General features: G+C 38.8%; 1 protein-coding gene across 4 annotated transcripts; it reads right to left on the reverse strand.

Moving 5' to 3' along the window:
• Positions 1-1,229: 1,229 nt before the first annotated feature.
• GLCE (glucuronic acid epimerase) lies at positions 1,230-110,873 on the reverse strand. 4 transcript variants are annotated; one of them, XM_086322793.1, is made up of 5 exons: positions 110,713-110,873; positions 12,810-12,934; positions 11,542-12,137; positions 8,204-8,449; positions 1,230-5,463 (listed from the first exon to the last, which is right to left on the reverse strand). In XM_086322793.1, the coding sequence occupies exons 3-5, from the start codon at positions 12,122-12,124 to the stop codon at positions 4,439-4,441; spliced, it is 1,854 nt and encodes a 617-aa protein (XP_086178919.1). In that variant the 5' UTR covers positions 12,125-12,137; positions 12,810-12,934; positions 110,713-110,873; the 3' UTR covers positions 1,230-4,438. The 4 variants fall into 4 exon arrangements, with proteins under 4 accessions (XP_086178919.1, XP_086178920.1, XP_086178918.1 ...); XM_086322794.1 differs by lacking the exon at positions 12,810-12,934 and adding an exon at positions 19,813-20,258; XM_086322792.1 differs by lacking the exon at positions 12,810-12,934.
• Positions 110,874-111,529: the final 656 nt, after the last annotated feature.

Consider the following 111,529-nt stretch of genomic DNA (forward strand, 5'->3'; position numbering starts at 1 on the left):
CACAGCAGAATGCAGCAGGCCTCAGAAATGCACTGGATCTAGGGCCTGGAGCACTGCCAAGATTCTGTTCTCATCTCTGCTTTTCATTGTGTATCTGCTTCAGTTTTGTTTTTTCTTTCTTAATTCATCCCAATTTCCAGTTCCTGGGAAGAGACTGACTGGCCCAGATTGAGTGAGGGACTAACCCTGTCTACAGTCATGCCGGAGGAGGCAGTCACAGGGCACACAGTGGCCATCAGAGCCCTCTGGAGACAGAGAAAGCATTCTCAGGAAAGCAGAGCTCACCAGACCATGAAATAGGCTCTCTGTAGCATGGAGGGTCTGACCCACCTCAAGGGCTATAGGGAGGCTAATATGTGACGCTCAGTGTGCTGAAGTGGAACGGTTGATGTATTAACAGTTTGGCTACAAATAGCAAAATTAAGGCAAGAGCAGCCTGAGACCTCATTCAGACCAAGAACTGCTTGTATCCTGATGGCTGTTTCCCAACTGAGGATGAGAGAGAAGGAAGAAATGCCAACAATGCTGATTAGCAGCCTGTCAAAGGATACGCACTCATTAGCTAGAAAAAGTTGACTGGTGATCAACTGGAACTCCAACATACAAATGGTATGGAATATTTATAACCTAAAAAATAATGTACAATGAAACATAACAGAAAGCCAGACTGGTCTCTGATTTCATACATACTTGGGAGCCTAAATCATTACTCTCTGAAAGGAAGAGGGGAAAAGATTAAGTAACGTTTTTTGTTCTAGAGAAGAGGGTAACATGGAAAATACAAGAATAAATTTTCAATTAAATCAGAATGAGTCAAAAACGGTTACCAGCCTGCATTAGCATGGGAAAAGGCGTCCTCACCACTGTCATGGCACCCTGCTTTCGCTCACATTACCTCTTCTTCTCCCAGCTGGCACCCAGGCCTAAAGCCCCTGCTTAGCTCCATCTCCTCTGTAACACCCTCCCTGACTGACCATATCATTTGGCATTTTATTTTTCTGAAACTGTTTGTGGACACTGTGTTCTCCACCACCCCACCCAGGACTAAACCTCCTTAGGGTGAAGGCCCTTATGATATTCCCCAATTTGTCTTAAAGGGTCTCATACACCTTTCACGAACATTTATTGTGTGACTAGTTGCCACCAGCTGAACCGAAAACGGTCAGAAATCTGCTTGCCGGGCTCAAGTAATCTTAGAATAAACAGAGAAGAGAAACATCCAGGTATAGTCCTTTTAAGATAAAAACTTTATTTTACAATTATATAAAGCAGCTTTACGTTAAGCACAAACAATCCATTTACTTTGTATAGAAACAAAATACCTTTCCATCTGCAAAAAATCAAGTTTTGCTGTGTATAAAACTAACATGTGCACATTGTGCTTAAACTGCAAAGTCTGTACAGCTTTACAAAGGACTACCCTTCAGAAGGGCATCCAGTAAACACGTTATTGCATATTTAACATATGGTCTATAACCCACATGTACAATGGAGAAACAAGAAAAACAATCACAAGGAGGATGAAAATAGCAGCTTTCAGTGAAACTTTTGCACACCTATAAAGAAAAAGGACTGCCACATCGGAAGAGTTGTGCTTGTGTGTCATTTCTTGTATTTGCTCACGTACACTGGATGGTTTTTGGATGAAGCCTTTATGTACAGTAACTCTGAAAGGGTCAAACTTGACCTTTATCTGGAAACTTTTGGCTGGTTTTATAACTGAAGTGGCAATAGATTTAATTAAACATCAAAGCTAACTCAAGATAAGTGTAAACAACTAATACCCATAATCTTGGAACAAGGAAAAATTTAAAGAATTAAAAAAAAAAAAAAAGGCAAAATACCTTCCCCATTTTCTCTAATCTCAGACTAAACATTTTGCATGATTTAAAACCCTAGAAAACTCCATGTGTTTAGGAACAAAAATGACAGATGGTCTTGGGCAGTGTTTCCCCACATATGTCCCTCAGATCATTTGCCTCAGAATTACCTGAATGCGTATTTTAAAAATTCAGACTACCATGCTTCACTGGCAGATTTACTGGATATCTGGAATCTGTATTTTAGTAAGCTCCCAGGTGATTCTGAGGCATTCTAAAGTTTGAGAACCACTGGTTTGTACTGCCAGGGATGCTACAGGTTCAACTCACCCTCTTTGAAAATCCTGGGATCACAGGAAAAATCGAGTTGCTGTTGCAACATGGAAGGCAGTATGAGACCAACAGCAAAGAAATTGCAATGCCATTTCTAGATCAAAATGTCTTTCTATTTTCAGTGAGAAAAGACAGCCACATTGTTAAGGCACTGGGATTTGTCACAGAAGCAGTACCACACTGTTTTCACTGATCCCCTCAATCTGAAGTAGCAGTATGCAAACAGAAGGCAGAAGTCTGGACTGCTCTAAATAATAACAAGTACAATGGCGTAAAAAGGATTTCCAGACTGGAGAAACTTTATTTTTGAGCGGTGAAAATAAAATAAAAAAAGGAGTCTAGATATTCTTATTGAGACATCTAATGTATGAAGACTACAAAGGTCAACAGCTAGGGGGAACTGTTGTGGCAAAATTGACGTGTGGTCAGTTAAACTGGGAGTTTCAACTTATTTTTCCATGGCCAGTTTCCATGGGCTTCCCTGGTGGCTCAGATGGTGAAGACTCTGCCTGCAATGTAGGAGACCCAGGTTCAGTCCCTGGGTTGGGAAGTTCCCCTGGAGCCAGGGAATGGCTACTCACTCTAGTGTTCTTGCCTCGAGAATTCCATGGACAAAGAAGCCTGGCGGGCTACAGTCTATGAGGTCACAAAGAGTTGGACACGACTTAGTGATTAACAGTTTCATGTCAGTTGTAGGTCTTCGTTCCGGCTGCTGATACAACATATATGTTGCACAAAGGCATGTATGCATTTTGCCATTTCTGAGTGGTGTTGGTAGACTAAGTCCAGGCAAGATGCAGTGGCAGGCAGGTGCCCACCTCGCTCTTGATGTGCATTTCATATAGGTCACACACACTGCACTGCGTGTGTCAGACTCAGTCCTCTGAAAGTACCGGATCTTGTATTTCCAATCTGTATAAGTTATTGTATTGATTTACTGTATTGTCATACACTAAAACAGAGACAGCAAAATCAACCTCCCTCAGTTCTGACCTACTGCCTAAGTCCTAGAGCAGACACTGCCCAGGGTGTGAGGGCTATGATGCCTATTTATGTGAGGTATGTGGGATATAAAACCAAAATAAAGGTCTGATTACACATGTACAGCTAATATAGTAGCATCACTTTTATCCAAGAGCTGAAATAATTTAAAATTAAAAACTGCAAAGAAAAAACACCAGAAAAGTTTGGAAAGCTTACACAAAAACTATGTATTTTGTGTACATCAATAGTTTGGAAAGCTGTAGACCAAGAATGATCTAAGTAGGAAAAAAATCTGCTACAATCCTTATAATATCTGACCTAATATTTTTCCTTAAAGGGGAAAAGAATCTAGAAAAGGCAGTGGTAGTGGGCTTATTAAACTTACTACCTCCTCATCAAATCTAGGTTTATAGTAAAATTTCCCAAATGTCCCCAAAATGTCCCCCCAAAATAGACAAAACTCTCGAGTGTAGTCTGAAATGAAATACAAAATTTGAGATAGTGGCAAAAAGAAACCACCACAATGGGGGTACAGGAGGGGTATACTGATTATCAAATCTTTACTGATTGTAGATAGTTTCATAAAACAGATAACATTTTTGTTCTGTTTTGTAATTTCTTGTGCAGTCAACAAGTTTCATTTTAGTTGTGCTTACATTATATAACTGTGAAGCCTGAACACTGGTTGTGTTTTTAATTTATACACTTCAAGCAAACCATAAATTCAAAATATTCTCCATATATAACAACTTGAACAAATACAACAAATGCTCATCCACCCCTAAGAAATTAATTTATAGAAAAGAAAAATCATTTTTAAAGTTGCACACAGTCCACTATTCAGGCTACAAGTACATATTTACTGTATTTTAGCACATTATTTTTTAAAGTCTGCTTTCAACATAAACATAAATAACCACATTTTAAAAGAGCCCCATACTAAGTTTTCAGACAAGTGCTGGACAGCTGGCCATCAAGAGCTACTTACCATTGTCTTTCCCAAATCGAGAGAACTGGACTACCTGTGGAACTGAACAGGGTGATAAGCGAGGCCAAGTTAAACATCTTCATTCAGCCCACTGACTAAACACTTTTCTGCTATAAATGCCATCGACATTCTAAACACTAAACCCATGGAATGCAATTATCTCAGAAGACTGGTTTTAAGGATCATTTATCACTTTGATGTAATCCACAAAAACCTAGTATACAACCTTTTAAAATGTGCCTATGCTCTGCTGACACAGAGCCTCTAGTTTCTGTGTACAGCAGAGGCTGACGTAGGATTTTGGTTCTGAGCTCTAGTTGTGCTTTGCCCGGCTGCCTTTAAGGTAGCTCTTCCACCTCTTGACAAATTCTTTGAAGATTGGGGACTCATCAATGGTGCTAAGCAGCTGCAGTTGATTGATGTGGGTGGTGTGATAGTCCCAGCGGGCCAGGTTGGGGGCAATGCCAAGCATGAAGTGCCGGAGGTCGTAGATGGTTCCTGAGCCAGTGTCGTACAAGGGGAGCATGGCTTTAAGGGATTCCATGCCACGCTCATACAAGGACCTCGCTTCTTTCCCGAGTTTTTCCCCTGCAGTTTCTTTTAAGTCATACAGCCCAATTAAAGAATACATAAAGCCATTTAAAACAAAAGAGCTAGGTGTAGTTGGATATTCTTCATACCAGTCATGTTTATTCATAAACACAGCCTTGACTCCATGCTGCTCTGACAGAAACTTGTAAGGGGCTGTTGCCCTTAAAGCTGAATTGAGGAATATATGGTCTTTTGTTAAGAGATAGGCCCTGACTAATGTAGAAATGGCTTGCCCTTGGGCCATGGCGGAGTACCACCCTGGCTCTAAAGACTTGAAGCCTTCCCCTAACTTACGGGTCACCATAATCGGCCAGCCGCCTTTCTCATCCTGGTTCCTCACCAGCCAGTCACTGGCAGCGAAGAAGGCAGCCATGTGGGCTGTGGTAGAGATGGTAATGTTGTCAAGGAAGCCCTTCCCTTTCGCAATCAACCTAACCACCTTCTTGGGCATTATTCTTGTTGGCTTGACAGCTTTTGTGTTGGAAAGACCCACTCCTTTCCTGAGGTCAGTGACCAGGTCCCGGGTAACTGTGCTCCATGATGTTCTGGGCCCGATGCCATAGTATATGTCTCTTTCTTTAAAAGCAATTAGCTGGGTATTTGAGACATAATGTACAGTGAAGAGCTGATTCTTTTCTGTCGTCTCCAGAACCACAGACACACTTCCATTTGTTAAGAACTTGAGGTCAAATGAAATAATAAAATCTTTTGTGTTCCCCAGTTGCAAGGATACACCTTCACTGGTTTCTGTAGGGGAAAAAATATACCAAAAAATACTGGTTAGAATAGAAGGTTTCTCTCTGTATTTAAAAGTTACTTGCAATTCATCCTTGATAACCACTGACCATACAAAATTAATACATCAATATTTTATATGTTGGATTATTATTTTTTTAATTTGTATTTTTACTAAGTTAACCACAAACAAATGACAGAACTGTTGAGCCCATGATGGCTTGTGAGCATCAGACCAAAGCTCTTTTACCTTTTGGCCTGTCTAGTTTACATCAGCAGGGTTAATGGCCTTAGCATATACACTGTGGTCAAACTGCCTTTTCTAGATCAAAACTGGTTGATCAATAATCAATGGCTGGCTAATATACCTATTCTACAAAAAGAAAAAAAAATAGCCAAAAGCTGGTTCCACACATAGTATTACAAGAAAGAGGCTAGAAGAGAAGAACGGTTAGATATGAATTGATGGATCAGACAATTATGGAAGTTGTATGAAGAATGAGAACATCTTAAACATCAAATGATGTTTTGAGTGAGTTTTTGAAAACCAATTTCAAAATTTTTTTTTTTTTTGGCTATGCTGCATGCTTGTGGGATCGTAGTTCCCCCATCAGCAACTGAACCCAGCCCCTCACAGTAGAAGCATGGAGTCCTAAATACTGGACTGCCAGGGAATTCCCCCCAAATTTTTTATTTAATTAATATTTGGTAAGTATTTACTGTGTTCTAAGTGCTTTACACATTAATTCATTTGGCTATTATAACAATTACAAGAGTAGTGCCATTATTACTCTTTATGGATGATGAACAGAGACAGAAAAGTATCTTGCCTAAGGTACAAAGAGTTGAACCCAGGTTGTTTAGTCTGGCTCTATAAAGTACATGCTCTTAATCACCCATCGTTGGAGATGATAGGTTTGTTTTCAAACATTCACTGGAATTGTGAATAAAACTTCTGGAAATTAAGCAATGGGCTCCTATAGTCAACAAAGTGAGGAATACTGGGGGAGATGGAGGGGAACGCATAGGTTTTGGAGTTAAACAAACCTAGTTTGAATTATTAACTCCAACACTTACTAGCTTTGAGATGTTCAACAAGATATATCTTTTAGCCTTGGTTTCTTCATGTGTTAAGTAGAGATAATATTACTTTGCAAGGAAACTGTGAGGATTAAAAAGAAAAAGGATAGTGGATTGAAACATAGTAAAAAACGATGTTGATAATTCTGAAGCCAAAGGGTTCAGAGACTGAAAAAATAGTAAGAGCTGTTCTATTTGGCAAATAGTCAAACAGGAAATTTCTCTTGCATATCTATAGTATGAAGACAGCTGACTCTCGGAAAGTTGACTTCTACGAATAAAAGAAACTGAGCATATTAAAACCAAACAGTAGCAGCAGCAGGAAGAAGAAGGAAGAAGAAATCGAACAACAAAATGTTTCTTCTTCCTGTTGCTGCTACTGTTTGCTTATAATATGCTCAGTTTCTTTTACTGCTCTAAATAGAACAGAATTCAAGGGATGGTTCTAAAAAGCTTCTCAGCCCTTGAGGAGATCAAGATGAGGGCTGCTGTTTTCCACCCTAATCCAGACTACACTATTCATCAGTGTAAAAATAAGCCCTCTAGAAGAACCCAAAATCAAAAGTCCTTTTTAGTCTAAGCATTTCCTGCTACAAGCCATAAGCTAAATATTCTTAAACATCTCCATGTACTTTCTCACCCAGCCAAGCTTGTTGTTTTACAATAGGCAAAGATGCTCTGTGTACTAGAATATCACAGAATGCCACAGGATAAAAGAAGTTTTAGTCACAGAATACAAAACTAAAGGTCACTCATTATTTGCACTGCATTAAACACTCATAAATCCGTTACTTAAGGCCATCTAGAAGGAGTAGATTTGTATTGTGGCTTTCAAGGTCTGTGAATTACACAGCCATCAATAAAGGACAAGGAGAGAATACAGAAAAGGTCTTCTAACCTTTTCTCTCTTTTTATTTACCAACTGGCAAGGCTGGTGGGAGGAAGGATGAGTTCTGCTCTTGACAACATTTCTCCACAGAAAACTAAGCCTGAGGTGCTAACTAAAATTATTCCATTGTCTTTTTAACTAATGAACTCATTAATTCTCATGGATATTGATTAGTGGAGAGAAATACATTACATCCCAATTAATGAGACTGTCTTAGTAAAAGGGGAAATGTTGCATAAAGTTAATTTGATTTTATAAAAGATTTTATTAATGAAATGGCTTTATATGAAGTTTGAAACAATCTAGCACATTAACAAAATTCCACATAGGAAGCAGGCCTGGTTGGTGATGCTATATTAACTTGAAAAAATAAAAAGCTACTGGTAAAAAATAGGCAAAGGAAAGGATGGCTCTCTCTAGAAAGAAAAATTTCTACTTTAATGCAAAATAGTTTGAAAATTAAAAGATGAATACTATGCTTAAATATTAAACTGAGGAACTTCATTCCTATGGGATATAGAGCTCTGGAAGGAGAAAGCCCTCATGCAGTAACCTGGTTCTTGTGGCCTGGCTCTTCACACAGTAAATATTCCTTATATAACCTTGAACTTTTTAGCTGATCCTTTTTTAGATTTCATTTGGGTGACACTATTTGTGTCTTTATCTATGTAATATCAAGGCATCTACTAATGTGATTTTTACAACCATAAAAACCATTTTAAGGGAGTATCAGGTGCCATAAATCAACATAAAATTAGCAAACACACATAAAGCAGGACTTACCTGGAGCAATGAACTGTTTAACATTGGTGAATCTTGACTTATCAGCCACACTAGCCATAAAGCAGCCCTTGGGCACAGTCCAGTCATTGGGCTTGCTGTTTTTGTCCCTGTCTTCTGCTGTTTCATATACCTCTATATGAGGGGGTTTTTCAGTTAGATTCTTGCTGTAGTGACTTAACCCATACTGTGCAATCTGGATTGGGTAGAAATAGCCTTGAGGTCCCCACTGTGTAGATAAAGGTACACCTATAAAATAGAAAAACAGAATAAATAACTATCTCCAGACATTCATAATCCTATTCTGAATACCACTTTTCACTGTTTTACTTCACAGGGTTATCCAGTAACTTTAAAGCTTCCTTATTACACTGTTTTCATAATTACTAAAAATAGTACCAAATTAACCAGAAATGAAAACCAAAATTAAATGTTTATTCATTCTCACTCATTATTTGTTGACAGATGACAATGCATTGTTGTAAATTGTAAATTATCTTTTAAGGACTGATTTTTAATGAGTGCTACTCTTGCTCATAGCTATAGGTGTCATTTTTCATAATTCTATTTCATCATTCAAGTTCTATACAATTTAAACACATATATTGATAGTTAACAATTACCTGTTTTATTCTAGAGTATTAAACCTGAAATTTTCTTAACATCTGTACTTAACAGTCAAGTTAATTATCTTTCCCTCCAATGTCAAGATTTGGTCTAGCAACTATATCATCAGATGGTTAAAGTACTTGCTTAAGAAGCCAGCTATGATAGGCAACTTAAAGTATAAACAATTTGCAATTCTTTCTCATATCCCTCATGTCAAAATGTAATTCCTGAGAATAAGGAGTACTTTAAAAAAAAAAAAAGAATTACGGTTGTATATTTAACCGTGGATTTTTTTAAAAAATACATTTATTTTTATTTATTTGGCTGTCTAAGGTCTTAGCTGCAGCATGTGGAATCTAGTTCCCCTACCAGGGATTGAACCCAGGCCCCCTGCATTGGGAGTACAGAGTTTTAACCACTGGACCACAAAGGAAGTCCCTTAACCATAGATTTTTGATAAATTCATTAATGGATTACTTCTTGTAAAGTTCTAAGTAAAACTTTCAAATGTTTGGTATGAGTATTTACTTTAGTAATTGCTTACATGGGAAATACAGTAATACCACTGTACAGAACATTTTATTATTGCATCATGGTGTATGTGTTGAGAGATAACTCCTATTTGGAGTCCTAAAATATGTTAACAAGCAACAGATGGGTACAGCAGAAACCAGGAACTTATAAAACCATATGCGTTTTGGTGTAGTTTCAAAATAGTTTAAGGAATTGGGTTTAAGAAACTAGGCCGCAGATAAGCTTTTTAAATTCAATATTCTTTCTCCAAGGGTAGATTTCTTTTTTCAAAAGATTTTCACTGAGTAAAAGGAAGGTTTATACTATCTTATTATATGGGTAATAACTATGATAATGTGCAATTGGCCTAAGAAGTGATAGACCGATCAATGGAACAGAACAGTAGGCCAGAAACATACTCTAGTTTTAAAATATTTTAGTATAATGATAAAGATTGTATCATTGATCAGCAGGGGAAAGAAGATTCAATAAATGTTAGGGGGGAAAACATCTAAAATTAGACCTTGGCTTTGTACCATTTGCCAAAATATAAATCAGCTTAGAGGGACTAAAATATTAAATGTAAAAATACAAAACCATAAAACTATTAGAGAAAATAAAGATTAATAGCGATTTTCTAAGCATAAAAGTAGTAATTTTTTAAAAATTCCTTAGTAAATAGAACTAAAATTTTCTAAAACTAACAAACCACAAGTAAAATGAAAAGACAGTCAAATTAAAGAAAATATCTTTAGCAAATGTGACAAGGTTTTACTACCCTTGCTATATATATATAAAAGGTCTCACAATATATTTTTCCAAAAAACAACACTAATCACAATGAAAAAAGAGGGGAAAGAAAATCAAGGCCATTCTATAACAGTTAAAAGGATATGAAAAAGATACCTGACCTCACTAATTGCTACAGAAAGCAAATTATGAGATCCCTTTGTAAATGACAGATTAAAAAACAATGTTTCATGATGGCAGGAGTGAGATTATTCCATACATTTTTACAGAATGTCCTGATTATGAGTATTAGTGCTTAAAATGCTCAATAAATATTCAATAACAAGAGGAAATAATCCTGTTGAGGGGAAAAAAATACAAAATCTACTACAGAGAGTGATTCTAAACTGTTTAAAAAAATGTATATATACAACAACAACAAAAAGATTGGGAAAAACATCAAAATATTAACAGTGGTTATAGATGCTTTTCACTTTTTCTTTAGCACCTAAGGCACCTAATAAGCTTACACATTTTTAAAAAGCTACTGGGGGAAAAAGGTTTGGCAATGGATAACTTTCAAGTTTCTAACAAACTATTACCCTCTTGAACACTGTACGATAAATATCATTACAACTATGTTAAAACATATACCTAGGTATAAAGACCTTCTGAGAATATACAAAAATGGTAATCATTATCTTGAATGGTAAGAATCTATACGAATTTGACCCCTTCCTTCTACTAAACATTCTGTAAAGATATTACAAAAATTAAAATATTAAGATATGAAAATTACTTTTTATAACAAAATGAGAAAAATGAAATAAAACTCAAACCAAGCAATCTTAAAATACATTACGTTCTTTCCTTTGATTAAATTATATACTTTAAAGTCAAATTCAGTTTGGCTTTCTGATCAATTCTAGGTTTGAAATATAAATTCCAAAACATCCATGAGGAACCCTCAGTGCTCCAAATTTTAAAGACAAGGAAAGACAATATAGACAGCAGACTGTAGGAGTTCCAATATAGGTTCAGAGAAAATGGTACTACGTATTATCTTGTTCTGAGAACTTTAACCCTTCAACCAGAGGTGATACCTGGCTAATCTGATAACAAGAGGGCACTGGTACATTGATGGGTTCGCTGGATGGTCTGTCTCCCTTTCCCATCTCCTCTCATAGGATAATCACTGTATATTTTAATGCAAAATTTCTGGAGATGCTGCCTTGACTTTGATAATTTTAGTTTCCAGGGCAGGTTAATGGCATAATCCTATTTAATCAGGTATGATCTTATTGGAGCCCTTAAATCACCATCTAGAAGGCTGAAGGTTCAGGTTTAACCTGTTCCTCCATGCTAAGTTGGAGTGGTGATAGGTCTCTTAATAAGCTGTGTAAGTACTTGCTATGTAATTAACGCTTACAGTCACTTATTTCTCAACACAATCCGGATAGGAAAATGCAGTGGAGTAGACAGATACCAACCTTCAACCCCACTTATGCACTTGACTCTGTCTCGGACTTCCACATTGTAGCCTTCAAAGGACATAAACACACCATCAGGGTGATAAGGGGCTCTCTGTGCATAGACTTTGGAATAGCTATGAGAGAATTCAAACCGATCATAGCCATCGTACTGAACCACCTTTCCGTAAACGTCAAAATATTTCTCTACCCAGGTGAATGGAAGAAAGACTTCATTCCCCTCTCGTCTCCCTTTAATTGTGTGTTCATCATTTATGAGGCAGTCAATTTCTTCATATTTGAGCCCTAACACCCTGCCTCCCCCATTGTTATTGAAGCCCCCAACAACAGGGGGCGCTTTCTGCTGTTCCTGAGGGAAGGCCTCCTCAGACTGCTTGGCCATGTGGTTCACATAGTTGTTGCTCTCAGACGCTGCTGCTTTTTTTTCTAAGGCATCCACTCTGAAGCCACTACTCAAGTGCCGTGGAACCTGGATCGCTTTGTCACTGGAACACTTATTCCACAAAAGTACTGTGACCAAAGTGAAGAGTGCACAGATGATAATCAGAGTCTTATAGTTGACCCGAGCTGCCAAGCAACGCATATTCAGACCATACCTATGGAGGCAAGAAGAAAAATTCACACAAAGATGTACTACTGACATTTCACAGGATAAGGCTTACTTTTTTATACTGAACCAGGGCAGTTTTATTAACTGCATGTAATCTGATCACACTTAAAATTACTAACTCAAACTTTTCAGCAGAGACAAAGAAAAGGAAGAGATGCTTCCCCCCTCTTAAGATGCTCAGTTAGCACGATCCTCTAAAGCAAAGATTCCCAAACTCTCTCTGTTTGTGCCTCCAAGCCCCTATGTCAAAACAAATACCTTCCATTTATGAAATAGGTGGCTCTAACAACTTAATACATGCTTTTGTCCTAACAACTGAGTAGCTGTTTGAAAAAATATAACAGGTCTTGTCAAGGTAAACACTGACATCCATGGTGCCAAATCCAACAATGCTCATTCTGTGTTACGTCTCAGGAGCATAAAATAGTAAATGGCTCTTTCCTTTCTGAAACACTTTATTTCCTGACTTCCAGGGCACCATTCTTTCTTGGTTCTCCTTATACCCCACTAGATGCTCCTCCTAGTCATCTTCGATCATTCCTTCTCATCTCCCTGAATCTTAATGTTGAAATGTCTTAGGGTCCAAGTCCTCAGACCTCTTCTTTATCTCTACTCACTCCCAGGTGATCTCACTCATGAATCACATGGTGTTACATACAATTTATATGCTGACTTTTCCCCAACTTCTATCTCCAGGCCAGATCTTTCTTCAGAACTTCAGGCATACATGTGTATGTGCCAATCCAAGTAACTGACATCTTTATTTGGAAGTCAAATGGATTTCTGAAACATAACATTCAAAATTTATTCCCTAAGCTTTCCCTTCAACCTGTTGTTTTACTGGTCAGACCAGAAATACTGAGTCCTTTCTTGTTCACCCCAAACCCAGCCAGTCAGGAAATCCTGTTGGCCCCACCTTTAAATTATATCCAGATTCTAATCATTCTCACCAACTCCACTGTTAACACCATACCAGAGTCACTGCCATCTTTCACTTAGAATACTGCAATCATGGGGGCTTCCCAGCTGTTGCAGTGGTTAAGAATCCACCTGCCAATGCAGGAGACACGGGTTTGATTCCTGGGTCAGGAAGATCTCCTGGAGTAAGAAATGGCAACCCACTCCAGTATTCTTGCCTGGAAAACTCCATGGACAGCAGAGCCTGGAAAACTACAGTCCATGGGGTCACAGAGAGTTGGACACAGCCAAGTGACTGAGCACACTGTAATGATGTCTAAACTGCTCTCCCTGCTTTTTACCCTTGATCTACTATTCTACCCCAAAGTCTACTCTTGACATAGCACTCAGAACGATGCATTTAAATATAAGCCAGATCATGTTATTCCAGTCACGACGGGAGAAGAAAATGATGCTCTCGCCCCTACCAGTCTTGTGGTATACCAACCAGTTGTGACTGTATATAGTAGTCCTGGCTTGCTTGTTGCTGGGGTCATTGGGAAACATGGAAAACTATAGGTTAGTTGTATGTGCAACATATCGAATATCTCAGTACACTGAAAGTAAAGAGACTAGGCTTATTGCTATTTGCTACAGTAGCTCTAATTTATTTCATGGTGTAAATCCACAACTACTCATTTTATGGTTGTCATCTTTCTTTCCCCTTTTCCTCTCAATAAACCCTTCTGGCAGCAATGAGATTTTTAAAAAAATCAAACTGTTAAAAGAAAAGGTTTAATGAAAAACTGCATAATGATTTTCTGTTTTTCAGGAAAGCTGATGATGAATGTGTAATTCACTCATTTCTTTTAATTCCAAGAGGATGTAAACCCTGAGCCCTTGCATATCTGAAAGCAACTTTATTCTGCTCTCACCTTTGATTAGTAGTTTGGCAGGATATAGAATCCTTGGGCTACATATGATTTTCTTTCTAAATGCTGAAGGCAATATTTTACTTTCTTAAAGCATTACCAGCTACTGATGAGAGGTCTGATTTCAGTCTGATACATGTCATTTTGTGCATAACTTCCCTCTGGATCTTGTGTTTACCCTAGGAATTCTTCAGTTTTACAAGAATGTGTTACAGTATGATATTTAATTCACTATTTCAGCACGTGGTGTACTCTTTCAATCTGAAACCTTGTGTCCTCTTATTCTTATTCAACAGATGTAGTATCGTTTTGTAACTCTGGGTATGTTAGAGTTCTGTTCTTGTAAGTTTCTCTCCGATATGTCTATTTTCTTTAGTGGCAATTTTCCTGGTTATTTTGGTCTCTTTCACAGTATTAGCTTTCCTGACACGCTTGTGATCTTTGGTTACTCATTCATCTTTAGGCTTGAATGACTCATTAGCCAACACAGATTTTCTCTGTTATTGTGAAGATGGTCTGATTTCTAGCTAGACTTCTCTCCAGAGAGGAGCTCTGTGTGGGCTAGGTACAGGCTGAGCGGTACTGTTCCTTTAGGGTGTGTGGGTGGGGACCCAGCAGGCCCTCTAGATGCCAGAATGAAGATGACTTTTTATTTTGTTCTGGGGACATAACTTCTACTCTAGAAGCCTTAGCTTTTCCCAGTTTCTCTAAAGAAAGCCTGGCAAGACGTGGGTTCGATCCCTGGGTTGGGAAGATCTCCCAGAGGAGGGTATGGCAATGCATTCCAGTATTCTTGCCTGGAGAATCTCATGGACAGAGGACTCTGGTGGGCTATGGTCCACAGGGTCACAAAGAGTAGGACATGACTGAAGCAACTTAGCATGCATACATGCCAGCTATCTGCAGTTCAAGTGCAGGGATGAGAGAGGTAAGGAGGAGGGTAGAGCTGTGCCTTCTAGTACTCAAAAAAAAAATCCAGAAATACGTTCAATTATCATTCTGTGGTAATCTTCCCATTTCTTGTTATTGACTTCCTTTCTTATTTCTATATATTTTATTTCAGTGGGGCAACAGGAGGAAAGGGAGGCAAAGATATGGGCTTGATCCAACTTGGAAATTGTACACAGATTCTAAGAGCTGGAATCCAATAATATATTTTATCATCTGCATTTACTATGAGAAACATGTTGAATGCAAAAAAAAGTGTGGAACAAGAAAATCTTCATAAGTCATGTATTTATAAATTGAGGATTTCCTTATATAGCAGCATGGGCAAACTGATAATAATAAGTGATGTTTCATAAAAAAAAAAAAAGAGCCCTCCATTAAAAACATTTATGTGGCAACTTTTGAATTATCTGTCAGCTATATCTAACATTTAGACCAGTTTAAACAGAAATATAAAGCTTTTGTTCTTCTTTGAGATGCACCCTTCCTCAACGACCCAAAAGACCTGCTTATAGAACTAGCAGACTACCATTATGATGAGGCATATGAGGCATATATTTTTCCATATATGATGGAAAAATAAAGAAAAACCCATTAAAAACTTTCAATAACCTTTACGTCCAGATTTTTAAGCAATCAGGAAAAAAAATAAAAACAATCAAGGCTTCTCAGAGAAATCATTCTGAAAGGTCCCCCTTTAAGTCAAAGTTGTGAGAATTATGACTGACATTGACTGAAATGGTGAATCAATAAAAATCCATGAGTCTATAATAACATTCAGAAAAGGAGAAAGCCAGAAAAGATACTTATGTCATTTTGTGATAAAAATATGTAACTAAGTGAAAGAATTTATTTATCTAGTCTTTGCAGGAGAACAAACCAATAGTCCCAGATGATAAAAAATTCTAATTTACAGAAAACATGTGGTTAATAATGTGGAAGAAAAAAATAAAAATCAGAAAATTAGCATATGTGATTCCTCATGCAATTATTAGTTTAGGCAAGTATTATACCCAGGCATATGTTTGATAGGGACTTAATGATTCATACTGTGTGCAAAGTAACACCAAGTACATTATTTCCCAGTCACAAGGAGAAAAAGGTGAAACTCTACAATGAAGGGATCAGTTATCACCCTAAATCAGTAGTCAAATTCAGTCGCATTAATGATGACCCATCCAGATATTGTGCCTCTTGATAAGTTAAAATAAAAAAATACATAGCCTATTGCATATCCCAGACAAAAATGTTTAACTTGGATCTCTTAGGCCCTACGATTTAACTTTGAGTTAACAGAAAATACAAGGGACAGAGGAACAAGTTAAATGCAGATGCAACCAATACATCTAGAAAATGAAACACCCTGCAGGAGAATTGGCTCCATCCCCTCAATAAATTAATGGTATGAAAATAAAAAGGAAATTGGGTTAGATTAAAAAAAAAAAATAGACTTAAGGACTGTAACAACCAGATGTGAAACTTGGTCTGAAGCTGGGAAATTTGACTATGGCCTTGATAAGAAGAAAAGATGGAAGGATATATGGAGGTTAACACTGAAATAATGAGGTTACAAAATAGCACATATAGTATGATTTTCTAATTTTCCATGAATATATTTACTGTTTTTTAAAACCATATAATAGAAAATTAAGAAGGTCAAAGTCACTTTTGTTAAAATATTAAATGTAAATTTTGAGTTAAAATATTTTGTTTTCAAAACAGACACTGAAATTTTTTGGAGGGGAGGATGGAGAGAAAGAAAACTCTGAGTATTGACATGCAGTGCTAACTACCAAATAGGCTTATCTAACTGCTACTGCTGCTGCTAAGTTGCTTCAGTCGTGTCCGACTCTATGCAACCCCATAGATGGCAGCCCAAAAGGCTCCTCTGTCCCTGGGATTCTCCAGGCAAGAACACTGGAGTGGATTGCCATTTCCTTCTCCAATGCATGAAAGTGAAAAGTGAAAGTGAAGTCACTCAGTCGTGTCCGACTCTTCGAGACCCCATGGACTGCAGCCTACCAGGCTCCTCTACCCATGGGATTCTCCAGGCAAGAGTACTGGGGTGGGGTGCCATTGCCTTCTCCTTTAGGCTTATCTAAAGGTAAGTGCAATATTTTATTATGTTTCTCAGATTACAGAAAACTTTTACATTTTGAAAAGTAGACTGCATTGACATTTTGCTAAGTATAAGTGATAGTAACTTTAAAAGCTAAAACCAGGGTTTTCTGCTGAGTAGTGATAAGCTTCCTACTCATTTTAAAGCCTTCGCTACATCCACGAATTAGATTAACCTTTCAAGTTAAAGGGGAAAAAAGTAAATAAATAAATTCAAAAACCACGAAAGCTTATGTACTGCTGACCTTAAATATTTCATTAGAGACATAATACAATAAAATTTAGTTTATCAACTTTAGAGATCTAAAATAGGAAATAACATTCAGTAAACATCAAAAAGAAACTGTAGTAACTTATTTGCTGAAACCGTTAAAAATTAAGTAAAGAAAAATATAACTTAGCTTCCCTCTGGGAGAGCAAACAGTTCTCTTCCAAAATGATTTGCAATTCAAAGAAATTTTCCTGATACTTTACTTTTCAAATTCATTTTCCTAATTGAATATTTCAAGTAACCATTAGAGTAATTTAGTAAACATGAAAACTGCATATCACCATGAGTTTTTAAACTGTGAAGGTCATATTTCAGTTAAGAACAACCTTTAAATAAATTTGTAAAGGAGTTCAGTGATAGAAATTATTGGCTTTTTCTTTCCTCTGAATAATGTAGACCAAAGCTTGCCTGCCCATTATTTTCTTATTTATTTATTTATATATCTAACAACTGATATTCTTATAATCCTTTGGGCTTCCCTGGTGGCTCAGTGAAGAATCTGCCTGCAATGCAGGAGATCCAGGTTCGATCCCTGGGTCAGGAAGATTCCCTGCAGAAGGAAATGGCAACCCACTCCAGTATTCTTGCCTGGAGAATTCTATGGACCGATGAACCTGACGGGCTACAGTCCATAGGGTCACAAAAGAGTTGGACACAACTGAGTGACTAACACTTTCAACATTTTGAATCCTTTGGTACCAAGTAAACAGAAGGAACAGCAGTTGCTCAATAGGTGATCAAACTGGTTCAATCAGTACCTATTCAGCAGCTAATGCGGCAGGTAAGGCACAATTCCTGTCCCTAAAGGCCAGGTTGGTGGGAAACACAGGCATAAACACAATAATGCAACAACACACCAGCTGTAAAAAAGAAAAGTTATATAGAATATGCTATGAAACACTAACATTCTAAGTATGAAGGAAAGTGAGTACACTGGCAGTCCAGCATGCTCGGAATCAGGTGTTTCCCCAGATATTCACCTGGCTTGCTCCCTTACTTCTTCAGGTCACTGCTTAAGAGTTACTTTATTAGAGAGACTTTCTGACCACCTTATCCTAAGTAGGAGTTCTCACCCCATCTTCTCTAGGTTCTTGATTTTTATTCATAGAATTTATCATTACTTGATATTTTTGTTGCTGTTGTTGTTCAGTCACTAAGTCATGTCTGACTCTTCACAACCCCATAGACTGCAGCATGCCAGGCTCCCCTGTCCTTCACTATATCCCAGAGTTGTTCAGATTCATATCCACTGAACTGGTGATGCTATCCAACCATCTCATCCTCTGTCACCCCCTTCTCTTCCTGCCCTAAATCTTTGCCAGCATCAGGGTCTTTTCAAATGAGTCGGATCTTTGTATCAGGTGGCCAAAGTATTGGAGCTTTTCAATGAATATTTAGGGTGGATTTTCTTTAGGACTGACTGGTTTGATCTTCTTGAAGTCCAAGGGACTCTCAGAGTCTTCTCCAACACCACAGTTGAAAAGCATCAATTCTTTGGCACTCAGCTTTCTTTATGGTCCAACTCTCATATCATACATGACTACTGGAAAAACCATAGCTTTGACTAGACAGACCTTTGTTGGCAAAGTAACGTCTCTGCTTTTTAATATGCTGTCTAGGTTTACCATAACTTTTCTTCCAAGGAGCAAGTGTTTTTTTAATTTCATGGCTACAGTCACCATCTGCAGTGACTTTGGAGCCTGATAAAATTAAGTCTCTCAGTTTCCATGGGAGAAGGCAATGGCATCCCACTCCAGTACTCTTGCCTGGAAAATCCCATGGACGGAGGAGCCTGGTGGGCTGCCGTCTATGGGGTCGCAAAGAGTCGGACACGACTGAAGTGACTTAGCAGCAGCAGCAGCAGCAGCAGTTTCCATGGGAAACTGTTTCCCCATCTATTTGCCATGAAGTGAGTGACTGGATGCCATGATCTTAGGTTTTTGAATGTTGAGTTTTAATCCAGCTTTTTCACTCTCCTCTTTTACTTTTATCAACAGGTTCTTTAGTTCCTCTTCACTTTCTGTCATAAGGGTGGTGTCATCTGCATATCTGAGGTTATTGATATTCCTCCTGGCAATCTTCATGTATATATAACAATCAGAATCTAAAACACTTCCTTTACCCCGAAAAAGTCCCTCATGCCCCTTTATAGTCATCCTTTTCTGCCACTACTGCTCTTTTATCCCTAAAATTTTTCTTTTTCCAGGATGTCATATAAATGAAATCATATTAAGTGGCCTTTTGTGTCTGGCTTCTTGCTCTTAGCAAAATGCTTTTAAGGTTCATCCATGTTGTTGGTGATATCAGGCATCAGTTTATTGCCGAGTTGTATTCCATTGTATAGATGAACCACAGTTATTTACCCAGTCACCAGTTGATAAGCATTTAGTTTATTTTCAGTTTGGGATTATTATGAATAAACTGCTATAAACATTCATGTTTATAACCTGTTTAGTTTTAGAATATTTGGGTTAATATGGCATTATCTTGAGTACCTGGCATTCTGTTGAGTGATTAATTGATGGATTCCTTAGTCTTCAGGTCAGATCAGTCGCTCAGTCGTGTCCGACTCTTTGCGACCCCATGAATCGCAGCACGCCAGGCCTCCCTGTCCATCACCAACTCCTAGAGTTCACTCAGACTCACGTCCATCGAGTCAGTGATGCCATTCAGCCATCTCATCCTCTGTCGTCCCCTTCTCCTCCTGCCCCCAATCCCTCCCAGCATCAGAGTCTTTTCCAATGAGTCAACTCTTTGTGTGAGGTGGCCAAAGTACTGGAGTTTCAGCTTTAGCATCAGTCCTTCCAAAGAAATCCCAGGGCTGATCTCCTTCAGAATGGACTGGTTGGATCTCCTTGCAGTCCAAGGGACTCTCAAGAGTCTTCTCCAACACCACAGTTCAAAAGCATCAATTCTTCAGCGCTCAGCCTTCTTCAATAATCTAAAATATGAACCCCCTATTAGAAATTAGAGATGAAGAAACTTATTGACTGTTTTCAATGATAATTTGGAGGGTACTTACTATATGACATTTTGGACATACTTTTTTTATTTAATTTATCATGCTGTAGTAGTAAAAAGATAAAGAATACATAGTGGAGTATATAGAAAATGTATAATGGCAACCACTGGACTAAGAATTTAGAAATTGAGTTCTAGTCATTTAATCTGGTTTTATTTCCAACTCTATCTTTTATTAGACTTCAGACACATTGTGACTTTGAACAAATTAGTAACATTCTCTGCATGAAGGAAGATAGAAGTAATATTTCCACATTTTTAAGTATATTCATATCTCATTTAGTCCTAAAGACCACCCTATGAGGTACCTATGAGCTAAATAGTACTAGTCCTATTTTACTGGTGAGTGTTAACCAAGATTCACAGAAGTGAAGCAATGGGCAATGGTTGAGTCAACAACTGACTCCATATCAGCTTTTTCTGGAAAATTGAGATAATACTCTTAACTGTGATTCCATTAATAAGACTCAAAACTGCTTGTCTCTTGCTTCCTCCCCCAACCCCCAACTTTAGATTGAAGTATAGTTGATTTACAGTGTTGTGTTTCTGGTGTACAGCATGGTGATTCCGTTATATATACATGTATATTATTTTTCTTTATGGTTTATTACAGGACACTGAATATAGTTACCTCTGCTACACAGTTGTTGTTTAGTCACTAAGTTGTGTCTGACTCTTGCAATCCCATGGGCTGCAGCCCACCAGGCTCCTCTGTCCATAGAATTTCCCAGGCAAGAATACTGGAGTGGGTTGCCATTTCTTCTTCAGGGGATCTTCCCAACCCAGGGATTGAATCCAAATCTCCTGCACTGGCAGGCGAATTCTTTACCACTAAGCTATCAGGGAAGCCCTGTGCTACACAGTAGGGCTTTGTTATTTGTGCATGACTCCTTCCCTTTTTATTTATAAAAGTCCCTCTTTCCTTGTCTCCTGTCTACCTATTCTGCTATCTCTTAAGAGAAATCTAAAACATGGGGGCTAACCTTACCATATTTATTTTTTAATTGCAAAAGATTATACACTGGCAAAGGGCTGGAACATTTATTTATCTTTTTATCATAAACATTAGAAAAACACTAAGTTGCCTAGCAAATATTTGATCGAATTCCACAGTATAGTCTCACAACCTGACAGCTAGTTCTCACATGATTCCTGTTAGTACATTCTCTCAACCATTTTTTCCAATGTGATTCTTATTGCATTGCTTCGTTCAGTAACTCAAAACTGCATTCTACTACTTCTGTGTCACAGTCAACCCAATAATTACTCACATTTGAAAATCAGCTTGGTTGCTAATTTCTTCCACATACAGCTTCTTCTTCATGGCCAAGACTCTATCTTCTGCCTTATGGTTGTTCAAAATTACTATAAGTAAGCAAGTTGATGAATCTTTCCCCTTCTGACATTTGTTTTGCAGGATTACACCAAACTTGATAAAAACTTATTATCTGCAACTCTATTCTGTAGAACTTCTTAGGATAGTTCTACTGATTTGTCCTGTAAAGTCGTTCTGTGAATGAACCATGCAGAGTAAACACATCATTAGGTTTTCTTTCTCTTGGCTTTCCTAATGAGGGTAGAAATCTTATACAGCTGGAGAAGCCTGGTATTCCTTTTTGAACTGATTTATTTTCTCAGCATATGCTTCATTTGACACTTGCTTAGAAGGTGCAGAGAGCTTTTTTAGTTAAGTACTGTACAGTATTTCAAACAATATTATAGCTACACTATAGCTGTTGAGCTTTTCCAGATACAAAGCTGCTCTTTGCTCTTTAAAAAACATTCCTATCCTAGTTCTTTAAATTACTGCTTTCAGAATTCTTTATATTACTGCTAGAGAGAATTAAGCTGAGTACATTTAGAAGCTCTTTTCAGAAACAAATTTTGGTTTCAGAAGCTGCTGCATAAAGCCAGCAGTTTAAAATGTCTGCACAAACCAAGGGCAACTAATTCTGCTCTTATCTAGTTGGTGAGAAAATAGTGATTTGGAGTCAGATAATATACTGTTATGGTCTGATATAAAGAACCTATGCTTAGAAGCCAGATAAATCTAGATTTAAATCCCATTATGTGCTTGCTGACAGTTTTTCTTCTGCAGAGTTAAAAACTACTGTTTTTAACTACTGCTAGTGGTAACAAGAACTTCTTTATAGAGTTTGATTTCAGTAACTGAAAGTATGTACAGTACCTGTATGTGCTTAGTCGCTCAGTCGTATCCAGTTCTTTGCAACCCCATGGACTGTAGCCCACCAGGCCCCTCTGTCCATGGGGATTCTCCAGACAAGAATACTGGAGTGGGTTGCCATTTCTTCCTCCAGGAGATCTTCCCAACCCAGGGATCGAACCCAGGTCTCCCACATTGCAGGCAGATTTTTTATCATCTGAGCCACTAGGTAAATCTACTCTTTAAATATTTCCTTTCCCTGTAATCTTTCCCCTATACCCTCAAAAAAGAACAACTTCCTTTATCACTCAAATGTGATTTGTTGTTGTTAATCTAAATATGTCTCCTGAAGGTTTGAGATAGATGAATGTAGCAGGGCTGACCTCCTCAATAGTGCTGATAATCATTTTCAGCACAAACTCTGGACTATGGGAAGACTAGACTGCCGTAAGGTTTTTGAAAATGCAGGTGACCATAAACAGTGACCTGATACAGACCTTCAGTGTGACTGAATAAGGCATATTCCATCTTATTTTTGAAGTATCTACTACAGTGAATATGGATAAGACATCCCACTGAGAGACGTGTTCCTTTGCCCTTCTGTCATTTTTCCTTCTTTCTGGACTACAACACAGACAAGATGGCTGAAGCTTCAGCAACTAAACTCTCTGGGCCACAGGATGATGTAGAAAGATATAAAGTACCTCAGTCCTTGATCATGTAGCTGTATATTAGCTCTAGACTGCCTAATTATCATTCTCTTTTACATGAGTGGAAAATACCAAGAGGTGGAATGTATAAGGGTTTATATTTCTGGTGTCTGTTACTAGCAGCAGAACCTAATCCATACTGATTTAGATATCAGTCTGGATATAGGCATCTGACTCATCTCAGGTGACCACTGAAATACCTTAAAATAGTATACCAGCATTTAAACATGGAAAAGGCACATTCATATACCTGAGATACAGAAATGTCAAGAAATTTCTATTAGAAATAACCTAGATATTCCCACTGAAAGCAACTAGAACTCTTTGAAGAATGGTTGTTTGGATCTTTGGTAGGAAGTGTACATGATGACCCTGGGATACCTTGTCATAGAAGAAAGCAAGACAGCTCTCAAAACTATTTTGTTGTTCAGTCACTTAGCCACATCCAATTCTTTGTGATCCTACATACTACAGCATGCCAGACTTTCCTGTCCTTCACTGTCTCTCTGAGTTTGCTCAAACTCATGTCCATTGAGTTGCTGATGCCATCCAACCATCTCATACTCTGTTGCCCCCTTCTCCTCTTGCCTCACTGTTTCCTAGCATCAGGGTCTTTTCAATGAGTTAGCTTTTCACATCAGGTGCCCAAAGTGTTTGAGCTTCAGCATCAGTCCTTCCAATGAATTGACTTCCTTTAGGATTGACTGGTTTGATCTCCCTGCTGTCCAAGGGACTCTCAAGATGTCTTCTCCAGTACCACAATTTGAAAACATCAATTCTTCACCATTCAGCCTTCTTTATGGTCCAAATCTCACATCTATACATGACTACTGGCAAAACCATGGCTTTGACTATATGGGCCTTTGTTGGCAAAGTGATGTCTCTGCTTTTTAATATGCTGTCTAGATTTGTCATAGCTTTCCTTCCAAGGAGCAAGTGTTTTAATTTCATGGCTGCAGTCACTATGCACAGTGATTTTGGAGCCCAAGAAAATAGTCTGTCACTGTTTCCACTGTTTGCCCATCTGTTTGCCATCAAGTGATGGGACGGATGCCATGATACTAATTTTTTGATGTTGAGTTTTAAGCCAGCATTACCACTCTCCTCTTTCACCTTCATCAAGAGGCTCTTTAGTTCCTTTTTATTTTCTGCCGTTAGAGTGGTGCCATCTGCATATCTGAGATTATTGATATTTCTCCTGGCAATCTTGATTCCATTTTGTGATTCATCCAGCCCGGCATTTCACATGATGTACTCTGCATATAAGTTAAATAAGCAGGGTGACAATACACAGCCTTGACATATTCCTTTCCCAATTCTGAAACAGTCTGTTGTTCCATGTCTGGTTCTTATTGTTGCTTCTTGACCTGCATACAGGTTTCTCAAGAGGCAGGTAAGGTGGTCCGGTATTCTCATCTCTTGAAGAATTTTCCACAACTAGTTGTGATCCACACAGTCAAAGACTTTAGCATAGTCAATGAAGCAGATGTTTTGGGGGGGATTCTCTTGCTTTTTCTATGATCCAATGCATGCTGGCAGTTTGATCTCTGGTTCCTCTGCCTTTTATAAATCTAGCTTCTACATCTGTAAGTTCTCAGTTCACATACTGTTGCAACCTAGCTTGAAGGATTTTGAGCATTACCTTGCCAGCATGTGAAATGAGTGCAGCTGTGTAGTAGTTTGAACATTCTTTGGCACTGCCTTTCTTTGGGATTGTAATGAAAACAGAAACTACTTGGGTTATGTCAAAAGGACTTTGGAGTCAACCTGGAGAGATCTGCACTGGCTAAAGATGGGATGGGCTCCCCTGGTGGCTCAACAGTAAAGAATCTGCCTGCCACTGCCAGAGACATGGGATGGATCCCTGGGTCAGGAAGATCCCCTGGAGATGAAAATGGCAGCCCACTCCAGTATTCTTGCCTGGGAAATCCCATGGACATAGGAGCCTGGTAGGCTACAGTCCATAAGGTCACAAAAGAGTCACACACAACTGAGCAACTAAACAACAGCAACAAAGATAGGGTATTTTGAGCATCAAAAAGTAGTCGCTGTGGTGAACTGAAGCACACTGAATAGTTTAAAATTAATGAATTCAGACGTTACTTTAAAAAAACTCATTTATTTTTGGAGGTCATTAGGGACTCAATTTATTATTTTGAAGATTGGTAAATAAAAGGAGAGATTCAAGCATTAGTTCTGCCTCTCCTGTACGAACTCTATAGGGATAACCAAGTTGTTGGGAAGGGCAAGATTTTCTTTAACAGAAATATTTCAGGTACTACGCTAGGAAAGGTTAATAGAATATCACCATTTTGCAGCCCATAATGAAAGAATTGCTTTCAGTGCTTGCTAAAGCTATTTGATGGATTGTTAATGCAAAACTTTATGATAACTGGATCAGGCTGACAACGACTGAACACACAGATTAACCTTACAGAAAAAAAAGAGATTATCAGACATTTTATGATGAAAGTTCACACCTCTACCCAAGTATTCTTGCTGAAAAATCAAACCCTATTTTTGTCAAGCTGTAGAATCAGCTACTGGTTTACAGGAAATGCCCAGGGATAGAATCTGAGTTAGTACTCTGCAACTACTAAAAGAGAAGAAGCTAGGACTCAGCACAAGACAAAATCATTTTCTTGACATTAAGTTTCCTACAATAACAAGGAAGTTTTACAAACCACTTTTTCTGCTTACAAATGGTAAAAATTGTCTTTGCATTAACATAAAGAAAATGAATTCATAAGACAGTAGATTGAAATGAATCAGTTCAGTTCACTCACTCAGTAGTGTCCAACTCTTTGCGACCCCACAAATCGCAGCACGCCAGGCCTCCCTGTCCATCACCAACTCTCAGAGTTTACCCAAATTCACGTCCATTGAGTCGGTGATGCCATCCAACCATCTCATCCTCTGTCAGCCCCTTCTCCTCCTGCCCTCAATCTTTCCCAGCATCAGGGTCTTTTCCAGTGTGTCAGCTCTTCGCATCAGGTGGCCAAAGTATTAAAGTTTCAGCTTCAGCATCAGTCCTTCCAATGAACACCCGGGACTGACCTCCTTTAGGATGGACTAGTTGGATCTCCTTGCAGTCCAAGGGGCTCTCAGGAGTCTTCTCCAACACCACAGTTCAAAAGCATCAATTCTTAGGCGCTCAGCTTTCTTTATAGTCCAACTCTCATATCCATACATGACTACTGGAAAAACCATAGCCTTGACTAGACTGACAAATGTCTCTGCTTTTTAATATGCTGTCTAGGTTGGTCTTAACTTTCCTTCCAAGAAGTAAGCGTCTTTTAATTTCATGGCTGCAATCACCATCTGCAGTGATTTTGGAGCCCCCAAAAATAAAGTCAGCCACTGTTTCCATTGTTTCCCATCTACTTGCCATGAGGTGATGGGACCGGATGCCATGATCTTAGTTTTCTGAGTGTTGAGCTTTTTCACGCTCCTCTTTCACTTTCATAAAGAGGCTTTTGAGTTCCTCTTCACTTTCTGCCATAAGGGTGGTGTCATCTGCATATCTGAGTTATTGATATTTCTCCCGGCAATCTTGATTCCAGCTTGTGCTTCCTCTAGCAAAGTGTTTTTCATGATGTACTCTACATTTAAGTTAAATAAGCAGGGTGACAATATACAGCCTTGACGTACTCCTTTTCCTATTTGGAACCAGTCTATTGTTCCATGTCCAGTTCAAATTGTTGCTTCCTGACCTACATACAAATTTCTCCAGAGGCAAGTCAGGTGGTCTGGTATCCCCATCTCTTGAAGAATTTTCCACAGTTTATTGTGATCCACACAGTCAAAGGCTTTGGCATAGTCAATAAAGCAGAAATAGATGTTCTTCTGGAACTCTCTTGCTTTTTCGATGATCCAGCAGATGTTGGCAATTTGATTTCTGGTTCCTCTGTCTTTTCTAAAACCAGATTGAACATCTGGAAGTTCATGGTTCACGTATTGCTGAAGCCTGGCTTGGAGAATTTTGACCATTACTTTACTAGTGTGTGAAATGAGTGCAATTGTGTGGTAGTCTGAGCATTCTTTGGCATTGCCTTTGTTTGGGATTGGAATGAAAACTGTCCATTTCCAGTCCTGTGGCCACTGCTGAGTTTTCCAAATTTGCTGACATATTGAGTGCAGCACTTTAACAGCATCATCTTTCAGGATTTGAAATAGCTCAACTGGAATTCCATCACCTCCACTAGCTTTGTTCATAGTGATGCTTTCTAAGGCCCACTTGACTTCACATTCCAGGATGTCTGGCTGTAGGTGAGTGTGAGTGATCACACCGTCATGATTATCTGGGTCGTGAAGATCTTTTTTGTACAGTTCTTCTGTGTATTCTTGCCACCTCTTCTTAATATCTTCTGCTTCTGTTAGGTCCGTGCCATTTCTGTCCTTTATTGAGCCCATCTTTGCATGAAATGTTCCCTTGGTATCTCTAATTTTCTTGAAGAGATCTCTAGTCTTTCCCAATCTATTGTTTACCTCTATTTCTTTGCATTGATTGGTGAGCAAGGCTTTCTTATCTCTCCTTGCTATTCTTTGGAACTCTGCATTCAAACGGGTATATCTTTCCTTTCTCCTTTGCTTTTCACTTCTCTTCTTTTCTCTGCTATTTGTAAGGCCTCCTCAGACAGCCATTTTGCTTTTTAGCATTTCTTTTTCTTGGGGATGGTCTTGATCCCTGTCTCCTGTACAATGTCATGAACCTCCGTCCATAGTTCATCAGGCAGTCTGTCTGTCAGATCTAGTCCCTTAAATCAATTTCTCACTTCCACTGTATAGTCATATGGGATTTGATTTAGGTCATACCTGAATGGTCTAGTGGTTTTCCCCACTTTCTTCAATTTAAGTCTGAATGTGGCAATAAGGAGTTCATGATCTGAGCTACAGTCAGCTCCCGTTCTTGTTTTTGCTCACTGTATAGAGCTTCTCCATCTTTGGCTGCAAAGAATATAATTAATCTGATTTTGGTGTTGGCCACGTGGTGATGTCCATGTGTAGAGTCTTCTCTCGTGTTGTTGGAAGAGGGTGTTTGCTATGACCAGTGCATTTTCTTGGCAAAACTCTATTAGCCTTTGCCCTGCTTCATTCTGTATTCCAAGGCCAAATTTGCCTGTTACTCCAGGTGTTTCTTGGCTTCCTACTTCTGCATTCCAGTCCTCTATAATGAAAAGGACATCTTTCTTGGGTGTTAGTTCTAAAAGGTCTTGTAGTTCTTCATACATATGATAGGTCTTTACATATGATAAAACTGAGGCTTTATGATATTAAGTAATTCACCTAGGTCATGTGATTATTTGATGGTTCACTTGAGATCTGAACTCCAAACTGTGCTGTGATATTCACAGGGCATCTTTGAGCAGACATATATTTTATTTCAGAAACTGAATAGTACCCTTTCCCAGGAAATATTATAACAGGTTACCAGACTGTGAATTGAGCTTAGACATTAACAGATCTTATTCTAAATAAAGCTGAATTATGTCCCTGATCAATAGTTAATGTAGGTAAAGTACAATTTTAGGAAAAGTTACCCAGTTATTTTAAAAATATATTAGCATTTCTGAATGAAGTTACTTGTAACTTTTGAATTTTCTTCAAATCCAGCAGTATAATTACATGCCATGTTACTATTAGAAAAGAATACAAAGTCATAATTATGAATATTTATGTAGGTTTCCCAGGTGGCATAAGTGGTAAATAATCACCTGCCAATGCAGGAGACACAAGAGACATGGGTTCCATCCTTGGATCTGGAGGATCCCCTGGAGTAGAAAACAGCATATGAGGTTGCAAAGAATCGGACATGACTGAGCAACTGAGCACACATGTACATGCATACTGCACACAGGTAGCACAGTAAGGCTACCTGGTCTGCAGGTGGATTAGGACAATTAAGCTCTTGAAAATATGATTCCCATATCTAGCAACACCTTACAAATGCACTACCATGCTTCATTTCAGCTAATAATTATTATGATATTCTGAGATAGCTTGCTGAAGCAAAACCTTTCTCCAGAGATAAAAATGGAGCTTAACAACAGTTTCATCATAATTTGAGGCATTGAAAAATAATGTACTGGTGTCCTAAAACCTCCACAGCAGCAGTATTTGTAAGAAGAGTAACTAGCATTAGTGTAAGGAGTTTGGGAGTAAAAAATCAGAAATCTTCAGATAAAAAAATTTTATTCCACAATTGTCTTCTTATTAGCCATGGGGGAGGGGGAGGGGGAGGGAGATTGCTAAGAAAAGAGAAACAAAGAAAAACCCAGAATAGAAAAAAAATTTTTTTCTACTTAATTTCCAGTAAGAACATATACTCTTGGACATAAATTATTTGTAATTACTCTTGGGATGAAAATTACCCGTAACATTAAAGCTCAAATTTATCTGCTAGGTTGGTTACTCAACACAAATCTGTTTTGAAGCAACATAAACCAATACTTCTGTGTTTTAGTCTCTTACAAGCATTTCCATTCTCATGAAAGGTAAAAACAAAACAAAAATGAAACCTTCAAACTATAGGGATAAAGAAGAACCACATATACAACAGAAATTAATACAACATAAACCAATATTTCAATTAAAATTCTTTGGAACTGCACATTTTTTTACAATTTTTTTCCTTTGGGAGATAAAATGCAAATAATAAAAAAGTCACTATCTTAACTATTTTTAAGTGTATAGTTACGTGGTATTAAATATATTTGCAATGTTGGGCTACCATCACTACCATTCATCACCATTACTCTTTTCATCTTGTAAAACTGAAACTCATACCTATTGAACAATAACTTCCTATTCCTCTCTCCTCACTAGCCTCTGGCAACCACACTTTCTGTGTCTATGATTTTGACTACTCTAAATATTTCATGTAAGTGGAATAATATAGTATTTGTCTTTTTGTGACTGGCCTATTTCACTTAGCACAATGAACCCATGTTTCATACAGGTACATATGTCAGTTTTCCCTCCTTTTTAAGGCCCTGCACTTTGCTGGAGAAGGAAATGGCAACCCACTCCAGTGTTCTTGCCTGGAGAATCCCAGGGACGGGGGAGCTTGGTGGGCTGCCGTCTATGGGGTCACACAGAGTCGGACACAACTGAAGTGACTTAGCATAGCATAGCATTTGCTGGAGCAGCTGTGAAGAGATACCTCACGTCCAAGGTAAGAGAAACACAAATAAGATGGTAGGCGCTGAGAGAGGGCATGAGAGGGCAGACACACTGAAACCAAATCACAGAGAACTAGCCAATCTGATCACATGGACCACAGCCTTGTCTAACTCAATGAAACTAAGCCATGCCCGTGGGGCAACCCAAGACGGTTGGGACATGGTAGACAGGTCTGACAGAATGTGGTCCACTGGAGAAGGGAATGGCAAACCACTTCAATATTCTTGCCTTGAGAACCCCATGAACAGTATGGAAAGGCAAAATGATAGGATACTGAAAGAGGAACTCCCCGGGTCAGTAGGTGCTCAATACGCTACTGGAGATCAGTGGAGAAATAACTCCAGAAAGAATGAAGGGATGGAGCCAAAGCAAAAACAATACCCAGTTGTGGATGTGACTGGTGACAGAAACAAGGTCTGATGCTGTAAAAAGCAATACTGCATAGGAACCTGGAATGTTAGGTCCATGAATCAAGGCAAATTGGAACTGGTCAAACAGGAGACGGCAAAAGTGAAGGTTGACATTCTAGGAATCAGTGAACTAAAATGAACTGGATGGGTGAATTTAACTCAGATGACCATTGTATCTACTACTGTGGGCAGGAATCTCTTAGAAGAAATGGAGTAACCATCATGGTCAACAAGAGAGTCTGAAATGCAGTACTTGGATGCAATCTCAAGAACAATAGAACGATCTCTGTTCGTTTCCAAGGCAAACCATTCAATACCACGGTAATCCAAGCCTATGCCCCGACCAGTAACACTGAAGAAGCTGAAGCTGAACGGTTCTATGAAGACCTACAAGACCTTTTAGTTCTAAAAAGTTGTCCTTTTTCCTTTTCACTACAGGGGACTGGAATGCAAAAGTAGGAAGTTAGGGAACACCTGGTTGCTGCTGCTGCTAAGTCGTGTCAGTTATGTCTGACTCTGTGCGACCCCATAGACAGCAGCCCACCAGGCTCCCCCGTCCCTGGGATTCTCCAGGCAAGAACACTGGAGAGGCTGTAACAGGCAAATTTGGCCGTGGAGCACAGAATGAAGCAGGGCAAAGGCTAATAGAGTTTTGCCAAGAGAATGCACTGGTCATAGCAAACATCCTCTTTCAACAACACAAAAGAAGACTCTACACATGGACATCACCAGATGGCCAACACCAAAATCAGACTGATTATATTCTTTGCACCCAAAGATAGAGAAGCTCTATATAGTGAGCAAAAACAAGAACGGGAGCTGACTGTAGCTCAGATCATGAACTCCTTATTGCCAAATTCAGACTTAAATTGAAGAAAGTGGGGAAAACCACTAGACCATTCAGGTATGACCTAAATCAAATCCCATATGACTATACAGTGGAAGTGAGAAATTGATTTAAGGGACTAGATCTGACAGACAGACTGCCTGATGAACTATGGACGGAGGTTCATGACATTGTACAGGAGACAGGGATCAAGACCATCCCCAAGAAAAAGAAATGCTAAAAAGCAAAATGGCTGTCTGAGGAGGCCTTACAAATAGCGGAGAAAAGAAGAGAAGCAAAAAGCAAAGGAGAAAAGGAAAGATATACCCATTTGAATGCAGAGTTCCAAAGAATAGCAAGGAGAGATAAGAAAGCCTTCCTCAGCAGAGACATTACTTTGTCAACAAATGTCCATCTAGTCAAGGCTATGGTTTTTCCAGTGGTCATGTATGGATGTGAGAGTTGGACTATAAAGAAAGCTGAGCGCTGAAGAATTGATGCTTTTGAACTATGATGTTGGAGAAGACTCTTGAGAGTCCCTTGGACTATAAGGAGATCCAACCAGTCCATCCTAAAGGAGATCAGTCCTGGGTGTTCATTGGAAGGACTGATGTTGAAGCTGAAACTCCAATACTTTGGCCACCTGATGCAAAGAGCTGACTCACTGGAAAAGACCCTGATGCTGGGGAAGATTGAGGGCAGGAGGAGAAGGGGCCGACAGAGGATGAGATGATTGGATGGCATCACTGACTCGATGGACGTGAGTCTGGATAAACTCCGGGAGTTGGTGATGGATAGGGAGGCCTAACGTGCTGCAGTTCATGGGGTCACAAAGAGTTGGACACGACTGAATGACTGAACTGAACTGAAAGTAGAAATATAATTTTTCATCTTAAAATTCTCATTTATGTTGGCTTTGTCCCTGTCCTGTTTTAGTGAACCTCTTATGGGCTAATACACCTTAGTCTCTTCATCTGTAAAATGTTAATAGTATAATATAGTATAAACTCCCTGCTCAATTTCTTTGAGATGTTTGTCTAGGAATATAATCTTACTTGAAGCACTGTGAGCCACTTGTATCAAAGATTATTTTAACTTTGCTATTTTTTTTAATGGACTAGCAGAATTACTGTTTCAAATTGTCCTTTATTTTGAGTAGTTGCCAGGGAATACTGTGTGTCTGCATTATTGGAAGAGTCCTGACAATCAAAAGTATTAAGCAGTTCTCCTTTGAATTAGAGCTATCACAGAATACTTAAACATTTGTCTGTGTAATTTAAATCTTGGTCTCTCAAGCAGTAAACAGATGGAACATTACTAACAGCAGTAATTAAACTATAAATCCATTTTTAAACAGAGTTCACCAGTATTCAGCATCACAATTCATATTCCATTGTATCAGTTATGTTCATTTTTATTTGGATTATGATTTCAGAATACCAAAAAATGGAGGGGGAAAAAAAGCAAAACTGTCTATTTCAGATGTCTGTTATTTTTAAAAATTGTATGCTTAACAGTATTCATTCAATAAATATTTATTGAATACCTGCTTAAACTATGCACATTTCAAGGCACTGGGGATTTAGCAATGACCGAGCGACTTCACTTTCACTTTTCACTTTCATGCATTGGAGAAGGAAATGGCAACCCACTCCAGTGTTCTTGCCTGGAGAATCCCAGGGACTGGGGATCCTGGTGGGCTGCCGTCTATGGGGTCGCACAGGATAGGACACGACTGAAGTGACTTAGCAGCAGCAGCAGCAGCAAGAGGAACAAAATCTCAACCCTTGTGGAACTTACATTATAGTGGATTGGAGAGGGTTTACAATCTAAATGTGCATAATATCAAGTAATGCAACCCCCTTCACCATGACAAGGCTGTGATCCAAGAAGGCAAAGTGGTTGTCTGAGGAGGCTTTACAAACAGAACGCAAGCAAAAGGCAAGGGAGAAAGGGAAAGATATACCCAGCTGAATGCAGAGTTCTAGAGAATAGCAAGGAGAGATGAAAAGTGTAAATTGCTCAGTCGTGTTTGACTCTTTACGACCCCATGGACTATACAGTCCATGGAATTCTCCAGGCCAGAATACTGGAGTGGGTAGCTGTTCCCTTCTCCAGAGGATCTTCCCAACCCAGGCGTTGAACCCAGGTCTCCCACATTGCAGGCGAATTCGTTACCAGCTGAGCTACCAAGGAAGTCCAAGGAGAGATAAGGCCATTTTAATGAACAATGCAAAGAAATAAGAGGAAAACAACAGAATGGGAAAGACTAAAGATCTCTTCAAAAATATCGGAGATATCAAGAGAACATTTCATGCAAGGATGGGCATGATAAAGAAAAGAAACAGCAGCGACCTAACAGAAGCAGAAGAGATTAAGAGGTGGCAAGAATACACAGAAGAACTATGTAAAAAAGATCACAATAACCTGGATTACCATGATGGTGTGGTTGCTCACCTAGAGCCAGACATCCTGGAATGTGAAGTCAAGTGGGCCTTATGAAGCATCACTACGAACAAAGTTAGTGGAGGTGATGGAATGCCAGCTGAGCTATTTCAAATCCTAAAAGATGATGCTGTGAAAGAGCTGCACCCAATGTCAGCAAATTTGGAAAACTCACCAGTGGCCACAGGACTGAAAAGGTCAGTTTTCATTCCAGACCCAAAGGCAATATCAAAGAATGTTCAAACTATCATACAATTAGGCTCATTTTGCATGCTAGTAAGGTTATGCTAAAAATCTTTCATGCTAGGCTTCAGCAGTAGGTGAACCGAGAACTTCAGATGTACAAGCTGTATTTAGAAAAGGCAGACGAACCAGAGATCAAATTGCCAACATCCGCTGGATCATGGAAAAAGCAAGAGAGTTCCAGAAAAACATCTATTTCTGCTTTATTGACTATGCCAAAGCCTTTGACTGTGTGGATCACAATAAACTGTGGAAAATTCTTCAAGAAATTGAGAATACCAGAGCACCTTACCTGCCTCCAGAGAAACCTGTAAGCAGGTCAAGAAGCAACAGTTAGAACTGAACATGGAAAAATGGACTGGTTCCAAATTGGGAAAGCAGTATGTCAAGGCTGCATATTGTCACCTTGTTTATTTAGCTTCTATCCAGAGTACATCATGTGAAATGCCAGGCTGGATGAATCACAAGCTGGAATCAAGATTGCCAAGAGAAATATCAATAACCTCAGATACACAGATGACACCACTCTAACGGCAGGAAATGAAAAGGAACTAAAGAGCCTCTTGATAAAGGTGAGAGGAGAGTGAAAGAACTCAGCATTCAGAAAATTAGTATCGTGGAATCTGGTCCCATCACTTCATGGCAATAAAAGGGGAAACAGTGGAAGCAGTGACAGATTTTCTTTTGTTGGACTCCAAAATCACTGTGTATGGTGACTGTATACATGAAATTAAAAGATACTTGCTCCTTGGAAGGAAAACTATGACAAACCTAGACAGTGTATTTAAAAGCAGAGACATCACTTTGCCAACAAAGGTGATGTTAGGAAAGATTGAAGGCAGGAGGAGAAGGGGATGACAGAGGATGAGATGGTTGGATGTCATCACTGATTCAATGGACATGAGTTTGAGCAAGCTAGGGAGTTGGTGATGGACAGGGAAGCCTGGTGTGCTACAGTCCATGGGGTCACAAAGAGTTAGGCACAAGTGAGTGAGTGAACTGACATCTGTCAAAACTCATCTAACTGTACACTTCAAAAAGGGTGCATTTTACTGTATGTAAATTATACTTCAACAAATCTGACTCTTCAAACAATATATAAAATTAATCAAGAATACACATTGCCACTGGTTTTTTGGGGGTAATAAATGTTACGAAAAGACCAAAGAAACTAATAAAATAGGTCAAATAAGCAAAAAGAGATAGTTTATTTTAAAAAAATTCTGAGATTTTGAGTCTCTTAGACTTAAAATTGAATACTGGAAAAATAGGTAATGTTGGACAAGTTAGGTAAGCTTTCCAAATCTCAATTTTCTCATCTGTAAAGCTGAAATAATACCTCCTATTTTATAAAGTAGTTTTAAGATTAATCTAACAATTTGGTTCCTACCACACAGTAGGCAAAGTAAAGTGTCTGCGTGTGAAGTGGTGCCTCTTTTTTAAAGTCAGTAAAAAGTAACTTTCATCTCTCTTCATCAGTCATTCAGTCAACATGTATTAGTTAAATATCTATTAACATTTTCCCAAATGAGCAATCTCAAAACAGACAGAAGCCCATAAGTCCCCTGAAATGAACACATTTTTCTAAGCTTCTGCAATTTTATCTCAGAAAAGTTGATAAGAACAGCAATCAAGAAAAAAACACAATCTGCTTTTCCACTGAATGATACACTGGTAAGGAACATAAATTTTATCAGCAATAAATGTGAATTAAATAAGATTTAAGCTAAGATTTCCAAGATGTACAATTTTCTAAACAAATAGGAAGGTTACCAAATTAATTTCAACACTGTAGGAACTTTCATTTAACTCGTACTTAAGACCTTTCTGCGTGCTAAGCAAAGGGTATAGATATTTTGTAGGTTTAAAGTTTGAGATGAATGTAAATTACACAGAAATTCCACTTACCTAAATAAGTAAGGTGACTGAAGTAGAAATAAAATGTATCCCAAAATAGTATTTCTTAATGTATAGAAATACATTTCTGTACATTTTCTAAGTGTCAAAATGAAGTTTTCAGTGACATTTAAATAAACAGTCTCAGCACTGGAATTATTTACAAAGGTGAAACTTGAATTACAAACATTTGGCAAACATATATCTTGTTTTTCTTCCCAAATCAAAATCTTGCCCTGCACATATGTATGTATCATGTATATTTCATATATATGTATATATACACACACACATATACACATACTTTGTCCCTGCAACAAGCCCCATCATATGCCCAGACACACGTTTTTTTAAAAAACTGCTCCTTCAAAACAGAATTTAAAGTATTATTCCACATCTTATAAACTTCAGGTTTCAAAAATGCAGCAAATATTGACTAAAGAATAAGAAATTAAGATGATATACAAATCTTCTTTTTTCTCTAAAGCCAAAACAAAGCCTCCAAACAAATCCAATAGGAATCTGCATTATAAACTGAGCTCTTCTCTATGATGCACATTTGTAATAATAGAGATCATTCTTTTTTGCTAGTGCTAAAACTCTGTCTCTAGAAGCGGAGTGAATTTAAAAGAAGCTTAATATTACACACTAAATTTGAAGACACGGCACCAATGTTTTCCACCTCTTTGATATTGCCTGGGGAAGGGGAGGGGGCTCAAGCAAATTACTGATGGCTATTTCTTGACTGGAAACTAAAGTCTTCTAGCACTTTCTTGGTGTAAATTTACAGCTTGAATGCAAAAATCAAATAAAGGGACTTTATTTATAAGCTAAAAATAAACATAAAGTCCATGAAACTTTCATTTCTCATTCTGTACTTTATCACAAGAAGTAACTAAAGAGGTCATAGGAATTTGTTCATTTCAAGATTCTGAGGGGTCATAATGAGTTTTGTTTTTTTTTTAAACATGTTTTTCATGTATTTTAGAAACTAAAACTCGTAGAGGTTATAGAGCACCCTAAAGTTAAATATGCCCAACTTGAACATTTTTCTGTAAGCAACTCCTTAAGATCACTCATCAAATTCTAAGTCAGTATACCTTCCTGCAGCCTTAGAAGGAAAATTACCCTAAAATACCTAAATATGGATATTCTACAATCTTTAATAATGCCAAATTAATGATTTCTTTACATTATTAGGAAATTGTTACTCATTTGTATATTCTCTGCCTCATTCCTTACTTCTGCTCAGTCAGTCAGTCAGTCAGTCAGTTCAGTCGCTCAGTCGTGTCTGACTCTTTACTTCTGCTGCTGCTGCTGCTGCTGCTAAGTCACTTCAGTCGTGTCCAACTCTGTGCGACCCCATAGATGGCAGCCCACCAGGCTCCCCCATCCCTGGGATTCTCCAGGCAAGAACACTGGAGTGGGTTGCCATTTCCTTCTCCAATCCTCCCCAAATAGTATTAATACATCCTCCACTCAAACAGAAACTCTCTCAAACAGTCTATGATTTTAGACTAATCTAAAGTGCATAACTCTCTCAGGATGAATGTCCTATATGCCCTCATTGTTGCATTTATATCAGAAAATAACTCCTTAAGGAGAGAAACCATATGTGAATGGATTTTTTCCCCTTCCAAAGTGCCTAGTACAATATTGGCACTTTTTTTTTTCTTTCCATATAACAGTCTAACTATTCTTGGAATACACTTGAATAAATTTCTACGAACATGATTCCCACCTCAAATTCTACTTTGCCAGCCTAAACATGGAGTTATTTTTTTTCCCTCTGAGAAGTAGCTAGTTTGGGAAGTGTAAAGTATCCCAAACTCTGCAACAATGAAAAACATTTAGACAGCGATGATTCAATTTTTTAAAAAAAGTATCTGACATCTTTAAGACAACTGGCAGAATAAGATGATCAGAAATTTGTTTTCACTATAAATAAATCTAGGAGGAAGGAAAATGGGCACGTGAGTGTACACATATACACACACGCACACACACACATAGAGGATTCATGTAGCTACACAAACCCCATTATACCAAGTGACAAGTCAAGATCTGTTTTCCCGGGAAAACATAACACAATATTATGTATTTCATTCAAGGTGCTGTTGCCTAGAAATATCACACTGGTTATTTAGGCTATAATATTACATCTGGATTAGTCTATAGCTGCTAATGACTATATTCAACCATATTCTACCTGACTGATATTATTGTCTTGACCAGTAAACATATTGGGCTTTCCTGGTGGCTCAGACAGTAAAGAATCCGCCTGCAATGCAGGAGACCCAGGTTAATCCCTGGGTTGGGAAGATCCCCTGGAGAAGGAAATGGCAACCACTCCAGTATTCTTGCCTGGAGAATTCCATGGACAGAGGAGCTTGATGGGCTACAGTCCATTGGATCAAATGGGATCAAAGGGTTGGACACGACTGAGCAACTAATACTTTCACTTTCATCAATATACTATCTGCATAAAGAAAGTTTTCCTCTAGCTTAAATAATTAGAAATAGGTTATTTTATAGCAAATAAAAGAAAACTCTGACCACTCAGACAATAACCTGTTTTACTCCATCCAAAGGTTTATATGAGAAAATGAAACACATATATATCCTAAATGGGTAATGCTAACAAGCATATATAAAGATACATTTCAAAAAAGGGTATTGAATCCTGTCAAATGCTTTTCTCTGCATCTACGAAATAATCATATGATTTTTGTCCTCTATTTTGTTAATGTGTCATTTAGGCCCGTATTTCCTTATTGATGTTCTGTCTGGATGATTTATCTATTGATGTAAGTGGGGTGTTAAAAGTCCCCTACTAATGTGTTACTGTCAATTTCTCCCTTTAAGTCTGTTAATAATTGCTTTACATAATTTTGTGCTCCTATGTTAGATGTCTTCTTGATGGATTGTTCCCTTTATCATTATATTATGCCCATCTTTGTCTCCTGTTACCTTTTAGGGCCTGAAGTCTACTGTGTCTGATATGACCATGCCTATGTTCACTTTCTTTTACCTGCCATTTAGAGTATCATCTTCCATCCCCGTGAGCCTATGTTTGTATTTAGAGCTGAGATGAGTCTCCTAGAGGCAGCATATAGTTGGACCTTGTTTTTGAATGCATTCAGCCAGTCTATGTTTTTTGATTGGACTCTCAAGAGTTCCCCAACACCACAGTTCAACAGCATCAATTCTTTCTTTGGTGCTCAGCTTTCTTCATGGTCCAATTCTCACATCGGTACATGACTACTGGTAAAACCATAGCCTCGACTAGCCAGAATTTGTCGGCAAGTGACGTCTCTGCTTTTTAATACACTGTCTAGGTTTGTCATAGCTTCTCTTCCAAGGAGCAAGTGTCTTTAAATTTCATGGCTTCAGTCACAACTGCAGTGATTTTGGAGCCCAAGAAAATCTGTCACTGTTTCCATTTTTTCCCCATCGATTTGCCATGAAGTGATGGGACTGGATGCCATTGTTTGTTTTTTGAATGTTGAGTTTTAAGCCAGCTTTTTCACTTTCCTCTTTCACCTTCAAGAGGCTCTTTATTTATAGTTATCTATGATTAAGTTCCTGACTTCTTAAAATCAAATGCATCTGGACAACTCTGCATCTTTACTCCCCTCCCCCTAAAATTATAGAGATACATTTACTCCTTTTGTCTTTTAATGTTCCTCCTAGCTTTCTATGTGGTTGACTTACTACTTTCACCATGTATTTGCCTTTACTGATGAGCTTTTTCCTTTCAACTTTCTAGTTGTGGCCTTTTCTTTTTTGCTCAGAGAACCTCTTTAATATTGTGAAGCTGGTTTGGCTGTGCTAGACTCCTTTAGTTTTTGCTTTTTCTGTAAAACTTTTGAGTTCTTTGTCAAATCCGAATGCAAGTCTTTCTAGGTAGAGTATTCTTGACTGTAGGGTTTTCTCCTTTCATCACTTCAAATACATCGTGTCACTCCTGGTCTGCAGAGTTTCTGCAGAAAAATCAGCTGATAGCCTTATAGGAGTTCCCTTGTATGTAACTTGCTTTTTCATTGCTGCTTTCAATATTCTCTTTAATTTTTAATCATTTAAATTATGTCTTGGCATGGTCCTCTTTGGATTAGTTCTGTGCTTCCTAGATCTGGATGTCTATTTCTTTCCCAGGTTAGAGAAATTTTCAGTTATTAAGTCTTAAAATATGTTCTCTGGCCGTTTCCCTGGGAGGCATTCCCATACTGGTACCTACAGGCTGGTGAGCAGGGATAGGGCTAGGTCCTGGGCCTGATAAGCTAAAGAGAGGATTCCAAAATGGTGATCACTAGCACTTTCACTTTTCACTTTCATGCATTGGAGAAGGAAATGGCAACCCACTCCAGTGTTCTTGCCTGGAGAATCCCAGGGACAGGGGAGCCTGGTGGGCTGCCATCTATGGGGTCGCACAGAGTCGGACACAACTGAAGTGACTTAGCAGCAGCAGCAGCAGCACACTGGTGTCCCTGTGGTAGAACAAGCTTCCAAAAATGGCAGTCACCAGTGTCTATGTCCCTAGGGTGAGCTCCAGCTGCCTCCAGCCTCTGTGGGAAGCACTCTAAGATCAGCATGCAGGTTTGACTCAAGCTTCTTTCAAATTATTTCTGCCCTGGGTCTGGGAGAGTATGAAATTTTTGTGTACAAAATTCAAGAGTGGAGTCTCTATTTTCCACAGCCCTCTGGGTCTCCTGAAAGTAAGCCCCACTGGCCTTCAAAGTCAAATGTTCTGTGGGTTTATCTTCCTGGTCTAGGACTGTAGGCCTGGGGAGTCCAACATGGGGCTCAGATCACTCCTTCCTTGGGGAGAACTTCTTCAATTGCAATTATTCTATTTCTCAGTCACCCAACTAGGAGTATGAGTCTTAACTGTACTGCAATTTCATACCTCCTGTCTGTCTCATTGTAGTTCCTTCTCACCTTTAGTTGTAGATTTTTTCTAGTAGATTTCAGTCTTTCTTATCAGTAGTTGCTCTGTAAATAGTTGCAGTTTGGATGTGTCAATGAGAGGAGGTGAGCTTGGGGTCTTCTTACTCTGCCATTTTGCTGGGTGCTATGCAGTTTTCTTTTGATTGGTGTATACATAGTGTATATTTTCTCATCTGTTTAACTTGTATCTTTATATTTAAACTGGGTTTCTTATAAGCAGTATGTAATTGAGTCTTCTTTGTTTTAAATATAATCATACTATCACTTTTAATTGGAACATTTAGACCATTTACATTTAATGTGATTATATGGTTGGATTTAAATCTCTATCTTGATATTTATTTCTCTAACCTTTTCTTTCTTCTCTTTTTCTTTTTCACCTGCCATTTTCTGAGAATTTTTTTTTTTAATGATTCTATTTCCTCTACCACTGACTTATCAGCTATACCTCTTTTTTCTTCTACTTATGTTGAAAGTACAATATATTATTCTTCTTGATTTAAACAATTATCTTTAAGAAAAAAATTCTTAAATGAGGGAGAAAAGGCTTTTATATCCACCTACATGTTTACTTTTCATAGTGCTGCTCATTTCTTTTCAAAGTTGTAAATTTCCATCTGATAACATTTTCTTCATACCTAAAGAACTATTTTCAACATTTCTGACATTGCAGGTTATGTTGGTGACAAATTCTCTAAGCTTTGTTTATTCCCAAAAGTCTTTATTTTGCCTTCATTTTCAGGAGATCTTTTTTGCCAGGTACGGAGTTCTAGATTGAGCGGGGCAGTTTTTTGTTTGTTTTTAAATTTTTTAATTCCAGTACTTTCAGATGCCACTTCTGGCATGTTTAATTTCTGACAAGCAGTCTGCAATAAGTTTTATATATTTGCTTGTCTGTCATTTAAGATGATTCCCACCCCCTACCCCACCTTTGCTGTTTTTAAGATATTTTCAAGATTTTTGTCATTGGTTTCAGCAATTTTTGTGCCTGGTTCTTCTGTTTAGAGATTTGCAAACTCCTGCAATCGTTAGCTTTACAGTTTTTTAAATCAAACTTGGTAAATGTTTGTCCATTATTTCTTGAAATAGTCTGTCTCCCCATCTCCTTCTAAAACGTGTTACACTTACGTTAAACTGCTTGATATTGCCCCATAGCTTACTGGCGCTGTCTTTTTCTTCTTTTTCTCCCAAGCTCTTTTTTGCTCTTGGTGTTTCATTTTAGATAATTGCTACTGCTATGTTTTCAGATTTTAACTAATTCTTTTCTCCTGCAATCTGCTGTATTTTTCATTTCAGATACTGTGTTTTTCATCTCTAGAAGTTCTATTTGGGTTTTTCTTTTTAAAAATAACTTCTATGTCTCTTCTTGGCATGTTCATGTTTCCCTCTACCTTCCTGAACATATGGAGTATACTTACAATTGCTGCTTTCACATCCTCGTCTACTAATTCAATCTTAGATGTCATTTCTTTCTCTCTTCTTATTGGTTGATTTTGTCCCAGTTATGGGTCATACTTTCCTGCTTCTTTGCATGTCTGGTAATTTTTTTTAGGACACAAGACATTATTTTACATTGTTTGGTACTGGATTTTTATTTCAGATTTGTTTTGGATATATTTATTTTTTGCTTCACTGTATGGATATGTAGCATATTTTTAAAAAGCAAAAAATGGTCTTTATAACATGAATCAATGAACAAATGAATCTGTGTAATTTATCTATTTATTCACCCTCAACAACTTTTCTAATTTTTGGGTGCACACTGTGACATATGGGACCTTGGTTCCCTGAATAGGGCTTGAACCTGTGCCCCCTTCACTGGAAGGCAGAATCTTAAACACCAGACTGCCAGGGAAGTGACTACCCTCAATAAATTTTTAAGTATACAGTATTGTTAACTATGGGAGAAGGCAATGGCACCCTACTCCAGTACTCTTGCTAAGCTCAATGTTGCACAGGTGATCTCTAATACTTTTTCATCTTTCATAATGAAATTTATACTCATTGAACAACAACTCCCCATTCCCTCTTCCCTCCTGTCCCTGGCAATTACTATTCTACTTTCTGCTTCTATGAGTTTGATTACCTTAGATATCACATGTAAGTAGAATCATGCAGTATTTGTCTTTCCTTGACTTATTTATTTCACTTAGCATAACATCCTCAAGGTTCACGCGTGTTGCTGCATGACAGAGTTCCACCACTTGAAGGCTGACTAATATCCCACCGTACATATACATCTATACCACCATTTTCTTTATTCATTCATCTACCAATGGACATTTGGGTTGCTTTCACCTCTTGGTTATTGAATAATGTTTCAATTAACATATAAGTGTAAATAACTCTTCAAGATCCTGATTTCAATGATTTTGGATAAATACCTAGAAATGGGATTGCTGCACCTCACAGTATGGATTTTTTTTCTTTTTTTGCATTAAGTGTTTCTGAGTTTTGTCCTGTCTGTAGTTAAATAACTTGGAAATGGTTTGATCATTTCAAGGCTTAATTTTAACCCTTGTTAAGGGGTGCCAGAGTAGATTCTAGTCTAGGGCAATACCCTTAAGACTTTACCCAATGCCTGTCTATCAGGAAGTCTTTCCACTCTGACTGTAGCCGTCCATGCACCTCTGTCCATGGGATTCTCCAAACAAGAATACTGGAGTGAGCTGCCATTTCCTTCTCCAGGGGATCTTCCTGATCCAGGAATTGAACCAGGTCTCCTGTACTGGGATTCTCTGATAGCTCAGTTGGTAAAGAATCCACCTGCAATGTGGGAGACCTGGGTTAGATCCCTGGACTGGGAAGATCCCCTGGAGAAGGAAAAGGCTACCCATTCTAGTCTTCTGGCCTGGAGAATGCCATGGACTGTATAACCTATGGGGTCGCAAAGCATGGGACATGACTAAGCAACTTTTACTTTCATTTTCTTTACCAACTGAGCTACAAGGGAAGCACCTTAACACCAATACGCTTCATTTAATTACTATGCCATTGTTTTGCTGCCACTTAAAAAGCTTCACTTCATTTGTAGCTGACTTCACAGGGGCAAGTGTTAATTACAACAAGGGTAAGCATTAATTACAAAACCACCTCATGAAATATTGTTCTGCTATAGAGTACATTCTAACTCAAGCATGACTGAAAAGAATAATCTTCCATGTAAATATAAATTCTTTGTCTTTTCTTGTACCATAAAGATGTAAATTTTGGCTATCACTCCAAATATTTTATTTTTTTTAATATTAAACTTTTAAAGTAAACTTTTAATCACAATCTAGCACACATAGTGTACAGCTTGATTAATTTTCATAAAGTAAATGCACCCATGTAACCATACCCAGGCCAAGATATATACTACAAGAACACAAATTTGGTTTAACACTCAGAACTCAAAATAGGAAAAAAGAAAAAAGAGAAAAACCATATTGCCGCAACAGATTTTATCAAATATAAGTATTTAATAAGATTTACTCAGTCGTGATTTTATTAAATGCTTACAGCAAACTATCAGTAGAACAGAACTTCCTTAACCGGCTACACAGAAGATCATCTTGTACTATTTTCTTGTCAAAACCCTTCTCCCCAAAGTAACAACTCTCCTGTCTTCTAACACAATAAATTGCTTCCCCCCCCCCCTATTTTTAAACTTCATATAGCTGGAATGATATAAAATGTATACTCTTTTGTGACTGACTTTTTCCCCTGAACATTATGTTCCTGAGATTCATCCACATAGTTGTGTACTGCAATACTTCATTTCATGTTGTACAGTATTCCATTGTACAAATACATCACTATTTAGTTATCCAGTTTGTTGTTGAATATTTAGATTGTTTACAGTTTTTGGGTATGTGAATATTGCTCTATGAACACTGTTATACATGTGTTTTCAGTTCAGTTCAGTCGCTCAGCCGTGTCTTGACTCTTTGCGACCCCATGGACTGCAGCACACCAGGCTTCCCTGTCCATCACCAACTCCTGGAGCTTGCTCAAACTCATGTCCATCAAGTCAGTGATGCCATCCAACCATCTCATCCTCTGTCGTCCCCTTCTCCACCTGCCTTCTAGCATTTCTGCTGGGTATATAACTAAGAGTGAAATTGTAAGGTCATGTGGTGTGAGTATGAGTAAGTTAAGCTTTAGTAATAAAAAATGTTTAAAGGTATTAACCAGAGTGGTTAAAGCAATTTATATTCCCACGAAGTGTGGAAAATATGTTGCAGATACAATGTAATCTCACAAACAACTGGTAAACTCATCTTTTAATAAGGTATATGTAATACAAATTGCAAATACCCTTTTCCACTCTGTGGCTTGCCTTTTCATTCTTAATGGTGTCTTAATGAACAGATTTTCTTAATTTTAATGTAGTACAATGTATCATTTTTTCTTTTTATTGTTAAAGCCACATGTATTTAAGAATCTTTGCCTCTTCCAGGGTCACAAAGATAATGTTTTCTTCCAGAAGCTTTATTGTTTTACTTTTCATATCTATAATTTATCTTTTGATTTCTTTATATGATTTGACGTCAAGATTCATCTTCTTTTCCCCCACATGGGTATCTATCTAATTGACCTAGTACAATTTATTGAAAAGAATGTTCCTTCCTCTCTGCACTGTAATGTTATCTTGGATATAAATCAGGGGTCAATATAACGTGTGCATCTGTTGGCTCCATTTTGCTTCATTCACTATTTGTCTTCTCTTGTCTTTACTACTGTTGCTTTATAATAAGTCTTGATATCCTATAGTAAAAATCCTCCAGTTTTGTTATTCAAGACTATCTTAGCTATTCTCGGTCCTTTGCATTTTTATAATTTAAGGATCAGCTTGTCAATTTCAAAACCTAACAAACAAATCTTTAGGGATATTGCTTGAGACTACCCTGAATCTATGTGGGGAAAATTGAAATCACAGACCACTGACTCTCTTAATCCATAACTGATATCTTTTTCTTTTGTCTTAATTTTTCCTAATAATGTCTTAAATTTTTTAGTGAAGAGGTTTTTTTAATTAATTTTGTATATTTGATGTTTTCAATATACTAATATGGCATTATTTTTAAAGTTTTACTTTTTGTTTGTTGCTAGTATATGGGCCTAAGATTGATTTTGTTTACCAACATTGTATCTGGCAACCTTGCAATACAAAAATTAACTTTTTAGTTCTATCAGTTTATAGATTCTTTCAAACTTTCTCTGTAACAATCAGGTCATCTATAAATAATTGCAGTTTAATTTCCCTCTTTCTAATCATTATGCATCCTTACTTACTGCACGTCTAGGCCAACCTTGTCAATAGAACTTTCTGTGATAACTGAAGTGTTCTATATTTGTGGTATATAGTAGCCACTAGTCACATATGCCTTTTGAGCACCTGCCACGTGGCCAGTGTGACTGATAATCTATAATTTTAACTAATTAGAATCTAAATTGACAAATATGGTATCAGACAGCTCAGATCTAGGATCTTCAATATAATGGTGATACACGACTTTACAGCAGGGATCTTGTTTTAATCCTGATCGAAAGATAAATAAACACCTCCAGTATTTTGCCACTATACATGATACTTGCTTTAGATTTGCAGGGGAAGCAACTAACACACCCTATCAGGTTGAAGAAGGAATAGTTTGCTACAAGCATTTTAAAAAATCCTAAGTGGGTAAATTTTATCAAATACTATTTGATAAACCAATGACATGATGTATTCTCTCTTTTTCTGTTAATTTTAGTCATTTACATGCACTGAATTCTGAATAACAAACTTATGCTGCTATAGTAAATTCAACTTGGTCATGACATCTATTTCTTTATTGATCTATCTAGAATTGATTTGCTAATATTTTTAGAATGTGTTCACCCATGTTCACAAGAGCAATGGATTTGAAATTCTCCTTTCTTATGATATCTTTATCAGGTTTTGGTATTAAGGTTATGCAAGCCTCAAAACAGACTGGGAAATATTTTCTTTTTATTCTCTGAAAGCATTTTAGTAATATTGATGTTATTTCTTCTGAAGATTTCTTGGAAGAATTTATTTGTGAAACCACCTGGGCCTAAAGATTTCTTTGTGGAAAAGTTTCAAATTACAGACTCAATTTCACTAATATATATGGAACTACCCAAGTTATTAATTTCCTATAATTTTAGCAAACTTTTTTCCTAGGAATCTGTCCATTTCATCTAAATTTTTAACTCTTCTGGCATAAAGTTATTTTTAAAATCCTCTTGCTGCTGCTGCTAAGTCGCTTCAGTCATGTCCGACTCTGTGCGACCCCATAGACGGCAGCCCACCAGGCTTCCCCGTCCCTGGGATTCTCCAGGCAAGAACACCGGAGTGGGTTGCCATTTCCTTCTCCAATGCATGAAAGTGAAAAGTGAAAGTGAAGTCGCTCAGTCATGCCCAACTCTTAGCGACCCCATGGACTGCAGCCTACCAGGCTCCTCTGTCCATGGGATTTTCCAGGCAAGAGTACTGGAGTGGGGTGCCATTGCCTTCTCCGTTAAAATCCTCTTACCTCATCTTAAATGAGTAAAAATGCTCATTTAAAAGGTGACTGAGGGACTTCCCCAATGGTACAGTGGATAAGAATTTGCCTACCAATGCAGGGGACACGGGTTGGATCCTTGGTCCTGGAAGATTCCACATGCCTTGGAGCAACTAATTCTGTGTGCCACAAATTCTGAGCCTGCACGACACACTACTAAGTCTGCATGCTACTACTACTAAAGACTATGCACCTAGAGCCTGTGCTCCCCAACAAGAGAAACCACTACAATGAGAAGCCCATGCACCATGACAGAGTAGTCCCAACTCGCCACAACTAGAGAAAGCCCGTGTGCAGCAAGACCTAAAACAACCCAAATAAACACATAAATAATGTAAAAAAAATGTTTTTTAAGGTGATGGATTGGCTATATTATTGTTGCAGATTTTCCTATCTTCTGCATCTGTATAATGGAGATGGACAAGGCTTATACAAACCAGAAGTTTATGAGATACTTACAAAAATACTCTATTTGCAATGTCTACCTTAATATAGTACTCAGAATTCCATCTATCATGACATTTCCAACAACAGCAGTGTTTGGAACTTTGCAAAAATCTTATTTACTACTTCTAACATGTCAACAGTTTGGAACACAAATGACATTATGTCAAAGACCTATTCTTATCCAACTCACCTAAAGATAAGCACTTTAGTGATAAAAAATGCGATGCAGGATACAGGATGCTTGGGGCTGGTGCACTGGGATGACCCAGAGGGATGGTACGGGTAGGGAGGTGGGAGGGGGGTTCAGGATGTGGAACACGTGTACACCTGTGGCGGAATTATGTTGATGTATGGCAAAACCAATACAATATTGTAAAGTAATTAGCCTCCAATTAAAATAAATTAAAAAAAAAAAAAGGCCATGATCACAAGACAGTCTAATTACTATATCTGTGTGTGTGTGTGTGTGTGTGTGCACTAAGTCACTTCAGTTGTATACAACCCTGTGGACCATAGTCCGTCAGGCTCCTCTGTCCATGGAATTCTCCAGGCAAGAATACTGGAGTGGGTTACCATGCCCTCCTCCAGGGGGTCTTCCCAACCCAGGGATGGAACCCACATCTCTTATGTCTCCTGCATTGGCAGGTGGATTCTTTACCACTAGAAGCTAACTGGGAAGTCCAATTACTATATCTAATAACAAAGAACTGAAATACATGTGTGTAAGTGTGTAAACTTCACATGTGTAAGACCAAGAAGCTGTATAGCATAGTAAAGAATGCAGGCATTTAACTGTTGCTTCTGGGTTTGAATCTTGGCTCTATCACTTATTAACTCTGTTTCTCTAAGAAAGTTTTTAACTTGCTTATACCACAGTTTCCTCATATACCATATGGGTTTAAAGAATAACTAGTTCATAGGGTAGGATTAAATGAGTTAATGTATATAGTGTTTAAATCAATGCCAGGCACATAGAAAATAATCACACCAAATTTTTAAAAAGTGAGACAGTTTTAATAATTAAAAAAGTAAATCAAAATTTAAAATTTATACATAGTTTACAGGAAGCTGTACACACTTTCAACCTAATTCTATCCAAGTTTGAAAACCTTCACTACTTCATGAAATAATATTATGCTTTATATGATGACCCAATCAATAAGTATTTATTGAACACTTTTTAGGCACTGGGATGTAAAAACAAGAGACGTAAGGTTTAAACCGTAAAACCTTAAACCTGCCCCTTAAAACCTTATAATCAATCAGATCAGATCAGATCAGATCAGTCGCTCAGTCGTGTCCAACTCTTTGCGACCCCATGAATCACAACACGCCAGGCCTCCCTGTCCATCACCAGCTCCTGGAGTTCACTCAGACTCACGTCCATCGAATCAGTGATGCCATCCAGCCATCTCATCCTCTGTCGTCCCCTTTTCCTCCTGCCCCCAATCCCTCCCAGCTTCAGAGTCTTTTCCAATGAGTCAACTCTTCGCATGAGGTGGTCAAAGTACTGGAGTTTCAGCTTTAGCATCATTCCTTCCAAAGAAATCCCAGGGCTGATCTCCTTCAGAATGGACTGGTTGGATCTCCTTGCAGTCTAAGGGACTCTCAAAAGTCTTCTCCAACACCACAGTTCAAAAGCATCAATTCTTCAGTGCTCAGCCTTCTTCACAGTCCAACTCTCACATCCATACATGACCACTGGAAAAACCATAGCCTTGACTAGACAGACCTTTGTTGGCAAAGTAATGTCTCTGCTTTTGAATATGCTATCTAGGTTGGTCATAACTTTCCTTCCAAGGAGTAAGCGTCTTTTAATTTCATGGCTGCAGTCACCATCTGCAGTGATTTTGGAGCCCAGAAAAATAAAGTCTGATACTGTTTCCACTGTTTCCCCATCTATTTCCCATGAAGTGATGGGACCGGATGCCATGATCTTCGTTTTCTGAATGTTGAGCTTTAAGCCAACTTTTTCACTCTCCACTTTCACTTTCATCAAGAGGCTTTTGAGTTTCTCTTCACTTTCTGCCATAAGGGTGGTGTCATCTGCATATCTGAGGTTATTGATATTTCTCCCGGCAATCTTGATTCCAGCTTGTGTTTCTTCCAGTCCAGCGTTTCTCATGATGTACTCTGCATGTAAGCTAAATAAGCAGGGTGACAATATACAGCCTTGACGTACTCCTTTACCTATTTGGAACCAGTCTGTTGTTCCATGTCCAGTTCGAACTATTGCTTCCTGACCTGCATACAGACTTCTCAAGAGGCAGATCAGGTGGTCTGGTATTCCCATCTCTTTCAGAATTTTCCACAGTTTATTGTGATCCACACAGTCAAAGGCTGTGGCATAGTCAATAAAGCAGAAATAGATGTTTTTTTGGAACTCTCTTGCTTTTTCGATGATCCAGTGGATGTTGGCAATTTGATCTCTGGTTCCTCTGCCTTTTCTAAAACCAGCTTGAACATCAGGAAGTTCACAGTTCACGTATTGCTGAAGCCTGGCTTGGAGAATTTTGAGCATTACTTTACTAGCGTGTGAGATGAGTGCAATTGTGCAGTAGTTTGAGCATTCTTTGGCATCGCCTTTCTTGGGGATTGGAATGAAAACTGACCTTTTCCAGTCCTGTGGCCACTGCTGAGTTTTCCAAATTTGCTGGCATACTGAGTGCAGCACTTTCACAGCATCATCTTTCAGGATTTGGAATAGCTCAACTGGAATTCTATCACCTCCACTAGCTTTGTTCGTAGTGATGCTTTCTAAGGCCCACTTGACTTCACATTCCAGGATGTCTGGCTCTAGGTCAGTGATCACACCATCGTGATTATCTGGGTCATTAAGATCTTTTTTGTACAGTTTTTCTGTGTATTCTTGCCACCTCTTCTTAATATCTTCTGCTTCTGTTAGGTCCATACCATTTCTGTCCTTTATCGAGCCCATCTTTGCATGAAATGTTCCTTTGGTATCTCTGATTTTCTTGAAGAGATCTCTAGTCTTTCCCATTCTGTTGTTTTCCTCTATTTCTTTGCATTGATCGCTGAAAAAGGCTTTCTTATCTCTTCTTGCTATTCTTTGGAACTCTGCATTCAGATGTTTATATCTTTCCTTTTCTCCTTTGCTTTTCGCTTCTCTAATAAACAGTTTAGAATATAAGACCATATATAATTAAGTTCTAAATTTTGTGGTAAAGAACATAAATCCTGACTAAGACAGGAAATTCCATGAGAACTGATGAAAGGATGCCTAGTGTACTACAGGCATCCCCAAAAGTAAGGGCTTACTCTGCATCATGCCAAGTCTTTTCTTATTGTCGCGTAGTCGCTAAGTCCTATCTGACACTTTGCGACTCCATGGACTGTAGCCTGACGGGCTCCTCTGTCCATGTGATCTCCCAGGCAAGAATACTGGAGTGGGTTGCCATTTCCTTTTCCAGGTGATCTTCCTGACCCAGGGATCAAATCCATATCTCCTGTAATGGCAGGTGGATTCTTTACCATGAAGCCACCAAGAAAGCCCATGAAAAGTTCTAGAAAGGACCAAAGAATCTAACCTTTCCCTACCTTCATACAAAAAAGAACAATAGCAAAATAAAGTTTAAAAATAAAAGTTTTAAAAAACTTTAAAAAATAATGTTTAAAAAATATTTGGCTAATATTGTAGTCTGTTGGGGCTTCCCTGGCAGCTCAGTCAGTAAAGAAACTGCCTGCAGTACAGGAGACCCAGGTTCAATCCCTGGGTCAGGAAGATCCCATGGAGAAGGAAATGGCAACTCACTTCAGTCTTCTTGCCTGGAGAACCCCATGGACAGAGAAGCCTGGGGTTAGTCACTCCATGGGGTCGCAAAACTCGGACACAACTGAGTGACTAAACCACCACCACCACACTTTTTACATATGGTGTGCTACTATAGGTATTTGCAGTACTTTAAGCACAAAATTTCACCAGCATAGTTGTACTGGGCTGCCCATTCTAAAGATAAAAGACAAAACAAAAACCACTACTTATTAGCTAAGAACCAGAAAAGAAAAGCAGACCACTACACCTTTTATGTTAGGTTTGCATGCATGCTCAGTTGCTCCAGTGGTGTCTGACTCTTTATGACCCTATGGAATGTAGACCACCAGGGTTCTCAGACCATGGGATTCTCCAGGCAAGAATACTGGAGTGGGTTGCCATCCTCCACTCCAGGGGATCTTCCCAAAACAGGGACTGAACCCACGTCTCTTATGTCTCCTGCATTGGCAGGCAGGTTCTTTACCACTGAGCCACTAAGGAAGCCCAAATCAGGCTTAGTAAGCTGGAATCAAGATTGCTGGGAGAAATATCAATAACCTCAGATATGCAGATGACACCACCTTTATGGCAGAAAGTGAAGAGGAACTCAAAAGCCTCTTGATGAAAGTGAAAGAGGAGAGTGAAAAAGTTGGCTTAAAGCTCAACATTCAGAAAATGAAGATCATGGCATCTGGTCCCATCACTTCATGGGAAATAGATGGAGAAACAGTGGAAACAGTGTCAGACTTTATTTTTTTAGGCTCCAAAATCACTGTAGATGGTGACTGCAGCCATGAAATTAAAAGACGCTTACTCCTTGGAAGGAAAGTTATGACCAACTTAGACAGCATATTCAAAAGCAGAGACATTACTTTGCCAACAAAGGTCCGTCTAGTCAAGACTATGGTTTTTCCAGTGGTCATGTATGAATGTGAGAGTTGGACTGTGAAGAAAGCTGAATGCCGAAGAATTGATCAGTCCTGGGTGTTCACTGGAAGGACTGATGCTGAAGCTGAAACTCCAATACTTTGGCCACCTCATGCGAAGAGTTTACTCATTGGAAAAGACCCTGATGCTGGAAGGGATTAGGGGCAGGAGGAGAAGGGGAGGACAGAGGATGAGATGGTTGAAAGGCATCACTGACTTGATGGACATGAGTTTGAGCAAGCTCCAGGAATTGGTGATAGACAGGTAAGCCAGAAGTGCTGCAGTCCATGGAGTCGTAGAGTCGGACATGACTGAGAAGCTGAACTGAACTAATGTAACATTGTAAGATACTCTGCCCTAGAAGTCTAACAAAAGAAATACTGCATTCTGGACTTTTTCCTTACCAAATACTAACTAGAATTTAGCACTTTCAAAACAAAAAGTCCGTGGTTTGATCGCTTATAGGTATTGAAACAATTTTGCATATGATTTTATCATATTTAATATATTTTCTATATTTATTGAGGTTTTAATATGCTAGAAGTGAATACTAAATAACTAGCAACTGGCCTATATACAAATTTATGTTAAGTATACAATAAGACCACTAACATAACAAAAGTGCTAAGAAAAACTCCTAACAATTCTATATATGGTCATTAATTTTGACTATATAACACTGCTACAGGGTAAAAAACCATTAAGATAAAGATGGCTTAATTATTGTGCAAATAGGATTTATTGTTCTACCATAAAATGAGCTTATTTATAGTTTAAAGCTTTATTTGCAGTTATACAACACTTTGCAAATGTTATACTAAAAATCTTTTTTCTGAGTTTAATTAGAATAATAAAAAGTTACTACAAGTGTCTTGACTTTTTGAGATGAATATTTTTACTGCTAACACCAATGCAGGCATGTACTACTTCTGATTCATAATGATTTTTACTTTCAAGAAAGCTATTATCATTAATATTAGAGAATCCTTCCTGAGACATCAATTGGAGAATTAGTCATATGGTTAGAATAGAACACGTAAAATAGATTTTCCAAAAGTGAAGCCCCTTAAGGTTAAAGTAGTAAACACTACATAAGATTGAGATAGTCTCAATTTTATATAATTATTATTTTCCCTCCTAGCGGCTTAAAAGTTTAGATAGATTTCCTAATAATTCACAATACTTTTCTAATATTAGAAGAAGCAGTATGCATAACGGACAAGCATGTAGACTTTCAGGACAGAAAATAAAATTTCAAATTCTAACTGTGCCACTCACCTTGGATAAATTTTCCCTATTTGTGAAATGTGGACATACTATGTAGGCTAACTGTGAGGATTAAATAATATGGAAAAGAAAGTGCCTGACTTGCAGTCAATGAAAGAATAGCTGCTCAAAAGAAGTTAAAGTCCATCCTTCCTCAATCCTCCAATTTCGGAATAATGACTTCAACACTGAAAGGTAAAAATGGTATTGTCAACTAACACATAAGCACAGCTACTTCTAGTTGCTACTTAATAGTCTCAGAAGCTAAAGTATACTTAACCCAAGTCACAAAGTTCACCTTCCTAACCTTCTATAAATAAGTAAGTAGGCTGCCATCAAGACCTTAAAAAACAAAATCCTATACTCTCCCCCCCCTTTTTTTTTTCTATTCAGGAAAAGGGAAGATGGAAATAAAAAATATTATACATACCTATATATTTATAACCTCTTCTGGTGTTCTGAGACCAATTCCAGTGCCTGTGTGTATATGTGGGGGAGGGGGTTGCCCTACATACAACCAGGCAAGTCCCAGGACACCAGCAAGGCATCCAAGAATTCAACTCAATTCTGACCATCTACCTGGAGACAGAATCAGATTCCATAGGTGGGCTCAGCCCCACAAAATGGCCATCTACTTCAGAGGCCAATCACAAGTCCTGGTTGTTACCTGTACTTCTGACTAACTGGCTATAAATAAGAGGTTTCCACAACCCTTCTTCAAGTTTGATTTATTTGCTAGAATGGTTTACTGCCTCAAAGAAACACTTCACTTACTGGATTGCCAGTTTATTATAAAAGGATATGATGAAAGATACAGATAACATTCAGATGGAAAGGATGTATAGGACAAGGTATGGGAAAAGGGAGTAGAGCCTTCATGCTCTCTGAGCTCGCCATTCCCTCCAAATCACCACATGGTCACCAACACGGAAGCTCTCTGAACTCTCTCCTTTTGGGTTTGCGTGGAGGCTTCACTACATGTGCATGCCTGATTAAATCATTGGTCACTGGTGACTGATTTAACCCCAGGACTCTCCCAGGACTCAGGGGTGAAATTAAAGTTCCAACCCTCTAATTACATGGCTGGTCCTATTGGCTACAAGTCTCCATCCTTGAGTAGGGAACAAAAGTCACCTTCCCTGAAGCATTTTCAGGAACTAAAGACAAGAGACCAAATATTATCCCATTGCTCTTACTGCTCAGGAAATTCCAAGGGCTTTGGGAGCTGTGAACTAGAAACTGTGGTGAGAAATTTTTCCTATAAATCACAATAGTACCTTTTTTCCTCTTTCACAAGGCTAGGAAAACACTGTTTGTCTTTATATCTTATTTACAAAGAGAGCCTGCGAGGGTACAATAATGTAAGATATGTACAGTGATCAAAGCAGCCACTATAGAAAGATCTGCATTCTTCAATTTAAAACTTGCAGGTTTAAATTCAGACTGTCATCATCGTAACGACCACCCTGGATTTAGCCACTAGATATATCAGTGTCATAATCATACTACCAAATATGATACTTAAAGAGATGTGCTTATTTCTAAAGAAGATAAGAAAGTCATCCTCTCATTTGTAAAATTTCTAACCCAAACATCATTTTCAGAATCTGACTGTGTAATAAGTAAAATACTGTTTAGGCTGGCTTTCTCCTACTGAAATAAGGGGTAACTTAGTTAACCAGAATCTGTTTCAAGAGAATCAATCATAATTACCCAAACAATGCAACAGAAATGCTATCCTTTGAGGCATACAGCATTTTCCCAATTTAAGCATGTATTTATGCAATATATTAAGTTCTTAAGAGGAGTTTTAACAGCAAACAAACAGAAAAATCTATTTAAATAACATGATGTCCATGCATATATTCTAATAGATTAAGTATACAGGTCTTTACAAAACCAAAAGAATAAATACAAAGGTCAAATAGGGTAAAAATCACTCACTAAAGCTAAAAAAGTCACTCAAGTATAAAAATTGAAATTTGATATGATTTTATTCCATTCTGATAAAGGGTAAATGTAAGCTAGGAACTCAGTTACTGAATTACAGGTTTTTTAGCAGTAGTCTTTGAAATGACAGAAAGCAGGTGATGAGCATTCCACACCTTTTTATTAATTCAGCTCAATGAAGCAATATATATAAATGTATTTTTAAATGGTCAGGCGATGTAAATGTTTATATAAAGTGGGCCAAGTTTAAAAACATCCATTTCTAATCTCTTTCACTTAACACTAATTGATTAGTTTTGAGAATATAGCAAAAGTTTCATCTATTGACACATATTTCAAGAAAATATCAGGTTTGTTTGATGATTTGATAGTCAAAAGGGGAAAAGATCTCACCTAAGACCCTTAACATTTCTTTCTCTAAAATGACATTTGTTAATCCAAAGTCAACCATTAGCATTAGCAGAGTTTATTATATTTTACCTTGCCCTGCAAGTCTTTATAGCCACAGATGAAATAAAGCCAAATATTCAGAGGTGATGGCAACTAGTAACAATAAAAAATATACTGAAAAAGATACTATTTACCCAGTTGATCATAAAAGGAGAAAATCAAGAGAAATGAAAAGAGACCAGCTGCCCATCCACAAAAATAACGGATGGTAGAGCAACATCATTAGTCACTGGGGAAATACAAATTCAAACCACAAGATACCACAATGTATATTAGAACAGACAGAAACAAACTGACAATACTGAAGTGATGACAAGGATGCAGAGGAGTAGGAAGTTTCATGCACTGGTCAGTCCGCCTGAGGCACCAGGAAAGCCTGCAAAACTGTATAACTACCTGAAAAAAAAGATCGGCAGTTTCTTATAAAGTTAAAAACATATTTAAAATGATGAGGTCCGTAAAGCCATCCCAAGGTATTTACACAAGTGAAAAACACCCAAAAATATTATAGACACAAAAATTTTTATGTAAATATAAACACTTGCATAAATGTAAAATAGTACTTTTATTCATAACTGTGCCCAAAGCTGAAACCAACCCATATGTCCCTCAAAAGGTAAATGGATAAACAAATTGTGGCAATACAAAAGAATGCCACTTGGCAATAAAAAAAAAACAAACCAATGATTTATGCAACAGATGGATTAATATTAAATGCATTTTAAGTGGGGGGGGGGAGCCAGTCCTAAGAAACTATTTTATATGATTCCATTTATATGAAATTCTAGAAAAGGCTAACTGAAGGCACAGGAAACACATTAGAGGTTGTCAGGATTTGGAATGGGAAAAAAGTTGACAACAAAGGGATTTGTGAAGTGATTAACTGTTGTTGGTAGATACATGATCTATACGTTTCTCAAAACCCAGAAAACTGCGTAACATAAAGAGTAAACTTTACTTGATATACATTAAAAAAACCAAACCAGGGTGTCACAGAACCAAAGACGGAATGTAAACTGTAACAAATGAATCTAACTGCATTACAAATTAATGACATAGCAGACAGAAGGAGATATGGAAGAAAAGACCTGACTTAACTAACTTTGGAAAAGAAAAGGCACTGTGAGAATAAGAAAAGGTGGCAAGAATACACAGAAGAACTATACAAAAAAGATTTTAATGACCCAGATAACCATAATGGTGTGGCCACTGGACTAGAGCCAGACATCCTGGAGTGTGGGTCAAGTGGCCCTTAGAAAGTATCACTACAAACAATGCTAGTGGAGGTGATGGAGTTCCAGTAGAGCTATTTCAAGTCCTAAAAGATGATGCTGCAAAAGTGCTGCACTCAGTATGCCAGCCAATTTGGCAAACTCAGCAGTGGCCACAGGACTGGAAAAGGTCAATTTTCATTCCAATCCCAAAGAAAGGCAATGCCAAAGAATGTTCAAACTACTGCACAACTGCACTCATCTCACACGCTACCAAAGTAATGCTCAAAATTCTCCAAGCCAGGCTTCAACAGTATGTGAATCAAGAAGCTCTAGATGTTCAAGCTGGATTTAGAAAGGGCAGAGGAACCAGAGATCAAATTGCCAACAGCTGCTGGATCATAGAAAAAGCAAGAGAATTCCAGAAAAACATCTACTTCTGTTTTACTGATTACACCAAAGCCTTCGACTTTGTGGATCACAACAAACTGTGGAAAATTCTTAAAGAGATGGGAATACCAGTATGCAGGTCAAGAAGCAACTGTTAGAACCAGACATAGAACAACGAACTGGTTCCAAATGGGGAAAGGAGATGTCAAGGCTGTATATTGTCACTCTGCTTATTTAACTTAGATGCAGAGTACATCATATGAAATGCCAGGCTGGATGAAGCACAAGCTGCAATCAAGATTGCAGAGAGAAATATCAATAACCACAGATATACAGATGACACCACCCTTATGGCAGAAAGTGAAGAACTAAAAACCCTCTTGATGACAGTGAAAGAGGAGAGTGAAAAAGCTGGCTTAAAATTCAGCATTCAAAAAACTAAGATCATGGCATCCGGTCCCATCACTTGATAGCAAATAGATGGGGAAATAAAGGAAACAGTGTCAGACTTTATTTTCTTGGGCTCCAAAATCACTGCAGATGCTGACTGCAGCTGAGAAATTAAAAGAAATTTCTTGCTCCTTGGAAGAAAAGCTATGACCAACCTAGACAGTGTATTAAAAAGCAGAGACATTACTTTGCCAACAAAGGTCTGTCTAGCCAAAGCTGTGGTTTTTCCAGTAATCTTGTGTGGATGTGAGAGCTGGACCATAAAGAAAGCTGAGCGCGGAAGAATTGATGCTTTTGAATTGTGGTGTTGGAGAAGACTCTTGAGAGTCCTTTGGACTGCAAGGAGATTCAACCAGTCAATCCTAAAGGAAATCAGTCCTGAATATTCACTGGAAGGACTGATGCTGAAGCTCCAATACTTTGGCCATCTGATGCAAAGAACTGACTCACTGCAAAAGACCCTGGTGCTCGGAAAGACTGAAGGCAGGAGGAGAAGGAGATGGCAGAGGATGAGATGGTTGAATGGCATCACCAACACGATCGATGTGAGTTTGAACAAGCCCCCGGAGTTGGTGATGGACAGGGAAGCCAGGTGTGCTGAAGTCCATGGGGTTGCAAAGAGTCAGACACTACTGAGAGACTGAGCAGACTGACTGAAAGCCACCTTAGAAAACAGTTTGTCAATTTCTTATAAACTTAAATTATATTCTTACCATATGATCCAGCAGCCCCACTACTATGTATTTACCAAAGAGAAATGAAAACTCACATTCACACAGAAGCCTTACACCAATGTTTATTACATCTCTACTCAAAATAGCTGAAAACTTGAAACAACTCGAAGTCCTTTGACAAATGAATAGATAAACAAACTGTGGTACATCCACCCAACTGAATACCACTCAGCAATACAAGGGAAAGAAATACTGATACACAAAACAATGCAGAAAAATCGTAAGGCATTATGCTGAGTGTATGCAGGCATAATAGTATCAAATGGCTACATTCTATATGATTCCATTCAATGACCATTTTTCATAAGACAAAACTAAAATAGCAGGGTGTGCCAAGAGTAATGGGTGGGGTGGTACAGCTACAAAGTAATAGCACAAAGCAGTTTTATGAACTAATGGAAGTGTCTGGATACTGACTGTGTATTCATGATGGTTACATGAACCTATACAAATGTTAAAATTCATCAACTGTACACAGAAATGGTCAATTTTACTGCATGTTTTATTTTTTAAAATTCTGATACTTAAATAAACTTTAAGTCATCAAAATTTTTCCAGGAGGTTTAGCTTGGATTTTTATAGTCTGTAAAAATCCTCTTGTTTATTCTGGTGACTTTTAAGATAGCAAGAGACAAATGTCTCAGCTTAGTCCTGACATGTAGAATCACTGGAGGAGTCATAGCCTAATCATCAGTTGCTTTAGGCAGTGCATCACCTGCAGAAGAGTCTCATCTGCTAACAATCGTAACCCCACCTAACTGAAGGGTGAATCCTGGCATCTACTTAATGGCATCATAAAAAACTTTCATTAAAGTTTTTCTTCTTCTTTAAAAATACTGGTTTATAGTCAAAGAATTCCAGGGAGTGAAAAAATGTGATTAGTTCTTCCTCAGTTGCATAGAGAGCATTCTAAAAATGAAAAGGTCAATCATTTGTTTCTACCCTTATTATCAGGGAAAAAATTGTTTTATTTGAATAATTAGGACAGAGTAAAACAAGAATGTAAACCAGATAACATTTCAGAATTAATTCTACTCTTCTGCAAGAGTTTGTCTTATATCAACTAATATAGTAGTACTATAAGCTTCCATTATATTATGCATACACAGCACAAAACATTCAAATCCACAACTATAGAAATTTTTAAAAATCTAAGTGCAAAGGTACTACCTTCTTAAACATCTTTATCATATTATTTATTTTTTTTTATTGTAGTTTTTTTTAATTTTATTTTTTAACTTTACAATATTGTATTGGTTTTGCCATATATCAAAATGAATCCGCCACAAGTATACATGTGTTCCCCATCCTGAACCATCTTAGGTTTTATTTTTTAAAAATCATATTTAGTCACTACTTATATTTAAATAAAATAATGATTAGTTATTTTTTAAGGATACAATTGTTCTCAGTTGTGCTAGTAAATTTAGCAACAATTTCACATTGCTGTATATTATTGAAAAGAATCAGATTTTTTTTAAGCCAGTCTGCAATCACACTAATTTCAAATGGAAAACAAAAACTTCTATGAGGAACAGTTTTTGCCTAAAGGCCTTTGTTTTTCTAATACTACATTCAACTAGAAGTAAAATGGCTTGTTTTAAGAATTCAGCTTTATTTTCCCCAGAAACGCATTTGGAAAAATATATGACTTACACATGGAACCACACCCTTTCTAAGAACTGAAGCCATTTGTGTGCAGTTACTGTGATGGTTCAGTAAGGCCAGCTAAATTTTGATAATCCATTAAAACAATGCCTACTGTAAATCTGTATGCTTATTCCTCCATGTAATCTTCTCAGTAGATGTTCAATGTACTAAACAAAGGCTACTTTAATAATTCAAATCTGACTTCTAAAGATGCAATGGACCTGTCAAAAGCTTTCAGTTAAGTCAGTAAATTTCATCTGTCTCCCACGTCACTGCATACATTTAAGTTATTCTGATATTTTAATGTCAAAAACCATGGAGGATTTTTTCCCCCCTCTTTGTAAAAAAAAATCAAGCGAACCTTAGTCATTTTTATTATTGAAGGATTCACTGTTATACTTCCAGCTTTCTTCAAATGTTTCCATTTAATAAGAATCTTTGCATATGAACTAAATCCAATAGCACAGATGTTCCTAAGATAATGAAGCATCAAAAAAAAAAAGTCTGCAGAAATCAACATTGTCTAGTACATTAAACTTTTAAACATTGTGTGTGTGTGCTCAGTCACTTCAGTTGTGTCTGACTGTCTGCGACCATATGGACTGTAACCCTCCAGGTTCCTCTGTCCATGGGATTCATTCTCCAGGCAACAATACTGGAGTGAGTTGCCATGCCCTTCTCCAGGAGATCTTCCTGATGCCTTAAACTTTTAAAGGTTACAGTACATTAAACCACCTCAACAAAATAGAATTAGCTATCATCTTCCCAAGTTAATATCACCCAAACACAATATGACAAAATCCCCTTTATACAGGCAAATCAAATAAATTTTCCATCCACTACAAAATTTGATCAGAAATGAAATCTTGTATAAATATATTTAGGCTATTTGGAGAGTCATGTTGATAGGACATTATCCATAAATAATGTTAAACTGCCAAAGAATCACGAAGGAATTCTGGATATAAAGCTTGGTATTAATTGCAATTAAGACTCCATGTGATATTTACACTTTGTAGCTCAAACAATGTAACAAGTATATTTACTTGTTACAGTCCCTCACCAACAGTTCTGATACAAAGTTCTGTGATGGTCACCTCTGAAATTAATGTCTGGGTACGTTGTCTGAGACACTGATCATATATTATCTACGGGGCTTCCCTGGTGGCTCAGTGGTAAAGAATCCACCTGCTGATGGCGGAGAGGAGGGTTTGATATGTGCATCAGGAAGATTCCCTGGAGGAAGAAATGGCAAATCCCAAGGACAGAGGAACCTGGAGGGCTACAGTCCATGAGGTCACAAAAGAATTGGACACAACTTAGAGACTAACAACGACAACAATATTATCTATAAATCTTACATACCTACACTTACTCCAACCCATTGTTATTATTAAAGTTCCCTCTCTGCTGCTTCTGGAAACTACATAATATCCAATTGTAACCCTGATCATCACTGAAAAAATTAAAAATAACTGTCTTTACAAGTCTTTAAACGACTTATCAGAATCCTGTGGTTTTGGAGAAGTAAATGACAACCCAGTCCAGTATTCTTACCTGGAAAATCCCATGGACAAAGGATCCTAGTAGGCTACAGTCCATGGGGTCTCTATAAAGAGTTGGACACAACTTACTGACAAACAACAACCTCCATACACACCAGAGTGAGCCCTGAAAAACAAACTTAGGCATCTAACTTTCCTCCTGCAGATTCTTCAGTGGCTTCCAGTTGCTTTTGGAATAAAGTCTTAAAACCAAAGACCTTGCATAAATCAGCCTCTGCTTGGCATCACCCCCTCTTCATTCCCTATGTTCCAGTCATTTTGGCTGGCTTTCTGTTCACTAAACGTCTTCCTGCCTCAGAGCCAGCACACAGGCTGTTCTCTCTGCTTGCAACATTCTTCCATTTCCCACCTTGCCAATCCTAAGGGCTTCTTCCTCATGGAGACCTTGTCTGATTTCTCGACGTAGGTCAAGACTCTGTTAAATCTCTTAGCACCAGGCCTATTTAAGAGCACTTATTACAATAGCAATGTTTAAATTATGGATGTAATTGGCTGGCTGGCTGCTAGACTGTAAGCTCATGAGGGCAGATAAAGAGTCCATCTTGTTCACTGTTGTATTTCCAGTGTTGGGCACATAGTTGATGCTCAATAAATTTTGATTACAAAAAAAAGAATGCTGTGGTTTTCCATAAACAGTAAGCTGATACCCAGCACACAGTGGGAACACAATAGGAACTGTATATGAGGAAGACAGCTCCAAGAGTAGTGTTTACAAATAGAACATCTTTTTGTTATTTTAAACGTCTACTCAGCCACATAAAAACTATATTGAAAGCTTACTTTAATGTGCTTCTTGGTTCTCAATTCCTCACTGTCTATTGAGGAATACTGGTTTAAAGCAACTGCCAATTTTTTTTTAACTGGGTAAATAATTACTTTCTGGCTATTGAATCCAGGAAGAAGAAACCAAAAGTTTGCCACTTAAAACAAAGACAACATTTGTAACTGCCTTTAGCACTTCAGTGATTTTACTGAGAAAAGAAAAATGGAATACAATAATTTTTCAGTTCAGTTCAGTTTGGTCACTCAGTTGTGTCTGACTCTTTGCGACCCCATGAATCGCAGCACACCAGGCCTCCCTGTCCATCACCAACTCCAGGAGTTCACTCAGACTCACGTCCATTGAGTCAGTGATGCCATCCAGCCATCTCATCCTCTGTCGTCCCCTTCTCCTCCTGCCCCCAATCCCTCCCAGCTTCAGAGTCTTTTCCAATGAGTCAGTTCTTCGCATGAGGTGGCCAAAGTACTGGAGCTTCAGCTTTAGCATCATTCCTTCCAAAGAAATCCCAGGGCTGATCTCCTTCAGAATGGACTGGTTGGATCTCCTTGCAGGCCAAGGGACTCTCAAGAGTCTTCTCCAACACCACAGTTCAAAAGCATCAATTCTTCCACGCTCAGCTTTCTTCACAATCCAACTCTCACATCCATACATGACCACTGGAAAAACCATAGCCTTGACTAGACAGACCTTTGTTGGCAAAGTAATGTCTCTGCTTTTGAATATGCTATCTAGGTTGGTCATAACTTTCCTTCCAAGGAGTAAGCGTCTTTGAATTTCATGGCTGCAGTCACCATCTGCAGTGATTTTGGAGCCCGGAAAAATAAAGTCTGACACTGTTTCCACTGTTTCCCCATCTATTTCCCATGAAGTGATGGGACCAGATGCCATGATCTTCATTTTCTGAATGTTGAGCTTTAAGCCAACTTTTTCACTCTCCACTTTCACTGTCATCAAGAGGCTTTTTAGTTCTTCTTCACTTTCTGCCATAAGGGTGGTGTCATCTGCATATCTGAGGTTATTGATATTTTTCCCGGCAATCTTGATTCCAGCTTGTGCTTCTTCCAGTCCAGGGTTTCTCATTATGTACTCTGCATAGAAGTTAAATAAGCAGGGTGACAATATACAGCCTTGACGTACTCCTTTTCCTATTTGGAACCAGTCTGTTGTTCCATGTCCAGTTCTAACTGTTGCTTCCTGACCTGCATATAGGTTTCTCAAGAGGCAGGTCAGGTGGTCTGGTATTCCCATCTCTTGAAGAATTTTCCACAGTTTATTGTGATCCACACAGTCAAAGGCTTTGGCTTAGTCAATAAAGCAGAAATAGATGTTTTTCTGGAACTCTCTTACTTTTTCGATGATCCAGCGGATGTCGGCAATTTGATCTCTGGTTCCTTTGCCTTTTCTAAAACCAGCTTGAATATCTGGAAGTTCACGGTTCATGTATTGCTGAAGCCTGAATGCCTTTAAAAAATATTTTCAGTAGGTATCTGATTAAATCTTACATTATCATCTGAGTCTGGATTGCTGAACTCAAAACTCCTTTCTGCTTTCAGAGAATTCATGTAACTATGAAATATGTGAAGAATCCTTTATAAAGCACTGCTTGTTTTTGTAGGTATATGGCTATATACAAGGGTAGGGACTGGGTCATGTCTTGTCTGTTTACCACGATAAGCCCAGTTGCTTACTGCTTACTGCAATGCCTAGCACAAATAATTCAAAAATTACTTTCTGGCTAAATGAAGACTTTCAACAGTTATGTCAATACTGTTACTTGGCTTCCTTCAGTGACCTAGCCCCTTCTGATAAGCAGAATAATGGCCCTACAAAGGTGTCTTTGTCCTTTCCCCTCCTATCCCCAGCCAAGCTTTCTTTACCTGGCAAAAAAGACTTCCTGTTATAATTGAGGTTAAGGACACCAAGATGGGGAGATTATCTAGGATTATTCAACTAGGTCTAATCTAATCACAGGAGTCCTTTGAAGCTGAAGAGAAAGACAGACAGTGGGTCAGACAGATAGACTGAGGAGACAGAGATAAAGAGGAGACAGGGGAAGCATGAAAGAGACCTGACCTGCTGTTGCTGGTGTTGAAAGCGGGGAAAGGCCAGAAGGCAAGGAATGAAAGTGGTCTCCAGGAGCTGGGAAGGGCTCTCATCTGACACCAGCATGGCAACTGGGATGTAAATCCCCCCACTGCAAGGAAAAGATACCTGCCCTACAGCCTCTAGAAAGGAATATCATCCTGATGAATCCTTGAGTTTAGTCTAGTGGGATCCTGATATTATCCTACTGACCTACAGAACTGTCAGATAACACATTTCTGTTGTTTAAGCCACTAAATCTGTAGTGATTTGCTACGGTAGGAATAGAAAACTAATATATCCCCTTTAACCTCGGCTCTAGCAACTCAAATACAGCCTCTCGCTATCACCCTGAAACAACTTCAATAAAAGATCTAAAATTCTTAAAAGCTTCAATCTGATCACAATCTCCTATTCTTGACTCTTCTACTCCAGTCTCATATCTGTCATTATGAAGGAAAGCTCTATTTTTCTTTAAAAAAAGAGATATCTTGAAACAAATGTTACTTACCCAGCATGAATTAGTATTTTCTAGTTACAATGCTTCGTCAGCATTGTTACCAAAAAGTACATGACAGCACCACAGAATGATTATAACCATACTGCAAATTTCACGTTCCTTACAACACGCAATATGAAAGATATACACAGAAATGTGTTATTAAACCAACAAGTGTGTCAAATTCTGACTAACTTTCAAAAGAAAAGTCTTTTGGTTTTAAATCTGGAACCATTTCTTTGCCTCCTGATATTTATATACTTGCACTAAAAGTATTAAAAACAACGTCATAAACAATCTGTTTAACAGTAATTAGAATTTTATCTAGTTAAAACAACAGCAGAGTATGCTACAATACAGATGGCACAAGACTTTCTCCCTGTCTGATCAATGTCAAAAAACTGTTCTCCTATTTCACGATTAAGAAGAATTTTGTCACAGGCTATCTCATTTACAAAACATACACTAGTAAGTGAAGAAAACAACTTTATTGAAAGCCTTTGTTCAGCAGAATTCTTGGCTATTTCTCAATGTAAAGACATCTCTTACTGCCTAGATAAAACCTAGCCAAACACATGATTAAGGAATCAGAATGGACAGAAGTCTATACTATTGATTTCACTCTGGTTCCAAGTCCTTAAGCACACTAATTCCTTATGGAACAGTTCCCAAACTCGGTGCTTTTAAAAATCCCAATGATCAAGTTCCACTGGATAGCAATTAACTCAAAATGTCTGAGGATGGGACAGGCATACGCATAAGTATTTTTAAGGATCCCCTAAATGGTTCCAAAATGGTTTATTATTAGCAATGTGGCATGGTGCAATGCACTTAATGGAATCAGTAGGCCTGGGATCTGGCTCTGGCTCTGCTACCAGCAAGCTCGGGCACATTACTGGATAGCCATTTCCTCATCTGTAGAAAGTTATGGTTGGAAAAATCATTCCTAATATCTGGCATATTACAAATCTAGGATGAGATTCCTTAGTTCTCCTCTAAAAATTAAATTGCCTTGACACTGAAACTATGCAAAAAAAAACTGAATCCATGATCTGATATTTAGTCTAACTATTACGGGCTTATTTTTGTAAGGAAAGATTATTTTACAGTAAGTTTCAAATTTAGCTATACTTTAATTCCACAGAGTTTGATATATTGCTGTATCTATCCAGGTCATAAAATGACATGTGTTGGCAATGACTGGGAAGCCTAAATTATCTCAAAATATAGCTTGCTATTAGACTATTTCTGGAATTCTCATCAAATTATATACTATACATATTCCGATTTTCTTAAATAGCATTCCTGGTTTCATAAATATAAAATGATTTTACCTTTTCACTAAATATTAAGTTACTTCATAAAAGCACATCATTAATGACACCAGGAACATGGGATAAAAGAATCCCTTTGTAGCAAGTTACCATTTGATAGTCTCAAACTGAATTCTCACCATTGGCCAGTGCTCTTACAAATGTGTGCTACCTGTTATGTATGCTTGGGAAAAGGTTAATCCACTCAACACGAGGAGCATTCTACAGTACCAGATCTGAGGCCTGGCTGACAGACTTCCTAGATGCACCTCCAATGATCCCTGCTTCCTGGTATTCACATGCTTGTGTAAGCCCCTACTCCTTTGAGTGTGGGATGGGTTTTGAGATTTCCTTCTCAAGAATAAAATATGGCAAAAGTAATGGGATGTCATCTGTCTGTGATTGCGTTATAAAACTGTGATGCCCTTCTTGCTAGCGTTCTTCTTTACTGGCACTGTTTTTGCCCTCTCATGTGCTTGTTTGAAGGGAGATGCTCTAAAGAGAGGTCCATGTGTAAGGAAGCCTCTGGCCAGCAGCCCAATAGGGAAATGAATTCTGCCAACAACCATGTGAGTGAGCTAGGAAGTGGATCCTTCCACGGCAAGCTTGTAGAGTAATGCAAACCGAGTCAACACATTGATTTCTGTCTTATAAAGCTTCACCTGGGAAGCTCAGTGGTAAAGAATCTGTCTGCTAACGCAGGAGACTTGGGTTTGATCTCTAGGTTGGGAAGATCCCCTGGAGAAGGAAATGGCAACCTACTCCAGTATTCTTGCCTGGAAAATTCCAGGGACAGAGAAGCCTGGTGGGCTACAGTCTGTAGAGTTGCAAAGAGTCGGACAGACAGCATGCACAAGAGACTCACCTAGGCCATTTCTGCATTCCTGGCCCACTGTGAGATAATAGATGTCATTTTGTGCTCAGTTTTGATGTAATTTATTATGCAGCAATAGGTAACTAAGATAGGTTATGTAGCAATGAATAAAAACACTATACTGAAGAAACCAAGAGCTGCATAATGTATAGGTTCAAGGTATTAACAATCTAGTAATGGCTGAGAGACATGTAAATAAATGCAATAATGTATTTTAGGCTCTTTTGACAGAACTGCACATATGGAGGGTATGGTGCAGACATAAAAAAGGTTTTGTGTCAGAAGTAAACAGGCATTAAAGTTTTTTAAAAGGGAGAAGTGTGAGTTCTAAGCATAAAAGTAGGAAATACTAATATAATGGTCAGTTTAGGAAACTATAGGTCATCCAGTAAGACTGGAACATAGGGGAAAGAGATGATTATTCATCTCCCAACTTCAAAATTGTACAAACATTGACAGGTAGCATAAGAGTCAAAGAGGTCTCTAGCATTGCATACAGTATAATTTTAGTTACGTTAGTGCAGTAGACTCAAGCTACACTAGACTACATATCATCATTTTATTATGGAATTCTAGCACTAATTATGAATAAACTGGTCCATGTTCCAAGACAGGATGTGGCCAACCCTTCTACTGTATGCTGCTGCTGCTGCTGCTAAGTCACTTCAGTCGGTCCGACTGTGTGACCCCATAGACGGCAGCCCACCAGGCTACTCTGTCCCTGGGATTCTCCAGGAAAGAATACTGGAGTGGGTTACCATTTCCTTTGCCAGTGCATAAAAGTGAAATGTGAAAGTGAAGTCGCTCAGTCGTGCCCAACTTAGCGACCCCATGGACTGCAGCCTACCAGGCTCCTCTGTCCATGGGATTTTCCAGGCAAGAGTACTGGAGTGGGTTGCCATTGCCTTCTCCAGTATGCTAAATCCCAATTCTCTCCCACTAGATCCTAATTTCCTCCCATTAGACCCCAATTTTCTCTCAAGGAAATTGCTTAGCAATTCTCTCTTCTCTCTGCTGCACTGTCAAATATTCTCTCTCAGACTGCAAGGAGATCCAACCAGTCCATCCTAAAGGAGATCAGTCCTGAGTGTTCATTGGAAGGACTGATGTTGAAGCTGAAACTCCAATACTTTGGCCACCTGATGTGAAGAGCTAACTCATTTGAAAAGACCCTGAGGCTGGGAAAGATTGAGGGCAGGAGAAGAAGGGGACAACAGAGGATGAGATGGTTGGATGGCATCACCACCTCAATGGACATGGGTTTGGGTGTACTCCGGGAGTTGGTGATGGACAGGGAGGCCTGGTGTGCTGCGGTTCATGGGGTCACAAAGAGTCGGACACGACTGAGCGACTGAACTGAACCTCAATCATTCTCATTCCACATTTTAAAACAAAAGTAAAAGCCCCTCCCTTAACTCTACATGCTATGTGAGTACAGCTCCCTATTTATAATAAAACTGAAAAGTGTTATCAATACTCATCATCACCATATCTCATTTTCTCTTGTATCCACATCAACTTATGTGGATGTGCCAAACTTGCCCTTATGAAAGTCACCAATGACTCCATATTGCTAAATACAATGACCAATTCTCAGTCTTCCTCTTACTTACCTACGACCAGCAGGTAAAACAAACAACTTCTTCCTTAAAATACATGGCTCCAAAACACCACATTCTCATTTACTCTCTTTTGCTGATTCCTCATTTCTCTACCCTCTAAATATAGAAATGTTCTAGATCTCTGTCCTTGGACCTCCTGTCCCTTCTATGATACTGTGACTTAGAATAAGAAATACTATATATAATATATATATATATACTTACTTAGTATTGGTCCCTGTTTCTGACATAAAGCTTCTAAAACTCTTGGAATTTTGGAATTTCCTATGAGATGACAGCTATATAAGATATTTTTGTTATGTTAATGAAGTAAGGTGACTAGGAAAACATCTATAGATGGGGGCTAGTTGGGACTATGTGATTAGAGGGCTGGAATTTTCAGTCCTATCCCCTGACCTCCAGGGAGGGTAGAGAGACTGGACATTGGATCAGTCTCCAACTGTCAATAATTTAATCAACTGTGCCCCCTGGTAGGCTGCAGTCCATGGGGCCGCTACGAGTCGGACGCGACTGAGCGACTTCACTTTCACTTTTCACTTTCACACAATGGAGAAGACAGTGGCAACCCACTCCAGTGTTTTTGCCTGGAGAATCCCAGGGACGGCAGAGCCTGGTGGGCTGCCGTCTATGGGGTCGCACAGAGTCGGACACGACTGAAGTGACTTAGCAGTAGCAGCAGCAATGAATCCTGCATAAAAATCCAACAGGAGAATTTCAGAGACCTTCCAGGTTGGTGAACACGTGGAGATTTGGGGAAAGTGGCATACTCTGAAGGGACATGGATACACTATGCCCTTACTCCATGCCCTTTCCCCGTACTTGCCCTGTGTATTGCTTCCATCTGACTGTTCCTGAGTTCTATCCTTTTGTAATAAACCAGAAATCTAGTAAATAAAGTTCTTATTTTACTTAATTCTACGAGCCAGTCTAGGAAATTAACCAAAGATGAGAGTGTTGGAACCCATAATCTATAGCTGGTTGGTCAGAAACACAGGTGACAACTTGGGCTTGTAACTGACATCTGAAGTGGGGACAGGAGTAGTCCTGTAGAACTAAGCTCTTAACCTGCAGAATATGATGCTGTCTCAAGATAGTCAATCTTGAGCTGAACTGGAAGACCCCAGCTGGTATCCAAGAATTGCTTGGTGTGGGGGAAAATCTACAGTATGAAACTGAGTGCAGAATACTTCCATCTGTACTCACTCCCTTCATGGGCTCCTCCAGTCTGAGGTCTTTATTACCACCTACAAACTGATGATTCTCAAAATTATTTATAGATAGATAAATAGTCTGTTCCTCTCTCCATAACTTACTCTAGTACAACCAACTACCTACTCAACATTTTTCACTTGGACATTTCTTTAACATGTTCAAAACCAAACTTCCAATTAATCTCACCACAACCCCACTCACAAACTTGCTCCTCTTCCACAATCTTTCCCACCTTAGTAAATGAAAACGCTAAGCTTCTAGTTGGAGAAGGAAATGGCAACCCACTCCAGTACTCTTGCCTTGAAAATCCCATGGACGGAGGAGCTTGGTGCAGGTTACTCTAGCTCAGACCAAAAATCAAGTGTAAGCCCTAGCTTCTCTCTCCTTCTACTTCTTATCTCTTATCTATCAGCAAAACCTCTTGGCTTTACTTTTAATCAAGCATTTATTACCATCTCCACTGCTAGCAAGTTCACTTTTAGTCTCCTAAATGATCTATTTCCGCCTTATCCCTCAATTTGCCCACCAATGGTAATCCTTAAAAAACATAAGACAGGCCATGTGACCACTCTGCTCAAAAGACTCCAATGGTTTCCCTTTTCAAATTAAAAGGTAAAATCTTCACAAAGTTCCACTGAAGTCAGAGTTTTGAAGTCAAAGTTATGTCTATTTTGTTTAATGTTGGAGAGTGTTGTGGATAACAGAGTTTTGTCAAAATAATGCACTGCTCATGGCACTGACATCACCAGATGGTCAATACTGAAATCAGATTGATTATATTCTTTGCAGCCAAAGATGGAGAAGCTGTTTGCAGCCAAAGAAGTCAGCAAAAACAAGACCAGAAGCTGACTGTGGCTCAGATCATGAACGCCTTATTGACAAATTCAGACTTAAACTGAGGAAAGTAGGGAAAACCACTAGACAACTCAGGTATGACCTAAATCAAATCCATTATGATTATACAGTAGAAGTGAGAAATAGATTTAAGGGATTAGATCTGATAGACAGAGTGCCTGAAGAACTATGGATGGAGGTTTGTGACACTGTACAGGCGGCAGTGATCAAGACCATCACCAAGAAAAGGAAATGGAAAAAGTAAAAATGGTTGTCTAAGAAGGCCTTACAAATAGCTGGGGGAAAAAGACAAGCTAAGGGCAAAGGAGGAAAGGAAAAATACACCCATTTGAATGCAGAGTTCCAAAGAAAATCAAGGATATATAAGAAAGCCTTCCTTAGTGATCAATGCAAAGAAACAGAGGAAAACAACAGAATGGGAAAGACTAGAGATTTCTTCAAGAAAATTAGAGATACCAAAGGAACATTTCATGCAAAGATGGGCACACCAAAGAACAGAAACAGTATGGACCTAACAGATATTAGGTAGAAGATATTAAGAAGAGGTGGCAAGAATACACAGAAACATACAAAAAAGATCTTAATGACCCAGATAACCACGATGGTGTGATCACTCACCTAGAGCCAGACATCCTGGAGTCCAAACTCAAGTGGGCCTTAGAAAGCATCACTACGAACAAAGCTAGTAGAAGTGATGGAATTCTATCTGAGCTATTTCAAGTCCTAAAAGATGATGCTGTGAAAGTGCTACACTCAATATGCCAGCCATTTTGGAAAACTCAGCAGTGGCCACAGGATTGGAAAAGGTCAGTTTTCATTTCAATCCCAAAGGAAGGCAATGCTAAAGAATGTTCAAACTACTGCACAATTGCACTCATCTCATATGCTAGCAAAGTAATGTTCAAAATTCTCCAAGCCAGGCTTCAACAGTATATGAACTAAGAACTTCCATGTGTTCAAACTGGATTTAGAGAAGGCAGAGGAACCAGAGATCAAATTGCCAACAGCCACTGGATCACAGAAAAAAGCCAAGAGAATTCCAGAAAAATATCTACTTTTGCTTTACTGACTATGCCAAAGCCTTTGATTGTGTGGATCACAACAAAGTGTGAAAAGTTCTTCAAGAGATGGGAATACCAGACCACTTTACCTGCCTCCTGAGAAATCTGTAAGCAGATCAAGAAGCAACTGTTAGAACCAGACATGGAACAATGGAAAATTGGGAAAGGAGTACATCAAGTTCCAAATTAGGAAAGGAGTACATCAAGGCTGTATATTGTCACCCTGCTTATTTAACTTAGATGCAGAGTACATCATGAGAAATGTCAGGCTGGATGAAGCACAAGCTGCAATCAAGATTGCAGAGAGAAATATCAATAACCTCAGATATGCAGATGACATCACCCTTATGGCAAAAGTGAAGGGGAACTTACTTTACTAAAACAGCGTCTTGATGAAGGTCAAAGAGGAAGGTAAAAAAGTCAGCTTAAAACTCAACATTCAGAAAACTAAGATCATGGCATCCAGTCCTATCACTTCATGGCAAATAGACAGGGAAACAGTGGAAACAGTGACAGATTTTATTTTCTTGGGCTCCAAAATCACTGCAGATGGTGACTGCAGCCATGAAATTAAAAGACACTTGCTCCTTGGAAGAAAAGTTCTGACCAACTTAGACAGCATATTAAAAAGCAGAGACATTACTTTGCCAACAAAGGTCCATCTATTCAAGCTATGGTTTTCCAGTAGTTTTGTATGGATGTGAGAGTTGGATCATAGAGAAAGCTGAGCACTGAAGAATTGATGCTTTTGAATTGTGGTGTTGGAGAAGACTCCTGAGAGTCCCTTGGACTTCAAGGAGATCCAACCAGTCCATCCTAAAGGAAATAAGTCCTGAATATTCATTGGAAGGACTGATACTGAAGCTGAAGCTCCAATACTTTGGCCACCTGATGCAAAGAACTGACTCATTAGGAAAGACCCTGATGCTAGGAAAGATTGAAGGCAAGAAGAGAAGGGGACGACAGAGGATGAGATGGTTGGATGACATCACTGACTTGATGGACATGAGTTTGAACGGGCTCCAGGCTTTGGTGATGGACAGGGAAGCCTGGCGTGATGCAGTGCACGGAGTTGCAGAGTCGGACATGACTGTGCAACTGAACTGAACTGAGTGTTGTGGAACAGTACCTGGCCATAGTATGCACTGTATACATATTTGTTTAATGAGAGACTAAAGAAACCAAGGAGATTTGCTCACTGATCCATTCTAATACAGGGGAGTAATTTGAGTAACTTCAAAGGTACCAAAATATTATGTTCATATTTCAATCAGTGTGATTTCATTGTGGCAGATATAACTCCCTAATTACAGTCATATTGGGCTTATATTAAATTAGTTTGAGTTGCCCATACCACATACTAATTTGGAGAAGGCAATACTAATAAGGAGGGGAAGAGTAGTCCAGAATCATGCTAGACAAAAGGAACAATTAGATTGATTTTAAAAATAACTTCCCATAGATAATCCAAAGTGGAAAAACCATAGAATGTAACTGGTTTGCTGTTTTTAACTTTTTGTTTAAAAAAAAAAAAAAAAAAAGAATTTACAAAATGTAGGAGTAGAAAAGAGGGTAAGTAAAACTTTCAATCAAATTGTATTAGTAGAAAAAAAATTTTTTTAGGGAGATTTTATAAATTTTCTCACCAGTAACTTATTGTTGTTGTTTAGTCGCTAAATTGTGAACAACTCTTTTCCAACCCCAGGGATTGTAGCTCACCAGGTTCCTCTATCTTTGGGATTCTCCAGGCAAGAATACTGCAGTGAGTTGCCATCTCATTCTCCAGGGTTTCTTCCCAACCCAGGGATCAAAACCATACCTCCTGCATTGGCAGGCAGATTCTTTACCTCTGAGCCACCTGGGAAGTCCTATAGGTAACTTATAACCTTTACCTAAGACATCATCATATGTTTTCCATCCATTTCCTAACCTATATCTTCTTCATTTTCCTTTATATAAACTATAGGTGATTAAAAAAATAAACTATTTAGATGAAACTATATTCACATAGTTTCCCAAAGAACAGGACTTAATTGAACTGAGATACAGAAATTTTATAAATATAGTTTTACATTTTTATTTGTAGTGTTTTACACATTTTCCAAAATGCTTTCACATCTTTATTTATGATCTTCATACTGACAAGTATAATAAGCAGACAGATATTATCACAACTTCTCCCACATACTTACACTTTTTACAGATGGAAAAAATTTTGAGTCTCAAAGAGATTAACTGACTTGCTCAAGGTCACAAAGCTATAAGTGGCTCAACCTTGACTAAACTCAGTTCTTTCAAATCTAAGTCCACTGTTTTCTATCATAATGATGCATTATGTCACTCAATAATTAAAGAAAGGTACCACTGCGTAAGTCTATAAAGACTTGACTGTAAAAGCATCTTCCTTCAAGATTGGGGATTTTTACATTCCAATCTATTATAAAAGTGCTTTGAAGATGGTACAAATGTACTAACATTCTTGAAGAGAAAAAAAGGAAAAAAAAAAAAAACAAGAAATCAATAATAATCCTAAATAATAAAATTTAGGGTCCAAAGCAGTAGTAACATGATTCTGTTTATTCTGTGCATACAAGTTCAATGTTTGAGAATCTCTGAACCATCAAATAGATACCTAAGACCACTGCACCAGACAGGAAGCCATTTAACAGAGGCCATTTCAGGTAAAATCACTTACTATCACTATAACTCACACTAGATTCATATCTGACTAACCCTAGAAATCTGGACTGAAAAACATAAGAATGAATGTTTTTTGCCTTCTTTCCAAGGCTGAGCTCAGTTTCAGATAAACAAACGGCCCCATGACTCATTTCACCTGTATTTCTTTCTGGTCTTCTCTAATATTCCAAGACGAAGAAAAAGGAATTCCTTTTACATTTCAGCTGTACCATAAAGCAATCCAACAATGGGTCAAGAGTCAAAAGAACGCAAAAAGAGTACATTCCATGTGAGATCAAAAGCTTTATTTTTCTCATCATCAGAGCGTAACTGTGTCTCTGGCCCTGATTAAAATTCTCCTACTAAACAAGACTCATTTCTGAAGCCAAGACAGGCTGACTTGGAACTCTCAAACTGCAAATAAGGTTGCAAGCCCAGTGGGTAACGGCACACATGGAACTAACAGAATCTGGCCCAGGTGGGGAGAGCCATCCATTTCAAGGGCCAGGACAGACTAGCCTAAAAACATGCAATCCTTCAGTATACATGGTTGGCTCTATGGAACAGTATTTGCCACCTCAGATACTCTTTTCTTTCTCCCATTTCTCAGCCAATCCTGAGGAACTGACATGTTACATTAGACTTTATTACAGTTCCTTCAAGAAAATAAGTGGCTGGAGAGAAGTTAAAATAATTATGAAGATAAAAAAAAAAAACCTGAAACCTACACTAAAGGAAATACATGATCTAGACTTAATAGTGATTTTGAACCAAGGTCCTAGGTAATGAAAATGATCTTTGTCTGGAATATGCCCTGTAAAGCCTAAAATAAAGTGAAGAAAGCACAGTATGCAGGGGCACAAAATTTAAGGTGGCACTGATTCCAAAGGCTGTTCAAGTGTAGGGCTGGCACCTGAGTGTGAATGCCTCCATACATTTTGTACCCTAAATGCCCCACTTGCCTCACTCTATTTAGAGCCCCGATCCACTATGAGAGATACATATAATCATCAAAGGCATAGCAGATATTGTGATTACAGCAAGAACCTGAGCAGAATTTGAAGTCTGAGATCCTGATCACATTCATCATGGTTATCTTCTGAGCACAGTAAGAAAAGAATAGGAGAGGCTTGACATTTTTGCGTATATTCTGAAATAAAGTTGCCTTAGAAAAAGGAAAAGCTTATAGTGAAAACGTAAAAGTTTAGTGCTTACAGGGAGATTTCCATTTTGGATATGAAAAAAGGATCTGAAATTACCCTTCTGGGTAAACAACTAGAAATAATAAAAAATATTGAAAACAATTATTTTCTGATGCTGAACAAAGGCATACTGCAATCTCAGACTACTGCGCTAAAAGGGCAGTAAATGAGAGAGTCCTTCAGCTTTCTGCCTGAAAGTGGGCTCTTTACCACTAGCGCCACCTGAGAAGCCATGGACCGTAGCCCACCAGGCTCCTCTTTCCATGGAATTCTCCAGGCAATACTGGTGTGTGTTGCCATATCCTTCTCCAGGGGATCTTCCCAATCTAGGTTTCCTGCATTGCAGGCAGATTCTTTATCATCTTAGCCACCAGGGAAGCCCACAAAAGATTAGCAAACTAAAAGATACAGGAAAAAAACTACTCACAAAAAGTAGATAAAGGGGAAAAAAAGACAGCCCTTTCCCCCAAAGGAACAGTCGCAGTAACTTATGGGACAGTGAGCAATCTAACACGTTTAACTGAAGCATGAAGACAAAAGAGGTAGGGCAGCTCTGGAAAAAATAATGGCAGAGAAAATGTCAACTTGTGAAAACCACAAACACATTTCCAAGAGTTCAAGGAATTCACATACAATAAAGATAAGAATCATCACAGATTTCTCCTCAAAAGGTCTACAAAACCAGAAGACAACAAAATGTTCTACGTGACTCTACTGGGAGAACAATCCTGGAATCTTGTGTTTTGTTTTCTCCAGACTTTATCCATGGACTTTTGAGCGCCGAAGAATTGATGCTTTTGAACTGTGGTGTTGGAGAAGACTCTTGGGAGTCCCTTGGACTGCAAGGAGATCCAACCAGTCCATTCTAAAGGAGATCAGTCCTGGGTGTTCTTTGGAAGGAATGATGCTAAAGCTGAAACTCCAGTAGTTTGGCCACCTCATGCGAAGAGTTGACTCATTGGAAAAGACTCTGATGCTGGGAGGGATTGGGGGCAGGAGGAGAAGGGGACGACAGAGGATGAGATGGCTGGATGGCATCACTGACTCGATGGATGTGAGTCTGAGTGAACTCCTGGAGTTGGTGATGGACAGGGAGGCCTGGAGTGCTGCGATCCATGGGGTCGCAAAGAGTCGGACACGACTGAGCGACTGAACTGAACTGAATCTGGCTTTACATCTTTTCACTATAATAAATCCTGAGTACAACTACATGTTCGGTCCTGAGAATCCTCCTGGTGAACCACCACACTGAAGGCAGTCCTGGAGACTCCTGACACACTAAAATTAAGTACCTAGCTAAAACATCTTTCTGCAGTGTTGATGAAATACTTTTTCAGACAAAGAAAAGATGAAAGAATTTGTCACCAGCAGACATGGACAATAAAAAATGCTGAGGAAGAATTTTTGCATAAGAAAAATGATAGTAGACAAAAATGTGACTCTATACAAAGGAATGAAGAGCACTTAAATGAGCAAATTTGTGGATAAATGTTCATTTTCTTTCTTATTTTTAAAGGCAACTACCTCAAAACAAAAGGTGAATGATATCAATTGAAGAAGCACAAATGCTTTGTTTCACCAAGAGTAATAAGATAAAAAGAGAAACTATATTTAATACTCTACAATTTATTAACATATTCAAGTTCAATATGTATATTAACTAAGACATGATAAATATATTAGTTATTTTAAAAGTTAAATTCCTTAGGATCATCTTAACTGCATTCAACTCCAAATACAAAGTTTTGATTTTTAAAGTTCTCAGTAATGATATGTGACATCTCCTTTAGTAATAACAACAGAGTTCCACCCACATTTCTGTGTGAAACCTCAGAGTTTTTATCAAGAAAGGAAGACAACAAAGTTCATATGAGAAAACGGTCAATAACTGGAGTAAATAAATATATCCTTCATACCCTCCAAGTCACATAAAGCACTTTAGTTTACAATTGTACTCCATAGTTGGTATCTTCAAAAACATCTTTGACTCAAAAAACCATAGCAAAAATTTGAAGTAAAAAAATTCTGGGGAATACTTACTTGAAAAGTAGTGGTAGGATACACTAGGTAGAATCAAGTATTCAAATAGCTATTCTATGATAATACCTATTTTATCCATTAAGCATCTAATTTGAAAACAGTTATACCCATCCCCTGGGATTCCCAGGTAGGCCAGCAGTAAAAAAAAATCTGCCTGCCAATGCAGGAGACACAAGAGACATGGGTTGGATGCCTGAGTCAGGAAGACTCCCTGGAGTAGGAAAGGGCAACCCACTCCACTATTCTTGCCTGGAAAATTCCATGGACAAAGGAGCCTGGTGACACGAAGAGCTGACTCACTGGAAAAGACCCTGATGCTGGGAAAGACTGAAGGCAGGAGGAGAAAGGGACGACAGAGAATGAGATGATTGGATGGCATCACCAACTCAATGGACATGAGTTTGAGTAAACTCCAGGAGATGGTGAAGGACGTGGGAGCCTGGCATGCTGCAGCCCATGGGATCACAAAGAGTTGGACACTGAGCAACTGAATAACAAAAACAAAAGAGTCAGTCACAGCTGAACAACTGAGCACAGCACACACATCCCTTATCATCTACTGATACATCGTGAATACTTAGTGTCTAAGATCAATTATTCATTTTTTATTTAGGTTTCCCTCCCTTTAACTCTTTTTAATGTAATAATTAAAACAATTTAAAACTGTATGCTACTCTGTACTCAATCTCTTGAACTGAAAATCACATCATTTAACTCCTATAAGAACAATTGGGTGAGAAGACAGGTACTATTATCTCAGCTTATAGAGAAGACAGTTGAAGGTCTGAGAGATGAAGTGATCTGTCCATAAACACAAAACTAGAAAGTAGTGAAGTTAGGATTAAACAGAACCTTAATCATAATCCAGTTCACTTTCTATTTTAGCACAATGCTCCAGGCAAGTTTTTAAGAGAGAAAGGAGATACAAATCGAATCACTAAAGTCTCCATGTAAATGGTAAATGAGGCAATTACCTGAAGGTGAAAAAGGTTAAACATTATGGGTATCAATGAGACAGAGATTCAAATTCGCCAACTATCTTCAGTCTTTTCACTATTCTTGTTTTTCTCTTTTTATAGACAGAAATGCTTAATAATTGCTGTACTGCTTTATATGATAGAAAGCTCTGAACATGGGCAACTATACCAGTATATATGACTAAGCATATTTTGACTCATTATAGAAATATAAAGGAAAAAGGACTAATTAAAAAACCTCAGAGCACTAGGACACAACTAAAGTAGATACTGTGACTGCTTCACTATCTACTTCAATGCCATTCAACTCTCAGTGGCAGTGACCTGGGGAACTGACTTCAGCTCAAAAGTAGGCCTGTCCCACTGCCAGAAACTGATTCAGAAGTGAAGAGAAATTGTGCCAATGAAATATGAAAAGAAGTTTTATGGCAGCTTCTGGTTAAGTTTGTCCTTTCTGATAAGAGGAAGCCAGATTGTTTCTTATTTGTAGAACATATGGTTCCTTCCTGGCAACCCATCAGACAACTACAAAGAGAATCCTGTTTGGTACAAAGCCAGCATTATGGAGAACAGAGTGCAACAATGGAAAGAATCTAAATCCTTGGTGTCTTCATTAAAAACCGACTAATTCTGAAACCTACTGTGCTTCTGGACTTCCAGTTATGTTATACATCTCCTTATTGGGTGAGGCTGTTTGAACTGGGCTTTCTGATACTTAGAGATGAAAGAAACCTAACTAAAACAGACACTGAGATTAATACACCTCGTTGATAAGAATGTTCAAACTACATCACAATTGCACTCATTTAACATGCTAGCAAAATTAAGTCGCTCAGTTGTGTCCGACTCTTTGGAACCCCATGGACTGTAGCCTACCAGGCTCCTCCGTCCATGGAATTTTCCAAGCAAGGATAGTGGAGTGGGTTGCCATTTCCTTCTCCAGGGGATCTTCCCAACCCAGGGATCGAACATAGGTCTCCGGCATTGCAGGCAGACACTTTACCATCTGAGCCACCAGGGAAGCCCACATTCTAGCAAAGTAATTTTGAACATGCTAGCAAAGTAATGCTCAAACTTCTTCAAGCTAGGCTTTAACAGTATGTAAACCAAGAACTTCCAGATGTTCAAGCTGGATTTAGAAAAGGCAGAGGTATCAGAGATCAAATTGCCAACATCCGAAGGATCACCAAAAAAGCAAGAGAGTTCAAAAAAAACATCTACTTCTGCTTCAATCACTACACTAAGCCTTTCAAATGTATGGATCACAACAATCTGTGGAAAATTCTGAAAGAGATGGGAATACCAGACCACCTGACCTGCCTCCTGAGAAATCTGTATGCAGGTCAAGGAGCAACTGTTAGAACCAGACATGGAACAACAGACTGGTTCCAAATTGAAAGGAGTACATCAAGGCTGTATATTGTTACCCTGCTTATTTAACTTAGATGCAGAGTACATCATGCGAAATGCTGGGCTGGATGAAGCACAAGCTGCAATCAAGACTGCAGAGAGAAATATCAATAACCTCAGATATACAGATGGCACCACTCTTTTGGCAGAAAGCAAAGAGGAACTAAAGAGCCTCTTGATGAAAGAAAACTGGCTTAAAACTCAACATTTAAAAAACTAAGATCATGGCATCCAGTCCCATCACTTCCTGGCAAATAGATGGAGAACAATAGAAACAGTGACAAGACTTTTTTTTCTTGGGTTCCCAAATCACTGCAGATGATGACTGCAGCCATAAAATTAAAAGATGCTTCTCCTTGGAAGAAAAACTATGACAAACCTAGACAGCATATTAAAAAGCAGAGACATTACTTTGCCGACAAAGATCCATATAGTCAAAGCTATGGCTTTTCCATTAGTCATGTATGGAGGTGAGATTTGGACCATAAAGAAAGCTGAGTGTCAAAGAATTGATGATTCTGAACTGTGGTGTTGGAAAAGACTCTTGAGAGTCCCTTGGACGGCAAGGAGATCAAACCAGTCTATCCTAAAGGAAATCAATCCTGAATATTCATTGGAAGGACTGATGCTGAAGCTGAAACTTTGGCCACCTGATGTGAAAAGCTGAATCATTGGAAAAGACCCTGATGCTGGGAAAGATTGAAGGCAGGAGGAGAAGGGGATGACAGAGGATGAGATGGTTGGATGGCATCACTGACTGAGCGGACACGTGTTTGAGCAAGCTCCAGGAGATGGTGAAGGACAGGGAAGCTGGCATGCCGCAGTCCATGGGCTTGCAAAGAGTTGGAGACGACTGGGACACTGAACAACAACTGATAGACTACAAAAGGTGCCTAAGAACTAAGATGAGCTCTTGAATTTTTAAAGATTTTAAAAACACTGTTATAAGTAGCTAATTTAGATTTAGTAACATAAAATAAATAAAACAAATTATAGACCTGGAAAAGAAATAGAACACCTCTATGCTTATTTTTTACAATTATAATTTTTCTCTTGATTTGGAGTCCTGAAAAACTTGGGAGGGATGCAGGGTTCACGAGGGAGATGTCATTATTCTGAACTGCATACCCAGAGCTACGACTTGTTATTAACGGTTCAATATGAGTCCCAGGAAATATTAAGCCAAGGCCCTACTGATTTCAGTCTTGGGGCTGAAATTTTCTGGATGCTAAAATACAGAGAATGCTTGTAAATCCGAAGTACTAGGAAAAGGGATACAGCTACAAAGACATTAAACAGAGATAAAACTTAAATTCCAAATCTGCACTTTAAGCTTTGCTGTTTCCACATTAGAACCTTCTACGCCTCTATTTACTATTCTTCACCAGCTCAACTGGTTACAGTCATTCTTGCTCTAACTACCAGCTGGGCTCTCCCTAACTACTGCTTCTCCAGAAGCTTTCTCAAAGGCTGCGTTTTCTCTCCCAGTTCTTCACAAGACTGGGCTTGGAGGTGAGGTAGGTATCCTTCCCACTCACTGCCCCACTCCAAACTATTCTACCTCACTCTTCCCTAAAGACATCTACCTTGGAATCTCTTATTATCAGACTATAACAATTTACTGCCTCTCCTTACTGCAGTTATGTACCAAGCCCTAAACTTCATTTCTTGAAAATTTTAGATACTTGCTCACTACACCCTCTCTAAAGTTATTACTGTCATAATGCTTAGGAATCTCAATTTCCACACACACAGTTCAATTCAGTTCAGTCGCTCAGTTGTGTCCGACTCTTTGCGACCCCATGAATCGCAGCACGCCAGGCCTCCCTGTCCATCACCAACTCCCGGAGTTCACCCAGACTCACGTCCATCGAGTTGGTGATTCCATCCAGCCATCTCATCCTCTGTCGTCCCCTTCTCCTCCTGCCCCCAATCCCTCCCAGCATCAGAGTCTTTTCCAATGAGTCAGTTCTTCGCATGAGGTGGCCAAAGTACTGGAATTTCAGCTTTAGCATCAGTCCTTCCAAAGAAATCCCAGGGCTGATCTCCTTCAGAATGGACTGGTTGGATCTCCTTGTAGTCCAAGGGACTCTCAAGAGGCTTCTCCAACACCACAGTTCAAAAGCATCAATTCTTCGGCGCTCAGCCTTCTTCACAGTCCAACTCTCACATCCATACATGACCACTGAAAAAACCATAGCCTTGACTAGACAGACCTTTGTTGGCAAAGTAATGTCTCTGCTTTTGAATATGCTATCTAGGTTGGTCATAACTTTCCTTCCAAGGAGTAAGCGTCTTTTAATTTCATGGCTGCAGTCACCATCTGCAGTGATTTTGGAGCCCAGAAAAATAAAGTCTGACACTGTTTCCACTGTTTCCCCATCTATTTCCCATGAAGTGATGGGACCGGATACCATGATCTTCGTTTGATCATGTTGAGCTTTAAGCCAACTTTTTCACTCTCCTCTTTCACTTTCATCAAGAGGCTTTTGAGTTTCTCTTCATTTTCTGCCATAAGGGTGGTGTCATCTGCATATCTGAGGTTATTGATATTTCTCCCGGCAATCTTGATTCCAGCTTGTGTTTCTTCCAGTCCAGCGTTTCTCATGATGTACTCTGCATATAAGTTAAATAAACAGGGTGACAATATACAGCCTTGACGTACTCCTTTACCTATTTGGAACCAGTCTGTTGTTCCATGTCCAGTTCGAACTGTTGCTTCCTGACCTGCATACAGATTTCTCAAGAGGCAGATCAGGTGGTCTGGTATTCCCATCTCTTTCAGAATTTTCCACAGTTGATTGTGATCCACACAGTCAAAGGCTTTGGCATAGTCAATAAAGCAGAAATAGATGTTTTTCTGGAACTCTCTTGCTTCTTCCATGATCCAGTGGATGTTGGCAATTTGATCTCTGGTTCTGCCTTTTCTAAAACCAGCTTGAACATCTGGAAGTTCACGGTTCACATATTGCTGAAGCCTGGCTTGCAGAATTTTGAGCATTACTTTACTAGCGTGTGAGATGAGTGCAATTGTGTGGTAGTTTGAGCATTCTTTGGCATTGCCTTTCTTTGGGATTGGAATGAAAACTGACCTTTTCCAGTCCTGTGGCCACTGCTGAGTTTTCCAAATTTGCTGGCATCTTGAGTGCAGCACTTTCACAGCATCATCATTCAGGATTTGAAAGAGCTCAACTGGAATTCCATCACCTCCACTAGCTTTGTTCGTAGTGATGCTTTCTAAGGCCCACTTGATTTCACATTCCAGGATGTCTGGCTCTAGGTCAGTGATCACACCATCGTGATTATCTGGGTTGTGAAGATCTTTTTTGTACAGTTCTTCTGTGTATTCTTGCCATCTCTTCTTAATATCTTCTGCTTCTGTTAGGTCCATACCATTTCTGTCCTTTATCGAGCCCATCTTTGCATGAAATGTTCCCTTGGTATCACACACACAATCCTTCCCAAATTCTTGCTCATTAATTCCTCTACATCCTCTTCTCCAACAAACACATTCCCAATCCCACTTCAAATGCTCACTCCCAAGGTCATACCTTAGACCTACTTAGTATTAATGAGTGTAACCCCTATAAAGTATCACTTTCAAGCATTACACCCCAACTACCAGCTCACTACCCCTAATAGCCTAACTCCAACAATCCCAAGAGATATTCAGTGCATTAATCCTTATCTTTTCACTTCTGTGCACCTCCCCAAGTCCTCAATGCCTTTCTTACCCAAGTTCAATACACATTCAATCATTTAATTAGTCCCCTCCCTTGTATACACCCTGTAATACTTGTCCTTTCTCTTTCTTTGCATACTTCCGTGGCTAAAACTGGTACCAATCCAATTTTCTGCATATTCCACATTAGAACCCACATAGCTGAATGTGGTAATAAGGACACACAAACACACACACACGATGTATGATAATTGGTTTCCCTTTAAACTCATGATCAGGAACCTCAAATGAGACATTAATGCTGCCTAGCAATTTCATTTTATTTTTGTGACTCATTCATTCTGCCACTGTCCTCCTACATGACTAATTTACTTTTCTCTACTTAAACTTCCATTACCTTCCCTCTCATTCTCACTCATTTGATGACCTTGTTCACTATTTCATTGAAAAAATAGAAGAAATAAGAAAAGAACTTCCACAACCTCTCACAACTATATCTACCCACCTAACTGCATTTGTGCTCACATATTTTCATTTCTCTTTCATTACCATTGTGGACTATCTCTGATCCTGACCTTTGTACCTGTGCACTAGATCTCCACTAACCACCACCATCATCGCTCTCCTTACCTACTCAAATTTGCCCTCTCTACTGCATCTTTCCCAGACCCCTATAAACATGTGAATTTTCTCATCTAAAAACAAAAATTTCTTCTGAACATCTCAAGCTACTACTATATTTCTTTTATCCTTCATTAGCAAATTCCTCAGAAGAAGCATTCTTTCTGCCTGTCTACAATTTCTCACTTCCTTTTCTCAAGAATCCATTCCAATCAGACTTTCTCCCACCATTCTACCAAGTCTGCTATTGTCAGAACCACTAGTAAATTCCACATTGCCAAATTCAACAATCAGTTCTCAGTTCCTCATATTATTTGAACTATCAGGAGCATCTGACAGAGATTTATCACTCCTTCCTTCCTTCACTCTATCTCCCTCTTTCTTCCCCAGCAACAACTCTTGTTGACTCTACCTTCAAAATACCAATTACTTACCATCTCCACTGCTACCACTTTGGTCTAGGCCACCATCTCTCACCTAGATTATTGCAACAGCCTCCTAAGTGGTTTTACTACTTTTGTGTCTGTTCAGTCTGTTCTCAAGAGAGTAGGCAGAATAGTTCTTTAAAAGGAAAATCTTATCACATCACTATTATGTTCAAATTCATCCAAAGTCCTTCTATATCACATACCACTTAGACTAAAAGTGTAGGTCTTTAAAATAACTTATAAGACCTGGATTGATTTAACCATCATCTGCCCACCTCCACCGCCCTCTCACTTCATCCTCCATTTACCCCTTTACTCCACTGTGAACAGGCTCTCAGAATTAAATACCTCAGGCATGCTCCAGCCTCAAGGACTTGGCCTTTGCTATTTTCCTGGATCTACATCTTTATATTTGTCTGCATACCTCATTCACAGAGTGCCTTCATGTCATTATTTAAATATAACCTTCGGCAGTGAATTTTCCTAGCAATACTTTGAAGTGCAACCACTCCAATACTCAACTCCACTTTCCCTGTTTTATTTTCCCTCTTTGTTACTTATCATTTAACATGCTAGTAATGGTAGCATGTTATCTTTTTTTATCATCACTGATGTGTTTCCACAGCCTACAGTGTGCTTGGCATAAAGTGGTCATAAAACATTTGCTAAATAAATGAAACCATTTCCCTCCTTCAAAGATGATATCAAATTATCCACAATATCAAGATTATATAGAAATGGGCCAATGAAAATCTCTCTCTCAACTTTATTTTAAATACATCTAGTTAGTAGCTGGCTTATGTAGGATTAGAACTAGAGCTAGTTCAACTAATAACTATACTAATGTTGTTTCCATGAAGATTTTTCTGATCTCTCTTTTCTAATCTTTGATCACCCTGAGCTCTCAAAGCAATAAATATGTTCTGCCCTTTTGGAACTTGCCAAGTTCTGTTCTTTGTTCAGGATTGTTTATATATCTTTATTATCTCCCCATAAACCTAAATGTACATCCAAGGACTCCATCTATCTAGCACAGTAGTCTATTCTCAGTAGAGTCTCAAAATATTTGTAGAAATGAATATGTAAGTCAGGCACGAAAAGGATGAATGTCAAATAGAAACAAGTGCTACAAAACAAACTATTCTGCTTTGTTTATGGCAATACTGAGGGCTGAGAACAGAGACAGTGACTGATTTAGCAGATTTTATTCATAAACAATTTATATACCTAAAACTTACAATGTGAGTGCTTAGCTTGGGGTTCAAGTAAAGGATTTTGGGAAATCTGTGAACATCTTAAAATAATACGTAAAGTTTCCTTTTGGGCTGCAATGTTTAAAATATTCTCAAAGAAGTCTACTAAGAAAGCAGTTGCAAGCAAACTTTTTAAGGAAACCATTTTAAAGTTGTACTTCCTATTATTTTCTAAGTGATATTGACTGAATTAGTACTTTTAAAAAATCTAATGAATGACTCCAGAACACATTTCACTACAATTTAAATTTTATAATTCTTCACAACCCCATGACTGATGAGATGGCTAACTATAACGCTCCACTTAAGAATGGCGCATTGTATTTGCCATGTTTCTAAAATATTAAATTCTAGAATATGCAATCTTATCATTTAAAATCATAGTTCAACATCAATAACATATTTTTCAGACTACAACATAGATATTTTGTCAGTATTATGGCATCACAGGTATTAATTCTGTTTAGAAAAAGAAAGATAATTATTACCTGACCCTGGCTTGACATTTTTCTTTAACAAAACATTTGATCCCAGGAAGGTAGTTTGGACTGAGAACACTAAATCGTTAGTAAAATACATTCAAAGCATTTTAATAGTAGAAATAAAAGCAAAATGAAAGTTCATATAAGTTCCCTTAAGTTTGCATTTTACCTTTAAAAAAAAACTTTACAAAATAGATTATAAGCCTTAGGTTTTCTCAAAGGGAAAATAAAGGGTTTTGTTTTTTTTTTAATTGTATTGGTTTTGCCATATATCAACATGAATCCGCCACAGGTATACACGTGTTCCCCATCCTGAACCTTCCTCCCTCCTCCCTCCCCGTACCATCCCTCTGGGTCGTCCCAGTGCACCAGCCCCAAGCATCCAGTATCGTGCATCGAACCTGGACTGGCGACTCGTTTCATATATGATATTATACGTTTCAATGCCATTCTCCCAAATCATCCCATCCCCCCCCTCTCCCACAGAGTCTATACATCAGTGTCTCTTTTGCTGTCTCGTATACAGGGTTATTGTTACCATCTTTCTAAATTCCATATATATGTGTTAGTATATGGAGAAGGCAATGGCATCCCACTCCAGTACTCTTGCCTGGAAAATCCCATGGACAGAGGAGCCTGGTAGGCTGCAATCCATGGGGTCGCTAAGAGTCGGACACGACTGAAGAGACTAAGCAGAAGCAGCAGCAGCGTTAGTATATTGTATTGGTGTTTTTCTTTCTGGCTTACCTCACTCTGTATAATAGGCTCCAGTTTCATCCACCTCATTAGAACTGATTCAAATGTATTCTTTTTAATGGCTGAGTAATACTCCATTGTGTATATGTACCACTGCTTTCTTATCCATTCATCTGCTGATGGACATCTAGGTTGCTTCCATGTCCTGGCTATTATAAACAGTGCTTCGATGAACATTGGGGTACACGTGTCTCTTTCAATTCTGGTTTCCTCAGTGTGTACGCCCAGCAGTGGGATTGCTGGGTCATAAGGCAGTTCTATTTCCAGTTTTTTAAGGAATCTCCACACTGTTCTCCATAGTGGTGTACTAGTTTGCATTCCCACCAACAGTGTGAGAGGGTTCCCTTTTCTCCACACACTCTCCAGCATTTACTGCTTGTAGACTTTTGGATCGCAGCCATTCTGACTGGCATGAAATGGTACCTCATTGTGGTTTTGATTTGCATTTCTCTGATAATGAGTGATGTTGAGCATCTTTTCATGTGTTTGTTAGCCATCTGTATGTCTTCTTTGGAGAAATGTCTATTTAGTTCTTTGACCCATTTTTTGATTGGGTCATTTATTTTTCTGGAATTGAGCTGTAGGAGTTGCTTGTATATTTTTGAGATTAGTTGTTTGTCAGTTGCTTCATTTGCTATTATTTTCTCCCATTCTGAAGGCTGTCTTTTCACCTTGCTTATAGTTTCCTTTGTTGTGCAGAAGCTTTTAAGTTTAATTAGGTCCTATTTGTTTATTTTTGCTTTTTTGTTTTGTTTTGTTTTCTCAAAGGGAAAATAAAGGGTTTTTTTGTTTGTTTTGTTTTGATTTAAATACAAAGGATTCTAATAACCCAACAAAATAATCTTTGAATATTCACCTAACAAATTTCTAAATGTATCTAAGGAAATGGAAGAATTTTTTATATTAATAATTCATAGTCCCTGTCATAATGAAGTTTAAACAGAGGAATGAATGGTTTCATATGTCTTAAAATACAAATCATATGTTAAATGCAGTGCCTTAGTCTTTTCAGGTTGCTATAACATACCACCACAGACTGGGTAGCTTAAACAACAAATACTTATTTCTCACAGTTCAGGAAGGTGGGAAGACCAAGATTAAGGCACCAGCAGATTCCATGTCTCGTGAGGACCTTCATCCTGGTTCACTGATGATCTTTTTGCCACGTCCTCACATGACAGAAAAGGCTGAGGGATCTCTCAGGGGTCTCTTCTGTAAGGACACTAATCCCATTCATTAGGGTTCTGCCCTCATGACCTAATTACCACCCCCCCAAACACCCATCTCCAAATATCCTCACACTGGGAATTAGGTTTGAACATACAAAATTTGGGGAGACACAATCAGTCTACAGCATGCAGTAAGAGGAATATAAAGTGCCATAGGCGTCCACAACATAAAATGATACCTAGTACATATATCTCTGACACAAAAACTTATAAAATAAGCATATACAATACATACACCATGCACCACACACACGCACACACACGATCTGGTATATCTACTACACATACTCCACACACGTATTAATCTACCATGTACTTAAATATATCTCCTAGTGGTTCCGCTTCTCTGGTTGAACCCTGTTTGACACAGACACCAAGAGTCGCAACAGCAAGCAGAACTATATGGCCCTAACAGCAGTAACTGATACACCTGTCACAACTTCCACAGATACCTATATGAAACAAACTTAATAATCAAGTTTGAAGACTGACTTCTTACACATTTAAAGTCCCATGTTAATTAAAGTCCCATGTTAATAAAGTACTGTGCAAAATTCCTACACCACCAGATACAAAGCAAAAATGCCCCCTTAAATCTTTTTGCTGCTGCTGCTGCTAAGTCACTTCAGTCGTGTCCGACTCTGTGCGACCCCTGGTGGGGCAGCCCACCAGGCTCCCCCATCCCTGGGATTCTCCAGGCAAGAACACTGGAGTGGGCTGCCATTTCCTTCTCCTAAATCTTTTTATAGAGGTCTTATTAAGTGCAAGGTACTGAATCTACCCTCAAGGAGCATATAGTCAGCTCTATATGCAGCTCAAGACTGCAGCCAATATACCAATAATTGCCTCCAAGACCATACTCGCGTATTAGAGAACCCACCATACCCAGCCCCTGGATGGTAGAACCCTATGTGCCAAGTCACCTGGTTCACCTGAACTAAATAAGCTATAGTCTCTCTCCCTGTAATTTGGAAAATGACACAAAGACAGTGACTAAGTTAAATATAGTGACCTTGGAAGTAAGAGGAAACATATTGAGAGCTGGAGTTAGTGCCATGGCAAGTCAAACCATGTACAACCCAAAGTTATGAGGTAACAGATAATATAAGGATACAGAGGGACCTACAATGCAGAAAAAAGAAAGGGATAGGCATGCAAAAAGAAGCAAAGACAGAGAGCATACAGCACCAAGAGAGAAGAAAGAAGTTACAATCGTTCACTTTACTTGAATGCCTCTCATGGAGGCACAGTTATGTTTTATTTTCAGCCCTTGGTCACTGGTGAGATTGCTCATTTAACAACAGGGAAACTGGTTTATTTACTATAAACAATGGAACACTGGACAAACATCAAAAAAACCTTGCTTTCAAAAATGTTTTATCATATGGAAAAATGTTCATGAATGTTGGTAAAAGAGCAAAATTTAAAAATTATACATGCATAATAATACCTTTTGTTTGTATGTTTAAAGGCACAGATAAAAAAACAGTGCATAGGAAAAACAACAGAAGAAAACAAACCCAACAGTAAACAGTGGCTGGTCTTGGAGGCAGGAAATACAGTTGGTTTTTGTGTTCTACAAATATATTCCAGTAAACTGATAATAAGATTAACACTGCAAAAAGCAAGTGAGGTTATAGCAGGCAAAATGTAAATACTCTAATTGCACACAGATGTTGTGTGGTTATTTAAATATTATATACTTAGTATTCACACAAATACTTCCACATTCTAAAAATTAATTTTGAAAAAAAAATCTGTTCTTTCCCTTAAATGACGAAATTTTTTTCTCTTATTTTTCTTTCTAGTCTTTTTTTTTTATATATATTTTGGCTATTATCACTAATAAATGATAACATTTCCATTCTTAAGAGAAGCATATACATATTTAATATAAGCTGGGTTTAGCAAAGCAGAGGAACCAGAGATCAAATTGCCAACACTGGTTAGATCATGGAGAAAGCAACTGAATTCCAGAAAAACATCTACTTCTGATTCATTGATTATGCTAAAGCCTTTGACTCTGTGAATCACAACATACTGTGGAAAATTCTTAAACAGAGGGGAATACCAGACCACCTTATTTGTCTCCTGAGAACCTGTATGCAGGTCAAGAAGCAACAGTTACAACTGGACATGGAACAATGGACTGGTTCAAGGTTGGGAAAGGAGTATGTCAAGGCAGTATATTGTCACCCTGCCTATTTAACTTATATGCACAGTATATCACGCGAAATGCCGAGCCGGATGAAGCACAAGCTGGAATTAAGACTGCTAGGAGAAATATGAACAATATCAGATACCACTCTACTGACAGAAAGTGAAGAGGAACTAAAGAGCCTCTTGATGAGGGTCAGAGAGGAGTGAAAAAGCTGATATAAACTCAACATTCAAAGAACAAAGATCAGGGCATCGGTCCCATCACTTCATGGGAAACAGATGGAGAAACACTGGAAACAGTGACAGACTTTATTTTCCTGGGCTCCAAAATCACTGCAGAAGGTGACTGCAGCCATGAAATTAAAAGATGCTTGCTCCTTAGAATAAAGTGTCAAAGTTGCTCAGTCGTGTCTGATTCTTTGCAACCCCATGGGCTGTAGCCTGTCAGGCTCCTCTGTCCATGAAATTCTTCAGGCAAGAATACTGGAGTGGGTAGCTGTTCCCTTCTCCAGGGGAATTTTCCCAACCCAGGGATCAAACCCAGGTCTTCAACATTGCAGGCGGATTCTTTACCATCTGAGCCACCAGGGAAGCCCAAGAATACTGGACTGGGTAGCCTATCCCTTCTCCAGGGAATCTTCTTGACCCAGGTGTCGAACTGGGGTCTCTTGCACTGCAGGCGGATTCTTTACCAGCTGAGCTACCAGGGACCTTAGAAGAAAAACTATGACAAATCTAGAAAGCGTATTAAAAAGCAGAGACATCATTTTGCCAACAAAGGTCTATATAGTCAAAGCTATGGTTTTCCAGTAGTCATGTATGGATGTGAGAGTTGGACCATAAAGAAAGCTGAATGGCGAAGAATTGATGCTTGTGAACTATGGTGTTGGAGAAGACTCCTGAGAGTCCCTTGAATGACAAGGAGATCAAACCAGTCGATCCTAAAGGAAATCAGTCCTGAATATTCATTGGAAGGACTGATACTGAAGTTGAAGCTCCAATATTTTGGCCACCTGATGCGAACAACCGACTGGCTGGAAAAGACCCTGATGTTGGGAAAGAATGAAGGCAAAAGGAGAAGGTGTTAGCAGAGGATGAAATGGCTAGATAGCATCATCAACTCAATGGACATGAATTTGAGCAAACACCGGGAGACAGTGAAGGACAGGGTAACCTGGTGTGTTTGCAGTTTACTGGGTAATAAACAGTCGGACACAATTTAGCGACTGAACAATGACAACAAGACAAAATGTGTCATTATTTAGAAAGACTGCAGCTTTACACTACTGTTTTATTTAATCCAGGACAATGTACGATAAGTCAACTAGTAAATAACATATATGTGCCAGACATTTTCAGTTCAAGTGGGCTAAGCTCATTGGCTTGTCAAGATGTACTGACACAGTAAAAAAATAAAATAAAAAATAAAAACAAAACTAAAATCTTAATTTCTAACCAAAACAGAGAAACAAGGACTGAATTTACTCTCTAGTGTGAAAATAGAAAAAGAAAATATATTGAACAGTTTCAAGACATTGGCTATCAGGCAATGCAGGGCAGTGATCCCCAAAATGAGAAACAATTAAAGATAAGCCCTATTATTAGCCTTATGTTCCCCTTCCAGCCTTGAGAGTTTCCAACCCATGGTGCAGGAAGGGAGAACTGAGGCAGAGCACAACACACTCTGAGTTTAAATGGAGCTGAAAGTCTGAAAGACAAAGGCAACTAGAGTTAACAGAATACAGTACCAGAGAAGTACAAAGTGAGTACAGAGAGACAGAACACCAAGGATTACACCACATGTAAAAATTTGGATGGATTTCAAGGGAACTATGCTGAATTTTTAAAATGCCAATCTCCAAGGTTACATACTGTATGATTTCACTCATATAACATCTGGAAATGACAAAACAGTAATGGAGACAGATAAGTGGTTGGCAGAGGTTAGAGGATCTTTTTGGTGATGGAATAGTACTGTATCTCAATTGTGATGGTGATTATTCAGAGCTACACTTAATAAAGGGGCTTCCCCCGTGGCTCAGCAGTAAGAACCCACCTGCAATGCAGGAGCTGCAGGAGATGTGGGTTCAATCCCTGAGTCGGGAAGATCCCCTGGAGGAGGGCATGGCAACCCACTCCAGTATTCTTGCCTGGAGAATCCCACGGACAGAGGAGCCTGGCAGGCTACAGTCCACGTGGTTGCAAAGCATGAGAATAACTGAAGCAACTGAAAATGTATGCATACTTGATAAAATTGCAAAGAATCATATATGCAAATGAAAATATGCAAAACTGGTCAAACAGGAGTAAGATCTGTAGATTGTACTAATGTCAATTTCCTGGTTTTGATATTGTATTACAGTTATTTAAAATGTTACCATTGAGGGCAATTGGATAAAAGATACGTAGGACCTCTCTATACTAATTTTGGAAGTTCCTATGAAGCTATAATTACTTCAAAATTTAAAAAAAAAAAACAAAAAAAACTTTTTACAATACACTCTTGACCAAAAAGAAAAATTCAGTAAGTATAAAAAGAGCACCATACCACCTTACCTGCCTCCTGAGAAACCTATACGCAGGTCAAGAAGCAACAGAAATGGACATGGAACGACTGACTGGTTCCAAATTGGGAAAGGAGTACATCAAGGCTGTATATTGTCACCCTGCTTATTTAACTTAGATGCGGAGCACATCATGCGAAATGACAGGCTGGATGAAGCACATGCTGGAATCAAGATTGCGGGAGAAATATTAACAACCTCAGATATGCAGATGACACCACTCTTACAGCAGAAAGTGAAGAGGAACTAAAGAGCTTCTTGATGAAGGTGAAAGAGGATTGTGAAAAAGCTGGTTTAAATTAAAACTCAACATTCAAAAACCAAAGACCAGGGATGGCATCCAGTCCCATCACTTCATGGCAAATAGATGGGGAAGCAGTGTAAAGAGTGACAGACTTTATTTTCTTGGGCTCCAAAATCATTGCAGATGCTGACTGCAGCCATGAAATTAAAAGATGCTTGCTCCTTGGAAGGAAAGCTATGACAAACCTAGACAGCAGTATTAAAAAGCTATGGTTTTTCCAGTAGTACGGATGTGAGAGTTGGACTATAAAGATGGCTGAGCACCGAAGAATTGATGCTTCTGAACTGTGGTGTTGGAGAAGACTCTTGAGAGTCCCCTGGACTGCAAGGAGATCCAACCAGTCCATTCTAAAGGAGATCAGTCCTGGGTGTTCTTTGGAAGGAATGATGCTAAAGCTGAAACTCCAGTACTTTAGCCACCTGATGCGAAGAGCTGACTCATTTGAAAAGACCCTGATGCTGGGAAAGATTGAAGGCAGGAGGAGAAGGGGACGACAAAGGATGAAATGGTTAGATGGCCATCACCGACTCAATGGACCTGAGTTTGGGTAAACTCCGGGAGTTGGTGATGGACAGGGAGGCCTGGCGTGCTGCAGTTCATGGGGTTGCAAAGAGTCAGACACAACTGAGCGACTGAACTGAATGACTCAGCTGGTACAGAATACCCCTGCAATGTGGGAGACCTGGGTTCGATCCCTGAGTTGGGAAGACCCCCTGGGGAAGGGAACAGCTACCCATTCCAGTATCCTGGCCTAGAGAAAACATGGACTGTATAGTCCATGAGCTTGCAAAGTTGGACAGCCTGATCCACTTTCACTTTCAGGGCTTCTGGCAATATAATGAATACTAAATTGAACAAAGATAAATTCTTTGGATTATATCTGGATTCTTTTCTTTGTGTGTGTGTGTGTGTGTGTGTCTATTATAGATTTTTGGTGTTTCATTACCATTACTGGTTTGATCTCCTTGCTGTCCGAGGGATCTCAAGAGTCTTCTCCAGCATCACAGTTCGAAGACATCAATCTTTGGCACTCTGCCTTCTTTACAGTCCAGCTCTCACAACTGTACGTGACCACTGGGAAGACCATAGCCTTGACTATACGGACCTTTTTCGGCAAAGTAAAGTCTCTGGTTTTCAACAACTTGTGTAGGTTTGTCACAGCTTTCCTGCCAAGAAGTAATCGTCTTCTGATTTCATGGCTGCAGTCACCATCCACAATGATTTTAGAGCCCAAGAGAGGAATCTGTCACTTCTTCCTCCTTTTCCCCTTCTATTTGCCATGAAGTGATGAGACCTGATGCCATGATCTTAGTTTTTTTAATACTGAGTTTTAAGCCAGTTTTTTCGCTCTCTTTTTTCACCCTCATCAAGAGGCTCTTTAGTTCCTCTTTGCTTTCTGCCATTAGAGCACTAGAACATCTGACATTGTTGATGTTTCCCATCTTGATTATAGCTTGTAACTCATCCAACCCAGCATTTCTCATGATGTGCTCAGTATTCAGGTTAAATAAACATGGTGACATCAGACAGCCCTGTCCTACTCCTTTCTTAATCCTGAACCAATCAGTTGTTCCACACAGGGTTCTACCTGCTGCTTCTCAGAAGACAGGTAAGATGGTCTGGTATTTTCATCTCTGTAAGAGCTTTCCAGAGTTTGTTATAATCCACATAGCCAAAGGCTTTAGCATAGTCGATGAAACAGAGGAAGATTCTTTTTTCTGGAATTCCCTTGCTTTCTTTATGATCCATCGAATGTTGGCAATCTGATCTTTGGTTCTTCTGCCTTTTCTAAACCCAGCTTGTAAATCTGGAAGTTGGTGGTTCACATAATGCTGAAGCCTAGCATGCAAGATTTTAAGCATGACCTTACTAGCATGGGAGACAAGCACAATTGTCCAACAGTTTGAACATTCTTTAATACTACCCTTCTTGGGAAATGGGATGAGGACTGCTCTTTTCCAGTCCTATGGCCACTGCTGGGTCTTCCAGATTTGCTGACATATTGAATGCCAACACTCTGATACCATCATCCTTTAGGGTTTTGAATAGCTCTACTGGAATTCCATTGCATCCACTAGCTTTATTGGCAGCAGTCCTTCGTAAGGCCCACAACGCTTCACACTCCAGAATGTCTGGCTCTGGATGACAGACCACACCATCATAGTTATCCGATTCGTTAAGATCTTTTTCGCACAGTTCTTCTATGTATTCTTTCCATCTCTTCTTGATCTCGTCTGCATCTACGAAGTCTCTACCGTTTCTCTCTTTCATTGTGTCCATCTTTGGGCAAAATGTCCCCTTGATACTTCCAATTTTCCTGAAGAGATCCCTAGTCTTTCCCCTTCTGTTGTTTTCTTCTATTTTTATGCACTATTCATTGAAAAAGGCCTTCTTGTCTTTCTTTGCTATTTCTTTGGATCTCTGAGTTTAGTTGGATGTACCTTTCCCTTTCTCCTCTGCTTTTTGCTTCTCTTCTTTCTTCAGCTATCTGTAAAGCCTCCTTAGATAACTGCTTTGCTGTCCTGTTTTTCTTTTTCTTTGGGATGGTTTTGTTCGCTGCCTCCTGTACAATATTACAGACCTCCATCCATAGTTCTTTAGGCACACTGTTTACTAGATCTGATCCCTGTATATTCATAGGAGATTTGATTTAAGTCATACCTGCCTGGCCTAGGGGTTTTCGCCACTTTCTTTAGTCTAAGCCTAAATTTTGCTATGAGAAGCTGATAATCTCAGCCATCATACAAAAATATGATAAAAGGCTATCAAATGCTATCTGTATAACTTTTGCGGTCCTTTTCCTCATTTGTAAAACAGGGCTAAATGAGGCAATCTACATAAGGTGTTTAAGTCTACCCTGAACAAAATTTAAAATCCAACAAACGTAGCTATAATTCTAAATATATTATGGCTAGAGCATCTCCTGATGTACCTACCAGTTTACGTGTGTGCTAAGTCACTTCAGTCGTGTCTGATTCTTTGCGACTACATGGACTGTAGCCCACCAGGCTCCACTGTCCATGGGATTCTCCAGGCAAGAATACTGGATTGGGTTGCTATGCCCTCCTCCAGAGGATCCTTCTGACCCAGGGATCGAAACCATGTCTCTTATGTCTCCTGCATTGGCAGGTGGATTCTTTACCACTAGCACCACAAGTGAGGCTAGTGTGGCATGACTTATTCTCTGTGACCCCAAGCTGGCTCCCAGTGATTAGTGTCTTCTAAATATATACCAAAATAAACCAAAATATATAAAATATTATATACCAAAATATATATGTTCAATAATCTGAGAATTTGTTCAGGAATGACACTAAGATCATCAGTTTATTATTATTACCCGCAACATTTACTTCTTTTCCAACATTGTGTATCAGCAGCCAAAACACTCTTTTATAACAGGTGTTAAAAAAAAGTTTGTTGTATTCTTTTTAAAAATCAGGATTAATTCCTCATTCTTAATAAATCTGCCATGGTTACACAAGATGTTAACATTAGGAGAAAGCTGGGTGAAAGGTATACAGGAATTCTTTATACTATGCAATTCTCTATATTCTGTAATATATATACAGATATATAACTATTTCCAAATTAAAAATTTTTTTAATCAAGAAGATCTTTTCCTGCCTCTGGTTTTCTTAAAACGAAGTGAAAGTCACTCAGTCATGTCTGACTCTTTGAGACCCCATGGACCATACAGTCCATGGAATTCTCCAGGCCAGAATCTTTTTGAGCTTTTTGAATCTGGGGTGGGTAGCCTTTCCCTTCTTCAGGGGATCTTCCCAACCCAGGGATCAAACCCAGGTCTCCCGTGCTGAGGCAGATTCTTTACTAGCTGAGTCACAAGGGAAGGTTTTCTTAAAACCACTCAAATATTACCAACCACTAGTAGGTGCAAATTCTTTAGCAGCATTTACAGCCTTATAATTAATCTGAAATAGGAGACATGAATTCCAGCAAATAGAAACTCTCATAATACCCCTAACTTATCTTGGGCCCCAAAGAGTTGGTATTCAGTAAACAATTTTTTTTAATTTTTTTTTTAGACATTTAAAATTTTATTTTTAGAAACAAGGGCTTAAAAAAAAAAAAAAAATCTCTCCCCAAAGCAATCATCCTTTCCCTAAAGCTCTAAAGTTCTGTACAATCAATTAAACCTTCTGATTCTTATTGCTCAAATCATTTATTTAGCAGCAGCCTCCAAGTCAAGCTCAAAAAGATTTTTGACTGTATGAGACAAATTAGTACTTAAACTATTAGCATGAAAATCTTTTAAAAGTATATTTTAAAATACTTTGTATCATGGCTGATTGGTTTTCGAATTAGGAAATAAGAGTTCAGGGAAATGATGAATTTCATTTATAACTATTCAAGCTCAAACTTTCACTGTTAAGCAACAAAGTCATGAAAATTCTGCTAAAACTGTACTTGCCAAAGAAATCCTAAAATACCTAAGGACAAAGTATCTTGCCCCTAAGTATCTCAAAATAGCTTTTGTACTTTGAAGAGTTTCTTTCAGGCATCAACTGTCTAATTTTCAAAAACTTGGCTTTCCTTTTTGGAATAGTACTACAGAATCAGTACTATAAACAGAAGTGCTACTGTCAAAGAATTGATCCAATAATAAAAAGAGCTAAGGCCACTTGTCTTATAGAAAATTACAGCCAAATGCTGCCAGACCCTGCTTTTCTTCCTTCTGGGCCAGTAGCCAGATACTAATCATTTTTAGACCCTTTCTAATTTTTAGTACACAATTTAGTACACAATACCACATCTGAACTAGACAGTATTTTAATGAATGTTCTCTATAATTTGTCTAATGTTTTGGCACACACACACACTTGATTTACAATACCTTGGAAGTACCTATAAAAAAGTGGTAACAGTAGTTGTCTCTGGGGCAACTGTTTGGGTCCTTGAATTTTGTAAGTTTTTTAAATAACTATTCAAGAAATTAATGTATCTATTAACAGAAAAAACTACTATAATAAAACATTAATTCTAGTTAAAATATTTTACCTTATAAATAATGCATGTGGTTTTCTTTTTAAAATTTTTTCATTTAATGGGTAACTTTAAAAAAATTTTTGCAATGCTCTTCAATTATAATCAAAGAAATACAAAGTCAGATCATTTTTGCTTATTAAATTTGGATTCAAAAAATTTTTTAATTTATTTATTTGGGGGCCACACTACACAGCATGAGGGATCTTGGTTCCCTGACCAGGGACTCAAATCATGCCCTCTACAGTGGAAACCTGGAGTCCTAACCACTAGACTGCCAGGGAATTCCCTAGAAAAGGTTTGTAAGAGTAATACTGATACTGGTATGTAAATTGGGATAACCTTTCTAGATAATAATATGGCAATGTTTAATTTTTTTAAGGTCTTAGCTTTTGACTAAACATTTTTATTCTTATCCTAAGAAAATAATCAAGTATGGAGAAACATTTCTGCACAAAGATTTTCTTCAGTGTTCTCCGAAGAGGAAAAAAATATTCAATAATTGGGAATGGTTAAATCATTACACATTCATTCAACAGAATTTTATGCTGCTATTAAAAATTCAGTTTTGAAGCAATTTTAACAAAGTAGGAAAATTTTATTATATAAAGTCATGATAGGAGGATAAATAGTATACAAATGAGTCAATATATTCATGGAATGAGGAAGACTGTGTACCATTATGTTAGTTAAGCTTATATTTGAGCTGAAGCATTAGATTTTGTGTTTTGCATTTCTCCAAGTATTTAAAATGAGTCCCTAGAAACCTATAAAATTAGGCGGGAAAAAACAAGCTATACACACACACATTCTTAAGTTTATAATACTGCAAAACTGATGTGATATTTAAACAGATGAAATAAAACTTTCTAATTAATAACATTTATGAAAGCTGATGAGAACCTAACTCAAATTACTAAGTATCATTAAGATCACTCCTACTATACAATAAGCACTACCGGCTAGGTTATTTTTTAATCAATAAAAAAGAAGACTCTGGACTATTACACAGTACAACATGAACAAAAATCAAATTCTATCAAACAAGGTTAACAATGTAATTATGAGTTAAATTGTAATAATACTTATTTTATTACAAACAAGAATATCCCTGGAAGAAAAAACTGATTAAACATATAACATCTAAATTAATAAATAAAACCAAACTTTCCCTTTAAAAGAACTGAATCTGCTAGTGGGAAGAAACAGTAATTATTAATGGATGGGTTAACTGTAATTTCTCAGACATTAATCTGTATAGTTTCAAATGGAGATTGAGTTTACCTCGAAAGATTATTTCCACTACTCCACCACTACTGCCCCCAAGAAAATAAAAAATCTCATAAGCTCACCTTTCTGCTTAGCACTCTTCAGTAGGATACCACTGCTTAAGTTCAAATTCCTTATATTAGTTATAAGATCCTCCATGATATGGTCCCTGCTTTCACTCCCAACTCCTTCCTTCTCTCTTGCTTCCCAGGCTCCGGCCCAGTGGTTTGCAAAGTGTGATCCTGGAACCACAACATCTCCACTACCTGTGAACATGTAAGAACTCCAAATTCCTGAGCTGCACTCCTTCCAGGAGATTCATACTCACACTACAGCTTGAAAAACATGCTTTAACCCTCCTGAATTGTCTGCAGATTCCCAAATCTATCCTGCTCTCCCTCTGCAAATGCAGCTCCCCACCTACAGTGCTTTTACCCCATTCCCTGCTGAGTATCTCATCCACCTTGTTTCCTACTCATCTTTCAAGTCTTAGCTAAGAAATCACTTCAAAAGAGAACTGAAAGCTTCCCCAAAATTAGAAAAATATTTCTCATGATCTCTTTTATTACCATAGGGGCTCTCATTTGCATTCTTCACCAACTAAAGCCATTTCTAAAATTACTCCCTGGTAGCTTAGATGGTAAAGAACCTGCCTGCAATGTGGGAGACTTGGGTTCAATCCCTGGGTCAAGTAGGTCCCCTGGAGAAGGGAATGGCTACCTACTCCAGTATTCTTGCCTGGAGAATTCCATGGACAGAGGAGCCTGGCGGGCTACAGTCCTTGGGTCTCAAAGAGTTGGACACGACTGAGCGACTAAGCACGCACACAATCAAAGAAAGCCTTTACTTGACATATCCCAAAACATAACTTATGCATTCATATAAATGATTTCAAACTGTATAGAATAGTAAAATATATATATATATGCACACACACACACACATATATATAATATATACACACATATATATAAAATACATATAGTAGAACCAAATTGTTGAAAAGAAATGACATTTTAATGTTGAGAAAATAAAAAACTGTCAACCAGTTCTGAAACTCACACCTTAAAATTAACTATTTTAAATTTTCTCTTTTCTGGATATATTTCACCCATCTTCTGGAAAAGGGGCAGCAACTAATAAACAATATGGTTTTTAAAAAAGTTAACTGAAAGGAAAGAGAAATGTGTAGAATCTGGACAAAGTTAAGTGCTACATGTTTTATGTCAGATGTAAGAACAAAAATATGGACCAGAAGCTGTTCTCCAACATTTTTTAATAAGTTTGAGATCATCTTACAGTACATGATTAGTCAATAATTTATCTTCAATCATGTAATGATCATCTAGTATGTGCTAGATGCTTCTGCCTGCAAGTAGGAGACCTGGGTTCAATCCTTGGATCAGGAAGTTCCTCTGGAGAAAGGAATGGCAACCCACTCCAGTATTCTTACCTGGAGAATCCCAAGAACAGAAGAATCTGCAGGCTACTGTCCATGCGGCTGTAAAGAGTCAGACACGACTGAGCAACTAACACACTTTCACTTTTCAGCATGTGCTAAGGACCACACGGAATTAAGAATTTTATGTGAAGATGTATCTATCTTTCTATATATGGGCTCCCTGGTGGCTCAGTGGTAAAGAATCTGCCTGTCAATGCAGGAGATGTGGGTTCAAGCCCTGGGTCAGGAAGATCCCCTGAAGAAGGAAATAGCAACCCACTCCAGTATTCTTGCCTGGGAAATCCCATGGACAGAGGAGACTGGTGGGCTAGAGTCCATGGGTTGCAAAAGAGTTGGACACAGCTTAGTGACTAAATAACAACAGCACTATACACACACACACACACACACACACACATACACAGAAAGGTTAACTATTTTAGATAAGAAATGAATCTTTATGTCCACAAAAAGATAGGTACAAAATTGTTCTTAGAAGCTTTGTTCCTAGAAGTTAAAACCTGAAAATAGCCCAAATGTCTATAAACAGTACAACAACAACACATATGTACATATACATATATATTCATACAATAGAATGCTACACAGCAATGAAAAAGAATGAAGTCCTGCTAACTTAAAAAATGATTTGGTTCCATTTATCCGAAGTTTGCTGCTGTTGCTGCTAAGTCACTTCAGTCAAGAAAAACAAAACTAATCTATTGTGATAGAAGTCAGAATAGTGGTTACCTTTGGGAAGTACTGACTAGGAGGAATAAGAAAAATTGCTAAGGTCATAGAAGTATTCTATACTTGTTCTTGGTGATTACACAATGACATATGTAGACGTTCTTATATCATGATTTATATACTGTATACAATTTAAGTATTAGGAAAAAAAATTTTTTAATGGAAAAGAAAGTTCCTCTCGCTCCATGCCAGCCAGCAAGAAAGAGGGAGGTTAGATCAAACAATCTTACTGCTTTAAAGTTTGATTGTTGTATTCATTTAACAAATATGTGAGCAGCTACTTTGTAACAGGTAACATTCTGGGTGCTGGGGATAAAATGGGTAAAAATCCCTGCCCTCATGGATCTTATGTTATAGTAGGGGATATATAGTAGAAAGATAATAAAAACACAAAGTATGTGGGACTGCTGCTACTACTGCTAAGTCACTTCAGTCGTGTCCAACTCTGTGCGACCCCATGGACTGCAGCCCACCAGGCTCCTCTGTCCATGGGATTTTCCAGGCAAGAGTACTGGAATGGGTGGCCATTGCCTTCTCCATGTGGGACTCCAGGAAAGCATAAAAAAAGACACAAAGCAAGGAAAAGGGATAGAAGGGTATGCATGGGAGGGATGCTGTAATTTTAACAAGGCAGACTTTTACAGAAGGGGTGATACCTTAATTCAGACCTGAAGGAAGGAAGGGAGGGAGACATACAGATATCTGGAAGAATATGTTCCAGGCCTTCCAAAACAACAAGGAGGCCACTGCAGCTGAAGGGATGTGAACATGGGTTACACTAAAAAAAAAAAAATTACACACACGGCCAGATATTCTTTTCCTTAGTCTTTCCCTCCAACTCTTCATTTAAACACTAACTTAAACCAAATCTTTTCTACATAGAAACTTCTACAACCACTAGCGCAGTCCACATTTACCTTCTTCTGAGCTTCTGGAGTTGCATCTTTATATACTGCATTGCAGTTAAATACTTACTGCCTCCCACTCCCAATAAACTAAGCCTCTTCAAGGCATTGACTAGATTTTATGCTTTTCTGTATCCCTATTAGTTACATGGTTGGCATGTAAACAGTTACTGGTTATTAGGCTGCTGCTAATAACTTGATCAGGGAGATCAGTAAGCTATGAATATATTTTTGAAAATAAAAAAGAGGAAGGAAAGAAACCAAGTCTAGGGAACTATGTGAGTGAAGAGGCAATGAGATGTCTCCATGTGTCATAATCCAAAGTCAGGATTTTCTCTGAGCCATGTCCTTAAGACTCTGAGATCCTTATCATCATTTTTCTGAAAGCCACTCTAGGCTTTTTTCCTTGGCCTTGGGAGTGGGAGGGTGGGGCGAGAATCAGGCACTTGCTTTTCTTTCAAATAATAGTTTTACAACACCAATGGTCATAACAAGCTTAATAACAACAACAAATCTTAACCAAGTACAAAGCTGTGTGATCTTGAATAAGTCATTTAACTATTCTCGTGTATGCCAGTTTCCTCACATGTTAACTCTAGGAGCTGGATTAAGTGGTCTCTAAACTCCAATCAATTTCAAATGTTCTACTTCAGCTTTTTTTCAAAAAAGCTGAATGGATAAACCTTATAATCTACTTCTTAAATTTATAAAATGAGTAAAATATCTATTAATAGTTATAAATACACTAAGAATTCATATACAGAAAGCAATGTAGTATTTTTTTTTTTAGTTTAAAGGACAATTACTTTACAAAGTTTTGTTGTTTTCTGCCAAGTATCAACATGAATCAATGTAGTATTTCTAAAAAGCACAGAATCTGGATTTAGACAGACCTGGAGCTAGTTATAGCCTGCTTCTTAACTTCTTGAGAAAATTAAATTTTTAGGATTTGTTTTGAGAATGAAAGGTAATGTATGTAAAGTGAAAGTGTGAAAGTGTTCATCGCTCAGTTATGTCTGACTCTGTGCAACCCCATGGACTGCAGCCTGCCAGACAGACTTCTATGTCCATGGGATTCTCCAGGCAAGAATACTGGAGTGGGTTGCCATGCCCTCCTTCAAGGGATTGAACCCTGGTCTTCAGCATTGCAGGCAGATTGTTTACCGTTTGAGCTACCCAGGAAGCCCAATGTATATAAAGAAACTATTAAACCAATATAAAAACCCATATACATCAGCAACAATCATTTCCTGTACAGAAAGCAGAAATGGTAAAATATCCACCAAATCACTGATGTACAAGATCTGAAATACTGAAATCAGTTCACAACTCTCCTAGCAATTGCCTTCTCCCCTAGCAATTTTAGATATTGTGATTAGTGTTCGCCTCAAAATTCTGCATGACTTTTCTGCAAGTTTAACAGTTAACACCTAACTCCTACAGTGCTGGTAACCTCTCTTCTTAAATATGAGGGTAAGTACTATAGACCTAATATTAGTTTGCAGTCATAGGGGCAAGAGAACAAGATAATTTAGAAAGCCCAACATTTTAGAAAAATAGGGCAATACTGAGATCTGCAATTAATTCAGACATTCAGAGTTCAAATCTGTGATGGGAGCCAGTTGTGTAAAATAAGCAATAGATATTCAATAAATAATGAGACAAATGTGTGTGTGCGTGCGTGCATGCATGCTCAATCGTGTCCAACTCTTTGTGACCCCATGAACTATAGCCCACCAGGCTCCTCTGTCCATGGAATTTTCCAGGCAAAAATACTGGAACAGGTTGCCATTTCCTACTCTAGGGGATCTTTCTGACCCAGGGATTGAACCCACGTTTCTTGTGTCTTCTGTATTGGCAGGTGGATTCTTTACCACTGTGCTACCTGGGAAGCCCCAGTAAGACAAATATACACCTGCTTTTGAGTCCTGGAAGAGAGACACATACGTAATTACAGCATACTAATAAACAAAGGGAAAGAATGAACAAAACATAGTAAATAACTCAGTGGGGCTGGAAGAGGGAGGACCAGAGCACACAGAAGAGTCAAAAAGTAGGTAGCACTTAAGTTATATCTTGAAAAATCGGTAGACTGTCAGCAAGATAGGAGAAGGAAAGGCATTCTGAGTAGGAGGGAGAATATATAAGAAGGTTCTGAGTTAGGAAACGGTATGGCTCTTTCAGTAAACTGATGGTATTAATACAGTTGGAGCTTGAGATGTATGATGGTAGAAATACAGGAGATGAGCCAGATGATGAAGAGCCTTGTAACCATAGAACTAAATACTGTAGTTAAGGGAGAAGTATGTTTTAAGAAAAAAACACTGAACATATTTGCATTTTAGAAAAATTACCTTGGCAGTAGTGTAAAGGGGGTCACTAGAGACCTCATTCTATACACAGAATTAAATAAGGACATTACATTATCATAGAGATACTCCATTACAGAACCAGGGATCAGAAAGAAAAATAATAGATAAAATTTAGCTTTAACAGATAAAGCTAAATTATCAAAAGAAAGTCATTTACCTTCATGAATGTATATTCTTGAATTAAATAGTTCCTATATATCTTAAAAAAGAAGAGGTCTAAAATTAGGTATGATAAATAAAAATTACATGGAACTAGTTGTACCCTGGGAACTAGCTACTCTTATAGCATCTATCGGTTTTTGTACATGTAATACTGTAGATCTGCAATATAAAAACCATGGAATATAAACCCTGGCATTAGAGTTTATATTGATTACTGACAGGGACTGCTCTTTCTTTCATTTTATATGTATGGAAACTGAGGCCCTGAAAGACTAAGGAATTATCCAAGATCATATGGTTAGTAGCACAGTTTGAGACCAGAATTTCATGTCTTATGATTTCCTTTCTAGAAACTGGCTTGCTGCTGCTGCTAAGTCGCTTCAGTCGTGTCCGACTCTGTGCGACCCCAGAGACGGCAGCCCATCAGGCTCCCCCGTCCCTGGGATTCTCCAGGCAAGAATACTTGAGTGGGTTGCCATTTCCTTCTCCAATGCATAAAAGTGAAAAGTGGAAGTGAAGTCGCCCAGTCATGTCCGACTCTTAGTGACCCCACGGACTGCAGCCTACCAGGCTCCTCCGTCCATGGGATTTGCCAGGCAAGAGTACTGGAGTGGGGTGCCATTGCCTTCTCCGAGAAACTGGTTTAGTATGTCTCATTTATGACTTAAGAATTTTGAATGATAATCCAAAAGACATTCTGGTATTATCATTTTTTAGCAGTGTAATAATGAATTACAAAACTATTTTTATGCTTCATATCCCTCACAAGAAAACATATCTATTGGATGTTCGTATGTCTGACCAAAAAAAAAAAATCCCATCCTGAAACCTGTGCCAAAATAAAAGACCTGCTGCCCCACCACAGCAGGAGGGGGCACCACAAAAATACAACTTTTTCTTCTCGAGAGTCTAAAAAAAGACTTTTAAGAAGTTTTTTTAGAAAGAAAAGAAATTTAAAATAAAGGCCAAAGATTAATTTATCTTCATACAATTAAAGATCCAACATCTTTAACATGTTTTAACATTTTATTTGGGCTTTAGTCTTTTTTCTTATTCTGTTGTGTTCCCCTCCCCATCCCATTTCTATAATTTTAGATAACTGAAATACATTTTTCCTTCACTAGTACACACAGAAGTGGCAACACTGACAAAAAGCCTGTGCGACATTTCACAAATCTGCACAGTGACCAAAATGTTTTAATTTCCAGACTTCTCTAATTAACACCTAAGTAATGTCTGCTCATTGAAATAAATTCAAATAGTATAAAAGCACATAATTCCAGTAAAGAATCCGCCTGCAATTTAGGAGACCTGGGTTTGATCTCTGGGTTGGGAAGATTCCCTGGAGGAGGGCATGGCAACCCACCCACTCCAGTATTCTTGCCTGGAGAATCCCATGGATGGAGGAGCCTGGTGGACTATGGTCCATGGTGTCCCAAAGAGTCGGACAAGACTGAGTGACTAAGTACAGCACAGCACAGCACATATAATTAATAACTCCTTTCCATGTCTTTGCAACTCTCTCCTAAAGAATTCCCCAAACACTTTTAAGTTTGATGTTTATCCTTACAGATTGTATGCTTATATAACAGAGGATGCTAATAGCAGTTATATTATCGGGGGTTAATGTTTTTTAAGTGAGCTGAACCCCAAAACTATCCTATTTCTCTCTTATCAGCATCTCAATTATTTTATGTATTTGTTGTCTCTTTCTCTTGATACAGGTTTATGAGAGCTGTAAATCACTGTACATGGAGGTACACACCACGCTGTGACACCTAGCAGATAATCAAATACTTGTTGATCAGTATGTTTACTTAGAAATTATGAAAGCAGCCTTTTTAAAAAGTTACTGAAATCCACTTAATTTATCATTGGCTTTCAAAAATAATGGGGAAACAAAGGTCTGCTTAGGGTTTTTTTGGTTGTGATTCCTATCAAGCATCTGCTCAACTGATCAGTTTTGATAGTTACAAAAGTCAAACAGGCATTTTGATTTAATTTACAACCAAAACAAAAACTAAACTAAAACAAAACCCCAAAACACTTAAACTTTTCAGAGTTATATATTGCTATATAGAATTCCCTGTTTTTTTTCCTTTAATTTTTAAATTTATCTATTTATGGCTGCACTGGGTCTTCACTGCTGTACATGTGCTTTCTCTAGTCACGGTGAGCAGGGGCTAGTCTTCACTGTGGTGCGAGGGCTTCCCATCGCATTGGCTTCTCTTGTTGCACAGCACAGGCTCTAGGAGAGTGGTCTCAGCAGTTGTGGCGCATGGGCTTGGTTGCAGGTCTTCCGGGATGGAACCTATGTCCCTTGCATTGGCAGGTGGCTTCTTAACCACAGGACCACCAGGGAAGCTGCCTTGTTTTTTAAAATGATTATAAAAGTCAAGAATTAAATATATTATCACTAATGTTTCTGGTTCTAAGATCAAAAGAAATATCATTAAAAGAAAACTGCCACTCAAAAAAAAAAAAAAAGATTAAAGCAGGCAAAATTTTCTGCCTTGCCATACTCAAATTTGTCTGTTTATCCCAAATTACAGAATTACTATAAGTACAGGTTCCATCAAATCAAGCCACATCAGACTTGATTTACAGGCCTCTGTGATAAAGGAGCTATCTAACCAGGGGAACTGTCAAGCTAAAGCAGACTTTCTGACTTAAACATTTAAAGAAAAAAAAAGAACATATGCATGTATACAGGTCATTTTATCTGAATTCCATCTAAGTTTGGGCTAGTTACCAAGGACTCTGCATATGAGTCAAGACTAACTGTATACAATAAAACTGTTAAGCAGGATTCTTTAAAAAGTGTTCTGTTAGCCATCCTTACAGGTCTCAAACCACGGTTTTGCAAAGCTCTAGCTTTGGAACTTCGAATTTCAATGCGTTACTTGGAGGCTGAACTTGAACCGATTCCTCTACACAAATGCTTTTCAAACGACAGAGAGAAGCCAGAACACACTTTCCAGCATACCTGACTGCCTAACACTCGGGCAGGACTTCAGGACAGACCTAATAATGCAGGATCAGCAAAGTGGACCCTAACCTAGGAAAGGAAGCCAAAACCGCACAGCCTTCTCTATCCTCAGTGGCTTCCACGCTCACCCGGAGGACATTCGCCGCCTTAAGAACCTACAAGTCTACATGCCCACTTAAGGTGTTGTCTGCCACTCTGGTTCCCAGAGGAGAGAAATCAGCACGCCCCCACAGGGATCCCGGGGCAGAGAGAAGAAAACTGCAGAACAATCCCACTATTTCTCCAACTAGGCAACAACACGAATCAATCCTTCAACTAAGCATTGAGTAAATCTCATCTAGAAAGAGATCTGTTCCAGGATGCTGACCAGCCACAGACTGTGAACTCGAGATGTCACCAGAGTTCCCTTCCCGCCACGAGCCGATCCAGCGCCTGCAGAGCCGCGCCCTCCCTTCGAGATCTCCCGGGGACCCGCTAACTCGCCCTGTCGCCCCCGAAAAAACTGGGGACCATGCCAAGTTACCGCCCCCCTCTGGGCAAACTAGAAACCCCAATAAAGACGCTGGTCTCCGCCGTAAACCCTTCCGCCCCCAGCAGCCCACCAAGGCGGTCCCGGCCCCTGCAGGACGCAGATACACCGCCCTCCCGCCCGAAGACCCCGATAAACAGACAGAACCCCAATACACTGCTTCTTTATCCCAGGAATGTGAGAAAAGAAGCCCACTCCTGCTCAAAGTACCCCCAAGACCCCGTACATCTGCCCCTTCAGAGACCTAGGACCTTGCTAAAACTGAATCCTCTGTCCCTAAAAGAGCCTGAGACCGCGATAAAAGGACCCCTTGTCCCGGAACCCCGCTATACCACCTCAAGGATCCTGGTAAATCTCCTTCGACCCCAAAGACCCGGGACCCAAACCGCTGCCACCCAGCCGAACCCCAAGCCGGAAGAGAGCCCAGACCCCCAATAAACCGCCTCCTAACACGGAGAAGCCCTGGCACCCGCTTCACCGTCCTTGGGCGTCCGCACCCGGATCCCACCCCACCGCGTCCTCGCCCTCCTCACTCCGAACCCCGCCAAGCCTCGCGCACACCAGGCAGCGCCGCGCTGCCCGCGGAGCCGCCCCCGTCAGGAGCCCGCCTGCCCCGGTTGCTCCGTGTCCCCGCTCCCCGACCGCTCCTCAGCGGAGACGCGCTCCGGGCTTCCTCACCTGGGCAGCGTCGTAGGGCAAGCGGACCGGGGAACCCTGAGGAAGAGAAGGAGGCAGCAGAGAAGGGGCGGCCCAGGCCTGCGTCTGCCGCAGCTCCAACCCCTCCGCGAGGAAGCGCTTGTGTGAGGAGATCCCTCCCGCTCCGCGCGCAGCTTAGAGACAGAGACACAGCCGTACCCGCCGCTCTTCCCGCGAGATCCCAGCCACAGAGTGGGGCGGGGCCCCGGCGAGGGGCGGATGCAGTGAATCGAGTGACAACTCTGAGAGCCTGTTGGCGGCAGCGTGGGAGGCGGGACTTAGAGCCTAATACTACCAATCGCAAAATAGGAAAGGTGATTCTCTCACCGCTTCTTCTCTCCCCCGCCCCGCATCAATAAACTAGGGGCAAGATCAGTGACATTTAAGTAGTCAGGGGCAGAGCTTGGGAAGGAATCTTGGATGGAGAATCTTGGCTTCTGTCTAGTCCTAGTCAGGCTCCGTAGATCTATCTGGTTAGGGAAGAAGGTGGTTTTCACACTGCCGTGAGCTGAAGCGCTATTACCCTTGGTTACAGCGCGGCCTGAAGTGCTTAAGAGGCACACTTCTTCCTGGTTGAAGGCGCACCCTCCTCGGGTTACCCAGGTCTAAACCTGTTTTTCCCCTTCTCTGGGCCTCTCCTCCCTTTCCACCTCTAACAGGGCGCCATTGTTGAGATGCCCGTGTTTTCTCAACCCCTGCTCGGGTCGTCTGGTCTGACAAAAGACTCCCTTCCGACTGGTGTTTATTTATACTGAAAGCCTTCTAGAAGAGTAAAAAGTAAATCTCACTGAGTCATCGT

Source organism: Bos grunniens, chromosome 10 (assembly GCF_055505025.1).
Source record: "Bos grunniens cultivar Pamir isolate PY7600 chromosome 10, Bosgru_T2T1.0, whole genome shotgun sequence".
Lineage (NCBI taxonomy): Eukaryota > Metazoa > Chordata > Mammalia > Artiodactyla > Bovidae > Bos > Bos grunniens.

Bases quoted from the DNA above. Each gene is read 5' to 3' on its own strand.
- GLCE (XM_086322792.1), bottom strand. From the start codon at position 12,124: ATGCGTTGCTTGGCAGCTCGGGTCAACTATAAGACTCTGATTATCATC. The intron at 8,450-11,541 runs GTTGGTATCTGT...TCTATTTTATAG, and splicing joins GTGCATAAGTGGGGTTGAAG to GTGTACCTTTATCTACACAG. The intron at 5,464-8,203 runs GTAAGTCCTGCT...TTTCCCCTACAG, and splicing joins TAAACAGTTCATTGCTCCAG to AAACCAGTGAAGGTGTATCC.